Here is a 144179-nt window from a genome sequence, read left to right on the forward strand (position 1 = left end):
TCACTCGGCACCTGAACACACCCATATTTGGCTCACTGGTTACGAAAAGTGGGTCCTCTACGACACTCCCAAGCGTACCAGACATTGGTTGTCGCCACGTGACCTTGTTCCTCACACCTCAAGACCACCTCTGCACCCACGAAAGGTTATGCTCTCTGTATGATGGAATTGTCGGCAAGTGGTGAATTACGAGCTCCTTCCATCTGGTCAGACCATCACTGCTGACCTCTACTCTCAGCAGTTGCAAAGGGTGCACCGTGCATTGCGGCAGAAGGAGCCGGCATTGGTGAATCGCAAGGGTGTGCTGTTCCTGCACGACAATGCCAAGCCACATGTGGCAAAGAGGACCCGGGAGACCCTTCAGCAACTTGGCTGGGAGACACTGTGCCATCCACCATATTCACCGGACCTTGCACCAACAGATTACCACCTGTTTCATTCCCTCGTCAACCACCTCCGTGGGAGATCCTTCGCAAATGATGGAGACCTGCGGAACGCACTCACGGACTTCTTTGCATCCAAGCCCGCCGAGTTTTATCACCAGGGTATTGTGCAGCTGCAGGAACGTTGGAAAAAGGTGTTGGATGCTGATGGAGATTACTTCGAAACCTAAAGGTACGTACCATCCACTGTATTGCTCTTTGTTTATCTCTGCTCTAGAACGGCAAGAACATTTTTGGTTACCTTGTATTTGTCAACCAATTTCAGCAGAACCTCTCGTCACAGCGCAGTATATTTGATACGAGAGGCCGCGGTTGAGAAACAGTGTACTAGAATACTTTACCACGTTGACTGATCTATTTTGGGCTAAAGTGCCTTCATATGCAGGATTTTTTAAAAAAGCAGTCACGCCCTAAATGGCCAAAGCACGGCCTCTTTACATGATGTTGAAGGCAAATTACAGCCGATAACTGCATCAAAAAAACTTGATAAAGCGAAAAGAATGTTGTGTTTAAATCTTAAAACAATGTTCATATCGATACTTTATTATATCAATAAATTAGAGATTCAAACATGTTGTAAGGCTTCCGATTGGGCTCTCTGAAAATAGCTCACTGGGGTGACGCGTTCACTGCGCATACGCCAACAACAAACTTAGGCGACACGATGCACGGTATTGAGGAAACGTCACAGTCCGAGCGACACGCAAGCGACATGAGGCAGATACAGCTTGTCGTGTCTCTTCGGTTCGAAAGGTTCAATTGATTACTGAGTGTTCGCTTGCAAGCGACACTTCTCTCTTGCAGCGTGTTGCATGTCGCGTGTCTCTTCGGTGTGAATTCTTCATTAGGCATCAAGATTACCAGTAGTGTTGCCCACGAGACGAGACTTTGGCCTGTAGCCACAAAATATTTCCTGAAAGTTATAAACCTCCCCGATAGTGGAGTTGTTGCGCTGACACATTGTAATCAATAGGCTAGTGGTCAGATTCCAAGAATATTTGTTGACGACACTTGCTACAGTTCCGGCTCGGGCTTGCTATTTTATGCTTACTAAACTTTATATTCTTAATCAAGGGTCAAGGAATCTAAAGGAATACCGTATTTAATAAACAACTCGAAATGCGCACTGTCACGTGGCTAATTTCAACACATTGCTGTTTGTTTGATAAGAAATATTTAATAATTTCAAGTTCATTACCCTTTATCCCATATGGATTCAAGGATCCAACTAAGGGAACGCAATTCGTGTATTATGTGATGCTGGGATGTACCTACGTTTGATTTATTGTTTTAAGTCCACTTTATGCACAGTAAGGCTAATCGAGACTGGACCTACAGTTTAAAGTGGATTCCGAACCACTTGTGCCTCCACCGGGTATCGAACCCGGGACCCCTTGATTACAAGGCGATGACGCTACCACTGCGCCATCGAGGAGGCCCGGATGTACCTATGTGTAACTAAACATCAATTGTATTGTGAAGGTGTGAAGGTAGTGGTACTACACAGGTAAGAAATATATGATGATTGCTTTTGGTTTTTCATTTACACAATACTTATCGATGTGATTCGAGACAAGCAACGTAAAATAACTAAAATTCGAATTCAACATGACTTCACACGTAAATATTACCGTATGTTAAAATATGAGTGAGTACTTACCAATGTCTCTATTCGTGCCAGGCAACGAGCTGTCCACATCTGGTTCTTCAAACACTTCGTCGCCATCTTCAGACACTTTACCGTGCTTCTTCAGATCAATCAAGATGTCGATGAAGTCGTTCCGTTTCACTTTACTCTGCTCCCTGTGTCTTATGGTGCTCCCAACCGCCGACCTGATGAACTCCTGAACGTCTTCCGGGTTGAACTTGAACTTGAAGAAGTCACTCACGTGAGGAGCAATGAAGAACAGCCCGATGGCGAAGCAACGTTCGATTCCCGATCCGAAGATTTTCTGCCCTATTTTTCTGAACTCGGACTCGGGACTCGTGAGGCAAGAGCAGTCGATTCCGAAGGCGCACGAGCACACGCTGTCCGTCGTGAACTTGGCCATCACCTCTTGCATGTCGACCGCTTCGCCGGTCCTGGCGGGCAAGTCCAGATGCCTGACCAACGTTTCGCCGCACCGGCAAATAAGGTACGCCATCTTCTTGAGTTTTCCAGAGGTAAAAGTGGGAGAAAGTTTCGTCCTCATGGTCTTCCAACTCTGCCCGCTCATCACGAACAATGTCCTCTTGTTAAACGGATCGCTTGAATCTTCGGAAGCGGCTATGTGGTCGACAAAATGGTTGAAGTCCTTCACGAAGATGTTCTTGATCAGTTCTGGGTCTCTCACCAACCACACTGGCTTGTTGAACATGAACAAACCGCCGAAAGGGTGACCCGACAGTTGAAAGTACAACTTGCGGAACACTTGATCGGCGGATTTTCTGAAGAACACAAAGTCTGTCAAGTTACCCGTGAACGGAGCAGGCTTTAAGTACGGCACCTTCCTCTCCTTCCAGAAGCTGTAATCCTTCGTGATATACCAGTACAATAAGGCGAAGACCAACGACACGGCTGCTAACAGGTCCGCAAGGACAGATTCAAATACAATGCCCATTGTCAAATGATTCCGCTATCACGATAACCAGGATCTCCAGACTCCTACAACAAAAGGAAAGATTTATATAATAATAAAATAAAAATAATAACGAATTATATTCGCTTTTCTGTCACTTTTGGTTAATCGCGAAGATGAGGATGAGTGATGATTGGTTGAAATTGATGAAATAACACTCGCAAAGAACACCCATGCCCAGAATTCACAGAAAGGAACTCTTGTAGTAAGATCGAAAGTCGACCACTTTAGAATACCCACTCTCTCGCTTCTCCATATCTTCCTCTCTCCCTTTCGTTTTCATCTCTCTCTCTATCCCCCTCTCCTTTCCTCTGCCGGCGCGCACGTGTTAGTATGTGTTGTCTCGCTTCTTCATTTCTCTCTCTCTGTGGCTACCGCGCATCTTTCATCTCTTTTTTTTCTAACTTTTTCTTTCTTATCAAACATGTCAATTTATCTAACTTATGTGTCCATAAATGATCGATCATGCATAAGCGCTAGGTTTACCAGATCGCTATAAGGGAAAAGTAGGACATAATGTTCCAAAATGTAGGACTTTAAGTCAAAATGTAGGACACAAAATATTCACAATAAATTATACACATTTCTAGAACACGTTAGAAATTATTGTAAAATTTACACTTTTCACCTTTAATATGATTTCTTAATGAATTCTTAAATGCAAATTTTCCAAATTTGTAATCAATTCTAAAGAAAACACTTCTCGCTACACATGTTTTAACTTGTGCTTCTCAGAGGAGCCAATTTTTATCAGAATGTCAGGTTTAGTAAAAATATATTTATGAGAGACTGAACAATCAAACTCTTTGAAATTATACTGAACCCCAGTACAAAACTTTTTACAGACTTTTGGAAAAAAATATTTTCCCATGACTCCCTTGTGCTGATCGTAATGAAAATACTCTCTCATTATGACCTGGAATGGCAAACAAATATTCAGCAATTACCGTAATTTGAAATAGTTCCTGAAGTTTCATCTTGAGTATATTTGAGTTCAACATCTTTGTTCTCTATACCCCCTGCAGGGACCCTGCGTTACAATCAAAATTTTGAATAAGAATGGGAAACACCTTGTTCCATCAGTATAAACCCCAAGGCAACAACTTCCGCTCAGGCATTGAACAGTGACATCATCAGAATATGGCCCAAAAAGCTTGTTCATTAATTGCTTCCGTTTTTGTTCTAGCAGAAACTTTTATTTTCTTTTTGGTCAATAACTGAATCAAAATAAATTTCACCATTGAATTGTAACTTGCATGATTTCTCTTTGTTCAACTGAAACACGTATTTTCACAATTAATATTATGTTAGACTCAAAATATAGGACATTTATGATAATTTTCAAATTCCTCCCGGACGCCGGACATAAGGCTAAAATGTAGGACATGTCAGGGAAAAACCGGGCGTCTGGTAACCCTAACAAGCGCACACATACACACACTTCTTTCGTTTTTATTCTCACCTGAAAAAAAGGAGCCGGTACGGCGTACAGCCAGAAAAAAAAGCACTGATTAAAATTATTATTACTATTATTTCATGGCAGCTACTTGATTTGTAGGCCTCCCGAACTATAGTTCTACATAAGTACCTATTCCTGAAATTTGATGATGAATTCCTTGCAGTAGTCGAGACATTTGTAAAACCTACAACATGCACATCTCTTCAAAAAGGTGTTGTTTTTTCGATAGAAAAGGTGGGAAGTTCCCTTCGCACACCAATTTCACAGACAACGTCGGAACTGAATATTTGAGTTGAACATGGATTATGAGGAAAAGTCTACAAACATCTAATTCTTGGAAGGCCATAGACGCTGGTCTCGTGACTAATCGGGTGATTTAAAGGACAGCTTTCCTTGTATACCGGTACACAGACGTCAGAAGGCTCAGTAATTGATATTCCGGTAGAATAAGGAAAGGGGAAATTTGGCGTAAAATACAGGAATCAAGTCAGAACTTCCGTGCGCTTCCAAATTTAGAAGATGAGATATTTATAAGGCAGTCATGGAACGTAAAATTTGTGATTAAAAGTCCTAATTGTATGAAATGAAAAAAATGGAAAATAGTTGTGCCGCATTCTCACCCATCTGGTGGATAGATTTCATATGACTTGATATTTTAAGTAAACTTTATGCACAGAAAGGCTAATCGGGAATGGACCTACAGTTTATACTGGGATCCGAATCACTCTACCATGTGCCTCCACCGGGAATGGAACCCGGGACCCTTTATCTGGTGGATCGATTAGCAAAGTCTTCTCAAAGATGTTACAACAATAATGATTATTATTATTATTAATAATAATAAATTAGAATACAAGTGGTTTATTTTTTGCTACCTTCTAATAGTCATTATTGAATAATAATGAACATAACAATGCCAATGATTATTATTATTTCTATTATTGATTTTGATTGATTTGGTGTTTTAAGTCCACTTTATGCACAGTAAGGCTAATCGGGACTGGACCTGCAGTTTAAAGTGGAATCCAAACCACTATGTGCCTCCACCGGGTATCGAACCAGGGACCCCCTTGATTACAAGGCGACAACGCTACCAATGCGCCATCGGGGAGGCCCTATTATTTCTATTATTCAAGTTTTATAAATGACCTGACTTTTTGTGAGTGTCACTTATCAATTTCATCATATCATCACTCATCCTCATCGTCTCGATTAGCTAAAAGTAGCAGAAAAACATAGCTAAATAACAAAAATTATATAAAAAAATCAATGGTCTGATCCCCCGCTTCAAAAATTTCTGGCTACCCCCTCGAGTGATCGTCATTGTCAAGGTGTATATGCGAGTGAGACAGAATGATGGAAATATTGACCTTTACCTGTAGAGGAGATGCAATCAACATGGAAACGCGACCTTGCAAAAGTCATCTTCAACATCGCTGCGTGCGCCTCACCTGCAATGTGTAGCCAATCATTCGCGAACCACTGAAAATATTATCCACTAGCTCCCGGACTGGCGATACTGAACCCAAATTGTACCGAGCGTACCGGACAGACAGGCATTAAAATTCATGATATTGATTGATTGATTTGCTTTATTTTACTTCGCTTTTTGTGCCACTTTGGCTAATTTGCGAAGATGGGGATGAGTGATGATATGATGAATGGACACACACAAACATCCATGCCCAGGCCGGGATGGGAAGCCGGAACCCCTCGCGTCATAGCGCGATGTGCAAACTGTATAAACTGTGGAATACTTACCCGCAACAAGTCTTGGTCGATATTAAGGTTTTTGTGCGAGAACGAGGTTCGATATCCGAGATAAGAGAGACCCTGGACTTCAATTTTTCGATAAGTTCTTCTCGGTCAGTTTAGTCTGGAAATGGATTGAGCAATTACGTAATCAACATCCTTTGAGTCAGACGAAAGCGACCAATGAAAATGCTTGGCGTTTCACAGAATGAACGATATGCTCCACTCTGCAAAGATTGGCACGTGTGCGACTGATTTCAGTGACACGCCAGACAGGCTATTAAACTAAATGGACTTGATGTGCGACAGAGACGAACATACTATTGACTCATTGAGGATTGAGGTATTCAAAACATAAAAGTTCAACGAACGGATGTCGACTTTAACAATTGGAAGTTCAGTGTTAACTGACCGAGGCATTTTCAAAACAAACTCCGTTAGTATTGATATACCAAAATCATATCAGTATAATTGCAATGTTTGATAAATCCGATTGAGTGAGGGAGGGGGATGAAATATTCTAGCAACTTCTTCAGAGGTATTCGTCCAGGTTAACTTTTTCAACAATATTTGGGCATTTTTCAACCCTTACTAACATCACTCGGAGTACAGTGACGTGTCCAGGATTTTCAAAAGTGGGGGAGGGGGTTACTTGTATATATACAGGGTCATCCGTTTGGGATGTCAGAAAAGTATAACGCTGTAGCTTTTATGTTAATGTATATGTATCGATGCAATTTGCGGTAATGTACATGGCAAAGATGGGAGTTTACAACAATGACTTCCGCGAGACAACGCAGCAGTAGTTCATAGTGCAATCAGCAGATGGAATGTATAGAGGCGGTACGTGCGCGCTCAGTGTTCAGTGTTGATACAGAGTGGAGTGAAGATGGTACAACAACGCGCTCAGTGGACATGTTGAGTGCTAATGTGCTGTGACATAAACTCCCGACTCTCCTACACATGTCTGTACCGTTTACAACCAATAAATGTTCATAGTTTCTAGTTAATAGCGTTTTACTTTTCTGACATCCCAAACGGATGACCCTGTATATATATTTTTTAGTAGTTCCTCATTTTGTCAAATTTTCCTGTCTGGCTTTTTTAGTAATATTTGGTCAAAAGGAGGAAACACCAGATGGGTGGCGAATATCTGACACTTTTTCATAGTTTTTTGTAATTCATACCTACTTCAATCACATCATTTTTTAAATTTGGGGATATTTTGATGAATTACAATGATTTAAAATGAAAATTTTGGGTTCTTCAGCACTTAGGCTATTTGCACCCATCACAATATACAGGGTCCAGCCCTTTACCATAACTAAAATTAATGTCTCTCTCCGAGGACTAAAATCTCATTAAGTACGGCTGTAAAGGGGAACTCAGCACATATGACAATACACAGCCTACAGAGGATTATAGTGACTGTATGCCAGAGCCTTGGCCTTCAACATTGCAGTTACTAGTGTGTACTACATGGAAGTGAGGTTGACTTTTGGGTGCCTTCTGGAAAGGTCACACTTTACACACCATGGCATTTTGGTCTCGCTGTTTCGCACAAAAAAGTTTTATTTTCGAAATTTTGATAATTCTTTCATAAAACCATTTAATCTTTGGATTAAGTGGTAGAATATAAAAACGTCAAGTTCTGATCTAGTTTCTGCATTACACACACTACTTTACAAGGTCATTTTTCCCCTTCAGTTATTTTGATGAAATATCAATATTTCTTTTGCCGACTATCAAAAAGATGAGCATTTAGGTTTTCCCTCTGCAACCAAATGAATAATGGCCTGCGTGTCTCCAAAATGTCTTCCGTTATCCCTTCTACTCATCACAAAAGGATTGCTTGTCATAGTAATTGCAGCAACCTACTGGTTTTCTTTAGCTGATGAACTCAGCAATGTTATTTTCGTGTCAATGTCATTGGTTTATTGTGTTTCCTGTTTATCTTAACCAGTGGCGTACGCAAGGGGGGGTTAGAGGGTTTAACACCCCCCTTGAGCTTGTGAAATATTATGAAAAATGCTGTGGAAAAAAAATTGAATGGCCAATTTATCACAGTCAAAGATCTTGGACAACATTATTACTATTACTACTTCTACTACTAATAATAATTTGAATTATTATTTCCATGCAGCACAGAGAAAAGCACAGCATTTCAAACACAGGTGTCTTTCAAGTAATGCCTTGAAAATAAACACGAGTTCTTGAAAAAAAAATATGAGGGTAACTATAATTTAAAAGAGAAAAAAATGTTTTGTATCTCAGTTGCAATAATGTTCAATACATTGACGTACACAGGATTTTTTTTTCGGGAGGGGCTGGAATAGTAAATGTGGAGAGCACACGACTTCGTTTTGGAGGGCAGGATGCATAATAAAATATTTCGTATTTTTGGAGCTTTACAGTCTATTAAAATTGTATTCAAAGATAAAAATGGTAATCGAGACTCACTTTAAAAGTGGTTTCGCATTTACACATTTTGATTTGTTAAAGTTCTTAATGGATTTTTATTTGAAAATTCTGATTTTCTCAAAATTTCGGTAGAGGCTGAAACACCATCAGCCACCCCTCTACGTACGCCAGTGTTCAACGAACATGTATTTTTTTGTGAGAACAATGAGAATTAACTAAATAAAGTTCTTGGTTCGTTGTAAGAGGCTAATGTATAGACAAAGGCTAGGCAGACAAGAATACAGTCACCAGTCCGCCTTCCCATTGTTTACCGCTGCACGTTTGAATGTGTCTTCACTTTGTTGACTAGACAATTATTCAACGACAATAAGCTTAACTATTGTAAAATGTTTTGTTGGTAAGAACAGCGAGACAATCCAGATAAGAATTATCGGGAAGCCTCTCCGATGGCGTAGTGGTAGCGTCATCATCTTGTAATCAAGGGTTCCCGAGTTCGATTCCCGGTGGAGGCACATAGTGGTTCGGATCCCACTTTAAACTGTAGGTCCAGTCCTGATTACCCTTACTGTGCATAAAGTGGACTAAAACCACCAAATCAATCATAAATCAATTATCGGGGAGATTTATGCAGGGGCGGGAATGGAATCCGGATCTCCCACGTGATTGTCAGACGCTCTACCGACCAGAGCACCACAGCTCCTTGGATGAGTTCCATACTTTGATTATTTCATTTATTTTAATATATTTTCTTGTTCTTATGGATTTTCTTCACCCTTAAAATGTCTCACCTCGTTGACCAGACAATTATTTCGTAATAAAGAAACAAAAAAATGCTCCCAGGATTTGAACGAATGACTGGAAAGTAATTTCGTTCTATTGTTTTCATAAATACTATATTTATGTAGATTTCTACTACTTAATATTATTAATGGTATTAGTAGTAATTTAGCAAATTAATTAATTATAAACATTATTAATTAATTGTGATTATTATTATTTAATTAAAGTATAATGAAACAATGGTAATGTGAATTTGGAGAAAGTTTTAGGAATAACCCCTCCTTGATGAAATCCTGCGTACTCTACTGCTCTTAACACAATCACACATCTATGCAGCTTCCAGGAGTAGAACCTAGAAACCTCAGCTTTGTGTGTCTTACATTTATCACTCGCACAGACTTTGAAAACTCAGTTATCAATCTGTCTACATTCCATGTTCCTTTATGATTATTCTCACACATTGTGCTCCAGGTGTATTGTGTAAAGATTTTTCAGTATTTTTTGTTTTGCAAGAGCTGGTTGCTGGCAATATGCCCAATCCCATGCATTTTTCTTAAGAATGCTGACCATAGTGTGTAGTGTGTGCGTAAGGTGATTATATGCATTGTTTCCATCCCTTTATACAAATTAGAAATTAAAATTGCATCATTTAAGGGCAGGAGGAATAGTTTCCAGATGAAAGGAACCAGTGACGTGCGGTGATGTCGACACTTGGGGTAGTTATCAGTGGCTTGCCCAAGGGAGGTTGGTGTGGGTCATAATCCCCCTCCCCCCTTTAGGGCCCAGTATTCCTAAGAATAGAACGTCAAAGAAAGGAAAGGATTGCAAAATAAGGAAGGACTACTGAAAAGAAGCACCTGTTAATCCCACCCTCTTTCGAAAATCCAAAACATGTTGATTTGACTATTAAGCCAGAGATCCCGGGTTCGAACCTCGACCTGGGCATGGGTGTTATTTGTGTTTGTCCCTTCATCAATTTTATCGTATCATCTTGACGATTAGCCAAAAGTGTAGGAAAAGCGAAGTAAAACAAACCAAATTAAACAATCAATCAATGATTTGATTTATGCTACTTAGCGTCGCTGTCACATTTGGTTAATCGCGAAGATGGTACAATACAATTAATGAAGAGACAAACACAAAAAACACCCATGCCGAGGTCGGGGTTCGAACCCGGAACTCCTGGTGTCATAGCGTGCAATGATAACCACTACCCCACGGTTGGTTGATTTGGTGTTTATGTACATAAAAGCTAATCGTGACTGGACCCACAGTTTAAAGTGGGATCCAAACCACTATATGTGTGTCCACCTGGTACCGATCCGGGGCCACTTGCACTCCCCCACGGAGGTCGGCCGACAACAAGGATGAGTGGAAAGCTCTAACTATTCGGATACTTGGGTATCGGTAAAGCAAACTGCATATTTACTCAGTGGTACGTAAATTTCAATTGAATTTTTGAAACACCATATTTGCATTCCTTGATTTCCCTAATTTCTTCATCTCACGATCTCGTTACTGAAGGATCCGGGTTTGAGCCCTGGCCTGTGCATGAGTGTTCCTTTGCAACCACTTTTCATCCGTTTAATTTAATCAACTTTCATCGTCATGGCAGAAGTTAGGTAAAGTGATGGAAAAACAACGATAAAGAAAGGGAAAAAAAAATACAAATAATTTCCTCCCAGTGCATCTGCAGGGCACTGTGAAATCAGGAGTCCAGAGTTCTCTGTTTATGATTGTCCCTCGTGACTTACATAAGCTCATTAGCTACTTATTGCAATTAAATCTATACAGCTAGAAAAAGTGATGGAACGTGGCAAAAAATTAAATATATTAGGGGGGATGAACAGGTAACAAAACACCCTTTTTTGTAGTTTCTTCAACCATATTCATTTGACTTTTTTAGTTCTGGGATACACTTTACATTCCAAATTATTTCATTATTCACTGCAGAGTACAACACATAGGAACAAGAATGCGCGCTCGTCACGGGTTCGAATCCCAGCCTGAATTGTTCTTTGTGAGGTCCCTTCATCAATTTCATTATATCATCACTCATCCTCATTTTCGCGATAACCAAATGTGGCAGAAAGGTGAAGTGAAATAAACCAAACCAACAACAACAATTAGAATGCACGTTCTCTTGCCCAAATTAATACATCCGTATTCATGACTGTTTAACTTACCCATTTTTTTTATTGGAGGCCAAATTATTAGAATATTTAAATAAAACACTACTAAACCGAGAGCGAGAGAGAGCGTGAGCAAATATTTGTTATTTAATCATTATATATTCCATATTTGAAAAAAATAAAAGAAACCATAACATTTTTGTCTGCACATAATACAAGTACGTTCCCATTCATATACAAATAAAACTACATCCTATATTATACATAATATTGTACAACGTTTAAAAGGTTGTGTAAATACAGAGAACATAAGTACTGCAGAAAATTTTCCCCTGAGTTCCTTAGAGGATTTACAAAGGAATCGAAGGGAAACCAATCCCCTATCTGTTCTATAGGAGATACACTGGAGGACCTGAAACCACGGGCTTTCAACCATGGGAGCGGGGGGAGAGACGGCAAGGGAGTTACAGGCAGAAATCTTCCCTTTGCCTTCGGGAGGTTGTCTATACCTGGATCTGGTAAGACGGAAGAAGAGCCAGCTAGGGTATCCAGCCTTGCCAGCTGATCACATCGAGGGACGAGAAGCGCGTGGAAAGAAGTGTTGCATATGAACTGAGGCTTCAAGAAAATAAATATTGTAATTTGAAAATAATTAGAGTTGTGAGATTGATTGATCTATCTCTGCTAGACTAGCTACTCCTCAGTGCACGTCACTGCAAGGAACCTAAACTGCTTCTTCCCCACTGACCTTTCCCTGTGGTAAGCTGGGGAAAAACAAGAGGTCTGTGTGTTGGATGGTCGTAGGATGTGAAAACTTAGCATTATTCTTATGGGAGTATTATTTACTTGTTCTCTTGGGAATATAAAACTTCCGATGGAGTAGAAAAAGGTATGAATGGAAATAGAACAGGCTCAAGATTTCATTTCCAGTTGTAAAAATCGATATGTCAATTTGATTAGACGTAATTTGAAGTTGTTGCCTCTCCATAAGGAATATATAGGATCATGTATATATTTACTAATCACATTTTTCACATTTTGTATCTGGCTTAAAACTCAACTTTAAAAAAAAAAAAAAAAAACGCTTCCACTTGCAACATGGGGAGAAATACATGCTCTCTTTTGCCTCTGCTGTTCTTTTTCAGTAGCAGTTCACGTTTCGACATTATTGAAATAAATGTCCACCTAGATCGAAACTGTCCCTCGTAAACTTAACATTGAGCAGGGTACGTCTGTAGGTGGGTCATTCTTCCCATCCATCTCTATTGGCGCTATTTTTGAGAAAACAGATCCAATACAATTTGCAAGGAAAACTCACAGGTCACATGAGAATGAACTTCAAGATTAACATCCACTGCATAAATCAAAGGCCACTTTATCTTGAGTCCATAGCAAAGAGCAAGCCAGTTCTTAATCTCTCTCAGACTCAGGGAAACCGATGTTTACAAACATGATATTCAAGTTCCTGTTAAGTTAAGGATACTGGACAGGACACTTATTTAAAAAAAAAACTTGATATATTAAATGACCCAGACAAAAGAAAATGGTTGCTAAACCCAAGGGCATGCTGAAAGCAGTCAGAATATTTTCATTTCTCTGAAGAATGAAAAATTGATTTCCTTCATTTTCCCATTCATAATTACACCCAAAATGTTATTTTCAAGTACAAGGAGTCATGCCTCCCCTTTGTAAAAATGAAACTGGTTGGACTTATATCTCAAACTTTATTATTTTTAAAGTTTAATGCTTTGTGTATTTGCATTTTTGGTAGAGTTCAAAACAAAGCTTGGTTGTTCTATTTATTGTTTTTTCATCATGCTTGTTCTTGGGAGTTTTCTAGAAAGTAATTATCTGAGATCCTGTTGGCCATGGCACAATTTGAGCACTACATAACTCATCCAAATTTCATTCTTAATGCTGAAACTTCAACAAAATTCAAATTGTATTTCAGAAAAAAAATCCCAATTTTTTTTTTAACATACACCCAGTTCTGTAAACTAGTATACTTACAAGGTACAGACTGAATGATGTATCCGAGAAATATTTCATCCCATATAAGATCCCACATTTACACGTTTCTATTAATTTTGATTTATTCCTGTACTTGATATCTCTATGGAGGCCACATAAAAATTCTGAAATTGTAGTCTCAACAGACATGAGATATGGTAGGTTGAAAGATGGGGAAAATTAATTAGAGGAAGGGAAACTAAACAATTTTCATATAGTGCAAGATACTCAGAGTGAGGGAATTATAAAAATACACAACATGAAACTTAACTTACAAACTTGACTATTGCATTCGCAAGTCAATGAATATTAAATTTAAAATTGTACAATTTCATATCACTATCTTACAAGCAATTGTTCTATTTTTTGAGTAATTAAACTGTTTCTTTGCTTATATTGCATCAACTTTATTACTTCCTTTAAACAAACAGTATACAAAACAGCAAAGATACAGCTACAAAATAACATCTAATAAAAGTTTGTAACATGAGTGCACAAATCGTAACAAATAGCTACAAGTAGCTGCCACTGAATAGATCAGTCTTTATTACTATTATTTGGTTTTGATTACAACCTCAAACATACAATGGTCTGAATACAAGGATAACGTTGACCAGTATTATGTACTTGACTTCTGAAGGCAAAAATTGATTGCAAACTTTTCAATAATCAACTCTCAACCTTTCCATCTTTCGATCAATGGACACATCCCGTTTTTCTTTCTAACATAACTCCCTTGTATGTCTTTCAAAATTTGGCACCAGATTCCAGGCAGTAAGATTAACTTGCATAGACACATAGTAAATGTTAGGTAGCAGATACTGAAAGAAATCACAATTTCACACCAAAGTATATGACCACAGCCCAACTTGGTCATTCCATATTTCACACTATATTTTCTAAATTCCTTCAATTACGAAGCAAAAGTCAAAACAACATTTAATTCAGACAGGATTGAACCTTGTTCTTTGCCATTCCAAACCAAGGCTCTATATCACAGAGCTATTAAGCCAACTTTTAGCTTTTAGATACTTCAATATGGGTGTCACTAGAGGGAGGGGTAGACAGGTCCATAGACCCTATTCCCCTTGGAAACTGGCATCCTATCCTTAGAAAAAAAATATTGTTGTTACTATTATGGTTATTATTTTGATAGATGACCTGGGGAGGAACATAGTGGTTCGGTTCCCACTTTAAACTGTAGGTACAGTCCCAATTAACCTATCTGTGCATAAAGTGGACTTAAGACACCAACTCAATCAATTTGATAGATGATAACAGAAATAAAGTTCAGCTAATTAATATACCAGCATAATAACTCAAGAAAAAAAGACCTGGCTTGAAAAGCTAATCCCAGAGATAAATGGTTTAATTTAGTTTTCAAAATTCCAAGAATAAAATCATTTGGTAAGGTGTTACAGAGGTAAACTTACCCTGACTTTCAAAGATTTCCTTTAGCAAGTTGCGAAAAAGTAAATAAAATAAAATTGCTATTAATTCAGTATATAAAGGTATGAAACATGAAAAAGTAAATAAAAATAGTTGTTCACAAGTAGAAGTCTTTCTCTATGGGTATAATAATAAAAATATGTTAATAAAATGTTTATTATTGGTTTATAATAATAATAATTGCTACTTTATTATTATATTTATACTATTCAATTTCATATCAGTGGCCTGACTGAACCTTCAAAAATTTCTACATCATATATCTCATATATCTCTGTGAAAATTTTTTCACTTGTGTCCATGTGTCTGTAGGAAGCTAGTAACAAAAAAAGTTGTGATGTACTTAAAATGTATATAAAAAGCAACAAAGTTAAGCCTTTCGGCTCCTGTATAGATGACTGATGCAAGAAGCTTCTGGCCTCATGTTGTTCAATAACACCAGAACACAAGGATCCTGATTTTTAAAATACTGAAACACACACAGTCTCTGATGTGATGAATGCAATACATTTTTAGGTGGACCCAGTTTAATACACCACCTTTATAGAATTAATAAAAATAAAGATGGCTTCAGGAAGTGTTGTCAGTATGCAGCTTACAGTAGTGTCAATATATGTATGGCAGTGGCACTGGTAAATTTGGTGTTATGTGGCTAGTGGTTTGGCAGTCTCGGATATATTGTGGTCCCTTGATTTGAAACCATACTCTTCTAAAAACCTGAAGGCAAGGGCCCATTTTCCTCATAATGACAAGCATTTTGTTCATCACCTTGGACTTCTAACATTCCTGATATTTTTGGGAGATTTCACACCAAAGCAACAAGTGACTTGCATAGGTGTGAACCCTTAGTAATCAATGCAACCTTTCGAACCGAAGAGACACGGCAAGCTGCATGTGTCGCTTGTTCTTTATATGTTGCTCGGACTGGGCCGTTTTCTCGCTACCGTGTATCATGTCACTTCCTGCTGTTGTTCGTGCATGCATGGTGAATGTTTTGCTCCCGACTGAATGGGCTCCTCTCACTTGTCGCTTCAGTGCAAATTCTCCATGTTGCTTTTTGCCTGTCTCTTCAGTGTGAAATCTCCCTTCCACTATGCAGTGGAATGCGATGCATGCATTACCAACAATTGTGCCAGTGCTGACATCTGCAATGATGCTACATTCTTGCATGTCTGCGACTTCAAAATATTCTTGTGAGGCCAGAAGTTGACTTGGTAGCTCAGTGGCACAGACACAGAATACCACACGCCAAGTTTGATACATGATGAAGCTAATTTTTCCAGAGGTTTTCAATACTATCTACAATACAGGTGATAATAATGATCTTGTCTAACACACAAGCACAACTACATAAAAATACTGAACTATGTAAATTTGCATATGTAATTCTACTGTGATTCTTATTAATTTTACTCTTATTGCCTATCCCTCCACTTTTATTGAAATACTCTTTCAATCTCTACTACCTAACATTGCAAACCACAAAAACACAATTGGTAATAATAAAATAAATAATCCTATGCGTCACAGCCCATGAAGGGCCTTGGCTTACCTACCAACTGCCAGTCTCCCTCCCACACTTTCCTTAGTCACCTCTAAGCATGGAGATCTTCCACCAGTATTGGAATAGCCGGGTGGTCAGCCCGACGTATCCGCAGACATTATAGTAGGTCTCCGCGACCGGCCAAAAACACAATTGTTAATATTTATTAATATCTTTTCTTGTCCAGATAATCAAACTGATGCTGTACATGCAAGTGTTTATATAAAATTACATTTTGAGGAAAATATTAGGACTACCTAGAGATGGCAGAAAGGCATGAATTGAAAAAAAAATGGACATCATTGTCAACAAAATGTGTAGATGTATGTATATAGCTGTTTCCATCTCCTATTGCATTAGAAGAAGCATGCAGTAGTTAACTAACTAACTAACTCTCTAGCCTTCTTAAACCCGAAGGTTCATGGCTGCAGCAACACAGGCCATGTTTCCCTATCTTGAGCAAGATCTATATACTCTTTTCCATAGTAACAAAAAAAGTTGTGATGTACTTAAAATGTATATAAAAAGCAACAAAGTTAAGCCTTTCGGCTCCTGTATAGATGACTTGCATAGGTGTGAACCCTTAGTAATCAATGCAACCTTTCGAACCGAAGAGTAGTTGCAAATAGCATATAATCTATGGGTTTCAACATCTACCCAAGAAGATTAGGGTTAAACTGGAAACAGGGGGAAGGCAACAAAGTGAATATTCCAGTGATAGATTTGATAAGGTATGTTGGTGGTTTGGATGAAAAGGGAAGTGCAACAATGATGTACAGGTTTTGTTCTGCAGACTACTGCAGATTTTCTTCACTCTTGAAACAGCACCCACAGCAGGTATTAGTGTTTCATATAATGATACATAGTGTCATATTTTACTCTTCCTCTGCTGAAAGTGACTTCAGTTGATTTTTTTCAACATGGGTAACTAACTTATGGAAAGCAACTGCAGTCGATTTCAAATATTCTCGTCACTGCTGATGTCGAGCAAATTCACACTGTGAGAAAAAGCATTACCAGAACATGCTGCCATGTTTTCCAAATAAATAACACTAATAATTTCCTTCTGAACATATGAAAAACTTGTATGGTCGTGTGTATGTAAACAATTGCAACAAGGATAATTTACCGCTCAGTGGCATGCCAGAGAATTTTTAAACAGGGTGGGGGGTACATACCTTGTTTTTAGTAGTAAGCCCTCATTTCACCATCTTTTCCTGATTTTGGCTTTTTTTTTTTAGGAATGGTTATGCCCCCTACCACCATGCCACTGTATTCACTTCAATAACAATGAAATACTTTTTTTTTTTTTACAAATTGATGCAATTCTGAAAATTTCTCCAAAAATCTGTGAAAGCTATATCAGACTGCCAAAACTCCACATCAAAAAAGTTAAAGAAAAAGCACAAGTTATATTTTTATTAATAGTTTTTCTTGTACGTACGCATTGCTTGCATTATAGAATTATTTTCCTGTAGTTTACGGTTATTACAAGCATAAGAAAACAGTTTTTCTTTGTGACGTTTCAGGAGAACACACGCTCCTTTCATCAGACATTTATTTTCACTTTGACTTAAGATACAGTTATAACAATGGTTAGTAATTTTTTAAACAAAACTTTTGGAGTTTTCTTTTTCACAAATGGAGTAAGCCACCATCTTTAAAATTTAATGTAACAGAAAACATCAAGAGACTTTGTGAAAACAATGATGAATTTGAATTACCTGATGATATTTGGGATTCATAATTTAAAAAAAATCTGAAATAAAAATAAAACAGACTGCTTTTTTCACAGTTAAGTTGCTATATTACAACAATGTAACATTCACAACATCCATTATATAACGGATTCTTTTTGTTTAAAAAATTACTAACCATTGTTATAACTGTATCTTTAGTCAAAATGAAAATAAATGTTTGATGAAAGGAGCGGGTGTTCTCCTGAAACGTCACAAAGAAAAACTGTTTTCTTATGCTTGTAATAACCGTAAACTACAGGAAAATAATATTTTTATTAGTTGCACACTTCAAACATTTAGTATATTGAATTAATTTTTGCAAAACTTATGTACTTTAATGTAGGAATGCATAAGAAATATCTTAACATGTGTTATTTGTTTATGAATGTTCAGGTACTTTTGAACATTTCTTATGTCCATAAAAATTTCCACATATATATAAAAACAGACATGAAATATCCAAGTACACACTTTTACACATGTAGTCACTGGCAAAAAAATAGGACACCTATATCCTAAAATACTGGCTTCCGTGCAATGCATTATGTGTGCTCCTAACTTTAAGGCAATAAGCCAACTTCAATAGCAACCTTTTCAATAGGAAGTTCTGCTGTCGCCAAAAAAGTTAGGCAACACACATAACTCATTGCAGGAAAGCCAGTTTTCAGGATTTAGGTGTCCCATTTTTATTGCCAGTGACTGTACGTAAGAATTCAGATAGCACCATTAGCAACGTGATACAGGAAAAGTAACAGTTTCTTGTTAAAATTAATTTCCATAATATAGTTTTGAACAAATAGTGTTCAAACTACAAATAGTCTCCAACAGTGCAAGAATATGCAACAAGTAGGGTTCTGTAAATTATAAAGTGTTTCACCACACTTTAATGTGTGTCAATTCTCAAAATGCAAGTTAATTTCTATTCAATAATGTCTTGCTCATTCTTGTTTCATGATATGTAGTTGAAGTGTAAAGCAGTAACAAAAAATGCCTTACATGATGCTTTATTTTAATTTTGGTTAACAAAAGAAGGGCCTTGCAGACTTTCCTAACAAATTTTCCACTGGAATGATACAAAATCTGTTGAATGTGTGAGAATTAGTAATATGTATACAAGCTATCCTGAATAAACATCACACTGCTGATCTGCACCATGACTTTGTATAGCACCAGGAATACTAAATAAAATTTGAGCAAGAAACGTAATACTGTGGGTACAAAACAATTGTAAGGAACTGTTTCTAAAACAAAGCCAAGTGTTTACACTTTTACTTCTCCACATTGTAGAATATTGCTTCCATCCTTCAGTGGTTCAATCCAATAATGTTTATACATTCCTGAATAAGCTCGTGAGGACTGATTACTTCCTTCATTTAATAACAATATTTATAAGACTGATATGCATTGCAAATGCACAACTTGTGCTATTGCTACAATAAACAACCATATTGATACTACACAAAAGCAATAATTATCACTACTAATATCCCAAAGAAAATGTAACATTCTGTGAAAAAATAAACACACTATAATAAAGGCAATTACTGATAATACAGTGCAATCAATAATCTCTCTTTGTATATGCTATCTATAACAAATATCAACAAACTACATTTTTAAGTGCACTATACTAAATATTCCAAATGTGATGTGTGCACATACAAATAACTAATACAATAAAATAACATCAAAAAATATATGCGTGAAAATACATGTGACTCTACATCTACCAGACTATGACTAGTTTACATGAATGCACTTACACTCGGTGGATAAAGTATATATATATGTATATATATATTTTTTTTATTTCTGGCTGAAACTCAATATATTGAGGATCTCCAATGCTAATGGCAAGATTAAAACATCTTCTGGGTACAGCAAACACAAACTTTTGGCATTAGTGGTTTGCCTAAAATTAAAAAGAAAATCATCTATTAAAAAGGAAACTATTTAATGTAATACGAACATGAATGATTACATCATGTTCTTATCAGTCTAAGATAATAATGATGATAAATTGATACTTATGTACAAAATCTGTAATTTGGTGCATAATTGTTCCATCTATCTTTTGTTCCTTTGAAAAATATGATACTCACATAATCTGTTTATAATAAAATTAAGGCTTTTTCCATATTAAAAACACTAAGTTACTGACCAAGGCAGTTTATTAAGATATAAAAACACACTTAACACGTAACGTTTCAACCCTGTATCAGGGGCTAACTCAGACGAAGAACTAAACTAAAATGATGAAATACACACACAGAAAGATTACATACACATAGCAGGGTGAGTAGCCACACAAAAACAAATCATGTTGAAAGTCCTTATCTTAGAAGATTTCTCCAAAGGAATTAAATACATATCGCCTCTTGACAGTTGGCTTTGTGTGTGCGTATTTCATCATTTTAGAATGGTTCTTCGTCTGAGGAAGACTCTGATACAGGGTTGAAACGTTACATGTTAAGTGTGTTTTTATATCTTAATAAACTGCCTTCGGCAACTTAGTGTTTATAATCTGTTTATGGAAAAATAATCTAAATGTGTAATTTTTCTATACTCTTATCCTGTGAATCTCTGGAGCAAGATCGCATGTAATGGTAGATAAGGGGAGAAAACAAGTGGGCGGAGTGAAGCACTACAGGGTGCTGCAAAGGCTGGTAACTGCAGTTGGTGGTGTATTAAACTAGGATTAGATACCCTATTATTATCATCCATGCAATCCTGTTCCCTTCCATGTGTTCATTGGTCGAGCTATCTCGAGTCACTATTTGCGAAGAGACTTGCTTTCGATCATTCACTCCGAACAGAGTATAAGTGAAGATACATCAGAGACATGGTCATATACAGTGGTGGTGAGGGGGGGGGGGGCAGTTGCCCCCCAGTTTTCGCCACTTTTGCCCCGGCACTATTCTAAATCTTATCTACAAAGGGAAATATACTGTATTTGCCCCAATAGTTTTGGCACCTTGTAAAGGGTTATGTGCCGGAAGTGACGAAATAAGGAACAACACAATTCCATTCCTTTTGTAAAGGAGTTTTAATAAGACTAGGTGGAGAGCAAGTGAGTGGTTAATTTGGCTTGCAAAATATGTAAGATTGTAGAGAAATATCAATAAGCATCTATTGTCCTGTATTTTCGTAAGAAATTCGGTAACAACTCGGAAGCTGAAAAATTATGGTTTAATTGTATCTAAATATATCTTTTTTTTTTTTTTGTATGTACGCATTGCTTGCATTATAGAATTATTTTCCTGTAGTTTACGGTTATTACAAGCATAAGAAAACAGTTTTTCTTTGTGACGTGTGTTCTCCTGAAACGTCACAACTTATGCTTGTAATAACCGTAAACTACAGGAAAATAATTCTAAATATATCTGTTTGGCGGTTAAGCAAGATAGGTAATTTACTCTGATAACTTTACTTTTCATTTTACCATGCAAATTTTTCTTCACAATCAATTTTGCAACCTGTCTGGTTGTTTCGTCAGGTGTGTACTGTCTTGCTGCGGGCGATGTGGCTCCTTCTTCCGCTTGTGCTAACGGCGGCACTAGTTGACGTGGTCCTTTCACTTTCTGCCGTTCTAGGGTGGGCGTAGTGCTTCCTTCTTTTGCCGTGCATCGGGGTTTTGGCACTGGCACTGTAGACAAAGCCACCAGACGGGTGGTGCAATCGATCGCGAAGAAATATTTGCATGGAAAATGAAAAGTAAGCTTATGAGAGTAAATTATGGTTTAATGTGAAATGCTGAAATGATATTTTCCTCGTAAGAGACAGAATTACGAAAAACTAAAACCCTTTAAATGTTTTAAGAGAAAGTAGAATATGTCGAAAAAGTGAGCATAAATATTGGGAGGAAGATCAACTCAAGGCAATAATTCTTCATGTTTGGATCATTTTCTTGCATTTTTTCCCTGTTTAACTCAGTAATAAAGATGTAAAAACTAGTTTTATCACATGCGCTGGTTGCCATTTTGTACATATTGATATGATTGAAAATGTGATACACTGCATTCTTTAATACACACATTGAATACAAATTCAAGTGAGTTTCTAGGAATCAGCTGTCCCTGGTATGTTGTGTGGGGAGTAACATCACTGCACTCAGTACAGAAAATATGCTAGTCTTTGGTACTGCTGTTGCAAGTGAATGAACACTCCAAAGGAGGTGCAGGAAATCCCAGGATGTTGACAAATCCCTAGAGAAAAGAGTAACAGCCTTGGAAATCAAGGGTCAGGCAGCGGCTATTGAGATGGGCAATGGCTGAATGTTCGGCAGTGATGAAACAATTCAGACCACAGTACAGACATTCCAATTTCCACCTCCATCTCCTGTGGAAATCATTTAAAGTGGATAGCTGGGTGACCAAGAGATGATGGTGGTACAAAGCCATTGAGATCTGATGTTTATCTGCCCTTGCTGTCTTGTCAGCGAAAGGATATGCCCCTAACATCTGATAAGAAGCGAGTCTTGTAAGACAATCCTAAACATTGGTTAGCACTTCATAAACCTGTCCCAAACAACCAAAACCACCATTGCACCCAAATAAGGTTATGCTCTGTGGTTGGTGAGCTGTACAGTGTATTCTTCATCATGAATTCCTGTAAGAAATGCAAGGATGGTTTTTCATGATAATGCCAAACAACATGCAACTAAGGTGACTTGGGTGACAATTATCTGTTTGGGAAACTGTTTCACCCATCAGATTCTACACTTATTGCACCATTGGACTATCACTTGATCCATTTGTTGGGTAGCACAGCACTGTTCGAAAACATAAATGGAATGTGCAGTTGTATAATACTTTGGAAGATGAACAGCTATTTGTAGAGATTGAGACTGATTTCAAGTTGATCTCAACACCTCAAGTATTAGTAGCTGTGTGTGTTTTGGATACACAACATATACACGTATCTTTAAGAATGATAGTTTCGAACCCTTGATGAAGTGAAAACTGCATTGGGTTGGTTCTTTGTCTCCTGGCGTAAGGACTTTTCACGATGGATTTAACTGTCTTCCAGCTCATTGCCAGATGGCAACAGTGACTATTTTTGATACTGCAGGTATCATTTTTCATCCATGTGTTGTATTCTGAAGTGCTGAGTCATTTTGATTACCCGATACTTGCACAGTATATGAGCTTTGTAACAATAACACCAGAAACTTGAAAGACATTGCCATACCTTTGAAACACCAACAAGAGCAGCACCTAAAGCAGCATCGCTGGCTGGAGCAATGACCACTGGAAGCTGATACTGGTGTTCCACTTCTCGCTGTAGGACCTTGTTCCTAGTTAGAGCAGATCCAATCCCTATGATGCGGTGGATATCAGAATTGATAAGCATCTTTCGAGGCATCATGCTACAGAAAAGTAAAAAACATTGTACAAGTACTTGGTGCATAATCTGCATACCTTCCACTCTTCGTTGCTTAAAATTTTAGTACAGGTTTCCATGAGATTTGATAAAGCCACTTTTGTCAAATATAAAATGTTAAATGCAATTATGTTCTTTATAGCAATTAGCTTCCGTAATCTTTCTTTTGTAGCTAAACGAGAGCTTTCTATCTTACATCCTGATTTTAAAACTCTAAAGTACTCTTCTATTTTCCATCTTAGCTTATACCAGTCTATGGCATCTAGTATTAACCTTTGTAATCAATATATTCTTTTATTCATATGATTCCTGGCTTTGCAGCAAAGGTAGAAATGGACGATTAGAACCAGAAAGACAATTTAGTACCACATGAGCATATAAAATATGACATTACATGTGAGATCACATATCTTCATGTTCAACACCTGCCATCTTGGAAATGGTTCAGCGCAACCGCTAATTGGATTTACCTGTTATTACAACTTATTTAAACATTAGTGAAAATTTGGCATCCTGTTCCAATACTCTACAATAATAAATTCTTTATTTCCGTAGACCCATATCCATGGGTGTGGAAAACATCATACAATACTAAATATTACAAATGGAGTAAGATTACAATAAAAAGAACAAAACGCAAACACAAAAATACAAATAAATCATATGGGTTAAACATAAACAGTTATATAAGTGTTACATACTAAACTTGTAAAACAGATAATCCAAATATATTATACAGAGGTATATATATACAGAGGTACCTCTATGCATCGAAAAGGTCTTTGAAGTAGCAGGTATGGAAATTGATATGGGAAATTTATCTGTGAAGATAATAACCCTATACCATTCTCCAAATAGTGACTCTTTTATCAAAAGCTAGAAATCATGTTAACAAAAATAACAAGATCAAATTGCAAAATCATTATCCTGGGAGATATTAACATTGACGTATAGAGGTATATCTGTTAAATACGGTTTAATTGATTTCAGTTTCTTGTGAGTTTCTGTAATTTCTTTGATGTATGTGGGAAGTTTGTTATGGTATTTTATTCCTGCAACATGAGGTGATTTGTCTGAGAGAACAAGCCTGTGTGCTTGCATGTGGAAGTTCTCTTTTTGATGTGTGTTGTGAACAGTCAAATTCTTATCTAATTTACGGTGTTTTAGTACATATTCAATTACTTTGTAAATATATAGGGAATATATGGTCATAATTTTATTCTCTAAATAATTCTCTACATGAGTTTTTAATTGGTATTTTGAACATATCCTTATTGCTCTTTTCTGTAGAGTAAGCAATCTTTGAGTGTATTCCTGCGCAGCTCCTCCCCATGCTATTATGCAATATTCTAGGTATGGATATACAAGTCAATAGTATAGATTTGTGTTTATTTCAGACACATTATATTGTGTTAGGAGTTTTAGGAGATATAAGTTTTTCCCTACTTTTTTGCATACATGGTCAATATGATATGTCCATCTTAATTTGTCATCAATAACTAAACCTAAAAATGTAACTGGATTTTCATAATTAATTTGATTACAATCTATTTGTAAGTTTATATTATCAAAATTGGGTTTATTTCCAGGATTGAAAGCCATATACATTGTTTTTTGATAGTTTACATTCAAGTTATATGAATTTAAGTGCTGAGTTATTATATTTACTGATATGTAGGTTTGTCTTTCTAATTGTTCTTGTGTATTTGCACTGCATGTTATGGTTGTGTCATCTGCGTATGTTAAAATATTTGTATTGTCTGGAGCGGGTAAGTCGTTGGTATATAGTATGAACAGTAGCGGGCCTAGTATAGAGCCTTGAGGGACTCCTGTTTTTGCATATTCAGTGTCAGATATAATTTTGTGAACCACGGAGTTTTCAGTATGTAGTATCTGGGTGTACTGTGGTCTATCCGTGAGAAAAGATTTTATCAGTTTGTATGTATTTCCTCTAATGCCAAGATTGTATATTTTTTGCTTGAGCATAGAGTGGTCTAAGCAGTCAAAGGCTTTGGACAGATCCAGGAAAATAGCACAGGGTATCTCATTATCTTCTAATGCATCTATAATTATCTCAATAAATTGAGAAGTAGCTGTACAGTTTTGAGAAAGATGATGTGATCTTTATTGGTCTATAGTTTTTTACTTCTGTCTCCATTCCTTTTTTTGGTATTGGTTTAATTATACTTTTCTTCAGTACTTTTTGGAAAATTCCACTATTGATAGAGACATTTATAGCATACTGTAGTGGTAATGTTATGTATTGAGAACATTTTTTAATTAGATGATTTGACCAACCATCTGGACCTGCTGATTTCTTATTATTTAAATTTTTTATCGTAGTTTCTAGTTCATTTAAGGTTATTTCATCTAAATAAATGGAGTTCAGTACAGTATTTGATTCAATTTTTGTTGTTTGGGCACTTGTGGGGTCAATGGGACAGTTTACATAGGAGTTTGAGAAATACTTATTGAATGTATCCGCAATGTGTTTAGAGTTAGTTATTTCTACTTCATTTTCAAATAATGTGGTATTTTCATTACGCTTATTGGGTTTTTTGCCTCGTTGCTCATTTATGATATTCCAAATTGCCTTTGATGTATTACTATTATTTCTGATATTATCTTTGAGGTGTTTGGATTTTTCATATCTTATTAGTTTTTTTATATTCATTTTTCTTTATTCTATATGACTCACAAAGTTTGTTTTCCTTAGTTAAGCACATTTTGTCATAAATATCTTTGAGGTCATTCTTTTTGTGTATTATTTCATTTGTGACCCAGGTTTTTTTTTTGTTTGGTTGAGACCCAGGTTTTTGTTTTTTTGTTTGGTTGAACATGCTTTATTTTTAAGGGGCATGCAAGATTTATGAAGTAAGTTAGTATGGTCATGAACTTCTCCCATATGTTTTCGGTTTCACTTTCTTGAAATACTAGAGCCCAATTCTATTTACCTAACAGGTGTAACAAATAGTTTACATTGTCTTCCTCCATGTTTCGGCTTTCTATTCGTATAGGTATTTTTGCGTTGTAATGTGGTTTGATTATACTAACTTCAACAATTTGTGCTGTGTGATCAGATATTAAGTTGTGTATCACTTCTGCTTGTATTGTGTCAGAGGGGAGATTGGTGATAACATGATCCATTAGACTTTCGGAGTTACATGTTATTCTAGTTGGATCTGTGATTATCTGTGAGAGTCCATAGGACCTAAGGAGATCAATGTATTCTGTGTTTTTATTATTGCTCTTGAGGACGTCAATGTTAATATCTCCCAGGATAATGATTTTGCAATTTGATCTTGTTATTTTTGTTAACATGATTTCTAGCTTTTGATAAAAGAGTCACTATTTGGAGAATGGTATAGGGTTATTATCTTCACAGATAAATTTCCCATATCAATTTCCATACCTGCTACTTCAAAGACCTTTTCGATGCATAGTGATTCTAACCAGTGTATTTGTTTCCATCCAATTAGTTTTTCTTTAATGAATATGCCTATACCACCACTTTTGAACTCTTTTCTTGTAAAGAATGAGATCTATTTGTACCCTTTTAACCTTCAGAATTCTGTTTGTTCTTCATTGAGTCCATATTCAGTTACAGTAAATACATCTGGTTGTAATTCTTCTAGAGATATGATTATCTGATCTGATTTGTTGGTAATGGATTGCACATTGTTATGCATAATTTTTAAGGAAGTGTTATTTTTGCTCATTTTTTTACTCTCACTTACCATAAAAAAGAGTCCCTTAGTTTGATTGGTTTTTTTTATATTCCTTTTCAAAGGCCTGTCCGTGACACTGACACTAATTTTTTCTTCACCTTTTACCGTATCATCATTTTTGTTTGGAGTTACGAGGTTAGTATCACACTGCACTTCACACACTTCACTTTCTGGTTTTTCCTTAAGAGGGTACACTGATTTCTGCAAGGGTGGTGTATTAGTAAATAGTGCATAGAGATTATCACACAGAAGTGTTTTCCCTTTTCCGTTCAGATGTTGGCCATGGTTTGTGTGGCCATCTCTTCCAATTTCACTAACGTTTAGCATTTTTGCTGTGGGAGAGGATTTACACACTTTGTAAATTTTAGAGTTCACACTGTTAATTTCTAAATTTACACAGGAAGTTGGTATTAGGTCGTATCTGTGTGGAATGGCAGTAATGACGACATTGGTATGTTTAGTTGTTTCAAGGCAGTTTTTAAGTACTGAGATTACCAATTTTTCTTCATTTGTTGATATATCATTGGAACCACCCATTATGATCACATGGTCGTTTTTTCCATAGTCCTTGCACATGTCAGGTAATGATTTAACAACTTCTGTCAATGGGGCGCCAGGTTTAGTAAATCCAGATACATTGTATTCACTACACTTCTTGCCCAACTTATAAGCAATACCACGACTATGGCTATCACCCAAAATTAAGACATTACCTTTGTATCTTTTATTGACTAGAGTGTTTTGGTCGTATTTATTTGTGTCACGACGTTTACTTTTTTGTGTCGATTTCTCATTTTGCTGATGTGTTTCAATGGGAAAGCATTTGCACTTGATGTGTGAGCCCATGCAGTTGTTATGGAGCTAACTTCTGCATTGTTTAGCACTTCAAACGGGTTTAGATGCACAACTGTATTTGATACACTGTGATTGGCTGCATAGTTGTTGTTGGACAAGTTTATCACGGACTACTAATCTGTGTCGTTACTACTGTCACAAGTAATATGACAGTAGTTATGAAACGAGTGGAAGAAATATCGTTGTACAAATTGGTGATTGTGTGGAGCAACACTGATTTAAATGATTTAGTGACATTGATTTAAAAAAATCCATATTGCCTTCCTTTGAAATTCATAAATTACGAGGTCTGCCCATAAAGAAACCGAACTGTCAAGGAAAAAAAAAAAGAACCAAACCAAATAAAAAGGTACCGTATTCTGGCAACACTGCAAACAGCTATATCTAAACTTCCCGTCAGTGCATGTTTCAACCTGTTACAGGCAGTCGTTATCGGGGCAAGCATGCATCAGATGCAGGTTGTGTGCAGGCGGCATACAAAATATGCACACTAAGATGGAACAATGTTACAACATAAAGTTTTGTTACAAATTGGGTAAATCGTTTACTGAAACATTACAGATGATACGGGCAGTGTGTGTTGAGATGAAACCTGGTGTTTACAATATGACCCCAAAACAAAAAGACAGTGTGTGCAGTGGAAAGGACAGTTATTGCCCGTAAAGAAAAAAAGCACGGATGTCGAAATCGAAGACAAAGGTGCTGCTGATCGCATTTTTGATTCCCAAGGACTGATCCACCATGAATTTGTCCCTGAAAACCAAACAATCAATCAGTGGTATTACAAGGAAGTGCTTGGTCAACTCAGAAACAGGATGAAGCGGGTTAGGAAGAACCTCTGTGATTCTGGCCAATGGTTTCTGTTATACAATAATTCTCGGCCTCATACCACATTGTCTGTACAATACCTTGCTAAGCATTCAGTGACAGTGATCAATCATCCTCCATATTCTCCGGACTTATTGCCTGCTGAGTTTTTCCTTTTTCCCAAGCTTAAGATGCCTATGAAAAGGCAACGTCGCGGACATTAAATTAAATGTTACGTGTATTTGTCGAACACTTACTGTCGATGACTATCAACAGTGTTTCCAATACCTGCACAAACACTGGTCAAATGCCTCTTCTGGTGATTATTTTGAAGGTGATAAAGTCGTTTGAAGGTAATTACTTTTCTTCCCTAAAAAAAAAAGTTCGGTTTTTTTATGGGCGAACCTTGTATTATGGCACATGGTACTTGAGTAAATATGGTACGTGTTTTCTAATAAGAGCTACCAGAGGCTATGATTGACATAGTTGATATAGTTGATCACTAGTCAGTTTTCATCATGAAAACGTATGATGATAATTCATGGTCTATGAAAATCAATGCATGATTATTTCGGTCTGTATATGCACTCGACCAAAAAAACAAAAAATTGCAAAAGATTTGATGTTGCTGGGTTATTTTCTCCGAGCTAGAGTTGGATTTAACGTATTTACTCATGAAAAATGCGCACTTTTTGACAAAATTTTTACCCCCAAAAACTGTGGTGTTTATTATGCATGGAATCATTCGGGCTGTCACCATGAAACCACACATATTTTTACTGCCAGAAACCACACATGTTTTTACTACATCACTGCATTTAACACGTAGTTTTCAACAGTCGCAAATACAAATTACCAGGTTGGATTTCTTTAGTAATAATATTTTTTTAAAAAAAAACACTATAAAAGTGAAATGGCCATTTACCATGAATTTTCACTTTGTAAAACTGCACCATTCTGGCAGCACATGCGATGTGTATCAGCGGTATGTATCGGGTGAGAAATAATAGAAAATAACTTCCTGAGTGCTGCAAATCCATAACATAATTTTGATCTAGCTTCTGCTACATAATGAACAAGGTGGCTACAGAAGTGAAAGGTTTGGGATGCTGAACTCAGTGGAAGGAGAGGTGGCATGGGTTGGGGACTCATTGTATACACAAGATGATATTCTCCTCTTGATCCGCATATCAACAGCTTTACGGCTTACAACTAAGAAAGACATTTCTTGAACCGAATTGTACTGCACATTATATACGAGATATAATGGTTTGTCATTTTTCCCCATCAAAAACCAGGGTAAGCATTATACATGCATGCATGCACATTATACATGCGTGTAAATACAGTATACAAAAGGTGATACCATGCTAGAGGAGCCATGATGACCATCTCTCTTTCTTATGTAATTGTAATTGATATACTATGTGTTAAAATAAAGAGATGATTTTCCTATTGTGTGTCTTTTACCAACAAAATATCCAGTAGCTCCTATTGAAAAACCCTATATTAACCCCTGACACCCCTGGCTGTTTTCCGTGGTATCAGGCTACTGGTCTATTTTTCAGAAATTATATACTGATCTAAATAAAACAGAATATTTTAGAAAGTAAGAATGATAGTTCAGAATCATACCACATTTTGTTCTGTATAAATAAGGCTATAAACATTCTCTTCTCTTCACAAAAAGCAGCATATACAGTATTTCAGTAATTTGAAAAAGAAGATAATAGTTAATTTTTTTAACAAAATTTAAATTTATAATAAAAAACACAACATTGAAATTACAGTCTTGGGAGTCTTAACTTCCATGCATAGATGTTGGCTTGGTAGATCAGAGGTATGGTACAAAACACCAAAAACTCTTGTTCTATCCCTGATTGAGTCACAATTTTCACTTAACTTTTCATTATAGTTAGGTAAGGTAAAGTTCGTCCTCCTCTGTGGCCGTGCGGTCTAAGACACCTTACTTTGGATGGCGGTTGCGGGATGGCATGGGTTGATCCCGGGTTCAGTCTCCGGGAATTTTCGGCCTGTGTATAGGGCCGATGGCAGCCCACCATCGTGAGGAAAATTGGGGAGCTCAGAGTGAGTGAGCGTAATTCGGTCACGACATCCTACAACTGCTGGGGGTTGGTCGGGCTGACCACCCGTCTCCCTAATCTGGATGCAGATCTCCATGCCCCCTGGTGGCCCACGTGGGAGGGAGGCCAGCAGTCTGTAGGTAAGCCAGGGCCCGATATTGGGCTGTAGCACTATAGGATAGGAAGGTAAAGTTCACTGTGCATAATGTACTGTGCCATGAAGGCACATTTTAGGGGATATGGGGGTAGGACCCCACACATTCTTGCTCTCGGCCATTTTGGAGGAAATGCAATCAGCAACAGGCTCTCGCCACCTCCAGATATCCATTTATTTAAGGCTGGGTGAACCCCACAGCCACTTTATGAAGGGACAAGGCTGGAAAACTCCAGCCTTATATCACCCCATCCAGGAATCAAACCTGGGTACCCTGCACGGTAGTCAGATGCTCTACTAACTTCTCAGTAATCCAAAGCTCATATGTAATCTCTCTTATTGGAACCTTATCTTAACATATACAAATCAAAAAGAGATGCACCTGCCTAACTATAAATAAAGTTTTCACACCTACCTGTGAACATTTTCTACCACTCCATGACAAAGTGCACGTGTAACTTGGCCTAGACTTGTATTGCCTGGATCAATATTTGTCACAGTGGCATTCTGCTCAGGAACATGACGCTCACCAAACAAGGTAGGAATTACATGGAGAGATGAAATAGCACCATCGTCTGCAGCAAGAGTCAAAATCTTCTCCCAGATTTTGGCTACAAAAATATGCAAAATTCAGAAGATTCTCAACTTACATTTACAATGTGCATTACAACTGACAAATTAATATCCTAATTTAACCCTTTCGGCATGGAGAACGTAAATTTACGTTCCTTGATTTTTAGTATTTGTGGAAATGTATACATGTTTCTACGTCGTTCATCGAATGTTTTGATGAAAACTTCTGATATTTCAGGTCATAACTTGCCTGCCTGAGGGCAGCACAAGTACTGTTTCCTTGTTCTTTCTCCGCTAGTCTATGTGACATGTGTGCTGTGCATATTCTCATTTGGCAAAATGGTTGACAAAGTTGCTCCAGGTTGTTCCCAGCCAATACTTTCCCAAGATGATATTCAGTGTATATTGATATTGAACCTTGATCAATAGAGAGTGCATATGCAAAAGAGTTAGGGTTTGTTGGTGTGTTAGGGGTAACTCCTTCAGAAGACACCCAAATGTCAACCTCCCTTCCACGTAGTACACCCATGAAATGCATTTTGCAGACTAGCAAGGATCCAGTGTCACAGCCAGCATAATCCTCCATGGAGCTTGCATTTTGAGGTCCATATCTGTTTGGGATTGTCCTTTCAACCATCTCATTTTATCAACATTCATCCTCATTTTCGCGATTAGCCAAAAATTGCAGAAAAGCGAAGTAAAATAAATCAAATTGTTCATTCATTCATAGTTAGTGTTTGTTGTGGTGGAAAGTGCTAAGATTATACCTGACTTGGTAAAATACAGTCCCTAAACTGTGAAGAGAAAGGTGTTGGATATAAAGTGTCTCTTTTACAGAAGGTATAAAGAGAATAAATAATAAAATTAATCAATAGAGAATTAGGCTATCATTTCGGAAGGTATGCTGGTCACGGGAAATTTGCTTAATAATTAATCTATTTTCAATAATATTGGTCTGTCTCATCCCTACGAAGGAAAATAAATTATTAGCAACTAAAACTATATTTAATTCTTATGATTATGTTCTTGTTGACAAAATTGGGCATTATTTTTTACTTAATTAAACCTTTTCCATTAAAAAAACAACATCCTCAGGAGCAGATAGCAATTTAACTCACATTGCGGAACATTAAATCCGAGCTCAAGTGTCCATTGTTGCAAAAGGCGGACGAAAGTAGCCAAAGCATTCCCACCATTTAATGATGCAGCTACTGCAAGATACTTCCCACCAAAATATGGAAAATAGTCTACGGGCATAATCTCTGAAATGAATAAAAAGCATATGTTATTTTAATACTTTAAAGACATATCAATCACATCCATAAATGATTCACTAAAGTTCATATTTTGCATTGTGCGAATTACTCACTTTTAGCAAATATTAAAATATTTTTATAATTAATAAAAATATAAAAATGTATAAAACCCTAAATTACTTACGACAAATGAGTACCATCCATCGATAAATGTGACATTTCGGGGGTCTTACCACCCCCTTCTTCAGGCTTTCCTTAGGCACGTGGCAATGTGGTGGTGGCACAGCCAGAATTCTTTTTTAAAGGAGGGTGGAGGCTTCACACAGCCAACTATTTTGTTCGTGGTCCTTTGTATATTTTGTTCGAAACTTTCTTTTTAATTGGGTTACATATAATACACATATATTTAAAAATATTATTTGGGGTATTTGTTAAAAGGATAGTAAACACCCCTTTTTTGGACTTAGAGGTGGATGCGCCTTTAGCCGAAAAAAACATCCTCTGGCTATGCCATGCCAAGATTCAACGTTAAGAGCTGCTCACATTACACTTTTAATACTAATAGTGAGTTGTATACTCAAGCAAACTTATCATTTCAGTTATGGGTGTTGAACTGGACCTCTAGATTGTCGATGGTGACCTAACATCAAAAGGCCAATTGCAATCTGCTATGAAGAAATAGAAGCAGACTCAAGTCTTGCAAGGTAGAAAATTAAGAAGTGACGACTTTATTCAATGAAAATTTGTCACTCAATGAAATGCCAATTGGAGGGATTGGAGCACTTCGAGCACTGTATACGATGTATACACTACACTACACAACGTTTACAAAAACTACGTAGCATGGTGGAATTGGGGCTACTGGACCTAAGGACAAAGAGGTAATTGCCCCTGGGCTCCACCTCCTGAGTTTTGGGCCCCTTTGAAGTAAAACATAACAGGTGTGAACAATATGGGAAATTTATCTCAGATCTTATTTCAACCTCATATTGAGGCTTGGGGGCCCTCTTGAAAATATTTGGTGGGAAGTTACATTTTAAAAATCACGTAATATTACTGGTAAAAAAAAGTTATGAATTAGCAAGTTTGTTCGTTTAGGTATTGTGTAACAATAAAGCATTCTACTGGATGCACAACTGTATTACACTACACTACACCACGTTTACAAAAACTACATAGCTATAAAGGTATGAGATGAGAGAAGCTTCCTATCGATTGCCATCTGTGAGCAAGTAACTTAATTCTGCATTTCGGAGAAGACACATATGTCAAGTTTCCCGGGACCCTCTATCTGACTGAGACAATATGCCACTGCTTATTATCGCAGGCGTTATCGTAAGATATGTTACTGGGAACCAAATTTCTCTTTCGTAAACCCAGTTTTTTTTTTTAAATAAGCAAAACTATCTGCTGAATTTCTGGGATTATATAAAATTTCAGGAGTACAGAGAGAGAGAACATAACGGAGCCCCCTGCATTGTGGGGGTGGCCGGTATGCCACTGGGTAGAATAACGGACCAAAGACATACCCAGCTAGGAGCATTCGCTATACACTCTACATAATTGATTTGTTTTATATAAATCCTGAGGTCAAAACCAACAAGTTTAACATATCAAATTAAACAATTTCTGTTTGGACCACTTTGTTCTTCAATGTCTAGATTATTAGTAAATTAATGATAAACATAATTTTAGTAAAAAATATGATTTTTTTAAATCTGTGATTTATTAATTAACGCTTGCTCCTATCGAAAAACTTAAGATAACATTAAACATAGACCACGTCTAAGTTTTCATCTGAAAAAAAATAATTGAAATTGGACCAGTAGTTTCAGAGATATAGCTATTTATTCAAAAGTCAACATCCGCTATCTTGAATTAGCCTCCATTTCTATTAGCTACCACTATGAGATGGCAATCATATTTTTTTGTTATCCTTACCCACCCATATAACTGTCAGATATAGGAAAATTAGTACCCCCAAATTATACCGAATTCTTGGCTGCCCATAGACTAACATGACAGCTCCATCAAGTGGCTCTTCGTCCTGCTGTACATATAATCAATATACACAATAAAATTACTGAAATGATTGTTTCATGATCACAAACATTTGAGGAAGATATCCCACCACTGAATAAATATTCTTAATGTACTGAAATGAAGTACTCACTTATCCAGGAAACTTCTTTTTTTGCCTCCAAAATTAATACAACTTCATAAATAAGCAGTTTTGCAAATAAGTGAGTACTTCATTTCATTATACAGTGCATTCGGAAAGTCACCGCACTCATACTTTCACCTGGATGAGTTGGCAAGCTTGCCAGTAGGGATTGGTATGAGTTTCAAGAACGAGTTTATGTTATGTTTAAAGTACTGCTGCTGTTACAGTTCTCGCTGTGAGACGTATAATCCCAGTTTCTCAACAATGTCTTTTAAGCACATCACCCACTGAGACGCAGCAACAAAAAGCAGCAGATCTTCTGTTGTCTGCTTCTATTGAAATCAAATGGTGTAACGCCCACTACAGGGAAACGTGCAGAACGGAAGCGGGAATTTCTGTGCCAGAAGTGAAAGATGTGTGGAGAAATGGAGAAGTCTATTTCCCAATGATCCAGCATCAGGTAAAATAGCAATGGATGACTTTTAAATTTAGTTTTAATATTCTTGTTGTGTATTTCAATGTGCAGAAAGTGGTTTGCTGTCTTGTCTGTGTTACCGACCTCAGAGATTGCAGTATTACTCACATTCGGTTTACAAATTATTCTTTGTTTATTTCAAGACATATGTAACAAATGTTCATTATGTTACAAGTTCTCATTATGTTACAAGTTCAATAAATTATAAGCAAAAAATTCTCAAACTTTGAGTGCGGGGACTTTTCGAATGCTCTGTATAATTTTCTACCACATAAAAAATATTCTTGATCAGATCACATAGCAATAGCCTACAGAACTTACTTGGCTGTCTTTCTGGCTTAAAGTCACTAGCCATAACAAATGCAATCTGAGCAGATGTTGAAATGTTAAGAACAGCACAGTCGTGACTATCCATACTTGCAAACACAGAACACTGAAGATCACCCAATCCAGCACCTGAAATATATATTTTGATCTCTTTACAATAATTACTTTAGTCTAAACAGAACACAAAACAAATATACATTAACAACAAATATACATTAATAAAGATTCTATCTTATCATCATTATTAAATTTTACTCATTTTGCAACAGTTTTGTTTCAACACAAGTCTATTTTCTATACAGAGATCTAAAGCAATGCAATCAATACAAAGATTAACCTAAATATTATAGGAAGATTCTAAACAAATGTAACTTATTACAATAAGTATGTAAATACTTGATGCTCTATTCTTTCTTCAGTGTTTCAATCTTTCTCAGACATGACAGCTCTATGAAGTGCCTCTTCTTGTACATTTAATCAATATTCATAACAAAATTTCTGAAATGATTTTGTCTTGAGAATAATTAGGAATCTTGCAAACTTTATTAATCTAGTTCTGTGTCACGCTACTTTATGCTGGAATAAAATATGAGGTCTGAACTCAGACTTCTGTGGTAAATTTTTTTCATCTGCTTACTCTAATGTGACTCATATACTGTAAATGTAAAGTGTCAGTGTTACATGTTCCAACCAGCATTTAGTTTCTGGATATAGCACCATACATAAGTACTCCAACCATTTTACAGCTTACTGTATTAAGTACTGCACTAAGAGACAGGACAAAGGGACTAATAGTTCCCATATTCAATTAGGGAGACAGAAAGGAATGTAAAAACTACAGAGAATAACACTTATATGCCACTCAGCAAAGGTGTATGAGAAAATCTTAGAGAAAAGAATAAGGGAAGTAACAGAGCTGAACATGAGAGAGGAACAGTATGTAGAAGAGGAGGCAGATCAACAGTAGATCTGATATTCACCACAAGGCAAATGCAGGAAAGACACTACGAGTATGGAAATGATTTGATTATGGCATTCCTAGATATAGAAAAGGCATATGATAGCAAAGACAGAAAAAGATTTGGAAGGCTCTAGGAGAGAAAGAAGTCAAGGAAGAGATAGTGTGTAGAGTGCAGAGCACATACAAGGCCAACCAGAGCTGTGTGAAGACACCAGTGGGAAGAACAGAGTATAGGTATAAGTAATGGACTAAAACAGGGAAGTGCTCTTTCCCCACTGCTTTTCATAATTACAATGGATGCAATTAACGAAGAGGCGGGGAAGAAGATGGGAGAGGAAGAAATGAAGGCCCTGTTGTTTGCTGATGACTTGGTAATATGGGGGAACAGGGAAGAAGTAGTTCAGAGACAGCTTGATAGTTGGAATGAGGAAATCAGAAGAGCAGGAATGAAATTCAGTGCAGAAAAGAGTGAGGTGCTAATAACAAGAAACAGAGCCAGAAATGAACCAAGAATAAAGATGGACACAGAAGAGTTGACGGTAGTGGAGAGTTTCAAATGTCTAGGAAGCATAATTGAGAGAAGTGGAAGAATAGATGAGGAGCTGGAAGTGGACAAATGGGTGATGGACTATATCAAAGCATTCAAATAAGGTAATATACAACACATACTATGTGCCAATAATTATGTATGGAGCAGAGACTTGGACAATGACAGAGAGACACAGAAGAAAAATACAGGCAGTGGAGATGAAATTTTTAAGGAGTATATTGGGGAAGACTAGAAGGGATAGAATAAGGAATGAGGAGATCCAACAAACAGTGGGGGTGGTGAAGCTTCAGGACAGGATAGATCAGGCACAGATGAGATGGTTCGGATACCAGTAAGACTTACCATGCACAAGAAGTGGGAATAAGGCCAAGGGGGAGACCAAGATGTCGGTGGAAAGAGCAGATAGTGGAGAATGTTAGGAGAAGAGGACAAGATTGGATCACCATGGAAAGAGAGGAGTGGTGGAAGACCAGGAAAAAATAGAGGCTTGACTTGATCCAGCCAGAGGCAGGAAACAGCAAAGGATTATGTATTAAGTACAGACCTTTAAGAAGAAGCTTGATGCAGATTTAATGTTTCAGAATTTGGAATTTGGTTCCACAAAATGACAGATATTAGAAAAGAAGTTTAATGAAAGATGTTATTTTTCAAATTCAATGTCACACAAGTTTGTTAATAATATAGAAGTAGATGAATGGGTCCACGTTCAGATTCTGTAATAAGCTGTGTAAGAGAAGGAGAAAGTCATTTAGAATAGAGCAACTAAGTATTGTAGTTAAGTTTGAAGTTTGGAGAAACTAATTTGCATCCATTAATGTAGCAAAAGTATTAATTTGTGAGAAATTGTTGCCATCGTTAAAAGTTGTGTGCGAAACAATATATGGCACTTACCAACAGGAGTTCCAGATGGTATTCCATGCCACTGCTGTGCCAATGTTCCAGCACTTTCTCCAGACTGCACCACTGTAGGAAGGAAGTCTATCGGAAAATCAGCTTCTCCCAAAATATCAGTGTTCCAGGCACCTTCATCAGTATCAAAATATCCCCAACTGGCAGCATTCTGTACAGACATAATTGGTTTAATCAATCCACAAAGCATAGATACTACAAAGTCCTGTATAGTTCCTGCTTGGTCAAAACGATCCAGTTTGTCTGGCCTGAAACGTTTGATCCAGAAAAGTGTAGCACAACCTTGGCCTGAGCTTACGTGCAAGTGTGACTTTGGTGCAGGAAGGGAACTCAAGAATTCAGATGTGCAGCGTGTGTCCTGCCATGTATACAAATGTGAAACCTTATCTCGAATTATCTCGTATCGATCAGATGACTCTGGCCTTTCCCATGCAGATGTCTTCCATAGAAGAATTCCATGCATTTGTCCACAGATGCCAATGTACACTATGGACCTGAGTTGGTCTTTTGGAAGACGGGATACGCAGTTATGGAGGGCAGAGATAATTTTTGGTACATCTTGTTTGTTGCCTTCTGATCCTAATTCACTTGGAACATTAGCCTGAGTATCTTTGCTCTGGCGGGATATTGCTTGTTTCGTAACTGGATCAACTATGCATACTTTTATTGAAGTTGTCCCAATATCAATACCTAGGAGAAGACCCTTCTCAGACATTGTTTTCTTTTTATTGTGCAGATGAAACAACAGGCACTAGAATCTCTCAAGAGAATAGAGGTTTGAGTTGTATTATAGAAATATTATTGCTTGAAAACCTGCAAAGAAAAGATAGATACACATTTAATTTTTATGATCTAAACACTAAAAAATTTAAAATAAAATTTGAAAATGTTTTAAATTTTTTGTAATATTTTAATATGTTTTCCAAATATGGAAAACAATATGTTGAACTGTTATATGTTTTCTGAACATGAAGAGAATCATGGATCACAAATTAGGCAATAGCATGGTACATCAGACACCAGAAAGTTAGTCAAACAAAGTAAATATTAAAAAAAGGCCTATAATCATGAGGCTCATAATTATAACAACAACAATTAATACACTGAAATTAAATACTCACTTATACACAAAATTGTCTTTTATCAAGTTCTATTACTCTCATTGGCACTCCTCTTCACAGATAAGTTGTGTACTTCATTTCAGTACATTAATTTTCTACAGTGTAATTCTTTCCTCAACATCATAATTACAGTTGGCTACAAAATGTGTTGCATAGAATTCATTTTTACCCTGGACAGAAATCATGAAAAAAAATTATAAATACATGCACAAGAAGGGCATCTTTCACTGAAGGCTCATAAATGTCAATTTTACTTCCTCATTGCACACACTAGGTTGCATACTTGCAGGCTAACAAGATTCTGGCACCACAGCTATTATAATCCTCTGTGGGGTTTGTGTAGTGTTGACAATATGTGCGTGCAATGTCCTTCCACCTCATATCATCTAATCATAGCTCTGATTAGCCAAAAGTGGCAGAAAAGCACAGCAAAATAGCCAATCAAACAACCATCCAGAAGAAGAAGAAAAATGAAAGATGAGGAAATGTTACTCCAATCAAATCCAATAATAAACTAACAGCCTTGGGCTATAATGCAAGGCACTATACAACTTTTTTTAGTTTTAAAAATAGTTTTGTGTTTAAACACCCCAAACAGTTATCAGAAATATATACCACCAGACTCCTTGGTATTCAGCATGATATTTCCTGCACATCTTCCTGGTTTCATATGTTAGAGGCAGTGTGCGAAGTAACGGGGGAAATGCTGGGGATTTCCCCCCCACAAAAATCATTATTCCTGCAAAAGGAATGCTTTTATCCCTCTCAAATAAAATGGAACTAAACACACACAGTATATGCTTAACTATGTAACAAACAATTGAAAAATCATTCGTTGATTGATTGATTGATTTGGTGTTTTAAGTCCGCTTTATGCACAATAAGGCTAATTGGGACTGGGCCTACAGTTTAATGGGATCCAAAACACTATGTTCCTCCACCTGGGACCCCTTGATTACAAGGCAATGACGCTACCACTGCACCATCGGGGAGGCCCCGAAAAATCATTTGTGTCCATAACAGCCCAATCATCAAATATTTCTATCGCAAAGTATGTAGCCTTGTGGATTAAAAAATGACATCATTCTGCAACAGAACAACTTGCCGAGCCCAGACAACAGCAGGATGTTTTCCCCTTAAGTTTTCATGACATAGTGCTGATATTTTACATGTATTAAAGTGTTCACAAGAAATTTGTAGGAAGGATAAATGACCATCAAGTTTGAACTTGCCACATAGAAATTTAGTCAGGAAATAGTTTAGTTTACTGACTGGTAACATATACAAATTTTCATAACCCCCATAAAAGAAAACTCCCACCACCCGAAGATGAAATCACAAATACGCCACTGAGTGGGCATCCCCCCCCCCCAAAGCAAAAAGCTTAATTCGCACAGTGATTAGAGGGTTGCTAAATTTTCAAATTCATGACGAATGTTTTGTAATGTTGCATTCCAAATGTTATTAACACTAAGTAGAAAGCACAGAGAATAAATCAGGAGCTACTGAAATGTGTTCCAAAGGAAATTTTAATGTTTATTATGCTGACTGTAACAGAGAGCAATTTGTTAACTCTATCTTGCACTCATTGAACAACTTCCTGGAATGACAATTCATCACGACATTGCCGTACATGGAAGAACATAATTTTGCTTATTGTGTAGGAAGACAGCAGCTATGGCTAAGCATAACAGGCAGTACAGAACTATCATGAGTTGCCGTGATCCTGTGGGAAGGGTGTCAGACTGCCATGCGAGTGACCCTGGTTCGATTCAAATGATGAGTGATCTCGTGTAGGGATTATCTCTCCCATCCATATCCTTGATTAAGCAATCCTGACAATGGCTCAGTCTTGCAAAATGGGTATCTGGCAGCAATTCCTGAAGGGGGAAGGGAGCTTTTTTTGTATGATGGACGACTTTCACTAGGTGCTTAAGAGTAGGAGGGAAGACTTACAAATTTCTGAAATAAATGTGAATTTGTATTTGAATTTGAAGAATGTGTGTTTTTAAGTTGTAGTATTTATGCAATAATATTCATTCTCTCCTGAAAAGCATGTTGTGGAAGTAGTCATCCTTATAAATCTTAGCTGATGATGTTGTGTTTTCAGGTTTTAAATTGTTACACGTACGTAAGATGAATAAAGTGTACCCTTAACCTTAAATAAATTTATTTCTGTGACTTGCAAGAAGATGGTTTAGTGACCAGGAGCAAGAAATATGTCAAATGCAGCAGACAATATTGCAGGAATGTAGGGATGAAGTTAAAAATACAACAGAGAGTAAGTTGGTCAAATTCCTTTTTAGGTGTTCCAAATGTAAGTTCGATTTCTCCACAGTCAACAATTTTTTAAAATATGAAAAAACTGTTTCTGACATGCATTTTTTTAAAATTATATTTCTGTGGTCTTGATTTCCCTTCGTCCTCGGTTAAGTACTTTAAAAAATTATATATTTTTGTCGAGTGTTTTTTTTTTTTGCTGCTGTTTGTGAATTTTTAAGGAAAAAAAGAATTGAAAGGAGAAAAAAGTTGTCCAGGATAGGAGTTTCTTTTACTTAGGCAGGTGAAACTGGGATCAAATATCTCCGTTATTTGTTATCCTAATGCTGGAATGACTTTTATACGAGGGGCATCCGGAAAGTAGTACCCATTTTTGATTAAAAAAAGAACTAACAAATATTTTTTGACAAAACTTTGTAATTGTTAACAACAAACTTTAAACTACTTCTCTACATAATCACCATGTACATTTAAGCATTTGTCACCCTTTCTTTCAGTTCCTCATCCAGTGCTGGACCATTTGGTATGGACTGACTCCATATGCATTCTGGACAAAATCTCTGGTCTTAGTACCATTTCTGTGAGCTAAAAGTGCATAAACATCATAGTAATGCCTCTCCCGCATATTCAACATTTCTAACAATATTATGTGTACTCATATTAGTGGTAATTTGTGAGTATTTTATGGCCATTTGTCAAAAATATAACTGTGTGCCAGTGGAAGAATGATTCATACATTGAATACTGAAAGCTGTGATATTTTTATTATGAACAATATTACCTTTCTGATTTCTTAATATTATGTTGAACATGTATTGATTATGCTGTGTAACAATTTCCATCATGGTAAAACATGGGACTCACTATCAAACAATGACCCGAAGTGGAGTGTTTCTTCGTCTCAAAATATAATACTTTCTTTAAAGAATTTTCTACTTTCTGAGCAAGTAATAGTGGTAACACAGTCATTTTCTGATGGACTGCCCTCCTCCTTCCTCTCTAGCAATACCTAAACCATCACAATATTCCATATAGTTTTGTGCATGTGGTGAGTTTTTCATCCACTCAATTTTTTAAAAGCATCAAATTTTCAAAAAATTGTAACTTTCAACATATTTGTTGGACAAGTCTAATATTATGTATTTGTCATTTTGGACCAAGTATCTATCAGTAAAAAAAATGGAAGCAAATCCATGACTATGAAGCAACTTTTTGTCTTTCAATTGGGTGATTTCACATGGAATGAGCTACTAGTAAATGCTTGAGAATAATGGAAACGATTGAAGAAGGAAGATCGAAGATTGGATAAACTAATTAGCACAGTGAAAATCTTCACTAACTGTTGATTACTGGGGAAATTATGATTTGAAAAGTAGCATAAGCAAGCATTTGTCCTTTGCAGCGACCAGTCATTCTTGGTTTACTGTTATCTCGGGCACAGAGTTCATGCTTCAAAGGCGGTTTCAGGCATGAGACCAGATATTGTTATCAGGTGTTGGAAGCATTTCTGGACATTGTTTTAATGCTATCAATGAAAGCATTTAGGGCTGTTTTATTAATGCTAAGAGCCCTAAATCTGACTTGCCTAACCAGCAATGAAAGCATTTACGAACATAATATTCCTTTGCACCTCATGCAAGTGAAGTAGATGGCAGCAACAGTCAGTATGCAGGATGACAGTAAACAATAGCTGCTCACTAAGTATCATGTAGCATACAGAAGGGGAAAAGCATTCTCCAAACAGCATGCAGTATGTAATCACTAAGACTCTGAAGTATGTGTTAACATGAATAAATAGAAAACAAACCATGCAAAAAATGCATTTCTAAAATTAATAATTTGGCATTAAACAATTAGAACTTGGGCCGGTAAAAATGTCATAGCCGGAAAACAGATTTCCTCAAATTTACAGGAGAAAGTACTTATGGGATTGAGTTTCTGTGGAATTTCGGAAGGTCATAGAAGTGTTTTCTCGCATATTTCAATGTATTTGGCTGCTAATTCATGTATTTTTCTATAATAATGTCCATCCGATGCACGAAAGCTGTTGCTTGCATTTCCATCCATGTACTTGAACCGGATGTTGTGAGCATCTGATGACATAATCCCCGGTAAGTGTTCCCAAACACACAGTTTTTTCACTATATTGCCCAAACCTAAAGCAACCTAACCTTACTGTGATGGTGTGTGGGGGCTATAGTGAATGGTTTTTAGGGCTATTCGTGGATGGTTACACGATCCAGAATGGTTTTTGGGGCTATGGGGGAATGGTTTTTGCGTTTATTTCTTTCACTATATTGCCCAACCTAAAGCAACCTAACCTTACCGTGATGGTGCGTGGGGCTATCGTGAATGGTTTTGGGGGCTATTCGTGGATGGTTATATGATCCAGAATGGTTTTTGGGGCTATGTGTGAATGGTTTTTGGGGCTATTCATGGATGGTCATACGATCCCGAATGGTTTTTGGGGCTATGCAGGAATTTTTCTGTTAAGAAGGTTGAAACACTGCTTTGCCGTTTGAAAGACAGCATATCGACAATGCTAGTCAAGATTTGCCTGCCATTTTGCATGTTCAGGAAGCGATAAAAGAACGAACAATAATTACTCGATATGTCGACAATAGATACAATTTCATTAAAAAAGTGAAATCCCTTGTTAAACAATCTTTCGCAATGCAGAATAGGTAAGTACGAATGTCAACAATTACAGAATAAACGACTTACAGACATTTCCCGTCTTTGATAGTTTTACCCTTCGGCCAAAGAAAGTGCAACAACAAAATGTTTCACAATAGCAGCACTAGTCCATTACCTATGTAACAAAGAATGACCACTGCGCAGTGCTGGATCTACAAGCCACAAAACCCCGCAGTGCAGGGGGAGCCCTGAGACAAGTAAGCCTTTAGGGGACTCTCACCCATTGGCATAGTAGAGGGTTCTTATATGCGTATGTAAAAAATAAACGTAGTTACTCATGGGTACAGAAACAAATAGAATATATACAGGTAAATGTAAAGTTAAAGTTCCCTGTGCATAAATAGCACCATGCCAAAAGGCACATTTATGGTATGTGGTCCCCTCATTTTTTCAATATTGGCCATCTTGGAGGTGATGTGATCAGCACCATGCTGCAGCTGCCCTTACCCTCCCCCCGGTACCATTTGATTTGAGGCTGGGTGGGCCCTAGAGCCGCTATATGCGGGGGACAAAGCCAGAAAAACTCAGACCTCAGATCACCCACTTTGATTTCCCACGTGGCAGTCAGACTAGAATCAAATCAAGCTAGAATTTCACAAGAAATGCAGTGGTGAAGGTTTTCCTTAACCTATCTTTAATCAGGAAAAATTTAAGACTGGATGATTGTAAAAAATGTATCATTTTTCAGGTGTGAGAAAACAGTGTCATATGTATATCACATCACCCCCTCCCTTCCAAATTTTGAGTTGAATTCAATATGGCGGCCACCAATATGGCGGACGTCCGCTTGGAACACACCCCCTAAGCCTAACCTGTTTATATCCTGACAAATTGTACCCAGAATAACTCCTTTACTTTTTATAGGGGGTGTTAGGGGACTTTTGAATCACCCTCTATGCCCTTATACAGTGCTCGAAAAATTTTCTTCATAGCTAGGTGCCAGCTCTGAAAATCGGGCGCCAGGAAACTACCTACTAGCAATTGTGCATACTACAATGTGTTTCAAAAGTCACACAACCCAAACTTGCTATCACTGGGTTAATAAATTTGTTAGCACGTATCCAAATAAAAGCAATTACATTATTTTAAAAAATATTGTTAATTTGCTGATAACATCTGAGAATTGATTTTCAACAATATATACCAACGTAGAAATTTTCAGCGAAAAATGCAGGTTCGACCAGGACTCGAACACGGGTCTCTGATATACCGTGCCATTGCTCTAACCACTGAGCTACTGAGCCTGCCTGATTTTTCGCTGTCTCTGTTTTACATGCGTGGAATCTTCTCTACCAGTCCTACAGCAAAAGGATCTGTTGCCTTTGAAATACAGTAGACTTCGACGTTGCCTGGTTCCTCCCAGCGTAGAGATGTTAATTATTGAAGATCAGGCACACAGAAAATGTACTATGTAGAAATTTTAAGCGAAAAATGCATTAACATCTCTACGCTGGGAAGAACCAGGCAATGTCGAAGTCTACTGTGTTTGAAAGGTAACAGATCCCGTTGTGGTAGGACTGGCAGAGACGATTCCACACAGGTAAAACAGCGACAGCGAGAAATCAGGCGAGGCCAGGCCGGCTCAGTGGTTAGAGAAATCGTACGGTGTGCCAGAGACCCATGTTCGAGTCCTGGTCGAGCCTCCATTTTTCACTGAAAATTTCTACGTAGTACATCTCCTGTGTGCGCCTAATCTTCAATAATAATACCAACTCTCAACAATTTGTGTGATCATTTGTTGGTGTTTGACTAGACGTAAAACAGTTGCTTTGTGAGGTACAGCAAAAGCAGGGGATTTTTTTTTGAAAACCTCTTGCACATGAGTGTAAGAATGAGTAGTAAAATACTCTTCAGCAATGCACACGCGCTGCTCCAAAGAATATGCCATGCTGAATCAATTAAAAGAACAGGCATAGTAGCGTCGAAGGTGAGCGAAGAGAATTCATTGTAACCAGAGGTAGACTAGGATTTCCAATTTCGGCACAAAATCTTGGTTTATGATTTTTCATGTAAATGTATAGTCAATACTTAGGGATATGTGGCGTGAGTCTGTTGACAATATTTCGACCTGCTAGCATTGCCATATAGTATGTCCCAAAAATGGCACTTTTTCACTCAACCCATAAAATCGCCAATAAAAAATCCATCAAATGTTGCACATGACCAATATTGGTCGCAAATGACAGATTGACATGGCATCAGTCATCAGACATCTAATTATGACCCTTCGATAATTTCTTATGTATTTTTTTCATTCAAAAGTGCATTTCTGGAAAAAAATTTAATGCTGCTTTCCGCCAGTTATTAATTTATCTAAATTTTCTGTATGGAGAAAACTGATAATTTTAAGCATTGAACAATATCTCAATGGATGAGACTTTATAATGCAGATTCCTGGTGTAAATATCTCTTACGGTTTTCATGATATTCATTTTCAAAGTTTTGGTTGTGCAAAGAAGCTGAGCATCACTGTATTCAAAACATCGCTAAATCATTCGAGAAAACAGGAAATGGGGTGTTGGGGGACAAAGAGTAAGAAATTATTACTGCCTCTCTGGGATGTTCACAACATTGATTTAAAAAAATAATAATTTGCTAACTTGCGCTGTACTGCAATTTGAACTTCGAATCATCAATATTACAGAATAAGATCAGGCTGAAATTTTAGTCGCCATGGCGACCTGGTGACCGGGATTTTTCGAGCCCTGCCCTTATATGTGACTTTGTCAACATGAGATCAAGAATTACACACATACATTACATATGTATATACCTATGTATGTGTGTGTGTTAAGGTAGGTAGGTAGTTAATATTTTGCAGGGAGGCCCAAGATTTGTAGATCCGGCAGTGGTCCTGCGTAATACATGTCTACAAGAATGTGACAAAAAAATTGTCCTGTGAGATTGAAGGATGCAGTAAGTAATCACTATGCCTCTAAAATATTAAAGTGTGTGTCTGTGTAGCGAATTCACATAATGTAGAACAGGCACATGGACAATGACAAGAATAGCATCCAGCAATCGGAAGTTGGGCTGGGGAAGGTGGAGGAGGAGGAGGGGTATAAATACATGATGTTGATCTATCCTTCCTTCTTCTTCGTGTCCCTATCGTGCTATTGCGATTTTGGACATATGTACTGTAGGAATGTATCTGTCACAGATAACATCCTGAGCGACATCAACCTCTTCCTCCTATTTATAGAAATAAATAGGTTCTTTGCATTTGTTAGCACTCAAAACCACACTAACACCACATATGGCTGCCCCACACCAAAGCACAAGGTGAACCTTTTATACTTGTGACAAAGCACTGAACACTGGTATCCCACCTATGGTAGGTTTTTTTATTATTATTGTGGTTGTTGTGATATATGTGTATCAGGAGGAGTATGCATGTGGGTTTGTAAAAAGGTGAGCAAGACATTGTTAGGTGTGAGCAAAGAGCAATGTTTAAAAGAGTATTCTACATCTCCTGGCATATCCATAGAGGATTTAAAAGAGTATTCTACATCTCCTGGCATATCCATAGAGGATCCACATTATATGTATTGATGGATCGGAAATTAGTGAAATGATAGAAGTAGGGAATGGGACCTGACAATTGCGTAATCCTCGGTATAGAATTGATTGTTGGTATTGAAATTCAGAACACTGAAAGAAGAAGTTATTAGTGTCTTGGTGTTTTGCCCCACAAATACATTGTGTTTTGGGTATTATGTTCAGACGAGCTAGATGAGAATTAGTACGGACATTACCTGTCCTTAAGACTATATCATGGAAAGGCCTTTTCCGAATTCGTCTTCCTTCTGCCGATAGAGCGCACACAGCGTTTACACCACCAGATGTTTTGTCCAGGCCCGCTTTGCGAGGCCCCTCAAGAACACGCCTCCTCTGGCAGTTAGTGATTAACAGGCCATAAAACCCTTGTCATTTCTTTTCTCAGACATGTCCTAGGTTTCGCTGTTCGGGTCGATTGGCATCTTCATTGCCAAAGCTGATCTTACCATTTCGTGTCAAAATTCCAGACGATAATATAGAGTCCTCCAGCAACAATATGTGGCTTGTAACATACATAATTGTGGAAGCTTCTCTTCAACAAATAAGGAGTCCCAGTAGTCTATTATTTGACCTCCGGGGCGAGGTAGTTACCACAGCGCGCTACGACAGCAGGGGTCCCGGGTTCGAATCCCCGAGTAAGACATGGATGTTTATGTTCTGAATGTGAATGTTAAAAAATATGGAACTGAGTAAATACTGATATATGAGAAAATCTGAGAAAATATGACATTGGACTGCCACGTAGTAAACCCAGGTTCGATTCTCAGTGTGAATGATTTCAAGCGGAAAATTTTCCAACATTATCCTTGCATAAAACCGACTCTGTGAATGTATTTGATCTATTTTTATAAAACTTTTCCTGATACGCAATATATGCACTAATTTAATCAAACTTGCATATTTTAATTAATATTAGGTCTATAGCAAAATATGGTCATTTAATACCATGTGGTCCAAAAAGATAATAATTGAGAAAATGGTCAACTTTTTCTATTTACATATATTTTTGTTGTTGTAACCCCTATGCGAGGGTAGTATTTTCCTACACATGACTTAGTTTAAAAATTGCGGCCATGTTTGACTTATGATTTGCGGCATTTTTAGCCTTTGTAGACAGTTGCGGTAATTAAGATAACTCATCTAAGAAAAATGATAGCTTGGGTAAAAAACATTGTTTTCAGTACATTTCAAGATATATTGTATGTTTCGTGTATTTTTTTCAACATATTGATTTTTGACCAAAATTCAAAGTTTAGGATATTTTTGTTAGGGAAGTTATGTAATATCAGAGTATTTCGGTTGAATTACTGTTATAGCTCTTTGATCGTTTCTTGATTCTCTTTTTCAAAATTTTGAGCCCAGATGTCTCCGATTGGGGAGTTAAAAAAATTTATATTTACAGCGTAAAGATTGCTCTATGACAGGTACCTGTGAAACAAAATTTCCAGATTGATATTTCATGGATAACAAACCTACAACAGGGGAGGGATTGGTCAAAAACAGGCATTTTACATTATTATTTACAAAGAAATGTTTGCTTTTTAATAATCATGTAATTAGAATTATTGTATTTATTAATTACATCATGCTAATGGCGTAATAAGTCCGTTAGTAGTGTTACAAATTAAATTTTCCTTTTTCTTTATCCCATGAGTTATGAAGAACTTCATCCCGGCTCGACAAATGTCACAAGGTCTTTCAAACTAAAAAATAGACTGCTTTATGCCAATTTTAAGTCAGATTACGTATCAGTAAGCAGTTTTTTACCTGTTTAGACCACTACTTCAACTGCGACATTTGTCCGAATGGGAATTTTACCAATTCTGGCCTATGTTAACTTATTTTTTATAGAATTACAACAAAATGGGTTGCTTTGATATTTTATTGTAATTTTGAAAAATCCAATTATGTATAAAAAGATGTTTTGTTACTATAATTAACTACTTGTATTTTAAAGAAATTGTTAAAGCTACCCACCTGCATTATGCAATGTGTTTTGAAGGCATATTGGTGGGTGAGTGGTGGTGGCTCTTTACATATTCACAGTCTCGGTGATTTATAGAGGCGATGCAAATCATCTCTATGCTCCCACGTAGTTATATAGTAGAGTCCCTTGTACGTAGATGCACCTCATGCAGTGGGAGAGCCCACTTTCCTCACCCTCTTCTCTGGGAATCGAACAGCAGTCAAGTTCTCATATCGACTGTCTTTATCCTCCCAAAAATAATTTCCGAAATAAATTATGACCGATTTTGAATCAGGTGCAACACAAACAACATTTGGAGATATTGAATTGGTTGAATCGGTAGAGAAAACTCGATTTGCATGTTGTAAACTTATATTGGCTCCTGAGCGTTCATTTATATAAATACAACCCCCCCCCCCAATTTTTTATAATTCTCTAGGCATTGAATGAATAATGGAGGTTAGTATATTGAATCTTTCACCCGAAATTCATTATAAAATTTTAAAATTAATTCTTAATGATTTATTGATTTGGTGTTTTAAGTCCACTTTATGCACAGTAAGGCTAATTGGGTTTGGGCCAGGCATGGAACCTGGGATCCCTTGATTACAAGGCGACGACGCTACCACTGCGCCATCGAGGATGCTCAATTTTTAATGGTGATGTAATTAAAATTATTAATATTACAAAAGCCTCCCCGCTATTTATTCCATCCTGTTTAATGATTACGACATATTGTTGTTTCAATTTAGCATGAAGAAGGGTTCGAACAGATGTACCAGCCAGTTTAAATCGGCGTTATCTTCCAACATTTCGAGCACATACATAGTAACAACATCTCATCCCTGAAGGTGAGAGCAATGTATACGATGGAAGCTAACGGCGATTTGACCTGGCTGGTAACCCAAGAAGCCCTGTTCGATTGACGTCGCCAGGAAAGCTACAACTCCTATGTAGAAGGGTGGAAATGCAAACGAGTTGGATGAGATAATTGAGGAAATTAATGAATGATAAGTCTGATGAGATGGAGGCCAAAAAAAATATGTACATAAGAAGATAAAGTGCCTACTGGCAAGAGCTAAATAGAATAAGATATTAGATGGAAAATACAAAAATTGATTTAGTAATAATTAGAGGTTACTGTAAGCGTAAAAAATTGATGTATGAAAAAATATGTTTAATAAGTTATGATTTAAGGTGCAGATTTATAGGCAATTTTTTCTATCTATCTATGATATGTTTTGTCACTGCTGTGTACCTACTAACTATTCACACTGTGCTTCAAAAGCTGCTTACTTTTAGGGATACTTCATATTGAAGCAACATGCGACAAGTGTGTCTTAGTAACTGGCTCTAAACGCAATCAACCATTCAGCTTGTGTTGTCTGTTGCTTGTGTGTCCCTCGGACTGAGTTCTTTTTCATACCGTGCATCGTGTCACCCTGGCCAGTTGATCGGGCATCCACAGTGAATATTTTGCTTTAGAAGGCATGAAATATCTGTGTCACTTGATTGAACGCAGGCTTGTGTGACATGTTATCCTACAGCTGTGTGAAACGTTGCTGTTGATTGGATTGTTCTCTAGAGGTATGTGTCGCTTGTCACTTCGGTCTGCAGCTACATTTAGAAACGTTGCTGTTGACTGGCTCGTTCCCAAGTGGCACGGAACATTCATATCAAGCAACAAGAGCCTATTCAGTTTAAAGCAAAACATGCACGAACAACAAACAGAGTCGACATGATACACGATATTGATAGAAAGTCCCAATCTGAGCGACATGCGACACGAGTAGCTTCTTTCAGTCATGAAAAAGCTATGAAGATGTAATTGAATTCATTGTCACTCACCCTCTCAGGGAGAACTCGCACCGAAGCGACATGCAACACATGTCGCTTGGGAATGAGCCAATCAGCAGCAACGTTTCACACCGTATCGACATGACAGGCCGCACATGCCTACGCTCGATTGGTGAAATTCTCAAGCAACATGTGTCGCCGATCACTTGTCGTTCCGGTCTGTTTTCTCCCTCCCATCACGATTAATGTATTCACATAATATCCAAAGTAAGATATTAATGAAACTAGAATTAAAAAATTTGCAAGATGTTGGTTCCATTATTATAACATAACATTACATAGAGTATAACTGAATGTGCAGTTAATTATTTTTAAAATTTAAATATCTACCTTCAGCATAGTTGTCTTACCTCTTTATGAAATAGATCGGTGTTCTCTAAATGTGAATGTATTGCCCAAGCGAGTTCTTTGTATAGAGACAAATTGTATTTTTAAAATGCATTGAAGTTAATGTGACTATAATTGAAATTATATTCAGAGATCGAGACGAAAACGAGAGCGCGTTTACATAACTTGGGACAAGAACAAGATTTACACTTCCTTTCGCTGTAATTTCTGTAGGGCCTCCCAAGGCACGTATCTAGAAATACACCAAACCAAGTGTGTCAGGAATAATAATAATATGTTGTTTAAGTTAAAATTATATTATCATCACATAAATAGGTAAAAAGATCGAATAACAGCACGTATTCATTATCTAGCTTGCCTGTAAATAAGATCGGCATAATTTGCATAAAAACAAGTGCCCTGGCAAATAAATTCATTTCAAATTGATGAATTGAATATTTATTGAATAAAAGAGAATGTTAGATCCGGTTAGCGAAAAGTAAAGTTCCTGATTAATATTTTATGCATATTGTTATAAATAGTAGCGTGCAAGCATAAATCTTTGGTACTGTCCTTCTAAGACCCCTAATTCCAATCTTTCTTCCAATAAGTTGAAAGAGTGGGCCTCCCCGATTGCGCAGTGGTATCGTTGTTGCCTTGTAATCAAGGGGTCCCGGGTTGGATACCTAGTGGAGGCAAGTAGTGGTTCGGATCTCACTTTAAACTGTAAGTCCAGTCCCGATTAGCCTTTCTGTGCAAAAAGTGGACTTAAAAACAACAAATCAATCAATAAGTTCAAAGGAATTTATAACTATCGATTATGTAATAAATGCTACACAAGTGTATTTTCATTATTTAATTTTTGCACTTGGTAAGTCTTTCTTGAGGAGGGGTTCGGACCCCTCCCCAAATAAGCCCTTGAGTTTCCTCGATGCAATTAGTAGTAATTATCTCACCTTGTATTCAAGGGGTCTCACGTTCGATCCCCGGTAGAACTACACAGTGGTCTGGATCCCACTTTATCCTGTACGCCCAGTCCCGATTACCCTATTTAAGCATGTAATTGACTTAAAACAAACTTTAATTTTGCTATAATTTATGTAAGATTCAATTGGGACAGTCTCTGTATTAATGTATTTATCCTTTTGGAAAATAGAAATAAGACAAATGAAACACAATGAAAAAACAGCCGGGTGAAGGAAATCAACTTTGGATTTTCCGAAATGGTCGGAGCACGGTCAAAAGCCACCCCCAAGGGAAAAGACAATTCCAAGGGTAGAAGAAGAAGTAATCGAAGCCACGCCCACTGTAGTAAAACCTGGTCAGAGTCATCTATCGGCAGACGGCTGAACTTGTAGGACTTGAAGATAACCCCGCCAGCCCCGCTATGGCTCGAATAAAGCCATTCTCAAAGGTGTTTGAAAATGCATATCAATGTTTGCAATGGCGTATTGTCACAATGGGCCTCTCAATTTGTAACGATTTCTTGCAAGTAAAATTAGCAAAAATCTTACAACTTCCAACTTCGTTGAAAAAAATAAATGCTCCGCTCAAAATTACGTGATGTATAATCGCTCATGATTTAATTCTCATGAGTTACGACAGATGGCTCCTATAATCACTCTCCAGTTATCGAATCGTAAAACCACGCCCCCTAAATCAACCGAAGGCGAGAGCGGCAGACATGTGCAGGTAGAGGCAACAGTTGTGTATTGCGTTTGGTTCCATCGACTACTTTTTGATTCGCTGCAGAATGCATCATCGGCAACAAAACTTTTTTATTTCGCAGGGATTGCGCAACGCATTTTTGAAAACTTTATTGGGAATACGTTCTCCTCCCTTTGGATACTTTGTATAAATAATTGTTTGTGAATATCCTTGTAAAGACTGTTACACTCCCTTCTCATAATCACTACCCCCATTTAGATTTTGTGACGTATGCCGAGGTGCACATAATTTAGATCCAGGACTCTCGGAAATTGTTTGTAACAAAAGGGGCCCAGTTTACCCAAAAGATAAAAGCACCCGGCAACTTGAACGTTACAAATTTGAAAAAAACAAAAATCAGTTTACTCAGGAATGTCACGTGCCACTTCCGATGACACAATGAAAATCACAAGGAAGAAATGTTCCCGAAAGCGACGATAGATGGCAGCACGCCATATAGAAGAGCAGAGCTCATTGTACAAACTAGGAGCGGAGAAGAGCGATTATATATATTATAGTAAATGAAAAATATATAAAGGAAGAGTATAAAAATTATAGGAGTAAATAAAATGTTGTATTTAGCAAATTAAGATAATTAAGAACGTGCTCATATATGAAACAATTAGGAAAGTTATTAAGTGAGCAAATGAATTCAGAAATGTATCTCTTTTTGATTCTCTGGCGAGGAGAACGTCGCCATGTTTTGGTTGCTTTTCCCCGGTGGCGCTGTTGTCAAATTAGACGCCCCGAAGCACTTTACGGTTGCGCTCTTTATTAGTCACACTGGGCCATCGGCAGCGCTTGTTATTAGCGATCCTGGTTATTTCCTTTGGTTGTTGTTTTAGGAGGAGGCGCTATTGTCAGATTAGACGCTCCTAAAAATGCTCTATAGCTTTGGTTCAATTCTCTACAAGGAATGCAGCACAATGATTTGTCTATATTATTGAGAAGAGATATGGTAAAGAGAAATATTTGCGATAAATGAGAGAAATGAGACTTTTTCCAGTGGCAAAGAAGAATAGAAGAAATAAGAATTTGCTGTGGAAAGATACAAATAGAAGAATTTATCAAGAATATAAGAATATCTCATCGGAATATAGAAGATAATAAGAATTGCTGCTGAAAGAAGAAATAAGAATTGATATGAATAGAGGAAATAAGAAACAGCGATGAATAAAAGTGGATGACTATCTTTTGTAAATAGAAGAAAGAGATTGTCATAAAAGGTAGAAGAAAGAAAAAGAAGATTATCCTTTTACCAAAGAAAAGAAGTGGAAATTGAAGAAAGAAGAAGCCATTCATATATTTTGTCATAGAAGAAATTGACGAAAGAAGAAGAAGCCTTTATTTCCTATAGAAGAAATTGATGAAAGAAGAACGAGCCTTTCCATATTTTATCATAGAAGAAATTGATGAAAGAAGAAGCTTTCCTATTACCATAGAGTAGATTGATAAAAGAAGAAGAAGCCTTTTCCCAAATTAGAAGGAAGAATAGAAGAAGAAGCCTTTTCCCCAAAATTGTGAGAAGAAAAGAAGAAGAAGATTTCCTTCCGATTATACGTATATATGTATATACAAGCTTCGCTATATATTTTCTCTGTATTTTGTAAAGTTCTCAGAATATAGATCCGCATTTAACTACATCCTCTTGGCTATAAAACGCTTTCTTATTTGGAATTCTCAAATAAAGAACCTATCCCCCTGAGATTAAGATATCTGTAGCCGTGGTATAAATTTATTTTAAGAAGTGCACTAGAGGGACGTTGCAGGAAGGATGCAAGAAAGCCTTGCAAGGTTTAAATTTTACAGTAACTTAGAATCGGGCTCTATACACCGATCCAAAAACTTAGATATTTGACAGCTAATATCTTTTGAAATATGGAAGTGATAAAAAAATTTCAATATTCACTGTTAAGATTCATCCTTTCTAATCAATTCACCACAAAGCCCATTCAAATGTCTCAAATAATTTTCGAGTAAAAGTGTACTGAATGAAGGTCTGTTTTTCCGCTGCCCATGATATGGCCTCTTAAGCGAATGATGAATGTGAGGACCACTCGTGGGAGGTTATATGCATAAAACCAGGGTCTTGTGCATGTGACATCAGCCACCCATTTGTATGTGTGGTTGACAGTTCTTCACACCAGCTGTGCAGAGTGTGTAATTTCTTTTTGACTCTCGGTAGCAAATCCGTGTATGAAAGATGTATGACAGTAATGTTCTCTAATCGGGTGGCTTGTTTAGCATAATCATCTGCTCGCTGATTACCCGTATTGACATGGTGAGCCCTAACATAAGTAAATTGTATCTCTATATTGTGATGTATAGCCTGTTGAACATGTTTGATTATAAGCTGTACATACATAGATTGTTTGCATAGCAGAGGATATGGGGTAGTTATGGCTTCTAGTACACTCTGTGCATCTGTAAGAATTCGTATGTGAGAAAAATTGTGTTCTATTCCGAATCCTATAGCCCGGAATATGGCATAACATTCTGCTGTGAATATTGATGTTTCAATTGTGTCACGTGCCAGTTTTGATGACACAATGAAAGTTGCAAGGAGGAATGGTTTCTCAGAATCGACGAGAGATGGCAGCACGCTATATGAAGAGGAGCAGAGCCAATTGTAGAAACTAGGAGCGGAAAAGAGCGATTATATATATTATAGTAAATTGAGAAATATATAAAAGAAGAGTTCAAATACTATAAAAGAAATAAATAGAATATTGTATATAGTAAATTAACATAATTAAGAATATGGCCACATATGAAATGTTTAGGAAAGTTATTAAGTAAGCGCAGAAATCTATCTCTTTTTATTTTTCTGACGAGAAGAACATCGTCAGTGTTTTGGTTGTTTGTCCCCGGTGGCGCTGTTGTCAAATTAGATGCCCCGAAGCACTTTTCGGTTGCGCTCTTTATTAGTCGCACTGGGCCATTGGTAGCACTTGTTATTAGCGATCCTGGTTATTCCCCTTTGGTCGTTATATAGGAGGTGGCGCTAGTGTCAGTTTAGTCGACCCTACTCCTTTCTACAAGTATAGCTTGTATTGTTTTGCCAAAGAAGCAGGGAAAGCGAGCGCATAAATAAGATTACGTTTTTAAAAAAGAAAGATAATAAATTAAAAGAAGAAAAGAAGAAGAAGCCTTTTCCATATCAAAGAAGAAGAAGCCTTTTTGATAATAAAAGAAGAAGCCTTTTTGATAATAAAAGAAAAAGCCTTTTCCATATTAAAAGAAGAAGAAGCCTTACGATAATCAAAGAAGAAGAAGCCTTGTTGATAATCAAAGAAGAAGAAGCCTTTTCCATATTAAAAGAAGAAGAAGCCTTACGATAATCAAAGGAGAAGAAGCCTTTTCGATTATATATATATATATATTTTCTCTGTATTTTGTATAGTTCTCAGAATATAGATCCGCATTTAACTATATCCTCTTGGCTATAAAACGCTTTCTTATTTGGAATTCTCAAATAAAGAACCTATCCCCCTGAGATTAAGATATCTGTAGCCGTGGTAAATAACATTTAAGTACGTACCCACAAGGGGCGTAGCATTAGTGGCGACCAAGGTTCCGGCTAGCAGAATTGTGAAAAAGAAAGCAAAGAAAGAAAAAGCCAAAATGGAGGAAGAAAATAAATTTGAGGAAAAAAACGGAGAAACTATAATGAAGGAAATGGAAGACAGAAAGGAAATATTAAACTGCTGTGGAAAAGAGGGAAATAAGGAAGAAACTATCCTATGCAGCTCATGCAAAGAAATGAAACATTGGCTATGTGAGAACATAAGAAGAGAAAACTACATAGGAATAAGTGAAAGAGGAGATTACGTATGCAAAAATTGCAAAGAAGAAAGGATAAATGAAAAAGAAGAGAAGCAAAGGGAAAAAGAAGAAGAGAAAATGAAGGAAAAACCAAAGAAGACAGAAGAGGTGAACATGATAGAAATGTTCCAGAAGTTATCGATGCAGATAGAAGAAAGTAGCAGAGAAGCAAAAGAGAATAATAGAGAATTAAAAACACAGATGGAAGAGAATAGCAGAGAAGCAAAAGAGAATAATAGAGAATTAAAAACACAGATGGAAGAAAATAGCAGAAGATTGGAAAGAAAACTCGAAGAAAAGATAGTAGAGAATTAAAAGAAAAGTTAGAGGAAAGTAATGAAAAGATGGAAGAAAGGCTCGAGTAAAACAGTAGGAAATTTTGAAGCCTCGAGATCCGAAACCCATGAGATGTTCTTGAGATTGAATGAAACGTGTGAAGGAAATAGAAAGTCTTTGGAAAGCAAAATAGAGGAAACAATGCTGTTGATCAAGAGCACGAGTTTAGAAATGAATAGAAGAAGCGAGGATGAGGTTTCAGAGATTAGAGAAGAAAATGAACGAATAAATGAGAGCCCGGAAAGGAAAACAGGGGAAAGCGATTCTCAGATAGAAGTGGCTGTTTCAAGAACAGAAGAAAATGATAGCAAGACAGAAGTAGATGTTTCCAGAATAGCAGAAAACAAAAAAGAGATAGAAGAAGCGAAGGTCCTGATAGAAGATAGAAGTTGGAATATGAAAGAAGAAAGGCCAATGTCGAGCATGACAGCAAGATAGAAGAAGTAGCTATAAAGTTAAGAGAAGAAAACACTCAGGAACTTAAAGAGATCCATGTCGAAATGAAGATGAAAGAAGAAAGTTCCGGTGACGAGTCTCTGACGGAGGAAGAAAAGAAGCATACACATAACCGAAGATATAAACAAAGAAGGAAGAAAAGTAAAATGAGATTTAGATATATTCACGTAAAGACATGGAAGAAGAAGAGAAAGAAAAATAGAAAAGAACCTGAAGAAAGTTAATAATATGCTAAAAAGCGTCGACATAGATAAAATGGATTTTGAAGCTACTTCGCCAAAGAGAAGGAAGAAGAGACGGAAAAGACAAGGAGAGCATGCATCTTATGAAGATGTAGAACATAAGAAGAAATCTTGGCAGAAACCAGATTGGAAGAATATAGAAATGAAAGTAATTTCTTTACTGGAAGAAAGTTGGAAGAGGAGGAAGAAGGATCTTGAGAAGAATAGAAAAGAAAATAGAAGAAAGAAAAGAAAAGGAGGAAGAAGAGAAAAAGAGAAACAAGATAATGACAAGCAACGAGTATTTGAAAGAATCGGAAGAAACAAAAAAAACTGACTAGTGCAAAGTAAGGAGATGTTATGATTTATATAGAATGGCAAGCGTTTCTAGAATTATTAAAGTTGTATGAAAAGTTCTAGTTCACCAGAAGAAAAATTCGTGGAATTATTAATGATATATTTGAAAGGAAGAAAATTTTAGTTCTTTAATGTTAGTTCCTGTAAAAAGATATATAATACCCATCGTTGGAGGAAAATCAAATTCAGCAAATGATATCTTAGGAAATAATAATATGTGCTAATTTATATCACCACTCAATCTAACAATGAGACCGATAGTGGAAGATCAAACCTGTAAAAGGAAAGATGCCAAAGAAAGTAATATGGAAAATGGAAGTAAACTTTTCAATTGTACAAACAGAAGAGAAAGAAGATAGAACAGTTAGGCACAGAAGGAAGTTAATTATGAAGAAAACTCTCAGGAAAAAGGAGAAGACAATATGAAATAAGATCGAATAGTATCAGTAAAATAAATTCTTTGTAAGCTTAGATGATTAAAAGTCATCGTGTATTTAGAAAAGTGCAAATGAAATGGGTTGTAATCACAGAAGATGAAGAAAATTCGGTGGTATTCCGAGAATTGGGTTGTAATCCCAGAAGTTAAAAAAGAATCTGTTGTATTCCGAGAATTGGGTTGTAATCCCAGAAAATAAATATATTCAGATACATGCTGATATGAAATTCAGGCTGATGTGAAGAATTATTGTAGCTGATGGAAACACTTAGATGGTCAACTTAGAAAAGAGAGAGAGAGTTCTTTGAAACGGATAAATCTGAGCTAACTGATAATCTGTAGAGAGATTGCTGAAAGAAGAAAAGTGAAACGAAAATTACTTTTTTTGGCAGGACATCGTCAGGTAAAAATTATCTTGGAGATATTAGACGAGTCGATTTGCAGGAGGTGAACTATTGAAAAATTATATTTTGTATTTAAAAATAACTTGAGAGGTCACGAATATTTCTGGAACATGGTGATAAGATATCTAGAAACGAAAATAGAAAAAAGAGAGAAATAGAGAGATGAGGAAAAATGCTGCATGCCAGGAGATATAATTGCACAGAGAAAGTGAAAAGGAATGTAAGCAGTAAAAATGAGAGCCAATGAGAAGAGTCAAACGAGATGTAGAGAAAGTGGAAAAATCTATTTCCAAAAGATTCTTCCAATAGAGAAATTTTTCATCCTCAAGGAGGGGGATATTGTGTCACGTGCCAGTTTCAATGACACAATGAAAGTTGCAAGGAGGAATGGTTTCTTGGAATCGACGAGAGATGGCAGCACGCTATATGAAGAGGAGCAGAGCCAATTGTAGAAACTAGGAGCGGAAAAGAGCGATTATATATATTATAGTAAATTGAGAAATATATAAAAGAAGAGTTCAAATACTATAAAAGAAATAAATAGAATATTGTATATAGTAAATTAACATAATTAAGAATATGGCCACATATGAAATGTTTAGGAAAGTTATTAAGTAAGTGCAGAAATCTATCTCTTTTTATTTTTCTGACGAGAAGAACATCGTCAGTGTTTTGGTTGTTTGTCCCCGATGGCGCTGTTGTCAAATTAGATGCCCCGAAGCACTTTTCGGTTGCGCTCTTTATTAGTCGCACTGGGCCATTGGTCAAAGAAGCGGGGAAAGCGAGCGCATAAATAAGATTACGCTTTAAAAAAGAAAGATAATAAATTAAAAGAAGAAAAGAAGAAGAAGCCTTTTCCATATCAAAGAAGAAGAAGCCTTTTTGATAATAAAAGAAGAAGAAGCCTTTTCCATATTAAAAGAAGAAGAAGCCTTACGATAATCAAAGAAGAAGAAGCCTTTTCCATATTAAAAGAAGAAGAAGCCTCACAATAATCAAAGGAGAAGAAGCCTTTTCGATTATATATATATATATATATATATATATATATATATATATATATATATATATATATATATACAGGGTGTTTCTAAAGGTCGTTTACAACGCTTGGGGGGTGATTCCTCACACGAAAACAAGCAAGAAGTGTGAGTAACATTTTTACGACTGAGGCTTCGTTTCCGATATAGGAGCCTCGCAAAAGGTGACATAGTGAACGTCACACTTAACTGGGACGAATACTATCACAGATAGAGAGGCGGTTCCAAGGGAATCATAAAGGAATCGTATGTGCTCAGTCCGGAAGTCACTGTGAAGAGTTCACTGCACGCATGCGCAATGGAGTCCTCAAAGGAATTGGGGATTTCCAGCAAGAACAATGCATGGAAAGGGTATGTAACGCAGCAAGAAGGACCGTGACAATGAGAAATGCCTTAAAGACAACACATTCCGACCTCAAACATCAAAACATGAGCACGGAACACAAAATCCGAAAAGTTGAGCACGGTTGCATACCCCAGTTACACGCGAGGAATGAACGAATCATGTCATGTGACATACGAGAGACACATTACTCCACCAGGAGGAGGAAAAGAAAAACACAATATCAGATGATTGCGACAACGTGTATTTTTACACGCGACAACTACGTAATACCCCCTCCCCACACGCACAACAAACAACAAATGGTACAATGTCTTACGCACAGACACTGTACACCAACTGAAGATGTCACTTTCAGTCGTCCCAGACGTGTTGCAGGTGCTGGGATATGATCAGCAGTTCGCTCTAGGTTGTCATACGCATTGAAAAGTACTAGTATGTTGTATTGAAAGAAGTTGACGTGGTGGGGTGGGCAAGTCAAATATCCCAACAATTGGTCTATGATGTTCGTACGGTGATACGGCCAATTTGTGCAGTGTGTCAGTGTTAAACAAAAACGATACTTTGTAGTTCCAGCTCCATATTACGCAGATTGCTGCGTATACGACCCAGCAGCTAGCAGACATGCATCTTATGTATGGGGAGGCACGTGGTAATAGCCGTGAGGCGAGGCATCTTTATGGAGAACGCTTTCCACATAGACGTTTACCGTCTCACGCCTTCTTTCAGGTAGTGGGCAGTCGACTGCGTGAAACAGGGTCAGTGTTACCACCGCGGCAAGAAGTTGGAAGACCCCGAAGTGTACGCACACGTCAGTTTGCATAAGATGTGTTAACAGCGGTAGCAGAACATTCTGGCACTCGCTCGGGCACGAGACACGTCTCATGTGAATGTTTGGCGAGTGTTGTCAGAGGAAGGAATGCACCCTTTTAAACTGCAGAAAGTACAAGAACTGTTACCTCGTGCATAAGCTGGACACAAACCCTCACTTCGGGGCAAAGGTATTGTGGACAGATGAAGCCATTTTCATCGGGATGGATGTCTTCATTAGTAGAAACAGTCATGTCTGGGACTTTGACAACCCACATGCACTTTTTGTGGCCCATCACCAGCACAAGTTTTCAGTGAATGTGTGATGCGGGATAGTACATGATCATTTAATTGGACCATACATTCTCCCTGTTCGCCTGAATGGTGGCACGTATCAGGCATTTCTTAGTGAGGTTCTGCCGAAACTGTTGGAGACCGTACCTTTGCCACTGCGGCAAGAAATGTGGTACCAACACGATGGGGCACCAGCTCATTTCGATCGTAATGTAGTACATTTCCTGCATGATGTGTTTCGCAATAGGTTCATTGGTAGGAATGAGCCTGTGCCTTACCCACCGAGGTCACCAGATCTCAACCCTCTCGATTTTTCTTCTGGGGAGAAATGAAAACCCTCGTATACGACACACCTGTCACATCAGCTGAGGATCTCGTTGCTCTCATCAACGTCGCCGCCGCGACGGTAGCAGATGCACCTGGCTTGTTTGCTCGTACTCGACAATCCTTGATTCGTCGCTGTCATCTCTGCGTAGAAGTGAACGACAGACATTTTGAAAACCGGCTGTGATTATCGCCCTCGGCAAATCCCAGTGAGAACACTCTTGGTATTGCTCCCCACCCCCTTTGTGTGGTGAAAGTGACATCTTCAGTTGGTGTACAGTGTCTGTGCGTAAGACATTGTACCATTTGTTGTTTGTTGTGCGTGTGGGGAGGGGGTATTACGTAGTTGTCGCGTGTAAAAATACACGTTGTCGCAATCATCTGATATTGTGTTTTTCTTTTCCTCCTCCTGGTGGAGTAATGTGTCTCTCGTATGTCACATGACATGATTCGTTCATTCCTCGCGTGTAACTGGGGTATGCAACCGTGCTCAACTTTTCGGATTTTGTGTTCCGTGCTCATGTTTTGATGTTTGAGGTCGGAATGTGTTGTCTTTAAGGCATTTCTCATTGTCACGGTCCTTCTTGCTGCGTTACATACCCTTTCCATGCATTGTTCTTGCTGGAAATCCCCAATTCCTTTGAGGACTCCATTGCGCATGCGTGCAGTGAACTCTTCACAGTGACTTCCGGACTGAGCACATACGATTCCTTTATGATTCCCTTGGAACCGCCTCTCTATCTGTGATAGTATTCGTCCCAGTTAAGTGTGACGTTCACTATGTCACCTTTTGCGAGGCTCCTATATCGGAAACGAAGCCTCAGTCGTAAAAATGTTACTCACACTTCTTGCTTGTTTTCGTGTGAGGAATCACCCCCCAAGCGTTGTAAACGACCTTTAGAAACACCCTGTATATATATATATATATATCCCAGCACCTGCAACACGTCTGGGACGACTGAAAGTGACATCTTCAGTTGGTGTACAGTGTCTGTGCGTAAGACATTGTACCATTTGTTGTTTGTTGTGCGTGTGGGGAGGGGGTATTACGTAGTTGTCGCGTGTAAAAATACACGTTGTCGCAATCATCTGATATTGTGTTTTTCTTTTCCTCCTCCTGGTGGAGTAATGTGTCTCTCGTATGTCACATGACATGATTCGTTCATTCCTCGCGTGTAACTGGGGTATGCAACCGTGCTCAACTTTTCGGATTTTGTGTTCCGTGCTCATGTTTTGATGTTTGAGGTCGGAATGTGTTGTCTTTAAGGCATTTCTCATTGTCACGGTCCTTCTTGCTGCATTACATACCCTCTCCATGCATTGTTCTTGCTGGAAATCCCCAATTCCTTTGAGGACTCCATTGCGCATGCGTGCAGTGAACTCTTCACAGTGACTTACGGACTGAGCACATACGATTCCTTTATGATTCCCTTGGAACCGCCTCTCTATCTGTGATAGTATTCGTCCCAGTTAAGTGTGACGTTCACTATGTCACTATTTTTTTCTCCTTGGCATGCAGATATTCTATTTGCGTTTTTCAGTTAGTTTTTCTGTCAAAGTGAATACCTAAGTATTTACAGGTTTGTTCAACAGGAATGTTCTGAATGGAGGTGATGTTGTTAGGATATCTGGTTGGGCGGGTAGCATTGAAACACATTATTTTGGAATTTTCATTATTAAAATGTAACCCAGCTGTATTAAACTATGCACAGATTGAAGCCAGTAACCTATTCAAAGCCAGGATCCCTTGAGTGGCATCTGTGTTAATATGGTAGAAGCAAAAGTCATCCATATATTGAAGTATCTGGAAATCATGAAGATCAATGGTATGGAGTCCATTGGAATAAATATTGAATAACAGTGGGCTAAGCGTGCACCCTGTGGTATACCTTGAGAAGTAGTTCTGGGTCCTATGAGATGATCAGAGAACCAGGTGTGTATATATATATTACAATGAGCATATAGGTTTCATATTATGTGTGCAAGGTGAGGCTGTAAATTTAAATTGATGTTATCTGCTGTAAATTTAAATTGATGTTATCTATCACAAGCACTCTGGTCAAGATGAAGTATGTGTAGCCTAATCACAACATTCCGTGTGCTTTTGAATTAAGGTAACAGTTCGTTATATCGGAGACACATTTCTTCATTTTTACAGAAGAAACTACTTACGGAAATGAGTTACTCCAAGCTTTACAACGTTCATGGAGATATTTACTTTCATCGTGGAATATATTTCACCGGCAAATCATATATTTTTCAAGAGAAATATCCCACCGTCACACAATTGCCATGCTTCCCGTACGTGAACTGCATGCTCCGCACGTTCGATGATGTAACCCACTGTCAGTGTTTCAAACTCCTTTTTTTTACTATGCTTGCCTAACCCAACCAAACCTAACCTAACGGAAATGGTACGTGGGGCTATCCGTCAGCTACCGTGCATAATGGTTCGTGGGGCTATCCGTCAGCTACCTGTGCATAATGTATAATTTCCACTGGTGACGAACACGATAGTAGGTATTTTTCGGTGAAAAAGGTTGAAACACTGCATACCCACAACATGCGTCCAGATGTGCCTGCCATATTGTGTGTTCGGAAGCGAAGAAGGGAATAAAAAAAATCACACTGTATGTGAAAAATTGTGTTTGTTTTCGTGTAAAAAGCATAATGGCACCTTGAACTATGTTCTGCAATACACAATTGGTAAGTACGAACCATGCGAAACACAAAATATCCGATTTAAATGTGTCTCCGATATGACGAACTGTTACCTGAATTAGTGTTGTTCACCGTATTTTTCTGCCACTCTTGGCTGATGCAACGATAAGAATGAGAGATGATTAGATGAAATCGATGAAGGGACACTCACAGAGAATACCCATGCCTAAGCCAGGATTCTGTGACAAGTCTGAGAGGCGATGGACTATTTAACACAGACAACTACTTAATGGCCTCGGTCATCGGCATAGTGACCCATAGCCGGCACCCAGGCAGGTAACACTTTACTACACCGGAGACGGATTTCTTCAAATTTACAGGAGAAAGTACTTACTGAAATGAGTTTCTTTATAATTCTGGACGTTCTTGGAGGTATTTTCTTTCACGGAAAGTAAAACCTTTGTAGTTTAATGCTGCCGAACAAGAAGTAATCACTTTTTACGTAAGAAATTGGCATTGCCTGCCACATTATGCCGTTGTTTACATTGTGTGCGTGCAGATGGCGCCACGCTTTCTTTTTTCGATGAATTTAGGGGTGAAATGAGTGCTAACGGAACCTAACCTAACAGGCCTAACCTAACCTTGTGTGAATGGTTTGTGGGGCTAGCCGTGGATGGTTTTTGGGGCTAATGTCAATGGTTTGTGGGGCTACCCGTGGATGGTTTTTGGGGCTAACGTGCATGGTTTGTGGAGGTAAGGCATAAATTCACCTTAAAGAATGTTCCGCAAGGCAAAATAGGTAAGTACCAGTGGTAAAATTAAGGAAATAAATGAGTGAAAGGTGTCCGGGCATTATCGCATATTTACCCAAATTTTAAGTGCAGATTCGTGATTAGGAGATCCAAATTTCAAACAAATTGGAGAAATTCCCTGTATTGTTAAATTATACCAATAATTACTCTTTCTGTCGAAAATTGTACTTCTTTCGTGAAGTGTTTTTAATTTTTTGGTAAATATGTGATATCGCCCAGACACCTTTCACTCATTCATTTCCTTAATTTTACCACTGGTACTTACCTATTTTGCCTTGCGGAACATTCTTTAAGGTGAAGTTATGCCTTTTCCATAAAATAGTGTCAACTTTTCATATTACGATTGATTATTTGTCTTACTTGTTCTGCTTCTGTAATAGACGGTAAAAATTTACTATCCTTCGGACACCTCTAATTTTTTCGTTTCGTCAATTTTTGACATTCGTACTTATGTATCTGCTTCGCGGAACATTCCTGAAGGTGTATCAACGTTGTTTTGATATAATTTCAACTATGTTTCCTAACCTAAAAGAACTAACCTAACCACGTGCCAATGGTTCGTGGGGCTAGCGCCAATGGTTTGTGGGGCTAGCATCAATGGTTTGTGGGGCTAGCGTCAATGGTTCGCAATTATTTCCAATTTCCAGATCCTGATACTAACACGACACCAAATTTTAACTATGTTTCCTAACCTAACAGAACTAACCTAATTAATTAATATTCAACAAACAACATGAATTTCAGCTATGAAACATTCCCACATCACACAAAACACCTTCCCGATGTTCGACAATGCTACAGGAACTTATTACAGTAAGTAGTTTCTTCTGTAAAAATAAATAAATGTGTCCGAAGGATAGTAAACTAGTACCCAATAGACAATATGGCGTGAACTGGTAATGGAACATCACGCGTCATGACGTGCCAGCTTATGTTTTGTCGATTTTCAGTGCGCAAGCAGTGTTTCAAACCTTCATGATGGAAAATTACGTACTATTTCGATTTTTTTTTTCATGTTTACCTCCACAAACCATGCACGATAAGGTTGGGTTAGGTCTGACCGTGCTAGCAGACAGCTGGCGCTCTGGCATCCGTAGGGTAAGTAAGTTTTTCTTTTTACACTTTCTCTCACTAACCATTCACGGGAACGAGGTATGCCTACGAGGTTAGATTAGGCCTGTTAGGTTAGGTTCCATTAGAACTCATTTCACCCCTAAATATGTGCTTCATCATCGAAAAATGTCCTCAGTACGTTCAATTACGCATATCCGGACAACATCGGTTCTTCTCGATTTTCTCCTCCAGGAAATTTTTCCTCGCCTTGGGATTTAGTTTGTTGAATTCCTTATACAATATCCTTTCCAATGATATATGACACGTATTCCTTATGAAAAGGACGTAAACTAGACTCTTACCAAATATCCTGTGAAGTGATATTTTCTTCTTCCAAACCCTCTCGATGTTTTCTGAATGGGTTGGAATTTCTTCACCCATGAGTCGTTGCATGTTCTGCTGATGATCATCTTCTTGAAACACAACAACGTGTTTACGACAAAGAAAGCACGGCGAACATAGTTAAAAATATAAATTTCCGTAAAAAGAAGGCACGTTTAGAAACACTGCAGAGATCTCGTGACTTTCAACGCTCTTGCCATCTGCACGCACACAATGGAAACAATGGTATAATAATGTGGCAGGCAATGCCAATTTCTTACGTAAAAAGTGATTAATTCTTGTTCGGCAGCATTAAACTACGAAGTTTTTACTGTCCGTGAAAGAAAATACCTCCAAGAACGTCCAGAATGCTAAAGAAACTCATTTCAGTAAGTACTTTCTCCTGTAAATTTTAAGAAATCCGTCCGGGCGATATCGTATATTTACCATTTTTTTTAAATTTAGGTATTTTTAGGTGAACAAGGTTAACACTGCATGCACACTCCAAATCGACAAAACACTGGCACAACGCGCGATGAACGGGTAAGCTATCGCCATATTGTGTGGAAATAAGGAAGAACAGTAAGTACTCGTAAATGTAAGAAATAGGCATTGTTTTCGTCAGAAATTCATTATTTCACCTAAATAAATGTTCCGGAATGCAAAATAATACGTTAGCGATATAAAAAAGTGCGAAATAAAATCATTGACGGGTGTCTCCGGTATAGTAAAGTAGTAACCCCAGGCGCCTTCATACCAGTTTGCAATCCACTGGAGAGGACGACTTTTATCTTTTCTCGATAATACCCATTCTCTCTTCTTGGTAGTCTATAAAATATGAGTCTACTACATGCTCTTTTTGGTATCTCGGGTCTCTTTTGTCCATGTATAAGAAATATTGGATTCTGCCCCGTCCGCCAAGTGGGCAAAAGCAATGTTATTAAGTAGTAATGTTGAAGGCTGAAGGCGTACTAGAACATGCACGTTTACACTTCTCGGTAATTTTACATTAAATCCTTTACATACCATACTTTCCAAAAGCTGTACGGTTCTATTCATTCATTCATTCCTTTATTTGGAACCTAACAGTTGTAAGGTTCTAAGGTGAGTTTGTTGATCGAAAAGGTTACAGTTCGTTACCCGCCCACAACGGAGTCTATCTGATCGCACACCTTATCCAACACAAACCCCGTCCTCCATGTTTCTGACGTCACGATAAATTTATCAGCTCTTAGCTTAAGGGCTCTGCATTCACTTTATTCTTCTCACCCAAATTTTGTTGGGGGCTGTGTTAATGGCGGGGGCGGGGGGGGGTCTCACACCTTTGTTTTCGGGGATTTTCGGGAGGTGATTTTAGGATCGGCGTCACTATCCAAAAAGTAGTTATCGGGTTCGAAAAAATTATTCCCGTCCCGATCCAAACTTCGGGAGACGATTTTCCTACTTTTCGTGTGTAGAGTTCGAGATTTCCGCAGTGTTGGGAAAATTTCGAACATTTCGTCCCACAAATTTCCCGACATAGTCAAGAAATAACGAATTTCAATACAGACCAAAAAAAATATGGACTTGCACACACTTACTGTTTCACTAAAGTTTGTGAAGTTTATTAAAGTCGCCCACTTTGCTAATCGAGAACTACAGTCTAAAGTGGGATCCGAATTGTACATCCATCGAGAATCGCACCTAGGAACCCTTGATTACAAGGAAAGGAACGGACGGAGGAGTTATCTTGACAGCGTCTTCTTTTCTTATTCTGATTTGTATTCTGTCTCCATGAATAACGACACAACACAAATCAGGGGTGCCCACAGCGGGGATTATGGCACATGCTGCGCCATTGAAATTTTTTGGGGAGATTTTTTCCCTTCAAATATTATAAAATTCAACATTTATATATTTTTCCAAAATATATTTAAAAATTTTACACCTTAAATGCACCATATTTAATCCATTCGATGAAGAAAAGAAAGTGTTTAAGGGTGTTGTCGAAGGGAGGGGGTGGGAGAAATATCCACCTCCAAAATATTAGGCCTAATTTTACACGTGGGTTCTGGGGGAGGATTCTGAATAAAACGTTGGGGGGGGGGGACAGTATCCAACTCTACTTCTTAGATTATGGTGGGTATTTTAGTTAGAGCGGGATTGAGCACTAAATTGAGGGGGGGATATCACATTCTGGTTATTTCTATTGCAGGGACGGCGAAAGGGGTGGGCACGGGTGGGCAAGCGCCCACCCAAAAATTCCTGTACCCACCCGATTGCCCACCCAATCAAATTCAATAAGTACATATACTGGGGGATATATGAATGATTCGATAAATAAGTGTATTCTGGTGTTCATAACATGTATATTTTACTTGTGAATATTATCTATGCTAGAAATATTCACATATTATCAACCCATAAAAAACCAATTTTGTAATTAGCCTGGTGCAAATTCTCAGAAATGTGGCTGTAAAAAGTGTAGGAAGCATTTTTGAGGAAAAGCGGACAAACAACATTTTCTGAATGTAATTGATGTGTTGATTACGAATATTTTGTTTGCCACTCTCAATTTTGATGTTATGTGGTTCAAATCGCTAAAAAACAAAATGGCGGCAATACGAAATTAGCTCCAAATAACTCTTGAAGGAGCAGAAACAAAATAGTGATCTTGGTGTCAAACATTATGTTTTTGGGAATGCTGAATCCAAATATTATATTTTGTAATCTGAAATTTTAAGCTATGTGCTCCAAATCGCTAAAAAACAAAATGGCGGAATACGAAATGAGTTCCTAATAAATTTTCCTAATATCCCATTTAGAAATCCTCGTCCCACACATAAATTTTGCCACATGAATCAACCGAAAATGTCAACAGTATCTGTAGATGCAGCTGAAGTAAAGAAAAAAAGTTATGTCACGAAGTATCCAATAGACGATTTTGTTAGTTTTTAAACCCACTTTTATGCTCAGATAGGTTAATCGGGAATAAACCTACAGTTTAACGTGTAGTCCGAACCAGTGTGCATTGTGCATCTACCAGAGGAAGGGGGAGTCGAACGCAGGACCTCTTCATTATAACGCGACAGTGTTATGCCATTGGGGAAAAAATATACAGAAAGAACTCGCACCAAACGTGTCATTTTATCACCACAGAAGATGCGTCCATTTTAAAAGGGTGATTGCCTGAGAAAAATATTTGAGATTTTCGGAAAACAACGTCCAAGTTCACGGAATTAGCTGCCTTAATCCACTAATGACACGCTGTGCGATTGACCTCAACTTTCTAAGAAGTATGAACTAATGAAACTCCATTTTTGCAAGAGTAAGTTGTGGTTGATTTGTTATATTTTAAGTCATTTTTCTGCTAATTTTGATAATGACGACGGTAAGGTTCAATGGTCATTAGATGAAAATAACGAAGAGGCGAAAACAAACACATGACACTCAAAATACAAACCTTCATAAATTATTACTTTGACAGTGGTTCCAGGCACCAGGACTCGTTGGCCTGAAAGAATAAAGTTTGCAGGGTATGCTGCACAGGATAGAGGTTGACATTCTAATGTGTTCGAAATGATCATGCAATACAACCCAAGTCATCCATGAAAAATAGATGAATTATTACTGGTACGGTGATCAACTTCGATGAATTCCCTGTGTCCTAAATCATTTTGTTACCTCAAAAAATATGTTCAAGTAACCATACGTGTATTGCTTGCTTCTCCCGCATTAGTAACATGACAGTTCAGAAAACGAATAGCAACTTAACTAATAATCTCTTTAATTCTGAACAGATTTTTCATTCTTACACAGTCCGTCCAGTGGGAAAGGTGACTAACGAGAAATGAAAGACAAGACGTTGTGGACTGGTTGTTTATAATAACGTTTATTCAAAATAGACACCTTTTGAGTCAATACATGCACTGAAGCGGTTGTAGAACTTTGTGTCTTGGTACTCCTCTTTTGGAATTGCCTACAAAATCGCGGTCGAAGCCTTTTGGATGTCTGGAATGGTGTCGAAACGACTTCGTTTCAACGCCAATTTCAGTTTTAGAAATAGCCAGAAGTCGCATGGAGCTAAATCTGGAGAATATGGGGGGTGCTTGAGCTCCACTATCCCTAATTTGACCAAAAACTCTTGTACCAACGTGCTCTTGTGCACGGGTGCATTGTAGTGCAACAGAGACCATGAGCCCTGTTCCAGATATTCAGACCGAACTCTAAGAATCCTGGCCAATAGACAATGCAAAATACCCACGTAATACTCAGCGTTCACAGTGCGACCGTCTGGAGTGAATTTCTTGTGGATGATGCCTTTGTAATCGAAGAAGACAGAGCAGGATTTTGATTCGGTTCTTTTGCATGCGCTCTTTCTTCGGTCTTGGAGAGCCTGGACCCTGGACCATCACGAAATCTTGCATACCACTTAAACACGTTCTTGCATACCACGTAAACACGTTCTTACGGCTCAATGCCTCAATACCGTAAACAGTTTGAATCATTTGAAACGTCTCTGTTGCACTTTTACCCAATGTGAAACAGAATTTAATGTTGGTACATTGCTCAGTTTCCGACCAATGTTCAGCAGGTACTGTCAGTCACGAGATCCGTATGCGTCGACCGTCGACGCTAGTGCTTTGCAACTTTTCCGGAAGAAAGTCGAAATGTGTCGCTACGTAGTACATATACTTCTCTGTAGATGGCACTGGTGGTTCCGTGGCAAAAAAAAAAAATCAGTCACCTTTCCTACTGGACGGACTGTGTACTTGTTTATTACTTATGAGTGATATTTTGTCAAAATAGCCTTTCATAAGCCTATGAATACTTCATGGACAGTGAACAAAGAATTGGTTTTCCGTGTGTGTTTTATATCATTCCTAATAAGACGTTCATTTTAATCCAAGCATTCAGTGGCGGCGATTAGGGGGAGCGGGAAGTGGGGGATGCAGTTCCCCCCGCCACTTTTTGCCCCCGCACTATGGCCTCTTTATGCTAAGCCTTTTCTGCCAAGAAAAAGTATATTGTCCTTGTCCCTCAAATGTTAGCACCCAATCGCCGCTATTACAAACATTCAGATAGATTTGTCAGTTGTATGTACAAACCTTGTAAGCTAAGAAAAGTTACCCCCAAGAAGTAAGATAACTCTTTCAGTCAAAAACTCATACGATGAAAATACTATGCTCAGAAACATGCATTTAAATTACGAGAAACTTCACGATTGTCTACCATCACACTTTCTATCATTGTCTCCGAATACAAAATCAAGTATGTGCCTTGTATTTGCAACACAAGCTTAAAAAATAATTCACATTTATTTCACTTAACATGCATGAAAGAATGTGATCAGATGTGTGGCTGCGCATGGGTAAACACTTCCTTGAAATAATTGTCCATCAGAGACAAAGCGAGAGGAAATGGAACAAGATGCGAGAATAGATTAGAAAAGAATAAAGAGGAAGACAAGAAAAGGAAAGGGAAAAGAAGTAAGAGGAAAATCGGAAGTGTAACAGAGAGGGGGACACATACGTCTTACATACACATATTTATACTGCCCACCCTACTCTATCAATATGGAGCTTGCCCACCCGGTCGAAAATTTCTGGCGCCGCCCCTGTTCTATTGCCTTAGACTGTTGCGGAATTCTTGTGTGGAGAATAAGAATTATTTTTGTGGAGGAGGCAAATATCCGCTCTTCAATATCAACAGTAAGTCTAAAATTGGCATGGAAAGTTTGGTGGTAGGATTGAGTATTAAATTTAAAGGGGGAGATAGGAAGCTTTTGATAAAGTGTTAAATCTTAGGTTGTCAAGGAATTTCTGTAGTGGAGAGAGAGTTCGAACATTAAATTTTGAAGACAGTATTTAGCGACGTTTAGACCCCGAACGTACCAAAAGAGAAGCTGGAAAAGACTAATTAATTATCTCGGGAAGAAAGTATTGACACCCCATTAAATTAATATTCTTGAAGATGAGATGGATATAAAAATTTTCTTGTTCGCTTCGCTAGCATTGTTCTATTACCAGAATGCTTTTTCCTTTGGCGCTTTGCTGAGGTGAATATGAAGTTTTATACTATAGGTGCATTACAAGACATAAGCGATATTCTTGATATTATTAACAACATCACTTAATGCTAATTTCGCGCTGCGATGCCAAGGATCCTGGGTTTGAATCCCGCTCGGGCTTGGTCGTTTGTGAATGTCCATTCATCAATTTCATCACTCATCCCCATCTTCGCAAATAGCCAAGAGGCACAAAACGCGAAGTAAAATCAACTAAATCAATCAAATCAAATTAAATTAATGCTTAATTTAAAGCAGGTGTATCATTTGGAACAAAAATATATCGAATCCGCATTTCTAACTTCACGTCACATTTTTTTTTTTACTTTAACAAGTTAAATTTGCACTGAAGATAAAATCCACGTAATTATTGTTATGGGTTACTAAAATAATTATATTTATCCCAAGAAAACGGAAGGGGGGTGTGAGTTCTTTGAAAGAGGAACCGTATTATATTATCGTCCTGAGCTTTACTTTGTGGGGATTATATGGTTTGAGTGCGCGAATAATATAATTTGGGAGGGGACGCATGACATGATTTTTGGAGGGATTGCACCATTGGCCTTCGGGGGGGGGGGATGGGCACCCCTGACACAAATCGCCTTGTAACCAAAGGGTCCCGGGTTCGATACCCGGTGGAGACACATAGTGGTTCGGATCCCACTTTAAATTGTAGTTCCAGTCCTAATAAGCCATTCTGTTCATAAATTGGGCTTAAAAACAAACTCAAAATCGATTAAAATAACGAGAATCAGGATAATTATAGTAATGTTAAAGACTAAATGTTAAAAACAAGCGATATACACTGTAAATATTAAGTACGATTGCAGCAATATAAACATTAATAGTAATTGAGTATTTTATTTCATACATACATAGGGGAGATTAGGGTAAGTGAGACCCCTTAAGAAGGGAAAGGTCATAGCGTGCACATTATTTATTTTAGATGAAACAAACTTTTACCAGTGTACACGTAGAACAGTTATGAACATTATTATCTAGTTCAAATACCAAAAAAATACTTAAGTACTCTGTCAGATAACCCTTGCGGGAAGCTGATTTTATCGACAACTATGACACACAAAATTCGTTTATCCAGTTTTCTCCTTTTCCATTTCAGCTGTGAATGTGGGGTTAAAACTTCCCATATGTTGTATTCTTCAAACAGTGCTTCAAATTAACCTAACGGTAGTAAAGCAACGAAAAATAACACACTAGTGAATCAATCCACTTGGGACAAGTGCGAACGTCTAAGATTCTAGGTGGACGCTCCTCTTACCCCACCCCACATGTTTCATTTACTCGACCCCTGTATGCGAGTCTAATAATGCTACATTCACCGTATGTCAGTATGAGGTTCGTAAAGAGATATATTATGCAATAAATATATTAGAGTCACTCGGGGGAATATGCACATCGGGGTTAAATGCCCATCCCTTGTATCTCGCGCAACGTTAATGTTATGACAATTCTGCGACTCTTGTTTGAAAGCGCCCTCCGTGGTGAGACGAGGCAGCAGGTTTGGAGCTTGTGAGAAGAATCTGAAGCCATTCAGGGTTACTTTCATGAGGTAAGAAGACAATTTTTGAGGTAATATTTTTTTGGACGTTGCTGTATTAACAGTGTGCAATAATAAAGAAACTGAATCATATTTGGTGTAAAGATCAAGAGTCAGGGAAACATATCTGCAGAGTGAAACTGCCGCACGGTGCTCAGAGTTGCCAACACAGTAATTCAATTTTCTGCTTGTAGCTGTGGGGTGATATGCCCACAGAAATTAAGTACAATATGCCCATGGGTATTATTATGAGAAGAAAGGGCCACAATGTGACTGGATCCAGTGTATTCGTTGTAGTATGTGGATGCATGAAATATGTATCAAATTCACGTCCATGCAGGGTTGGCATGTTTAAAACAAAAGTGTTTAAAACACCTTGTTTTAAACGTTTAAAACACACGGCTTTGTTTTTTTACAAATGTTTTAAACGTTTAAAACAATGTGTTTTAAACATGTTTTTTTACAAGTGTTTAAAACACATATTGGTGGTAGATATTTTATAGTCTGTGATAATTTTTTTTTGGCAACCCTGTTTTTCATTGAATCTGTGTCAATTAATCCGTGCTTTACAGGTCTCACTTATCGCACAACACTTGAGCAACCTTATGTTCTGACGTCACGGGACAAAGCTTTTTAATTTTAGGCTAATCGAAACCTCTCAGTTCCTTGTTTCGTATCGTCTTGTAAGTTTGAGACTGGTGGAAGCTTGAAATGGAAACTAATATCTAAATGCACAATACGTGATTTTGATCATGACGTGATTTTTTTTTCTTTTGCGATACGATTCATTGGTCTGTATAACTGAATGAAGCGCAGATGCTTACTTTTGGTAACATAATTTTGTACTTTGAAAAAATTCATCTGGAGAATCTATTATGACACTGCAGGTTGTTTTCTGCTATATAAACTGTTCAGGCAGCAGGAAATATTTCACCGTGATTTTTTCAGGACGAGGATAGGATTTCTATAATATTTAGCTTCTTGAAATTTAGATGAATATAAATCCTAACCTACTTCAGTAGTGGCGGAAAAAGGGGGCTATTACCCACAACTTTTGTCCCTGCAGTCACGGGCACCGACTTGTCAAAATTATTGGGGGGGCTCTGATCACTGAAATAAATTAATGAATGACTCACTCTCTCCCTTTTTTAAGTTTTGGCCTCAGTATTCGGAATCTCATAAAAGCTAGGGGTGTGCGGGACGCCGAAAAGTCAGGATCGGGATCGGGAAAAAAATTTACCGTTCCGATCCGGACTTCGGGAAATGATTTCCCGAATTTTCGGGATCCCGTGCAGTCGGGAAATACCGAATGCTCATTTGAAAATGTCGTATTTCTCGACGTTTTCTACATTGTCAATTTCTGGAACTTGCCATAAATTGTTAGTTTTTAATCCAGAAATCACTTAAAGTGAAAATGACGTGTATAATTCGAGATTTTCAGAACTTGGGGAAATTTTGAACATTTCCCGACTCAGTAGGGAAATTGAAAATTTTTCCCGTCCGCACACCCCTAATAAAAGCCCATGAATTCCTCAAAAATATCATTTTTTTATTCACAGTTCGAATGCAGAATATTAATTGTCCACGGATGGATATGTCACAAGTTTCGTCAACCATAATAGCAAAATATTCCCGACTTTTATTATCTGCTACCACGGAGCGCAAAACAGATCTCCCTAATATATCAATGATCTCGTTCTGAATGTCATGCGAGAGCCTTTTGTAGCCCGAACGTCCCATCCACTACCCTAGTTCATGCAACCCCCCCCCCCCCAACCCCATGGAGTCGGCGTCTATGCCTGCAGTAGAGTTGTGCGAGATCCCGAAAAGTCGGGATCGGGAAAGAAAATTTCCGTCCCGTTCCCGACTTCCGGAAATGACTTCCCGACTTTTTGGGATCCCAAGCAGTCTGGAAATTCCGAATGGTCATTTTAAAACGACGTCAATTCTAGACGTTCTCTGCATTGTGGTTTTGTACCAGAAGTGCAAATCGAGATTTCAAGAGCTTTGGGAAATTTCGAACACATCCCGTCCCGAAAATTTTCCGACTCTTTCGGGAAATTGAGAATTTTCCCTGTCCCGAATGTCTGGATTTAAAGAATTTCTCGTCCCGACCCAAAAAATTCTGTACCGCACACCCCTACCCTGCAGTATGGTAAACCTTATCTTCAAAGGTAAATAAACTGTCCTTGTCGCCAATGTACTCATAAAAATGAGTATTTTTTCCCTTTAACGACTTTAACTATAATTTACTGGAAAAAGGTTGTATTTGTTTTGTTTAAAACATGTTTAAAACATGTTTTTTTAACTCATGTTTAAAACAATGTTTAAAACAAAAAAACATGTTTTAAACAAAAAAAACAGTTTGTTTTGTTCTTTTTAAAAAAAACACAAATTTTGCCAACCCTGCGTCCATGTGTCAATGGGTGTGCGGGATCCCGAAAAGTCGGGACCTGGATCGGGAAAAAAATTTCCCGTCCCGATCCCGACTTCGGGAAATGACTTCCCGACTTTTCGGGATCTCGAGCAGTCGGGTAATACCGAATGGTCATTTTAAAATGTCGTTAATTCTCGACGTTTTGTGCATTGTAAATGTCTGGAACTTATCGGAAATTGTTAGTTTTTGTACCAGAAATGCAAAAACATTCACTAAAGGTGAAAATGACATGTAAAATTCGAGATTTCAAGAGATTTGGGAAATTTCGAACATTTCCCGTCCCGAAAATTTCCCGACCTATTGCGAATTTTTCCCGTCCCGAATGTCGGGATTTGAAAAAATTCCCGTCCCGACCCAAAAAATTCTGTCCCGCACACCCCTAGCCCAAAGTGCTATGTAATTTCTCACAAATGTAAGCAGTAAAAGAGGCTATGGTGAATTCAAAATAAATGTTGTTGGAAACGCTATGCTTGTCTGTTCAAATGATGTTCTGTTTACGAAAGAAACGTTAATAATCTTCCAGTTAATGCTGTGTATTATTTTCCTTTAAATATGTCATGTCAATTATTACAACAATTGTTTCTTGTATTGGACATTTTACCCCTAATGGGTGGGCATTTTACCCTGAACACGGGGTGATTTGCCTAAATTGACGTTCATCTGTTTATTTTTCTATGGTTCTTTTGCTATAAGACTTACAGTAAAAAACTTATAGGTAACAATAACAAAACATGTAGCTTTCATTTGACATCCTTTTCATTGCGACACTTCTTCATTTAGCGAAGCTATAAACCGCCCAAAAAATAGTTGGGCGTATTCCCCCGAGTGACTCTACATGTGTTAAAATGTATTGACGATATGTAATGCAGGCTTCTATATACACCATAATCCTTATAAAGATAACACCGAAAATAATTATATACCTATGAAATCGTCAATTTTGAACTGTATTATACTCTGCATTTCCTCGTGTGGACAAAGCACGAGAGTTGAATCCAACAATATTTTATCATTAACAGCATTTTTGTTTCATTTGGGTCTAGTTGCTAATATGGATTTAGGCTCCTTACTATGAGTTAGAACAAAGCGAACAGTTTTTCACAATTTTCTCCGTAATTAATACAATAACGCTAATTACCAAACCGAACATGAGGAGAGTGAAAGGTCCTACAAAATGAATCATAGTCAATGCAACTGCAGAGTGACTCTCATGTAACGCTTCGAACGAGCCATTCATGATGTCTTTCGTCCATTTCGTAATTAATCCTGAGGCATGGATCCTCAGGATAACCTCATCTATTCTATGAAGTAGCACAGAAGATTTCTGCATCAGTATTACAGAATGAGTAGAGAAGAACGCCTCACGTGTAGCATGAATCAGCGGTGTACCATCATCACTCCTGTAATCATTGATCACATATCTGAAACACATTTCCTCGAAGGTTAAAGCAAACTTTCTTTCAGAAGCAATTTCAAGCAGTGTCCCTCTATCTATCGGTGCCACTTTCCACTTGCTGCAAATGCCTCTCGAAAGAGGATCACTGGAATCCTCAAAGAAACTTCTTGCCACTGGAGACCCACCGAAGGGTATCCCAGACTCAAGTAGCTGCTCGGTGGTGTCAATGTCAGGTTCGTGGACATGAATAGTAAGGAGTCGGAAGAAGAAAGATTGGTAAGCCGTACCAAGGATCAAAGAATAAATCACAAGCGAAACGAAAATTAACCTTCCAAGAAAACTTGTTGGTACTTTATCAACTGATAGCCCAAGATGGAGTGATAATACATACAGGAAGTTGATTTCTTTAACTTGGCCTCTTCTAGAATGCAAATTGTTGAACACAAGTGCGCAGAAGTGAAGAAGAAGAAGAAGTATACAACACACGAAAGTCCACAACAGCCAATTAAATGGTAAAAAAATGCTCATCCAAGATGGCAGGGGAGTGGCTTTCGGGACTACCCAAATTCCACGTTGCGCAGCCAACGACGTCGTGAATTCCAGCACAGAATATCTCTCGACCGTCGGCGTAAAAGTGCCTACACCAATATCCGCTCTGCCGTAAACTACATCACCAGACACACCTACATGCGTTCCATTCGCGTCCTGATACCCCCACTTCAATCCGTCTTCTGGAATATGAACCACCATTGAAAAGTTCATGGTTTCTGAAATTGCTAGCAGTGCCTCGCCTTCAATGCCACCTAGTTCTATGACTCCAGTTGATGATATTCTGACAGTTATTAAAGGTGCAGATTGGAAAGAACTTACTCTTATGGGGCATCTCTCTAAATTGATAGTCTTCTCGGTAAACTTTATGTATGCAGACATCAACTGGTGCAACTGATCTCTGCTACATCGTCCAACAAGGACTATTTCACCCAAATCGCAGAGTTTATATGGGAATGGGAGGTACGCATAGAGTGAAAGACTTCCTCTGCATATGGTCATCAAGCCAATATTTCTCGCACGATGGCGGTGAAAAGTTCGAAACATTTGTAGTGCTTCTCTCTCTTGAAAGGAACACGACATCAGCATAATAAATACATGTGACTGAATGTCAAAAAGTGGCATATTCTTTGCGATTGTTTTGAAGTCTCTGATGCTCTTCACATTCAGAACAATATTATCGTACATGCGCACAGGCAATTGATTTTTGCCTTTGTTGGTGATTATGTTCACAGTAGCGACATCTGAATAAAAATGAAATGCCGCTTCTGCTTCTTCGAGTATTTCATCAGAAACTAATAATGACACGTGCCTACGTGTTGAATGTCTGGACATTGTTTCTATAATGCATTTCATATCTTGATACAACAAAAATGTAGATGGTTTTAAAGCTGGCAGAATACAGCTAATCTCAATCGTTTGCACCAGCAACGTCAGAGTCAAAAAATTACAAATGCACTCACACTGGTGCATTGGGAAAGCCATAACCTGCAAAACGAAAAACTAATTATTACTTGAAAAAGAAAAAACGGTTTATGTACATCCACACAACTTTCAATGTGGCCATCCAGTACCTCTCCACCCACCATCAACGTCGGACTGGCAATCTGGCAGATCTTGCAAATGCCAGAAGGGCCGATCGTGTACGTACAAGCGAAATTGGGCCGGTCACAAAGAAAGTCCCAATGTCTCTGTGACCTTGTAGTAGTGAGAGGCTTTTTTCTGGGGCGCCGGTAAAACTATCTGCCCATACCAGAATTGGATTGGCTACATTATAAATCAAATGTACGTACATCTCAAAACTCTATACTCTGTCCCGGAAATCTCTGGAGCGAGTGAACGAAAACAAGTCTCTGCGCAAGTGATTCTGTGCAATCCACTCGAGCGAGAGGGCTCGACCAATTAATGCGTGAGAGGGAACGGGATTGCATGGAATGGGAAAAGGGACTGCAGCTAACAGCGGTTTACAGGAGCGTGTTCTGCTTTGCTCCGCCAACTAGCTTTCTCCCCATATCTGCCGTTATGTGCGACCTTGCTCCAGTGATTCCCGAGATATGGTATAATATTTCATCCCAATGTAGCAGTCGTAATGGACCCAATGTAGCAGTCGTAACGTCGCCGCCTTCTAATCAAGGGGTTCTGGGTTCGATACGGGCACGTGGAAGCACGTAATGGTTCGGATCCCACTTTAGCCTTCTGCGCATAAAGTGGGTTTAAAACAAGAAATCCAATCAAAATCTAATAGATAGTGTGGTTTTGTGTGTGATCGTTGAGCCATTCATATCTTCACAGACCTACTATCTCCCAACGAATATCCACCAATACAAACCTTTAATTCTGCTAACTCTGATTGGTCGAAAATATGAAACAACCTTTCTCGTGCTGATACCTCACTTACATGGCGAATTTCCCGCCGGACCATGCAGTTACATAAACAGACTCATTTATATGACACGATATTTCTTTTCAGAAAAGCAGGTGCCTGAAAGATCAATACTCTCTATTTCCACAATTTCCCAGACTGTCATTCCATACAAGAAATATAGCTACCATTGGCTTTATAGACATATGAATAGCGTCATTTCAACCAAAACTGTACTTTGACGCAAAGTATGGCGTTTAGAGAGCCCTCTTAACATTTTTACTAAAAGTTCCATTTGTAAATCTGAATCAATATTTTGATATGTTCCTACAAAGTGCAAGCAAAGTTTTTAAGTGACTGTTATTTTAGCAGGGATAATTTGGATTTCTAACTTATATGGAATGTAACATACAGTCATTACTTGTGATAATGCCGACCGTAAAGTGCATAGTATGACCAGTATGTTTCTGTAGATGCAAAAATATATTGAATATGTATAAATTGTTTGCATAGCTTCATTGTGAACAAGATAATATAGAGGAGAGCATTGGGAGATTTAGCGGGGCACGTGTCCCCCCTCCCCAAACCGATGACTAAATGTTATGAAAAGTGATTACATCGTAATATCGCAACAAAGAAAAATAAAGTTCGAGCAACATAGAATCCAGTAGATATATTATTTTCCAGACTGCCAAATAATACACATGAAAGTTTAGCGTAAATAGGCCATCGGTAGGTACTGGATATAGACTTGAGAAATATAAGTAGTCACTTATTTTATTCGTCTTCTCCTTCAATTAATGCATTTATCACTAGACCCGCGAATTGCTTGCCGTATTTGATGTATTTCCACAAAAGAAATAATTCGTAACATTTGTAAGAGATATTTACACTCCACAGGATGCAGTGGCGTGCCCAGGATTTTCGAAAGGAAGGGGTTACGTACACTTTTTCTGTTAGTTAGGTCTTATTTTGCCATTTTCCTACTTTTGTGATGTTCTTTTTTTAAGAATACTGAGCCAAAAGGGGGGTTATGACCCCCCACCAACCCCCCCCCTTGGGCACGCCACTGACAGGATGCCTAGTGAGTCTAACCCGTATCGCACCACAAATGTTGTTGCTTTACAACATAGATAATAAATGTCAGCACCGTGAATCCTTGTCACGTGGTTGCATACGTACATATACGGCTTTGGATAGACAAATGCCGCTTGAAGCATCCAAATGACAAAACAAAGAGTCATTTTATTCTCAGATAGGCTAATCGGGACTGAACATACACTGTGCAATGTGCCTTCACTGAAGATCGAAGTGGTTGATTGACTGATTGGTTTTACTTCGCATTTCTGCCATTTTTGACTAATCGCGAAGATGAGGATTCAAATTCAAATTCAAATTCAAATTCTTTATTTACGTGGGCGAGGTTCAGCCTGAGGCTGTTCTGCCACCTAACCCGTGTCATCGATTACATTTAAATTTACATTTCTTATACATACGTTACAGTATTAATACAGTGTGCAATAAACTGTATGATTTAGTTACAAAATCTATTGATAAAATAATTGTAATAAATGTATGAATAAAATGATACAAAAATTGTGAAAAGACAACTACATAAAAATAAAATAAAATGAATGAAAAATAAGTAAAAATAAAAACATGTAGACAAAATACATAACATAAACATACAAGTTACATCATAGTATTTGAACACAATCTCTGCTCTGCCAAAAGAAAATTCTTTACTTCATTTCGGAAAGATTCTATGTTAGATATGCTCGACATGGTCTTAGGTAGGGCACACCATATTTTTGCAGCAAAATATGAAAACGACGACTGATATGCCTGTGTGTTGCAGAGTGGAAGGTTAAATTTGAAATTATTTCTTGTATGGTGGCTGTGAATACTGGTGCGAGGGATCAACATGTCTGCCAGATACGACGGCTTGCCAGATGTAATAATTTTATGTATAAGGCAATATGTATGCAGTAGCCGCCTACGGTACATATTGAGGATATTCTTATTATTTATGGAAGGTAAAATATGTTCACGTCTCGGGATGCAAAATATGAACCGCATGACATGGATGGCATTTTTGAATCTTTGCTTGTAAAGTTTTATTTATTCTACCAGAGTACACTACGTCACAATAGTCGAGAAATGGATATATAAGTGTTTCAACTAATCGCTGCTTGATTTCTGAAGATAATAGTTTGTTAAATTTAAACAAGAATCTAAGTGTTCCAAATGATTTATTGATTTGACGGCTAATATGCTCATTCCATGATAGACGAGTGTCAAATATTAGTCCAAGACTTTTAACTACTTGAGCTCTCGGTATGACATCATCATTTATTGTAATTGTTGTATTAGTGTGCTCGACCGAACCAATAGCATTTCGAGTTCCAATAAATGTATAACATGACTTATTAGCATTAATTTTAAGGCCATTTGCATCACACCATGTTTTTATCGCACCCAAATCATTACTTATGTATTCAATACTTATGGCAATTTCTGTTGGATTGAATGATTTGGTTAGTTGAGTGTCATCAGCATATGAATGTACGTTACAGTATTTGACAACTGAGAGTAGGTCTGCAATATAAATCGTAAACAACAAGGGACCTAGTATAGATCCTTGTGGAACACCAGATGAAATATATAAATTATTAGATAATAAAGTAGGCGACAGTTTTACACGTTGATTTCGGTTACTTAGGTATGAAAAATACCAGTTAAGGGTAGATTGTGAAAAACTGTAATATTTCAGTTTACTGAGCAGTAATTTATGTTGTACCGTATCAAATGCTTTGGACAAGTCCAATAATATTAATGCAGTGAGGAATTTCTTATCCATAGCCTGGAGGATGTCATTTGTGACTTTCAGCAAAGCCGTAGCAGTGCTGTGTGCCGGCCGAAATCCTGACTGTGAGGGTGGAAGAATATTGTTTTGGGCAATGAAGCTAAATGTCTGTTTATAGATTATTTTTTCTAGTAGTTTTGAACACACAGACAGAACACTAATAGGTCGAAGGTCGTTTACATTAGTTGGTCGGGTCGTCTTAGGGAGTGGTGTTATCAAAGCTTCTTTCCATTTCCTGGGAAATACGGATTTCTCGAGCGAGAAGTTAATAATATGTGTGATAATAGGCAAAATAAAAGGTAGCGATAACTTCAGCATTGTAGTTGATATTCCATTTGCACCAATAGGAGTAGACTTGATTTCGTACAAACATTTTCTTACAGTATAGCCATCCACTTTTTTAAAAGCAAATTCGGGAAGCATATTATTAAACTTTTGGTTACTAAATTTTAAACATTCTTGAGATATCAGACGTTGGTCGATATTTAGACTATTAATTGAATTAATAAAGTGTTCATTTATCTCGTTCGCATTGTCAAACGTGGAGGGGAGATCATTTTTATTTGAGCCAATGCCTACAGATTTCAGCTGCTTCCATACATGCTTTGGTTGTCTTGGTGTTTTATTGATGTTATGCTCAAAATAACACTTTTTTTCTTGCCGAATAACGGATGTCGTGAAATTTCTCAATTCCTTGTATTCTTTCCATGCAGATTCAGTTCCGATTCGCTTGAATTTACGAAACGCATTGTCCCTTAGTTTCATCAACAGCTTCACATTCGATGTAATCCACGGCATACGTTTGTTACGAACTCGTGATGATGTGATGAAATTGATGAAGGGACACACATAAACATCCATGCCCAGGCCGGGATTCGAACCCGGGATCCCTGGCGTCCTAGCGTGCTGTTGTCATCACTTCGCCTGGGAGGGTGGCCTAAGAAGCAGATCGAACCGGAAACTTCTTGATTACAAGAGAGCAGCGTTTTTACTTCGCCATCCAGGAGGCTCAAAATGAACAAAAACATCGTTGGGGAAAGTTGTTCGTCATGTTCTCTACGCCTTCTGAAAGTTTATCGGTGAAGTATCGCTGTATCACCCCTCCCTATACGCACACACATACTACTCTGAGTTAGTGCTAAATCGCGAATATTCTAATGTAATGATATTATCCCATCGCTAAAGCCTTAGTAGTGGGGTTTGTGGTAGGGACAGCGCCGGAAAGGAAGAGCTTTCCTCAAGCAGCTTTGGCCATACTTAAAACAAGCTCAACATGGCCATATGAGCTTTTTGCTCAAGTGTGGAACCCTGCCTAATCAAAGATTTTTGTAAAAATGCCCTTCAGAAAGGAAGAGCTCCCTCAGATTGATTTGTGCATACTTACAAAAATTGCATCAGCCAGATTTTTGTCCATAAACTTGTCAAAAATTGATATATTTTTGGCCACACCAGAAATTAATCAAAAACCCATACATACACACACATATTTACTTCCAGTTTAAGTTTAATTGGACCCCAGCCTCAACTTGCATATCCAATATTAAAACAATGTAATATGCAGAGACCCTCCGTTTCAAGTAATTCCCCTCTGTGGCAATGTGTGCAATTCCCGAGACGGTAGTATTGATTTTTGCTTTGCATGTTCTCCTCAGCGCCAGTACTTACAGAAATTCCCGAGTATTGCATCAGCCAGTATTGTAAGAGTGACTGAGGAGAATAGATGTGTTGATACAGTGCTTCTCATACTTACTGGTTTAAATATTCATATTGAGCAATATAAAATCTGATATTTGTTGTAATCCACTCATATTTAGAGTCAAGCTTATATTTGTCCCAGCCTGTTATACAAAAATTAATACATAACAAGGTCATTGCCATTCTAGATACGCATGTCTGTACAGGTATTTGCGCTGGGTCAGTGTGAATGAATATTTATTCTTTTTTTCCACTTGTAAGCTATTGGCTTTACAACCTGTCATAAGATAAGCATAGAGATTAGATTTAAAACCCAGGAAATTTTATATAAATACCAAAGCCAAAAATATTAAGTGTATACACACCTACACATATACACACACACACAAATCACACAGCTGAACCCAACTGATATTTTTTATTCAGTATAAAGTTTTGAATTGAAACCCAGGAAATTGTATATAATAAACAACAACAAAAATGCCGAATCAAAAATATTGTAATCAATGCAATAAAAATATATTTAGCTCTAATTGGGCCAGACACCAAAAGATTTGTAACCCGGACAAATACAGAACTCCCACAAAAATTTGCCCCAAATGCAATAGAAAATACAGCATGCAATACTTCACATATAAACATAAAGGTACTTGTTCTGCACAGTCATCAACACAACCATCTACATCTGGTCTGAAAAGGAAGCATGAAACACCTGTTAATGCTTCACCTGCAAAGCAGCCACGCTATGAACCTATCCGTAGCAGTTTTAACGGCCAATTAAGGGATCACCGTTTTGTATCAGAGCCAAGATGTGGTATTAATAATTTTTTGAACAGTATAAATTCTGATCTCCAGGCAATTCTTAATGCACAAAATGGCTCTTATAAGCTGTCCCTCAAATTGTATACACAATATAAGAAACCAAATGGCACAAAATTTATACAGCCCCACATAACAGAAGCTGTACCGGTATATTCAAATGCAAATTCGGACAGAATAATAAGCAGATTGATGGATCAACTGAACATTAAACACTCTGAATTTGCGGCAAAAGAGTCCGGATGGAGCCTATGCGGCTCTCCGCACAAGTTATATGTTAATATTTCTGAATTCAGCCCATTACAAGGTTCCACTTATGTGCCATTACCTGCCAATATCAAAAACAAAAGAGCCGTGGTTAATATAAAAAATAATGACCAGAAATGCTTTTTGTGGTGTATTTTAGCTGCTCTGTATCCAGTTTCAAGGGATCCTCAGAGAATAACTTATTACAAGCAACATGAACATGATTTTGACGAGGCAATGGAGGGTTTAGAATATCCAATGTCTGTTCAAAATATTGATAAATTTGAAAAAAGGGCCAGACATATCAATGGCAAACAATTATCTATTAATGTTTTTATTTGTTCCACTGGCAATTGCCCGATAGCACCTCTCAGAATCAGTACACTTGATGATGAATCTGCTATTCCAATTGATTTGCTCTTAATTGAAGGGGATGGCACATATCATTACACTCTGATACATAATCTTGAAGCTTTAGTCAGAACACAATTAGACAAATCTAATAGAATATTTAAGTTGTGCAGAAGATGCTTAACTGTATTTGATGGTAGAAAAATGGTGAATGGTGTTTGTGAAGAGAGTGCAGAAATTGCAAAAAACAAGTTAATTGAGCATCTGAAATACTGTGGCAACCATAAACCTGTTCATATGGTGATGCCCAATCCAAGTGAAAATTGCAAATTCAAAAAGTTTGAAGCCTTGTCGGAACACCCAGCATATATTGTCTGTGATTTTGAATCGAACCTCAAACCTCTTGCATTCTGCAATCCAGATCCCGAAGAATCTTCAAGTACACCATACCAGCTACATGAACCTTCCAGCTTTTGTTATACAGTTATACGGGATGGTGTAGCTAGTAAAGAATATTCATACATGGGACCAGATGCCATCAAAATATTTGCACATAGAATAGAAAATGAGTGCCGTGACATAGCATCTAACATCTTATTAAAATCAAAGCCTATGTTGCCTTTAACAGAGGAACAGATTGAAGATTTCAACAAAGCAGAAAAATGCCCGGTATGTGATTCTGAATTTTCAGATACAAATATCAAGGTACATCACCATTCTCATACAGATGGTAAATTCTTAATGGCCCTGTGTAATAGCTGTAATATTAAGATCAAGAGACCAAGATTTGTCCCCATATTTTGCCATGGAGCATCCAATTATGATTTCCATCATCTGATCAGATATGAGGGGTTTGACAAGCAGAATTTAAATATTTTAGCTGAAAATGATGAAAAATATATATCTATTAGCAAAATAATTAAAGTTGATGGTGTTCCTATTCACATAAGATTTCTTGATTCTTACAGATTTTTATCTGCTAGCCTGGATACACTGGCCACTCAATTACCTGATGATCAATTCAAAATCACACGTGCTATGTTTCCAAATCAGGACCTGAAATTAATTAGGCGGAAGGGTGTATATCCATATGACTATGTTACAGATTTTTCTAAATTTGATGAGTGTTCCCTGCCACCGCAAGAAGAGTTTTACAGCAGAATCAGAGGATCTGGAATCACTGATGAAGATTATCACCATGCCCAATTGATGTGGAACAATTTAAATTGCCAAACATTTGGTGATTATCACATGGCATATTTGAAACTTGACGTCACCCTCTTAGCTGATATATTGCAGGCATTCAGAAAATCTTCCATGCAAAATTATAAACTGGATCCAATATATTTTTACAGTGCCCCAGGTCTAGCATGGTCTGCAACGTTTTTGAACACTAAAATGCAATTGGATCTGATCCACGATCAAGATATGTATCTGTTTATGGAGAAATGTATAAGAGGAGGGATGGTGCAATGTTCCCAGAGATATGCCAGAGCAAATAACAAATATATGCCTGATTATGATCCAGCACGGCCATCAAAGTTTATACTGTATGTAGATGCAAACAGCCTCTATGGTCATGCCATGATGCAAAAACTGCCATATGCAGGGCTTGAGTGGGTTGAAGATTTCAATATTGAGGATCTTAAGAATTTTGATGACAGTGAGTATGGCCTCATCTTAGAGGTTGATCTGATAATTCCTGATGATTTGCACAATAAATTTTCTGATCTGCCCCCAATTTCCGAGGTTCAGTGCTCACCTGGCTCTAAACAGAAGAAGCTCATGATGACTCTGGAGCCGAAACAGGGTTATGTCATATATTACAAAAACCTCCAGTTCCTGATGAAACATGGTGTTCAAGTGACCAAAATTGGAAAAGTCTTAAGGTTCAGGCACTCAGAATGGTTGAAACCATACATTGATACAAATACGGAGCTTCGAACATCTGCAATGAGCCAATTTGATAAGGGCTTGTTTAAATTGATGGTGAATTCAGTGTATGGCAAAACAATTGAAAATGTCAGAAAACATACCGATGTTAAAATAATTACTGACCCCAGCCTGAGCAAAAAATTGGTTGCAAAGCCTAATTTCAATTATAGAAGAATTTATGATGAGCACATGGCACTTTTCAACATGAAGAAAACAAAGATTAAGTTTGATAAACCTATTTATGTAGGGGCTGCGATATTGGAATCGTCCAAATTACATATGTTAACATTGTATTATGATGTGTTGAAACCTTTTTATGGTGATCGTGTAAAATTGATGTACATGGATACGGATAGTTTTATTCTTGATATTCAAACAGAAGATGTTTATCAAGATATGTCACAGCCTGAATTGTTTCAATACTTTGATACCAGTGAACATACAAGAATTCAACCCCACAACAAAAAGGTGCCTGGCAAGTTAAAAGATGAGACATGTGGTGATGCTATTGTGGAATTTGCTGGGTTAAGTGCCAAGGTGTATAGTTTTAAAACATGTAGTGGTGTTGCTGCCAAAAAGGCCAAGGGCATTGGCAGAGTGACTGTTGAAAAAGACCTCCAATTTGAAGATTATGAAAATTGCCTCAAATCACAGAGTTCAATCAAAACATCAGAAAATAGAATTCAGAGTGAGGATCACTTATTGACTTCAAATATTGTAAGAAAAGTGGCCCTGGACCCACATGATGATAAGAGATGCATTTTATCATGTGGCATACATACTTTACCTTGGGGGCATTGTGATTTGAAAAATGGAAATCAATGCCCAATTACAGAGCATGATTTGAAATAAATAAACATGCCTATGAACTTATTTGGGTTCAAAAAACAGGCTATTATGGAGCTGCCAACACCACAACCCTCTTCTGATATGATATCTAAACTGAGTGGCTTGTTAATTATTCATCTGAACAGCATACTTACAGATGTTGATGATGAAACAGGTAAAACATTGTACATATTTAACAATAATTTAAATCATTACCAATTACCTGTAGGTGGTCAATTGCAATTTATTACAACCCCTGAGGGTGATGTCAAGATTTCAATAGGGAGAAATATTTATAGAATTAAGCACTCAAACATGGTTTCTGGCACTGTATATACTGTTTCTGCTGGTGACTGCTTATATATTGAGGTCCCTGGATCATATGACAAGCTTATACCCTTTTTTATAGAATTAAGAATCAGATACTCTATAATAAATAACCACTAAAACAAAAATGCCTAATGATATATTTGGCCATACAAGACATGAAGATCACAGTGATGAGATTCTGATGCTTGATGTCAGAGTCAAGAAATTAAGAAGTGATTTACAAGCTTTACAAACCACACTCAATGCCAGTCTTCAATTAGAAATTACAAATTTACAATCACAATGCATGGACCCACTTCTTAAAATTGATTCTGAACTCAAATTGTTGCTTCAGAAATATACTGATCTGGCAACATTAGATAATTTTCAAAGTTTGGAAGAAGCTGTAGCAGCTCTTCAAGCCAAATTTAAGACCCAGGCCACCAACTCTGAGCAATTGAAACAACAATTGGAAGAGCAGATAAATAATGTCCAGGCACAGCTCCAAACAATTGTCAAAAGCATAAAATCACAAGAAGATTTTGATCTAGTGATTTCCACTCTAAAAGAACAGATTCAGTCACTCCAGATACCTAATCTGGACCCTCTGAACAATGCCATAGCCGAGGTTAAAGAAAAAATTGAGACACTTGAAAATTTTATGAACAATTTGCCATCTTCTGATGCTTTGAATGCAATAACTCGGAGTGTAGCAAATATTAAGCTGCAACTTGAAACATATGAAGATTTTGGAAAAATTCAAAGTTCCATAACCCATCTTGAAGGTACAATAGCAGCAGTGCAAAATGATTTGGCAAATGTACTAGAATCCCGATTGCCTGGGATTGTAGATACCCTTGTCAGTGTCCAGCAACAAATCACAAAGCTTGAAAACCTCAACACCGAATCTGAACTGTCTCATTTTCATCACTTGATCGATGATATCCAAACAAAACTTGAAATTTTACAACAATCAACACCCACTCAGGCAGATATAGCCCTGCTCCAAAATGCTATGCAAAATGTGGCTGATGCTTCTGAATTAAATAATGTAAAATTGGCACTTGAATCTTTGCAAAATACAGTATCAAATCTACCCACATCACAGGAACTTAAAAATATTAAGAGGGCAGTGAATAGGATATTGAAATCAGAAGATATCAAGAATATCCAGACAGAGATCAAACATCTTACTCAGACAGTGGCCACTCTACCAACCAATCAACATATTAATGAACTGCATGCCCTGTTTGAGGATATCAGAAGACAGGTCCATGATCTTACTGCTCAAAATTCAAAATTGGCAGTTGTTGAAAATTTGCAACAAATTGTAGCTAATATCAAGCAACAGCTAGGGACCATGGAATCCAATCAAGCAAATGCTCTGTCTGTTTTTGCCACCCAGCTTCAAGAGATTGTGCAACAATACAAGAAACTTGTTGTGGACATAAAAATCAAGCCAGGCCATGATGATGTTGTTAGGACTATCAATGAGCACCTTGAATCTGTAACAAGTAGATTGCTCACAGCAGAAAAAGAAATAACCGGCATAATCGAGAATCCTAAACATACAGTAATTCTTGAATTGTACAGCATTCCCAACAAAGAATATGATTCACCATTTACACCAGGAGGCAAAATATATATGCTGTCCCCTGCACAATTTTATTACCAGTTTTTTGTTGGGGGCACATTGAGACCAATCAAGATCAAATATTGGCTTCAACCACAGGCACACCACTACCCCACCTTATCAATAACAAATGTTGATAACAAACCAAAAATCACCAGTGTAGAGTTAGAGGATTTTACAGACCCCAATACATTAGAAACAGCCTATACTGAAGATGATGGCACTTTGGAATTTAAAATACAAATAGGGGACAAATTATATTTAGAAAATCCTGCAGTTTCAGCTGCTGAACACCCTATAGTTGCAATATTCTTGTTTACATATTATGTCTAGACAAATTATTGTTGATGAATTACACAGACAGGCCCGACATAATTTTAAGAGACTCCCAGTAGTCACAAAGGGCATAGATGATTTATGGCAGAGCGACTTGATTGAAATGGCAAGTGGGCAGTTGAAAAACTTAGACAAAATCAACAAGGGCTACAAGTATCTACTCACTGTAATAGACACATTTTCAAAATTTGCCTGGGCTGTGCCACTCAAATCCAAGACTGGAAAATGTGTTACAGAAGCCTTCAGGACAATCATCAATCAGAGTGGAAGATCCCCGCGCTATTTGCAAACAGATAATGGCAAAGAATTTTATAATTCAGTGTTTCAACAATTTATTAAAAGCCAGGCAATAAAACATTACTCGAGTTACAGTGATCTCAAGGCCTCAATTGTAGAGAGATTCAACAGAACCTTAAAAAATCTTATGTATAAACAATTTACACTTCAAGGTAATTATAAATGGCTTAATATTCTTCCAGAACTTCTACATAAATATAACAACTCGGTCCATTCCACAATCAACATGAAACCCTCTGAAGTAACTCCATCTGATGAGCAAAAATTGATCAGGACTGTTTATTATCCTAGATACCAGCCAACAACAAGAAAGGCCAAATACAGGGTGGGTGATCAAGTAAGAATCAGCAAATATAAGCACTTATTCAAAAGAGGCTTTACAAGAAACTGGAGCACTGAATTATTTACAGTGGTTCAAGTTAAACCTGGGACTCTTAACACATATATAATAAAAGATCACCGAGGAGAAATTCTCAAAGGCCGATTCTATGAACATGAGCTCAGCAAAACTAAACAGCCTGACACATATCTCATAGAAAAAATCATCCGCAGAAAAGGCAACAAGTTATTTGTCAAATGGCTAGGTCATCCGGAAAACAGCTGGATCGATGCAAACAAAATAATAATATGAACACCTGGGATGTTATAAAAAGGCTGCCAGAACCTGAACAGCAGAATAAGAGAAATGGCAACTTGCTGCCTGATAATATTAGATGTCTTATTGTTGGGCCATCTGCTTGTGGTAAAACTACACTAATGGTTGATAATTTTTTATTGGCACCCAACTGGTTAGACTGGAAAAACAGGCACTTGTATATCTTCTCTAAGAGCTTGGAACAATTAAAATATCAGCAGCTGATGAAGCTATATGATGGATTGGATATAGCCACTTTTGAACCAGATGTTAAGCCACTTCATGAATGTCTCGATAATTCTGTTGTTGTGTTTGATGACATTATACTGGATAATCAAAACAAGGTTAGAAATTTCTTTACACAGGGCCGACACAAAAACATTGATTGCTTCTACCTGGCACAGACTTTTTCAAAAATACCGAAACAACTGATCCGAGACAACAGCAATTTTATATGTGTGTTTCATCAAGATCATACCAACCTCAAACACATACATGATGAATATGTAGGTGGGGACTTGAGCTACAATGATTTTTCCAAGTTTTGCAGCAGGTGCTGGAACCAGGACAGTTATGGGTTTGTCACAATTGATATGACAAGAACACCCAATAGTGGCAAATACAGAAATAAAATCAACGATTTTCTAGACGTTGAGACATATATAAATAAACATGAAAAGGCCAATCATTGATGATCTTAAGTTAAGAGATTATCTTGTAAAAAGATTTAAGGGATGGAAATCAGAGAACCGTGGAATTTATGAAAAACACAAACAAACAGAACAGCCTGTAATTGATGCTATTAATAATTTAGGTAAAAATATCAAAACTGTTACAGAGCAAAATCAAAATTTGATCACAGAGCTTGTACCTGTAGCTGCAAGGAACATATTAGATTATCCATTCACCCCACTTTCCAGTATTCATACACCTAGTCCTGTTGCTCCTAGAAGAATTGAAGCTACTCAGGATCCTATTGAATTGGGTCTTCTTGCTCAAAAATATTTAACCACACCTAAAGACAACAAAGATGAGGTGTTTGGCTTATATGCTGACACAGAGCTTGATGGCAGTATCATACATAGAATTGGTAATTTCAGAGTAACTTTTATGGGGGATGATCTGATTGTTTATTCAGAATCTCGTCTCGGAGAAAAAGGTGCTTTTGTTAAGTACCCCGGAACACCTGGATTGTGGGAACTGATGACTAGGAAAAGGCCTGGCAGCTATACAGATCAAGATTATGATTATTACAAAGAAATATTAATAAAATCAGATGCTCTATACCAGAACAATGATCCCACACAAAAAAGGGTCAAGTCTAGCAGTGGAGCAAAATACAATAATTTAATCAAGCCCATATGGTCACAAATGAAGACAGGCAGTGGAATCAAACAATACAACACCCTGCCCAAAGAATTTGTGTGGGTTGATGATGTCAGGAAACTTGTAGATAGGTTATTGGTGATAGCTGGGGAGGAAAATGCTGGCAACCACAATTTTTACAATGAAAAGGTTGGAATTATGGACATGATAAGCACAAAATTGTCTAATTTTATAGTGAATGACACTAAGGGGATTGGATATCTCATAAAAATTATTAATACTCTACCACCTAAATTTTGGAATATTTCTGAGGGTCAGGGGTTGGTTAATGACATTATAAACAAGCTGCCATTTGAACTACACATTCCAGGCTATCAGTATTGTGGTCCAGGCACAAAATTGGACCATAGATTAAACAGAGGGGACCCTGGTGTAAATCCCCTAGATGCTGCTTGTAGAGACCATGAGATAGCATACAACACAGATTCTGATCTTGACAAGAGACATGTTGCAGACAAGAAATTAGAAGAGGCTGCATTTGGTAGATTTGTAAGCAAAGATGCTTCTTTAAGTGAGAGAATATCAGCATTGGGAACCACCATAGCTATGAACACCAAACAAAAACTGGGGTGGGGGCTGTGAATATGTATATAATAAACCTAGAATGAAGGCCAAGGGTGTTATGTATCAAATACCTTATGCAGGTCTCAAATCTCTTAAAACTATTGATAGTCTCTTGACCAAAAAGCAGCGCAAGAAAAAAAATTCTTGTATTGCAAAGGGCCATGGTATGAAATTGTTGCTTAGTACCCCCCAATTAAAAAAATTACAACAATCTAGAAAAAAATCACATGTGGGGGGTTTCATATTTACCATCCCTGCCATCTTAGCAGCACTCGGGGCTGTTGGGAGCTTGGCCGGGGGATCAGCTGCCATAGCAAAAACAGTAATAGATGCCAAGAAAAATAGGGCAGAATTAGATGAGCAGAGGCGCCATAACCTGGCCATGGAGAAAAAAGGCAAAGGTGTTAAGAGAGCCATGAATAAGTTTAAAAAAAACAAGAGCCGCTTACAAACCAAGATATTGAAGCTTTAATCAAGCCACTGGGCATCAAAAATTTTAGAGGTGTGTACATGTCTGATTCTTTACCAGAACAACCACTCAACAAAGAGTGTGGCATTGTTAATTTGGATAAGTACAAAAATCAGGGCACTCACTGGATCTGCTATCTTAAATATTTAAACAATAATGCATTTGTGTTTGATTCATTTGGAGGTGTTCCACCTGAAAATTTAATAAAATATCTAAAATCAGCTAATCTTTATTACAATAATGCCCGTGTTCAAAACTTCAAAGATGTTAATTGCGGACATTTGTGTTTATCTGTTCTCAGATATATGTCTCAAATAAATAAACCATCAATTGAAGATTTTCAAAAGGCCTTGTGGTATTTGAAACATCATGGGGGTATTCCATCTGACCAGCCAAAATTCAATATTGAAACTCAAATTACATGATGACATAGTGTATCCCAAAACAATAGCTCTCAGAGCATTTTATGGCATGTACTTGATACCTAATATTACACACCACAACAACACAATTGCAGTAGGGGATCAAAAAATTGTCATCACTCCAGGGCAGTATAATCTATCCACTCTAAATGCTCAATTACCCAGAGGTATAGTGTTAAGTCAAAATTCTGTCACTCACAGAGTAGAGATTGTATCTGCTACGGAGACAGTGCATCTGGGTACTATAGGAGAACTGCTAGGATTTGAGAACAACACAAAACTTGAACCAGCCATCAAACACACTGCTATGAATATACCTAAATTCTTAGCCATAGAGACTCTGAATATTCACTGTAATGTGGCCGAAGGTATGATCACCAAATCAAATGGCATAGGCACTCACAAACAAACTGGCATCATTGCAACATTCAAACCTAATTCCGAATTCATGGAGCCCATCATCTACAATCCATCCCCAACATTATATTTTCCTGTGTGCCATAATAGAATAGATTACATTGAATTGATGGTCACTAATGAAAAAGAAGAATTAGTTGATTTTGCTGGAGCCACAACAACTGCAATCATAGAGATTAATATTTAAATAAAAATACATACAATGGAAAATATTGAGAGTTATGAGCTACAATCATTCCCCCCAAACAGGAGGACATTTGCAAATTTAAATCAACCCAACACAGAAATCGAGGTTGATCTTGATGTAGGGGACGGCTTTATACACCCCCACAGAGCAGATCTATACATCAAATTTGATGTTGTAAAGCTCGATGGAACAGATTATCCGGCAAATTCAAATATAAGATTAGTAGATAATTTTGTGCCGCATCTGTTCTCTGAAATTGAGATCAGAAAGCATGGTGTTGTTATAAACAGAGTGGATTATCCCGGCATTACCTCCACAGCTTTGGCTACATTAAAATTATCCAAAACAGAGGCTTCATACTACAGAATCGGTGGATTTGAAGCTGGTGAGAAAATATTATCTAAAAACCACACAGTGCTGTTCCCGATGCGCCTGTTGCCAGGATTCTTCTCGGATTACAAAGATATCATGTGGAAGGGTGGGTTAAGAATCACATTTAGAAGAGCTGCAAATGATAATAATGCTTTGATGAGGTACAGTGCAATAAACTCTACAGGAGAAGCTCTGCCTAATACCCTACCTGATGAAGGCAAGTGCATTATTCAGACTATGGAGTTAAGAATCCCGGTTGTTGAATATGAAGCCAGTTATGCTCTTAAATACAAAGCAGATATATTAAAAAATCCACAGGTTCCTCTGCAATTTTATACATATCAATCTGTACAGAAGCCCGCATCTGGTTCTTATTATGAGTTTGATGCCACAAATTCATTCTCCAGCATACAATATGACATGCCGGATTTTGTGGTGGTACTGTTTCAGACTGGAAGACACAATAATCAGGAAAAAAATTCAAGTAAATTCGATAGCTGCAACATCAAGAACATATATCTTAAAAATGGCAGAAATGAGGTATTTCCTAGAGAAAATTACAATTTAGACATTTCCAAGGATGATTTCCTCAAATTATATGAGGCATTTTCGGCTTTCAAAAGGGTCACTACTGGCAATACTGACATGTATTACACACCAGATGAATTCAAAACACAGAGACCCATGTTTGTAATCAACACTTCAAAAAGAAAACAAGTTGTGGTGAATGACAGGACAAACATTAAAATTATCTGTGAATTCCATGAGGCTTTACCTGATGACACCATATGTAGTGTTATTCTCATAGGTGAAAAATCATATGTTTATGATGTAAGAAATGAGAGGGTCACAGAGCAATTCTAGAAGCCGATTCAAACACAGAGGCCTCTTGATTATAAAACAATTTTGCCGTCAAGAAATATATTACTTACCCAAATTTTATAGTACCCCTGCTCGTGGCAGAAAAGCTTTTATACCTACCCAAAACACAACACATCTGCCAAAAGCTGAAATACAGAAATATACAATATTTTGTAAGTTAAAAACTTGAGCCTATATTATTGCAACAAGACCAAAGCTACAATTCAGTTTGCATGACGAATATCCATGAAGCCAATATCCAGGAATTTCCTCAATATGATGGATGGTTCCCTGAAAGGGTGCACAGTATAGATAATAATTTCTCTTTGAGTCCCATGATAAATAACATGTAATTTCCCTTTGAAAAACATAGTGCAGGTTAAGCCAACAGATAAAATCTCCCAGGCATACAGAAAGAAGGCAATTACTTTTTGATGATGAATAATCTCTGAAAAAACGCAGTGTAGATTATATCTGCTGGCATACAGAAAGAAGGCAATTACTCTTTGATGATGAATAATATGTTATTTTCCCGGGCAAGCATAATTTATTGTCGGCCAAAACATAGGATTGATTAAAAGATTAGAAGAACATGCAAGCTTGACCTCTATTCCGTTGTATTGATCAGGGAGTTTTGCCTCATAGAAATATAACAGCAGTTAATATGATTTTATACCCAGACAACAGCTATTAACTAGGCTCTATTATATAACACTTTTACCAGGTTTTCAGATCTGGGAGTTATATATCAACTAGCAGTAATTATTCAAAATCTCACGTATGGAATGCCACACATATTTCAATCTATCAGGACTCGAACCCAGAACCCCCTTGTTTATCAATTAAACTTAAACTAGAAGTGAATATGTGTGTATATGGGCGGGTATGTATGTGTGTATGTATGGGTTTTTGATTAATTTCTGGTGTGGCCAAAAATATATCAATTTTTGACAAGTTTATGGACAAAAATCTGGCTGATGCAATTTTTGTAAGTATGCACAAATCAATCTGAGGGAGCTCTTCCTTTCTGAAGGGCATTTTTACAAAAATCTTTGATTAGGCAGGGTTCCACACTTGAGCAAAAAGCTCATATGGCCATGTTGAGCTTGTTTTAAGTATGGCCAAAGCTGCTTGAGGAGAGCTCTTCCTTTCCGGCGCTGTCCCTACCACAAACCCCACTACTAGCCTTTCATTAAAAAGAGTCTGATAATGTGATTTAACACTTGTTTGCAATGATGTGCAGAATTTTTGTACAAAAAATACATACATAAGTGATATTTGTACGTGATAAGCACTGAAATCTTGGTGCGCATGCAGATAAGATAAGGCTTCTAAAATTTATGTACGGCTTGGCAGTTGTTATTATATTGAATTGACCACAGCAGTGCTAAGTTCATATCAACGCCAAATTACTAATATTTAACTTTCAACAATGAGGAACTTCCTGCTTCTGGTCCTCTACGTGAACATAATAGCAGTTCAGGTACGAAGCCGCAACATTTCTATTCTCAGCTCTTTTGTTTATATGTATTTCTAACTTTTTAGTGAGAAAGGTAACGTGTGTACGCGAGTGTGTATGTGTAATTAGACTATAGTATTGCTTTTTATGTTATTTTTAAATATATACAAGGTGCCATTTTAATGGTGTCGAAGGATCACAGAAACGTATAGAGGACGTCAAAACAAACAACTTTCCTCAGTAACATGTGCATCGCTTAGGCGCGACAAAAAAAAACGTTTTGCCGCCTGTATGCTGGCAACCCAACACAACATTTGATCGCATCTGTGACATATCATCCTGTCTTGAAACGCCGCAGATGCCATCAAATATTTACAAATTGTGCAGCAGGATGAGCGTTGCGTCTGCTGGAAATGAATGGAGAAATGAGTTTGAAGCACGGGTGCTCTCAGATGGGGGATAATGGCACGGGCCGTACTATTAAAATGTGGTGGTGGTAAGGGGGAGGGGATTTTTCCATTATCCGATATAACATTCAACATGAATATATTTTTTTCTAAAACATGCGTAAAAATAAAAAGAGTTAACGCAGCATGCTGTGATTGTGCGAGATTTGGAATTCAGAATATATTTCCTTAGTAATTCCTTACCTTAGATCGTTCGAAGTCGCTTTTGCTATTAGGCGCACCATATTTAATCCACAAAAAGAAGAAAAGGAAGACTTTAGTTAGAAAAATCAACTTTCAGTAATAGGATAGTAGTAGACACTCTGTAGTCATTAAATTCTTTATGGCGGGCGATTATGACATGACCTGGCGGGAGATGAAAACCCCTGGTTTGAAGTTGGAAAGAATTTATGTTATGAGTAGTAGCGCAATGGGAAGCGTTTCTTTTCTTTCTTTCCGCATGAAAATAATAATTATAACAATGATAGTAATAATAACAATGATAATAATAATAATATTAATAATAAAATACATTTTGTGCGCGTGCTGGAGAGAAAGGGGATTGTGAAGATAATCAGACCTAACAATTCTATTTACTCAAAACTTAGCTTGTAAGATGTAGGAGCGGTATAATAAACCTAAGGACACCAAACCCGATTCACCGAAATCCTGCTCGCACAAGCACGCCGGGTCGGGATGTAGAAGTCTTTCTGCACAAAACAATGCAGTGGATAATCAGTAACTATGCTCAGTATGTACTTGAACAAATGTATATAATTCGATTCATTAAGAAACTACATGTGACGATATCGGAATTTCACAATAGGAAATTCCACCATGCGGACGTTCATATTCGATTGGAATAAGCTTGTTTCAACATAGTTTAGTAGGATGTCCATAGAAATTGCGTATCCCCAAGACTCCAATATTTCACAAGACTTTCTTACTTAGACACCTTGAAAAATGACACAATTTCAGAAGGAATGCCATGCCCACTCTGATGAAAGTTCTCGTAACGCCACAGCTTAGAGATTAAGCCCGTAAAATTCAGACTTCCATTTTATTTCTATTTACCTTATGCTTTGCGAACCAAAGCCAAATATGTAAAAATAAACTTCAAATTTTATATAGTACTTGCAGGCTCTTCCATCCAGTCACCAACCTCAAGTGCAGCAAACAAAACCATTAGGTAAGTATGCATGTAGATCTTCAGTTCATATTAAATCCAGGAATTTTGATACATGTGCTTATGTGTACGTGCCAGGCAAATAAATACAGTACAGTCCGACAAAATGCAAGTGGGAACAACTGTGTGTACTCCAGGCACGGAAATACAATACAGTCTCAATAATCCGGCGTTTATTATTATCCGAAGTAAAAAAAAAAGTGACTGAGCCAGGGTGGATAAAATCATGATATTTTTTTTAAAAAAAGAACATTTTGATGTGTCTTTTTATTTAAATCGATTTTTTTAAAAATCACCCTTAAATTTGCTTGTATGTTTTGGCACTGCGTATATGTATAGGTATATAAAGACTTTTTCTGGTAAACGGGCTGTAAAATATTTGAACAGTTTGATTAAAGCAAATAAAATAAATACAGCTAAGTAAAGACACATTTTTCTGTTTCTGATACTGTACATATGAACGTACTATGAAAATCTTTGTTGAGTGTGTAAATGAAACTATAATAATTTCAGAAAATTTTCTTCCACTGAAAATACAACATTCTGGATGTATGTACGATAGGTCACACTAAAAGTTTTTAGACACGCGCAAGTAAAACACTGGAGACCAAAAGTATGAATGCTATAATTTTTCAAAGTATTCTCCATGACAGAGTAGTGTAATTGATGCTACAACCAGGACCACTTACAGGTGTACAAATGATGAGCTCATATAATTAAACAGCCCGATTTGCCCACACTTAAAATTATGCCAAGATGCCCTTATTCCCCAATTCTTCAAGTGTGATATGCTCTTAATTCTAAGAATTTTGAATCCTAGTGTACAAATGATGAGCCCCCTCAGATTGATTTGCCTACACTTATAAAAGGCACTTCTGTGAGATTGTTGTCCATAAATTTGTTAAAAATATGCCCCTCTTGATATTTTTTTTGCCCACACCTAAAACTAGGCCAAACGTATTAACACACACCCACACCCACCCACACACACATATTTACTTCCGGTCCACTTCCGGTCCACTTCCGGTTCACTTCCGGTCCACTTCCGGTTTGCCTACTTCCGGTTTGCCTACTTCCGGTCCACTTCCGGTCCACTTGTGGCCTATTTATGGTTTATTTATATTGCATCATGTTTTGCAACAAATTATTACCCAATATTATGCAAAAAATTATTAGACATGTGTTGTTTTCTGATTGGTTGCTTATGACATAAAGTGATGATGTGTTATATTCTGATTGGCTTATTGTTTCAGATGTTTTCAATGCGGTCTGTGCTTAGGCTATATAAAGAGATTTTGTATTGCATATCAGCCAGTATTGAGAGAGTTGTTGAAGAGTAAGGGTGTATTGTTACAGTGCTTTTCATACTACAGGCCTGTTTGGTTTAATATATTATTCATATTAAATATATTTCTGGTATATTGAACAAAAAGGGCTTATATTTTGTATAAAAAATCTGATATTTGTTGCATCCAGCTTGTTTGTTGTAATCCACTCATATTTAGAGTCAGGCTTATATCTGTCCCAGCCTGTTGTACAAAAATCAATACATAACACTCAGCGCTAGGTCATTGCCTTTCTAGGACATGCATGTCTGTGCAGGCATTTGCGGAAGGTCAGTGTAGATCAATATTTATTCTCTTTTTCCACTTGTAGGCTATTAGCTTTACAACCTGTCATAATAAGCATAGAGTTTTGGTTTAAAACCCAAAAAATTTTATATAATAAACTGAGAATAAAAATTAATAATATTAACATATTAAATATACACAAGAAATAAACAAAGCACACAGCTGAACAAAATATATATATATATATTAAGTACAAAATTTTGAATTGAACCCCAGGAAATCTTATATAATAAACCAACAACAAAAATGCCAAATCAAAAATATTGCAATCAGTGTAATAAAAATATATCCAGCCCCAATTGGGCCAGACACCAAAAGAATTGTGACCCAGGCAAATATAGAACTCCCACTAAAATATGTCCTAAATGCCACAAAATATTTAGCAAGGCATATTTCAATAGACATGTGGGTTCTTGCTCTGCACAGTCATCAACATTGCCCCCACAACCATCTACATCTGGTCTGAAAAGGAAGCACGAAACACCTGTTAATGCTGGACCAGCTAAGCAGCCACGCTATGCACCTATCCATAGCAGTTTTAACGGCCAATTAAGGGATCACCGGTTTGTATCAGAGCAAAAATGTGACATTAAGAATTTTTTGAACAGTATAAATCCTGATGTGCAGGCAATTCTAAATGCACAAAATGGCTCTTATAAGCTGTCTCTCAAATTGTTTACACAATATAAGAAGCCAAATGGCACAAAATTTACACAGCCCCACATAACAGAAACTGTACCGGTATATTCAAATGCAAATTCAAACAAAATAATACGCAGTTTGATAGATCAATTGAATATTAAACACTCTGAATTTGCAGCAAAAGAGTCTGGATGGAGCCTATGCGGATCTTCACACAAGTTATATGTTAATATTTCTGAATTCAACCCATTACAAGGTTCCACTTATGTGCCATTACCTGCCAATATCAAAAACAAAACAGCCGTAGTTAATATAAAAATAATGACGAGAAATGCTTTTTGTGGTTTATTTTAGCTGCTTTGTATCCAGTTTCAAGGCATCCTGATAGAATAACTTATTATAAACAGCATGAACAAAATTTTGATGAAGCAATGGAGGGTTTAGAATATCCAATGCCTGTTCAGAATATTGATAAATTTGAAAAAAAGGCCAGGCACATCAATGGCAAACAATTATCTATTAATGTATTTACTTGTTCTACTGGCCGTGACAATTGCTCGATAGATCCTCTCAGAATCAGTACACTTGATGATGAATCTGCTATTCCGATTGATCTGCTCTTAATTAAAAGGGATGGCACAAATCATTACACTCTGATACATAATCTTGAAGCTTTAGTCAGAACACAACTAGACAAATCCAATACAATATTCAAGTTGTGTAGAAGATATTTAAGTGTATTTGATGGTCAAAAAATGGTAAATGGGGTTCGTGAAAAAAATGCAGAAATTGCTAAAAACAAGTTACTTGAGCATCTGAAATACTGTGGCAACCATAAACCTGTTCATATGGTGATGCCAATGCCAAGTGAAAATGTAAAATTCAAAAAGTTTGAAGCCCTGTTGGAACACCCAGCATATATAGTCTGTGATTTTGAATCAAATCTCAAACCCCTTGCATTTCGCAGCCCAGATCCTCATGAACCTTCAATTACATCATATCAATTACATGAACCTTCCAGCTTTTATTATGTGGTTGTACAGGGTGGTGTGGTTAGTAAAGAATATTTATACATGGGAGCAGATGCCATCAAAGAATTTGCACATAGAATAGAAAATGAGTGCCATGACATAGCATCTAATGTCCTATTAAAATCAAAACCCATGTTGCCTTTAACAGAGAAACAGATTGAAGATTTCAACAATGCAGAAAAATGCCCGGTATGTGATTCTGAATTTTCAGATACAAATATTAAGGTGAAACACCATTCTCATACAGATGGTAAATTCTTAATGGCCCTGTGTAATAGCTGTAATATTAAGATCCAGAGACCAAAATTTGTCCCTATATTTTGCCATGGAGCATCCAATTATGATTTTCATCATTTGATCAGGTACGAGGGGTTTGACAAGCAGAATTTAAATATTTTAGCTGAAAATAATGAAAAATATATTGCCATTAGCAAAATAATTAAAGTTAATGGTGTTTCTATTCACTTAAGATTTCTTGATTCATACAGAATTTTATCGGCTAGCCTGGCTACACTGGCCACTCAATTATCTGATGATCAATTCAAAATCACATGTGCTTTGTTTCCAAATCAGGACCTGAAATTAATTAGGCGGAAGGGTGTATATCCATATGATTATGTTACAGATTTTTCTAAATTTGATGAGTGTTCTCTGCCACCACAACAAGAGTTTTACAGCAAAATCAGAGCATCTGGAATCACTGATGAAGATTATCACCATGCCCAATTGATGTGGAACAATTTAAAATGCCAGACATTTGGTGATTATCACAAGGCTTATTTAAAACTTGATGTGACTCTCTTAGCTGATATACTGCAGGCATTCAGAAAATCTTCCATGGAAAATTATAAGCTGGATCCAATGTATTTTTACAGTGCTCCGGGCCTAGCATGGTCTTCAATGTTTTTGAACACTAAAATGCAATTGGATCTGATCCAAGATCAAGATATGTACTTGTTTGTGGAACAATGTATAAGAGGAGGCATGGTGCAATGTTCTCAGAGATATGCCAGAGCAAATAACAAATATATTCCTGATTATGATCCAGCACTGCCATCATATTATATACTGTATGTAGATGCAAACAGCCTCTATGGTTATGCCATGATGGATAAACTGCCATATGCAGGGCTTGAGTGGGTTGAAAATTTCAATATTGAAGATCTTAAAGATTTTGATGACAGTAACTATGGCCTCTTCTTAGAGGTTGATCTGACAATTCCTGATGATTTTACACAACACATTTTCTGATCTGCCCCCAATTCCCGAGGTTAAATGTTCACCTGGCTCTAAACAGAAGAAATTGATGATGACTCTAGAGCCGAAACAGGATTATGTTATATATTACAAAAACCTCCAGTTCCTGATGAAACATGGTGTTCAAGTGACCAAAATTGGCAAAGTCTTAAGGTTCAGGCACTCAAGATGGTTGAAGCCATATATTGATACAAACACAGAGCTTCGAACATCTGCAATGAGCCAATTTGATAAGACCTTGTTTAAATTGATGGTCAATTCAGTGTATGGCAAAACAATTGAAAATGTCAGAAAACATATTGATGTTAAAATAATTACTGACCCCAGCCGGAGCAAAAAATTGATAGCAAAGCCCAACTTCAATTACAGAAGAATTTATGATGAGAATATGGCACTTTTCAACATGAAAAAAACAAAGATTAAGTTTGATAAGCCTATTTATGTAGGGGCTGTGATATTGGAATTGGCCAAATTACACATGTTAAAATTGTTTTATAATGTGTTGAAGCCTTTTTATAAGGATCGTGTAAAACTGATGTACATGGACACAGATAGTTTTGTTCTTGATATTCAAACAGAAGATGTTTATCAAGATATAGCACAGCCTGAATTGTTTAAATATTTTGATACCACTGAACATTCAAAAATTAAACACCACAACAAAAAGGTGCCTGGCAAGTTAAAAGATGAGACACTTGGTGATGTTATTGTGGCATTTGCTGGGTTAAGGGCCAAGATGTACAGTTTTGAAACATGTAGTGGTGTTGTTGCCAAAAAGGCCAAGGGCATTGGCAGAGTAACTGTGGACAAAGAGCTTGAATTTGAGGATTACAAAAATTGCCTCAAATCATGTAGCACAATCAGAACATCAGAATCCAGAATTCAGAGTGTGGATCACTTGTTGACTAGCAATATTGTAAGAAAAGTGGCTCTGGACCCACATGGTGATAAGAGATGCATTTTATCATGTGGCATACATACTTTACCATGGGGGCATTGTGATTTGAAAAGTGGCAATCAATGCCCAATTACAGAGCATGATTTGAAATAAATAAACATGCCTATGAACTTATTTGGGTTCAAAAAACAGGCTATTATGGAGCTGCCAACACCACAACCCTCTTCTGATATAATATCTAAACTGAGTGTTTTGTTAATTATTCATCTGAACAGCATACTTACAGATGTTGATGATGGAACAGGTAAAACATTGTACATATTTAACAATAATTTAAATCATTACCAATTACCTGTAGGTGGTCAATTGCAATTTATTACAACCCCTGAGGGTAATGTCAAGATTTCAGTAGGGAGAAATATTTATAGAATTAAGCACTCAAACATGATTTCTGGCACTGTATATACTGTTTCTGCTGGTGACTGCTTATATATTGAGGTCCCGGGGTCATATGACAAGCTTATACCTTATTTTATAGAATTAAGAATCAGATATTCAATAATAAATAACCACTAAAACAAAAATGCCTAATGATATATTTGGCCATACAAGACATGAAGATCACAGTGATGAGATTCTGATGCTTGATGTCAGAGTCAAGAAATTAAGAAGTGATTTACAAGCTTTACAAACCACACTCAATGCCAGTCTTCAACTAGAAATTACAAATTTACAATCACAATGCATGCACCCTCTTCTTAAAATTGATTCTGAACTCAAATTATTGCTTCAGAAATATACTGATCTGGCCACATTGGATAATTTTCAAAGTTTAGAAGAAGCTGTAGCAGCTCTTCAAGCCAAATTTAAGACCCAGGCCACCAACTCTGAGCAATTGAAACAGCAATTGGAAGAGCAGATAAATAATGTCCAGACACAGCTCCAAACAATTGTCAAAAGCATAAAATCACAAGAAGATTTTGATCTAGTGATTTCCACTCTAAAGGAACAGATTCAATCACTCCAGATACCTAATCTGGACCCCTTGAACAATGCCATAGCCGAGGTTAAAGAAAAAATTGAGACACTTGAAAATTTTATGAACAACTTGCCATCTTCTGATGCTTTGAGTGCAATAACTCGGAGTGTTGCAAATATTAAGCTGCAACTTGAAACATATGAAGATTTTGGAAAAATTCAAAGTGCCATAACCCATCTTGAGGGTACAATAGCAGCAGTGCAAAGTGATTTGACAAATGTACAAGAATCCCGCCTGCCCGGTATTGTAGACACACTTGTCAGTGTCCAGCAACAGATCACAAAGCTTGAAAACCTCAACACTGAATCTGAGCTATCTCATTTTCATCACTTGATTGATGATATCCAAACAAAGCTTGAAATTTTACAACAATCAACACCCACTCAGGCAGATATAGGCCTGCTCCAAATTGCTATGCAAAATGTGGCTGATGCATCTGAATTAAATAATGTGAAATTGGCACTTGAATCTTTGCAAAATACTGTATCAAATCTGCCTACATCACAGGAACTTAAAATATTAAGAGGGCAGTGAATCGCATATTGAAATCAGAAGATATCAAGAATATCCAGACAGAGATCAAACAACTTACTCAGACAGTGGCCACTCTACCAACCAATCAACATATTAATGAACTGCATGCCCTGTTTGAGGATATCAGAGGACAAGTCCATGATCTTACTGCTCAACATTCAAAATTGGCAGTTATTGAAAATTTGCAACAAATTGTAGCTAATATCAAGCAACAGCTAGGGACCATGGAATCCAATCAAGCAAATGCTCTGTCTGTTTTTGCCACCCAGCTACAAGAAATTGTGCAACAATACAAGAAACTTGTTGTGGACATAAAAATCAAGCCAGGCCATGATGATGTTGTTAGGACCATCAATGAGCATCTTGAATCTGTAACAAGCAGATTGCTTACAGCAGAAAAAGAAATAACCGGCATAATTGAGAATCCAAAACATACAGTAATTCTTGAATTGTACAGCATCCCCAATAAAGAATATGATTCACCATTTACACCAGGTGGCAAAATATATATGCTGTCCCCTGCACAATTTTATTACCAGTTTTTTGTTGGGGGCACACTGAGACCAATCAAGATCAAATATTGGCTTCAACCACAGGCACACCACTACCCCACCTTATCAATAACAAATGCTGACAACAAACCAAAAATCACCAGTGTAGAGTTAGAGGATTTTACAGATCCCAATACATTAGAAACAGCCTATGCTAAAGATGATGGCTCTCTGGAATTTAAAATACAAATAGGGGACAAATTATATTTAGAAAATCCTGTAGTATCAGCTGCTGAACACCCTATAGTTGCAATATTCTTGTTTTCATATTATGTCTGGACAAATTATTGTTGATGAATTACACAGACAAGCCAGACATAATTATAAGAGACTGCCAGTAGTCACAAAAGGCATAGATGATTTATGGCAGAGCGACTTGATTGAGATGGCAAGTGGACAGCTGAAAAACTTAGACAAAATCAACAAGGGCTACAAGTATCTACTCACTGTAATAGACACATTTTCAAAATTTGCCTGGGCTGTGCCACTCAAATCCAAGACTGGAAAATGTGTTACAGAAGCCTTCAGGACAATCATCAATCAGAGTGGAAGATCACCGCGCTATTTGCAAACAGATAATGGCAAATAATTTTATAATTCTCTGTTCCAACAATTTATTAAAAGCCAGTCAATACAACATTATTCGAGTTACAGTGATCTCAAGGCCTCAATTGTAGAGAGATTCAACAAAACCCTAAAAAATCTTATGTATAAACAATTTACACTTCAAGGTAATTATAAATGGATTAACATTCTTCCAGAACTTCTACATAAATATAACAACTCGGTCCATTCCACAATCAACATGAAACCCTCTGAAGTAACTTCATCTGATGAGCAAAAATTGATCAGGACTGTTTATTATCCTAGATACCAGCCAACAACAAGAAAGGCCAAATACAAGGTGGGTGATCAAGTAAGAATCAGCAAATATAAGCACTTATTCAAAAGAGGCTTTACAAGAAACTGGAGCACTGAATTATTTACAGTGGTTCAAGTTAAACCTGGGACCCTTAACACATATATAATAAAAGACCACCGAGGAGAAATTCTCAAAGGCCGGTTCTATGAAGAAGAACTCAACAAAACTAAACAGCCTGATACATATCTCATAGAAAAAATCATCCGCAGAAAAGGCAACAAGTTATTTGTCAAATCGCTAGGACTTCCAGAACACAGCTGGATCGATGCAGACAAAGTGATAATATGAGCACCTGGGATGTTATAAAGAGGCTGCCAGAACCTGAACAGCAGATTAAGAGAAATGGCAAGTTGCTGCCTGAAAATATTAGATGTCTTATTGTTGAGCCATCGGCTTGTGGTAAAACTACACTAATGATTGATAATTTTTTATTGGCACCCAACTGGTTAGAATGGAAAAATAGGCACTTGTATGTCTTCTCTAAGAGCTTGGAACAATTAAAATATCAGCAGCTGATGAAGCTATATGATGGATTGGATATTGCCACTTTTGAATCAGATGTTAAGCCACTTCATGAATGTCTCGATAATTCTGTTGTTGTGTTTGATGACATTATACTGGATAATCAAAACAAGGTTAGAAATTTCTTTATACAGGGCCGACACAAAAACATTGATTGCTTCTACCTGGCACAGACTTTTTCTAAAATACCGAAGCAGCTGATCCGAGACAACAGCAATTTTATATGTGTGTTTCATCAAGATCATACCAACCTCAAACACATACATGATGAATATGTAGGTGGGGACTTGAGCTACAATGATTTTTCTAAGTTTTGCAGTGGGTGCTGGAACCAGGACAGTTATGGGTTTGTCACAATTGATATGACAAGAAAACCCAATAGTGGCAAATACAGAAATAAAATCAACAATTTTCTAGACATTGAAACATATATAAATAACCATGAAAAGGCCAATTATTGATGATCTTAAATTAAGAGATTATCTTGTAAAAAGATTTAAGGGATGGAAATCACAGAACCGAGGAATTTATGAACAACACAAACAAACAGAACAGCCTATTATTGATGCTATTAGTGAATTAGGTAAAAATATCAAAACTGTTACAGAGCAAAATCAAAATTTGATCACAGAGCTTGTACCTGTAGCTGCAAGGAACATATTAGATTATCCAATCACCCCACTTTCCAGTATTCATACACCTAGTCCTGTTGCTCCTCGAAGAATTGAAGCTAGTCAGGATCCTATTGAATTGGGTCTTCTTGCTCAAAAATATTTAAGCACACCTAAAGACAACAAAGATGAGGTCTTTGGCTTATATGCTGACACAGAGCGTGATGGTAGCATCATACATAGAATTGGCAATTTCAGAGTAACATTTATGGGAGATGATCTCATTGTATATTCAGAATCTCATCTTGGAGAAAAAGGTGGTTTTGTTAAATATCCTGGAACACCTGGATTGTGGGAACTGATGACTAGGAAGAGGCCTGGCAGCTATACAGATCAAGATTATGAGCACTATAAAGAAATATTAATAAAATCAGATGCTCTATACCAGAACAATGATCCCACACAAAAAAGAGTCAAGTCTAGCAGTGGAGCAAAATATAACAACTTGATCAAGCCCATATGGTCACAGATTAAGACAGGCAGTGGAATCAAACAATACAACACCCTGCCTAAAGAATTTGTGTGGGTTGATGATGTCAGGAAACTTGTAGACAGGTTATTGGTGATAGCTGGGGAGGAAAATGCTGGCAACCACAATTTTTACAATGAAAAGGTTGGAATTATGGACATGATAAGCACAAAATTGTCTAATTTTATAGTGAATGACACTAAGGGGATTGGATATCTTATAAAAATTATTAATACTCTACCACCTAAATTTTGGAATATTTCTGAGGGCCGGGGACTGGTTAATGACATTATAAACAAGCTGCAATTTGAACTACACATTCCAGGCTATCAGTGTTGTGGTCCAGGCACAAAATTGGACCATAGATTAAACAGAGGTGATCCTGGTGTTAATCCCCTAGATGCTGCTTGTAGAGACCATGACATAGCATACAACACACATTCTGATCTTGACAAGAGACATGTTGCAGACAAGAAATTAGAAGAGGCTGCATTTGGTAGATTTGTAAGCAAAGATGCTTCTTTGAGTGAGAGAATAGCAGCATTGGGGACCACCATAGCTATGAACACTAAACAAAAACTGGGGTGGGGGCTGTGAATATGTATATAATAAACCTACAATGAAGGCCAAGGGTGTTATGTATCAAATACCTTATGCAGGTCTTAAATCTCTTAAAACTATTGATAGTCTTTTAACCAAAAAGCAGCGCAAGAGAAAAAAGCTCTTGTCTTGCAAAGGGCCATGGTATGAAATTGTTGCTTAGTACACCCCAATTAAAAAAATTACAGCAATCTAGAAAAAAATCACATGTGGGGGGGTTTCATATTTACTATCCCGGCCATCTTAGCAGCACTTGGGGCTGTTGGGAGCTTGGCTGGGGGATCAGCTGCCATAGCAAAAACAGTAATAGATGCCAAGAAAAATAGGGCAGAATTAGATGAATTGAAGCGCCATAACCTGGCCATGGAGAAACAAGGCAAAGGTGTTAAGAAAGCCATGAATAAGTTTAAAAAAAACAAGAGCCGCTTACAAACCAAGATATTGAAGCTTTAATCAAGCCACTGGGCATCAAAAATTTTAGAGGTGTGTACATGTCTGATTCTTTGCCAGAGCAACCACTCAACAAAGAGTGTGGCATTGTTAATTTGGATAAGTACAAAAATCAGGGCACTCACTGGATCTGTTATCTTAAATATTTAAACAATGCGGCATTTGTGTTTGATTCATTTGGAGGTGTTCCACCTGAAAATTTAGTAAAATATCTAAAATCAGCTAATCTTTATTACAATAATGCCCGTGTTCAAAACTTCAAAGATGTTAATTGTGGACATTTGTGTTTATCTGTTCTTAGATATATGTCTCAAATAAATAAACCATCAATTGAAAATTTTCAAAAAGCCTTGTGGTATCTGAAACATCATGGGGGTATTCCATCTCACCATCCAAAATTCAATATTGAAACTCAAATTACATGATGATATAGTGTATCCCAAAACAATAGCTCTCAGAGCATTTTATGGCATGTACTTGATCCCTAATATTACACACCACAACAACAAAATTGCAGTAGGGGATCAAAAAATTGTCATCACTCCAGGGCAATATAATCTGTCCACTCTAAATGCTCAATTACCCAGAGGTATAGTATTAACTCAAAATTCTGTCACTCACAGAGTAGAGATTGTATCTGCTACAGAAACAGTGGATCTGGGTACTATAGGAGAGCTGTTAGGCTTTGAGAACAACACAAAAGTTGAACCAGCCATCAAACACACTGCTATTAATATACCTAAATTCTTAGCCATAGAGACTCTGAATATTCACTGTAATGTGGCTGAGGGTATGATCACCAAATCAAATGGCATAGGCACTCACAAACAAACTGGCATCATTGCAACATTCAAACCTAATTCTGAATTTATGGAGCCAATCATCTACACTCCATCCCCAACATTATATTTTCCTGTGTGCCATAATAGAATAGATAACATTGAGTTGATGGTCACTAATGAAAAAGAAGAATTAGTTGATTTTGCTGGAGCCACAACAACTGCAATCATAGAGATTAATATTTAAATAAAAATACATACAAAAAAATGGAAAATATTGACAGTTATGAGCTACAATCATTCCCCCCAAACAGGAGGACATTTGCAAATTTAAATCAACCCAACACAGAGATTGAGGTTGATCTTGATGTAGGGGATGGCTTTATACACCCCCACAGAGCAGATCTATACATCAAATTTGATGTTGTAAAGCTCGATGGAACAGATTATCCGGCAAATTCAAACATAAGATTGGTGGACAATTTTGTGCCGCATCTGTTCTCTGAAATTGAGATCAGAAAGCATGGTGTTGTTATAAACAGAATAGATTATCCCGGCATTACCTCCACAGCTTTGGCCACACTAAAATTATCCAAAACCGAGGCTTCTTACTACAAAATAGGTGGATTTGAGGCTGGTGATAAAATATTAAGCAAGGGCCACACAGTGCTGTTTCCTATGCGCCTGTTGCCAGGATTCTTCTCAGATTACAAAGATATTATGTGGAAGGGTGGTTTAAGAATCACATTTAGAAGAGCTGCCAATGATAATAATGCTTTGATGAGGTACAGTACATTAAATTCTACAGGGGAAGCTCTGCCCAATACCTTACCTGATGAGGGCAAGTGCATTATTCAGACTATGGAGCTAAGAATCCCGGTTGTTGAATATGAAGCCAGTTATGCTCTTAAATACAAAGCAGATATAATAAAAAATCCACAGATTCCTTTACAATTTTATACATATCAATGTGTACAGAAGCCTGCCGCTGGTACTTATTATGAGTTTGATGCTACAAATTCATTCTCCAGTATACAATATGATATGCCGGATTTTGTGGTGGTACTGTTTCAGACTGGAAGACACAATAATCAGGAAAAAAATTCAAGTAAATTTGATAGCTGCAACATCAAGAACATATATCTTAAAAATGGCAGAAATGAGGTATTTCCTAGAGAAAATTATAATTTAGACATTTCCAAGGATGATTTCCTCAAATTATATGAAGCATTTACAGCATACAAAAGGGTCACTACTGGCAATACTGACATGTATTACACACCAGATGAATTCAAAGCACAGAGACCCATGTTTGTAATCAACACTTCAAAAAGAAAACAAGTTGTGGTTAATGACAGGACAAACATTAAAATTATCTGTGAATTCCACGATACACTCCCTGATGACACTATATGTAGTGTTATTCTCATAGGTGAAAAATCATATGTTCATGATGTAAGAAATGAGAGAGTCACAGAGCAATTCTAGAAGAATTACATTGTTTTAGTACTAGATATGCAAGTTGAGCCTGGTGCCCAATTGAACTTAAACCGGAAGTAAATATGTATATGTATGTGTGTGTGTGTGTGTGTGTGTGTGTGTGGGTGTGTGGGTGGGTGGGTGTGGGTGGGTGTGGGTGTGTGTTAATACGTTTGGCCTAGTTTTAGGTGTGGGCAAAAAAAATATCAAAAGGGGCATATTTTTAACAAATTTATGGACAACAATCTCACAGAAGTGCCTTTTATAAGTGTAGGCAAATCAATCTGAGGGGGCTCATCATTTGTACACTAGGATTCAAAATTCTTAGAATTAAGAGCATATCACACTTGAAGAATTAGGGAATAAGAGCATCTTGGCATAATTTTAAGTGTGGGCAAATCGGGCTGTTTAATTATATGAGCTCATCATTTGTACACCTGTAAGTGGTCCTGGTTGTAGCATCAATTACACTACTTGACAGTTTATACACTTGTTCATCCGCTCAAACCAAGTGTGAAAGCACTGGGACCACACATCTGCAGGCACCTCTTGAATGCACTAAACGAAGGCGGTGACTGCCTCCTCGGGAGTAGGAAATGAAGAACCTCGTAATGTATCCTTGATTTTATGGAACAGGAAGAAATCACAAGGGGCGAGTCGGGACTGTAAGGAGGATGAGTCATTTCTTCGATGTTGGAGGCTTTGAAGAATTCAATTGTTCGTACTGCTGTATGGCTGCGCGCATTGTCTTGATGCACAATAATGCGACTTCGTGGGCATTTTTCACGAACTTTCCGTACGATCTCCGGTAAATAAACCGTAGTGTACCATTCAGCATTAACGGTCCGACGTCCCTGTAGCGGCACTGTTGCAATATGGTCCGTCCGACTGAAGAAAGTGGCAACCATTTGTTTGCCAACACTTCGTCCCTTCCTGACTTTTGTTGGTGGGTCTTCATCCGGGAAGATCCACTGCGTCGACTGTCGTTTGCTCTCGGGTTCATAACAGTACACCCAAGTTTCGTCACCTGTTACGATGTCATACACTGCATTTGATTGTCCTTGGTTAAATTTGTCCAGCATTTTCATGCACCATGTGACCCGTGCCTGCTTTTGCTCCTGAGTAAGATGGTGTGGGATCCATCTGGCACAGAGCTTCCTGACACCAAGGCGGTCATACAGGATCGTTTGAACCTGACTCATACCAATACCCAGTTTTGCACTAATAACTGCATATGTCACCCGGTTATCCTCCTCTATCATGCGACGCTCTCTGTCGACGTTTCCTTGAGAAGTTGCTGTCACAGGACGACCATCACGTAATTCATCACTGAGTTTCTGACGTCCACGTCGAAATTCTGAAAACCAATTAAACACAGTCGCACGGCATGGGGCTTCCTCCTGAAATGCATTTCGGAGCCTTTCATAACATTGCTGCTGCGTTAAACCTGCTCGAAAATCGTAAAAAAATCATTGCTCTGAAGTGCTCCCGTGTACACACACGACAATAATTGACCTGGCACTCAACAATTAACAACTATAAATTCTGCAGCATTATCACACTTCACAGACTACTAACTTCAACATATCCTAGAGATAATGTATTGCTGCAATCAGTGTTGCCGCATCTAAAAACTTTTAGTGTCACCCAATTGTAACTTAAAATATTGTTTATACTCTTTGTTGTTGCATTTAGGTGATTTTTTAATGACTTCTATCATTAAAACTATAATTTGCAAAATATCAGCTGCCATGTTTATTTATAGTTTAATGACGGTTTAACATGATTAGTATTTTGTGTATTTAGTTGCCCAAGCCTGGGTTAGGCTAAGAATTTCATGATTTTCTTCTTTCCTTTATTTCAGTGAAGCATCACAAATTGTTATCTGCTCACAGTCACCGAATAGCAGGGGGGCAACTGGCTTCACTAGGCCAGTTTCCATTCGCAAGCTTCTTGGAATGGAATTTCAACGGTGAATATTGGTCCTATTGTACATCAAGCCTTCTTAATGAAGAATGGGTGCTCACCGCAGGACATTGCATATTTGAGTAAGTTCACCCAGGCTAGGATTTATAAATCTGGAGGATGAGGGTCAACGGAACCGAAACTATATACAGTAGGCTTTCGTTAATTCGGTAATCCGGACATTTCTTACACAGAAGGGTGCCACACATTAGAAAGAGTGGCTGATTACTAAGAATGCATAAAATGCATTGGTTAATTCTTTAAATATAATGTTATAAGTTTACTCCATTAACTTCTCTAAATTTCCAATTTCCGCGCCTGTTCTAACGTAACATGTTTCTTTAAAAGTCATAGACAGCTTCATCCCATCCAGTACTTTCACCATACTAAAATATGACGTCATCATTTTACACCAGCCTGCAAGTCTTGTGCGGGCGATATATAAAAAAATGTAGGGCGAATTTTAAGGAAAAAATATTGCTAATAATTACCTCTTAACATGCGGAACTACTTGTTCTTGTTAACTTTTTGACCTATAAGAAAATCCAGTTATTATATTCGGAACTTCTAGCATGATTATTTTTAAAATTTTCACGTTGTTCCGCATTATTTGGGCAAGCGCATGCCACTTTATCTAACTCATTTATCTATGTACAACACATTGATTTTCTTTTAGCTCAACGAACGAATTCTACGTACACTTGGGAACCGTGGATCCCTGGAACAAGACAATCTCTAGTGAAGTGGTGGCTTATTCCAATGAAGGAATTCTGCATCCCAACTACTCGTGGCCAGATAACGACATTGCGCTGATCAAACTATCGGAACCAATCCAATTTTCGGGTAAATAAATAGGATCCTAAATATATGTCTGGAATAACATGTGTTTATCAAGTTGTAAATAAGTTTCGAATTGCTTCTGTAATTAGTGTGCCAAGAATTTCACTATTCGACAGGGTTCCTGTGTAATCGGTTAGCTGTTTGTGACAAAAATTGACAATCGAGGGCCACTGCAATCTCTGAAGGAGATACGTTAACACTCATTGTCCCATTTGCAGGAGCTCTTGGAAGTAAAAGTTGACATAAATTTTAAAAATCATCGAGCTCCGCAGAACATTATTATAATAATATTTCCGTTTGCAAATCGGTGACATGATAGGTATAGCATGAAATTATGATATCCTTACGATATTCACTCTCCATGTTCCGTATGGTAGACGTCCACGGATATCCTAAAATATTAAAATATTCAACGGACATCTTTCGATACACCAGCGAAACAATTCAGTGAGTCCCTGTGGTATATTTACCTTTCCAGGGCTAGAAAAAGTGTGATGGGACAATTACCAGTAAAGTCACCAGATAATGTTGCTTGAGTTGGTTCAAGGGTGAAAGTATATTTATCACGTGGTCTCTCATTCAGTGATCAAGGTATTTTAAAAAAAAATACTACAAAGACCTTAATAAGGTTGTCATTATACTTGATTGTGTCTCCTGAATAAATAACACGTGAGCTGCTGTGGAAGTTGGTAGTTGTCTCTCTTCCTGCAGGCACTACGTAAACACCTGAATTTCTAGAGAGATTATCGAAAAACGTATATCTTGATTGTAATATCTAAATATTGTCTAAACAAAAGTATATAAAAATCTTCCTAATTGACAGATGTGATCCAGCCAGTAACTCTTCCATCCCGATCCGAAGTTGACGAAACTTTTGTTGGGAGAACAGCCACATCACTTGGGTGGGGACAAGATGGAGATGGTAAGTGCGTGTTGTGTGTGAACTTTGAATAGAGAGTAATTGTCCACCCTGACCAACCGTTGGAAACAGTCAGTCCACAGTAACAGATATGTGGACAAACTGATCACCAACATACTTTTGGCTTAATTTTTGTCGTGCCTAAGGGACAAAATAAAATCCCATTGAATTTACTAGAAGGCAGTATAGATTGGCCACATGGTAATAATGGTCAACCAAATACAAATGTAAACCAATCCAGAATCAAAACAAAGCAGATTTGCCTCCAACAAACGAATGAAAACTCTTGAACTGAAACATATTTCTTAGTGAGTATTTGGAGTAGCTTGCACTTTCTTTACTGAAAAAATTAATTGAATCAGCTGTATGAGACAAGTACATCTATAACTGACACATTATAAACTTTGGACAGAGATCTAAGTTGTCGAAATTGTAGGGAAGCCAGGCCAGAGGTTGGTTTGGTACCTTAGTGGTAAGCGAGCATACTACGAGTTCTCGGGTTCGAATTCTGGGTAAGGCTTGAATGTGCTTATTGTTGTTGCAAAACTCTACGAATATACTGAAATATTGGAGAATGAGGCGAAAAAAATGGAATGAGGATAATGTATACAGAAAATAATGTTCAAATCTGGTAATTAATGGTAGGCCAATGGCAACGAATGCCACAAACCGAGATTGGTCCAAAGTTTTCACAGAACTTTTTCGTAAGTACTCGGGTCAACTCCTGAATACTCGTATTGAGTTTGCCTTTTTGTTTTAAGTCAATATTATGCACAGATAGGCTAATCGGAACTTTGCCTCTAATTTAAATCGGGACCAGAACAACTATGTTCCTCCGCTGGATATCGGATAGGGAACCCTTGATTACCAGGCAACTTCGTTACCCGTTACCACTACGCATCGGGGAGGTTCCTTAACACTCGTATATATTGTGTTTAAACTATAAAGTACTAGTTGCTTGATTTCCCATCCCTTTATGATACCTATATTAAAAGAAATAAAAGCAGATGTATTGAAATTGACATATGAACTAATATGTATGTGTGCGTGTGTGTGTTATATGCATGCATATATTCACACTCACATATACTGTACATACATACTCATATATCTTTCACTGAAACATTATCTTCTCCCGAAACAGATGATTCTTCAAACGACAACTTTCTCAAGTGGGTGGAGATGAGTGTGATTTCCAATGCAGAGTGCTTGGAGCAAACTGGATGGGACATTTTAGATGAAGAACTCTGCACCTTCTCAGGACCAGGACTAAGCGTTTGCGGTGTAGGCATTATATGCGTCATTTTATCTTTAATAGGATCTAGTTCATAGCCTGCTTTAGAAATTAAACGAGATAATTACTAAAAAGGATTAATTATCTAATGTAAAAGTCATTAAAAAAAGAAAAACAGGAAATTAGACAATCAACGAGTTTGGAATGTGTTTCTCTCTGCAGGTAGATTGCTAATTATTTATTTATGTAACTGATCAGTTTCTCATAATCTAATTTCTAATCCACAGGGAGACAGTGGAGGACCTCTAGTTGTTTTAGAAGGAAGCCTGTGGGTGCAGATTGGTATCCCTGCCTTCTGGGATGGCCAGTGTCCTTCCAACTATCCAAGTGGATTCACTCGAGTTTCCTCCTTTTTGGATTGGATATCGGAAACAACTGGAATAGTCATTCCCTAGTTTCCAATCAAATGGAAGACTTAGTCTTTAAAGAAATTAAAGCCAAAATACTGAAGACTCTGTCATTTCTATATATCCCCTCATTCTTTTGTATGTCCGTGGACAGGAGGACAACTTAAACTTGAATTTGGTGTTAGTTCAAACCGGGCATTTATAATTTTACAAAAACATGTTGAATTCTTTCAGTTTGTAAATAAGGTGGTGTACCTTGCATGCCCACAATATTTAATGAGCATGTTGAGTTTGTATGTTATCATGAACCCCAACACTCTACACATGACAGGAAATTTAGAACATATTTCATTATTTTTATTCAAGTCTCAACCAACAACATAAACCAGTTTGAAATATTAGATTGCCATAAGCTTCAGAAATCTTCTACATACCGCATTATAAAACACTCTTTAATGTGTATTTATATAGTAGAAGGCGATGGGAGGAGGGCGATTTCAGATAATTTCGAATGACGAAACAAGCAAAATTGTAGACAAGTACTTTAAACTCCCCTCTAATAATTCATAAAGGGTTAGTAACATCGAGAGACAACTATTGAAATGTTTAATGATTTATAATCTAATGCTTTATCATAATAAACACTTCATTGAAATTATGCTAATGAAAAACCGAAGCATGGTAGGATTAAGAACAGGCAACTTTTTTAGTAATCTTACTTACTTACTTACTTACTTCCTCTAGTCCCCTTCTGCCATCATAGCGTAGGGTTGGTTGCCTCGATCCATCTCCTTCATTCCTGTCTGTTTCTCATCATTCTCTTCATCATATTTATTGTCTTATTCCTTTCTCTTCCAATATTTTCCATTCTGTCTTCAAACATTATCCTTGGTCTTCCTTTACCTCTCCTACCTTGCACCTTTACTTCTAGAATTTGCTTTACCTTTTTGTCTTCATTCATTCTGAATACATGTCCCCACCACTTTAGCTATCTCTTTTCAATTGTTTTCTCTAGCGACTCCTGTTCCACTTCTCTTCTTATTCTTTCATTCCTCACTTTATCTCTCCTAGTCTTATTAACAGCTCTTCTCAGGTATTTCATTTCATTAGCCTGAATTTTACTCAGATGTTTATCTTGAAGTGGTAAACTTTCCATTCCATATATGTTAATGTAGGGACCAATACTGATTTGTATAGCTGCATTTTTGTCTTTACTGCCACTTCTTTCTTTCCCATTATTGTTTTACTGAACTGATAATATACTGTATTTGCTTTTCTTTTCCTATTTAGGATTTCTTCATCACACCTACCATCACTTGTTATGATGGTTCCTAAATATTCATATTCATCTACTTCTTCCAAGTTCTCGTTTCCATATCTAATTGCTATTTCATGATCATTATCTCCTTTTGCCACCTGCATAACTTTACTTTTCTTAATATTAATCTTCATCCCTTTTCTCGCAAGTTCTTCTCCCCATTCTATTACGCTCCTCTGTAAATTATCTTCACTGCTAGCAATTAAGACTATATCATCAGCATATAGCAGTACTTGCAGTTGTACTACTCTCATATTCCAATATCCTATTTGTACTCTTGGGGTTCTTCTTTTGCAAATTTTAGTTATTTCATCCATTACATTAATGAAAAGTAAAGGACTGAGACTATCTCCCTGTTTAATTCCTTTTTCTATTTGAAATTCCATAGACTCGTTTCCTTCTATTCTTACTATTCCTTTTACATCCTTATATACACTTCTTATTGCTTTAATAAGTTCCTTAGGTACTTCCTTACTTTCTAATGCCTCCCATAGATATTTTCCAGGTACCGAGTCAAATGCCGCTTTCAAGTCTTTTTAGTAATCTAAGAGATACTTATTTTTATTTTACGTCCTTTTTCTGCCTCTTTGAGATAATCGCGACTTCAGGGATGATATTGTGGAATTCATGATGGGTCCCTTACAAAGGAGGGTCCATGTCCCGACTGTGACTCGAATCCGGAATAGTGTTGCTCACGGGACGGGACAAGCCTTTTGAAATTCGAGACGGGACGAGACGGAATGCCTTTCTCGTCTCGTTTTCGAGACGAGACACGAGACGGGACGGGACGGCTTTTGAAAAGTCTCGTCTCGTCTCGAATGTCTCGAAAAAATAAAAGCAAAATATTTAATCAGTTGCAAATACTTGTTTGCTTGGAATAAAGTATTTCAATTAGAAACGTTGATAAACGTGAGAGGAATGAATGAATACTTAAACTTATTTTCAATACTCTTTCGAAACATAGCATTACTCCCCATTTTTGTTTTTCAATTTATTCCAGGTTAATAACTTTATGTAACGATAGTACTCCAGATACTAATACAATTCTGAATAACATCAAGTAAAAGGGCAGGTAGAGAAGGTGGAAGGAGGGGCCAAAAGATCGTGGAGTGTCTGCGTCCGAGGTTTATCTTGTAAAAATAGTCTCAGCTCTATAGGTTGGAAAGATAAAAGGACCGACGGATAGGGTTTATTATTATTATTTAATTTTTACATCAAAGGGCGTACAGAAGTGAATGTTATTAGGAAGTAGGAAAAACATTGTGGGAAACATGGCAGTACAAATTGATAAGGAATTGTTGGGAAAGTTATTAAGAAGTCCAAGATATTAGCAAGACTAAGAGAAGGAGATAATTAGGGACAAATAATCTTGCATTATTCCACTCCGAACAGCTGAGAGCTCCAATTGAAGTTAATTAAATATCGAATAATAAGAGAGTTCATTTATAAGAGTATGACGATTTTCACTTTTTCAAAGTGGTGTATTCTGCATGATATCACTTTTCTGCTTATAATACCAACTTGATTAACAAATATTAATTTGTTTAGTGTATATATATAGAGCTATGTGTATGTGACTTTCGTTCAAGATTCGAGCGCCGACCCGGGCATAGGTGATTTCTCATTCATTTATGTCCTGTAATAGCCGAGATTAACCTAAGTTTTAACCAGTCTTAAGAACTGGGGAAAAGTGTTGAATGTGGATGATTTTAAAACATCACGAATATTTTCAGGACCACAAGACATCATCTGTAGTACGGGCAAATTATTCTAATCGTGGTCGTTAGTGACAACGCTAATTATTAAAAGACATTCAAAGTTGATTCAAGATTTGGTTGGTTGGTTGATTTGGTGTTTTAAGTACACTTTATGCACAGAAAAGCCAATCGGGATTGGACTAATAGTTTAAAGTGCCTGCACTGGGTATCAAACCCAGGACCAAAGGTGATCGAAGAAAAACAGACACTACATGTCTGTTGTTGTGGATTCATCGCGGTTTCTTACTATTCAGGGACTTGAATTTCGAGATGATGAGTCTGAGGAAACCTTAACAAAGGGAATTTCTTCGATACTCTTGAAGTTAATGAGGGAATGATACTATTTGGAAATGTATTGAACGTGAACTTTAAAATGCAAATTACACTTAAATTCGATTCAAAACATATCGCGGCCAGGTAAAAGAATGCTTATTAGGATTTGCCACTCTTCAATCATTAGATGCAGGTTTGCTCTTTCTCGTACATATCAAAATCGAAGAACTTCTTCCCACGAACTCCATAGGTGCCTGTAATTGGGTAGCACAGACATACGTTGGAGTGGTAGAGTAAGAGTAAGTATTGCAGGATCAGAATATTTCTTGAATTATGAGATAACTGTAACCTTTGTCTGATTTTTTATCCTGTGATAACATTTCCCTGAAAGGTGAAACACAAATTTTGCCCAAAACTCTTCAGCGTTACGAAGATGGTTGTCCTTAAAATCTTTGAAAAGGCTTGCTCGAAACAGGATGCTGGATGCAGACTGCCTCATTTGGCTGTTCTTGCCATTGAGAAGAAATGTCAAGTCCTGGACGTACCAAAGGTGCGCAATGTGTTCTCCAAAGCACATAGAGCAGAATTCTCCTACAGGAGAATTGCACTTCACTAAGTGCCTCACGTTGTTTCTAATACTTAAGAAGATTTATTTCTTCCAACGTCACGTTTATTTTGCAAGAAAATTAAACTCTTAGAAGCATTATTTTCATAATTCATATTATTATCTTATAACTTAAATATTTATATCAGTAGTTTCATCTCAAGAAAGACTATGAATTATAAAATTATGAATGTCTTTCAATACTGAAATAGGCCACTAGAGACAACGCAACTTACCAATAAAAAAGAATTAATGTCTTTATTAAAATGAATCATGTGGAGATAAACTCGTAATCAAGAAGTAAATTTAGGCAGTAAACGTCCACTCTAAATAAAAGACACACACAAAACACCATACATGAATATAATAATAATTATAATAATAATAATTATTATTATTATTATAATTATTATATATGTGTAGTGTTTTCGGGCGTTTTAATGTGACTGCCCCCTTACAATATTTTGTTGCCAGGCTTCCCCCCCCCCCCAGTCAAATTTCCCTGGCGCCGTCACTGGTTGGAAGTAAATTTATTAGGACGAGGAAAGTAACATTAGCTGTTGACAGTGTTGCACCAAAGGACGTTATATGTGCTACTGTTTGTATAAATTATAGGAAATTTAAGCAAAAATTTATAATTGTTGAGACTTGAGAGTTGTTTCCTTCATTTGATCTTAGGAAGAGGTTTTCTGAGACAGAGTGGGATTATTTTACACATACATGGGAAAGGGTGGTTGTTTAAAGATAGAGACGTATTTTGCACATTTTTTAAAAGTTCAGATAAAACGAGAATTTAGCCTTACTGTTATGAAAAGAAATAACGCAGTACAGGGAAATAATAACTTCACATTTTTCGCACCTGGTGGGATGCAACGCAAGAGTATTGCAGGAAGTCTATGAACGAAGATGAAGAAGGATATGTGAAATTTGACTTACCTGCGGGTGAATTAGTTTATTCTAATATTCTTAAGGTTGATATTGTTGTTTTTTTTTGTTTTTTTTAAGTCCACTTGATTCGCAAATAGGCTAAATCGCGAACCGACCTACAGTTTAAAGTGCGATCCGATCCACTTTGTGCCTCCATTGAGTATCGACGCGAGGACCCTTCATTACAAGACCTCGACGTTATTACTACGCCATCGGGGAGGCACCCAATTTACACAAATATGTTGATTCCAATAACACGTTATATCATAATCTGATAATGATGCACTTTGGGTGCATCTAAACATATTTTTTTCAACTATAGCATGTCTAAAAGAATCATTGAAGTTGGAATTTTAATAACTTCAGGAGGCACGGCTCTGTAAACGTGCGATATAAACTTAATGCAGGTTTGCCTTCCATACGTGGTGGTTTTGTCACGTTTCTTCGCTTCGTAAAACATACACTTTTGCAGGAAAGGCTTCTTGCATCCTCCTGGGGCCTTGCTCTAGCTAAACAAAAAATATATTTGTTTAGCATAATCTAGGGTTACATATTCCTGCCGAACTTACTAGAAAACAAGGATTCTATTGGGGTCATACTGCTTTGAATGACAGTATCAATGAAGTTTTATGTACGCTACTACTTATAATAATGAGCATAAAATATTAATCAGGAACTTTATTTTTCGTCAACTGGATGTAACATCTTTTTTTTGTTATTCAGCAAATATTCAATTCATCACCTTTCTTGACATTAATTTTCTTGCCAGGACAGCTGTTTTTATGCAGATTTTGACGATCTTAACTACACGTAAGCTAGATATTAGCTAATATTCGTGCTGTTATATTACTATTCTTCTACCATCTTTGTAACATGTCATGCAATAACAATAATAGAATTGATTAATTTACATATTCAAGTGAAAAGATCTATGAATTATATTAATGCATTAATTTAAACATTTGCTTAATTGTTGTCGTTTATGTTATTATTATCATTTTTTCTGAAACACTTGGCTCAGACACCCTCCCCCGACATATATTTCTAGATGCGTGCCTGCCGAAGGATAAATTAGATCAAGCGGTGGTGGTACCGGACTTAGAGGCTAAAGGGAAAACAAAGAAGTATGTGCGTCATAAGCTGGGCATAAGAAACAGCACAATATCACAAAGAAACACTTTTTGAAACTTATGTCATAGAAGATGTTTAACAATATTAAGAACAATAAATGCTTTCTATTTGTAATATACTAAATATTGAAATTTTAAATAGTCTTTTGTGTTCGTACTACACATTTAAAAACTTTTTTGTTGCTCCCCAGCGCCAAGCTTAGAATTTAAAGAAAAAATGTACATTTTCATAGTGCACGGAAGTTCGACATTCAGAAAGAAAGAAGGTATATTGGAAAACATTTCAAGACTTCCAAAAAGTATAGCAGTAATGAAAAAGAGCACTCACTTATACCGTGTTTGTTACAACCTGTCCGGCTTCCCGCGGTAGCTGATCGCTGGCTTTTCTAGCATAAACCAAGCGGTGTTGTTGCTGAAGACCGCCTGAACTCCGTGCTGGGGAAAGCCAAAGCCAGGCAGCAAATTAAAATACGCAACGTGGCAACAACGTCTACGTAAGCTCCTCTCTTCTGGCTTCCATTCGCTCCTCGCTGCCCAGCAGACGACTTTTTTCTCCTTTCTCATTGGCACCAAAACTGTCGAGCGATCGCTAGCGCGGGGAACGGGACAGATTCTAACAAACTTGGTATAAATGTACGATGGATAGACAGTTGTATGAAGCGAGAAAAACCACAAAGTAGATTTCATAAGATACCTAGCAATCAGTAACCAACAAACTGCATTTTTAATATTAATGTCCTCATGATTAACGAACCCTATTTATTCTCACCACGCAATGGGTAAAATATTTGGAGCTTTATCCCACTTTCCGGAAAAATATTTCGTGTTTCTGCTACTCTTGACTTTTGTTGGCATGATATCCCGGATTACTTTTACGAGACGAGACGGGACGAGACGAGACGAGACAGAACCCTTCGAGACGGGACACGAGACGGGACAAACGAATATTTGCTAGACGACACACGAGACGAGACAGCATTTTCACGAGACGGGACGGGACAGACCAAAGTCTCGTCTCGTCTCGTCTCGTGGGCAACACTAATCCGGAACCTTTGGTGGCGTGGTCTTGCGTAACTTACCTTAAAGAATACTACTATATTTGTCTCGAAAACATTATTTACGGTTGTAGTACAAGCAGAAATTATGAACTACTTTCTATGACACAATACTCATGTTGAACCTATTTCTACACCGATTACTATTATACTTACTAAGTGACCAAACAATAGAAGTACAAATGGCCCTACTAAATGTCTCAAAGATAGTTTTCTTGCATACGGCTTAATTTTAGCGTGAATGGAAATGTCTTGCATGACTTCATTCAGCCATTTTGCAGTGAAACCAGAAGCATGAATCCTTAGGACTAGCTCATTAAATCTGCTAATAAGCAAAGAAAATTTGTGCAGTATCATCACAGACTGAGTGGAATAAATAGCTTCACTCGTCCCATGCAACAGTGGATATCCATCTTTGTTCTTGTAATTATCCATAAGATAATTTAAAACGATCTCATCGAAAACCACGGCGAAGTTGCTTTCAGAACGTATTTTGTCCAAGGTTGATTGAACTTGAGATGCATATATCCATTCATTGTATATTGTATTCGAAAGGGAATCGTTGGAATTTCTGAAGAACTTGTGACTGGTACGAGAGCCGCCAAAAGGTATTCCTGACTTTACCATCTCCTCAGTCGTGTCGATGTCAGGACGATATACTGGAATGGTCAGCAAGTGGAAGAAAGACGAGAGATAGCTAGTGCACATAACCAAGGAGTAAAGTGCACATGAAAGAAACAGGAACCGGAAAGCTGTTTTCCTTGGCTTCTTATGTACGGACACTCCCAAGTGCAAAGACAGTACATGCAATACAATTAATTTCTCCAAGCTTCCGTTGACTCCTACAATACCACATTTTAATAAGACAGCCACTAAATATATAGCCAAAAATACGGAGGAAACACAAATCCATAATCTTCTATCAAAGGGAAGAATGATATAAGTCCAAGAAGGTAAAAGTTTGGCTTTAGGAACTGCCCATATCATTCTCTGCGGAGTCATATAGGAGGTCAGTTGCAATACTTTATGCCTCTCTACTGTTGGAGTTAAGCCTGCAATGCCAACATCTGCTCTACCGTGGACAACGTCACCGTAGATGCCAACGTATGTTCCATTTTCACCTCTGTGACCCCACTGCATGTTGTCGTCTGGTGGTCGAACAGTATATGTAAAGTTCATTTTCTCTGCCACAATGCAAAATATTTGCCCCTCCACACCAGACAAAAGGTTATTTCCAGTAGAAGTTGGTTTAATGTTTGCAACTGGTGGATGGCACAAGGAACTAACTGTGACATGGCAGCCCTCTAAGGAAGTTTTTCTTCTAGGGTTCGCTTCATTGTTAAATATTAACTTCGAACTTACGTGATCTAAATATGATGTATTTCTTGAATACTGTATACCTCCATACCATGTAAATTTATGATTGCAATAAATTATTATCCGTTGTAGCAAAACGTTGATCAGTTTAACATCTAACAGAATTTGAAATATTTGTGTCGATTCATCACTGTCAAACGTACAAGACTTGTAAACAAACAAAGCTAATGAGTGACTTTCTAAGAGCGAAAGTTTTATGATAGCTGTTTTGAAGTCGTGAATAGAACTCACTATAACAAGAATATTACTCGATTCGTATAATTGTAAATTGCTGTTTGTCATTATTTTCAATATTGTAAAGGAGGCAAACTCCAGATACACAGGACTGATGGTTACATCTTCAAGTTCTTCCTCCGAACATAAAATGGACAAATGATTACTCGTTAAGGTATCAGATATGAAGTGTTTGATGAAACGAATATCCTCTTCATAGAAAATTTGGTGCGTTGGAATCCATATGTTGCCAGAAATAGTTAGTGTGTGAATAATTAAGGCTTCAGTCATCAACACTGTAGTCACTCTAACAGGCACCACCATGATGGATTGTCTGTAAATGGTAGAAAATTAGATGTTTGCTTTCTGTAATATAGTTACTAACTATGTTGTACTAATATACTGATTATACTAATTAGGTATCTTTAATCAAACTAAAAATAAATATCTAATAAAGGGAGAGTGTTCTCCTGAAACGTCGCAACAAAAACTACATTTTTATGCTTGTAACAGCCGTAAACTAAGCCTCGCGTCGGGTTAAGTTTGTAGCAAGTTTTATGTATTAATCCGCGCGAGAACGGGGTTCAGAATCATCCGTGCCAGTCTTGCTTGAATCGCCGAGCTCTTCGTATTGCAGACAATGAGAGAATCAGCAGTATTGCCAACCCCTTAACACATAAACTTCCGTACATGCATGTCCAGCAGAATGCATTTTTGCTTCTTTTTGTCTCTTGAATCATACATTTTTTAAAGTTCTTTCTGCGCACAGGTTATGTAATAAATGTGTCCTAACTTAATATAAATCGTGAAATATCTTCGAAACATGAGGGCACGCGCGCAAAAAAAAAAAAAAAAAAAAAAAAGGTAAAAGTAAACGACATGCCCCTCTTGAATTTAATGACAGTTATTGTTTCTCGTTTAGAAAGAAATGAATTTATGAAAATATTGGTTGCTTCGTTCGCAATACATACGTTACTATAAGATACACGCCCTGCTTCTATTACTCTGTTTGCTTTCCATTTGTGAATCACTTCACTAAACCAGGAGCCAAATGTTGGTCTGTTCATTTATTCCCTTCCTTTTGCACGTAACAGTAAGCATGTGTCTTCAACAAAGCCTTCATTGCCGCCCGTGGGGGAAACAATAAACCTCACCCCTACCCCGTCGATTGCTTCAGCCCTGGCGGTGGATTTGCACGCTTCCACGCTCGAATCAATGTACGGCCCGCGTTGACGCATGCCTCGTCCAATACCAATACCAATCTTTTAATACCGGGGAGATTATTTTGTCTTCAAACAACAAGCAATCGTTTCCTACTCCTAAACTCAACCGCAAATCATTCAACATCCGAGACACAGTTCGTGCGCACATTGACGGCAAATCACGTCACGCCCTGTTTTATTTTGGTCTTGTTGCCTTAAATAACTGTTTTCTTGCAAGTTGTCCAGTTGTGTCGGAATGGAACCCGTCTCAGCGGAACTATATTCTGCGCGCACGTTTGGATCTACATATGCAAAAACCTGCTGCAAACTTGACCTGACGCAAGGCTTTCAAGAGAAATAAGGGAATAACTATTCATTTTATTTTATTTTATAGAAGATTCCAAATACAGCGTTAGTCATTTTACATTGGAACGATTTTATAGAACATAAGGACAAAAATAATAATAGAAAAATTACATGTGGTTAAGAGACTTACATACTTTTAGTTAACTTTCTTCTAAAACTGTCCAGATTTTCAAAAATATATATTTGGCTTCCTAGATTATTATATTCACTGGGCAGTCTATGGAACAGAGAGCGCTGGATGAGGCACAATCTCGGCTTCTGAGAAGCAAAAAGTTGAGTGCTTCTTGTTGAGCGGGCAGGCACACGAAAGTGAATTTCCTGAAGAAGGCGGTCACTTCTGATGTTCCCATTCACTATTTTATGTAGAAATATATGGTCAGAAAGTCTATGTCTCTCTTGAGGAGTTTGGATATTTAACATTTGCAGGAGGATGGACTTTTGCAAGTGTTTTGTGGACGGAATTCGGTGTCGAACAATGGCCAGGAAGAAATTTAGGACGGAATTTAGTCTATCTGAATTTGAGGGGCATGCCATAGACCAGATCGAAGAACAGTATTCAATTTTAGGTGACACAAAAGATTTGTAAAAGGTGCCGAGGGCAGTCAAGTTGTTTATTTCCGTGAAACGATAGAGAAGACCCAGCATACGCATTGAACCCCTTGTGACTGAAGAGATGTGCTCAGAAAAGGAAAGTTTCTCGTCAAATATGATGCCCAGGTCCTTTTGTACGGCAACTCTTTGAACACAATTATTTTTTATGAAATATTTAGTTTTAAATGTGTTTTTCTTTAAGGAGAAGGTCATCATGGTACATTTTTGAGGGTTGAGTTTTAAGTTCCATAATTCACACCACTTTATTAGAGAATCTAAATTCTTTTCCAGAAGTGTCATGTCACTGAAATTGGAGATTTTACTATATATTTTGCAATCGTCAGCGAACAAGAGAAGGTTTTTGGAAAAATATTCTGGAAGATCATCAAGGTGCAGGATGAAGAGAAGAGGTCCAAGAACACTGCCTTGAGGTACGCCAGAAGATACATCTTGATAAGAAAAAGAAATTCCGGAAAGAAGAACTTTTTTTGTCTGTTTTGGAGGTAGTGCTTGAGCAGAGAGAGAAAGTTTCCATGAATATCGAAACGGTGGGATAATTTATGAAGCAGGAAATGGTGGTTTATAGAGTCAAAATCTTTCGTAAAATCCAGATATATATTACATCCAGTTGAGAGTTTTCAGATATAGAGTTGATAGCGTCAGATAATAAAATGCTTAAGTTGGTTAAGCAGGAGCTGCCTGGTAAGAAGCCGTGCTGCGCTGTATTTATATATGGAGAGGTAAATTTGTAGAGTCGGTCCTTTATTATCTTTTCACAGGCGATAGAAAGTGGTGAAAGAAGGGAAATAGGCCTATAAGAAGAAACAGCACACTTGTCTCCAGATTTATATAATGGTACCACGTTAACATTTTTCCATGAATCTGGAAATGTAACCTCATTGAAGCATCTGTTTAATAAAATAGAGAAGGGAATAGCGAGAGAAGAAGCAGCGTTTTTTTAGGAAAATAGAAGGGATTTCATCAGGACCATTGGCGCGATTTGGAGGCATTGAAGATAAGTAGTGTGACTTGTGATATAACCATTTCGATAAAGTATGAACCCCCCTCAGGCAGATTTGCCTACACTTAAAACAAGCTCAACATGCCCATATGAGCTTTTTGCTCAAGTGTGGAACCCTGTCTAATCCAAGATTTTTGTAAAAATGCCCTCGGGAATTTCCCGGGAAAGTATGACCCCCCTCAGATTGATTTGTCCACACTTACAAAAGGCACTTCTGTCAGATTGTTGTCCATAAGCTTGTCAAAAATATGCCTTTTTGATATTGTTTTGACTACACCTAAAACTAGGCCAAAAATGCTCATATAAGCCATCCACACCCACCCACACCCACCTACACCCACCCACACCCACACATATTTACTTCCTGTTTACTTCCGGTTACTTCCGGTTATTTCTGTAGTAGATGGAAAATGCCGGAGCTGGATCGCCCGGGCGAGTTGTAGCCTTTTATGCTGTATATTTTAAGGTACCTTCACGATAAAGAGATTTTGCATTTTGTATCAGCTAGTATTGTGAGAGTGGCTGAAGAGTGTGGGTATGTTGTTGCAGTGCTCCTCATATTTTTTTAAAAAACACAAAAATATAGCAGATTTGTATAAATTGAATTATAGGTTTGTTTGATTTAATATACAGAATTTTTTATTATTCATATCAAACATATTTCTAATATATTGAACAAAGGGTTTATATCTGCCCCAGTTTGTTAAACATGACACATGGTATTAGGTTTTTGCTTTTCTAGGACATGCCTGTGTTGATATGTATTTGTGGTGGCTTAGTGCTTCTGTAGATTAATACTTATTCTATTTTTGTGTATGTAGGCTATCAGCTTTATATAATCTGTCATAGTTTTATTAAGTATAGAGTTTTGATTTGAACCCCAAGAAATTTTATATAATAAACATAACAAAGCCAAACATATTTACACACAAAGTATACTCACTAAATATACAAAGCACACTGCTGAACCCAACTGATATTTTTTATTAAGTATAAAGTTTTGATTTGGACCCAAGGAACTCTTATATAATAAACAACAACAAAAATGCCAAATCAAAAATATTGTAATCAATGCAATAAGAATATATCCAGCCCCAATTGGGCTAAGCATCAAAAGAATTGTATGCCCTAAATGCCATAGAAAATATAGCATGGAATATTTCACATATAAACATAAAGGTACTTGTTCTGCACAGTCATCAACATTGCCCCCACAACCATCTACATCTGGTCTGAAAAGGAAGCATGAAACACCTGTTAATGCTGGACCGGCAAAGCAGCCACGCTATGAACCCATCCATAGCAGTTTTGTTGGCCAATTAAGGGATTACCGGTTTGTATCAGAGCCAAGATGTGGTATTAAGAATTTTTTAAACAGTTTAAATCCTGATGTGCAGGCAATTCTAAATGCACAAAATGGCTCTTATAAGCTGTCCCTCAAATTGTTTACACAATATAAGAAATCAAATGGCACAAAATTTACACAGCCCCACATAACAGAAACTGTACCTGTATATTCAAATACAAATTCAGACAAAATAATAAGCAGTTTGATAGATCAATTGAATATTAAACACTCTGAATTTGCTGGAAAAGAGTCTGGATGGAGCCTATGCGGATCTCCACACAAGCTCTATGTTAATATTTCTGAATTCAGCCCATTACAAGGATCTACATATCTGCCATTACCTGCCAATATCAAAAACAAAACAGCCGTGGTTAACATAAAAAATAATGATGAGAAATGCTTTTTGTGGTGTATTTTAGCTGCTTTGTATCCAGTTTCAAGGAATCCTGAGAGAATAACTTATTATAAACAACATGAAAATGATTTTGATGAAGCAATGGAGGGTTTAGAATATCCAATGTCTGTTCAGAATATTGATAAATTTGAAAAAAAGGCCAGGGATATTAATGGTAAACAATTATCTATTAATGTATTTATTTGTTCTACTGGCCATGGCAATTGCTTGATAGCACCTCTCAGAATCAGTACATTTGATGATGATTCTGCTGTTCCGAGATGATACACACCATTATACTCTGATACATAATCTTGAAGCTTTAGTGAGAACACAACTAGACAAATCCAATACAATATTCAAGTTGTGTAGAAGATGTTTAATTGTATTTGATGGTAGAAAAATGGTGAATGGTGTTTGTGAACAGAATGCAGAAATTGCTAAAAACAAGTTAATTGAGCATCTGAAATACTGTGGCAACCATAAACCTGTTCATATGGTGATGCCTAATCCAAGTGAAAATGCCAAATTCAAAAAATTTGAAGCCTTGTTGGAACACCCAGCATATATAGTCTGTGATTTTGAATCAAATCTCAAACCTCTTGCATTCTGTAGCCCAGATCCTGAGGAATCTTCAAGTACATCATACCAGTTACATGAACCTTCTAGTTTTTATTATGTGATTGTACAGGATGGTGTTGTTAGTAAAGAAGATTTATACATGGGAGCAGATGCCATCAAAGAATTTGCACATAGAATAGAAAATGAGTGCCATGACATAGCATTTAATGTCTTATTAAAATCAAAACCCATGTTGCCTTTAACAGAGAAACAGATTGAAGATTTCAATAATGCAGAAAAATGCCCGGTATGTGATTGTGAATTTTCAGATACAAATATCAAGGTGAAACACCATTCTCATACAGATGGTAAATTCTTAATGGCCCTGTGTAATAGCTGTAATATTAAGATCCAGAGACCAAAATTTGTCCCTATATTTTGCCATGGTGCATCCAATTATGATTTTCATCATTTGATCAGGTACGAGGGGTTTGACAAGCAGAATTTAAATATTTTAGCTGAAAATAATGAGAAATATATTGCCATTAGCAAAATAATTAAAATTAATGGTGTTCCTATTCACTTAAGATTTCTTGATTCATACAGAATTCTGTCTGCTAGCCTGGCTTCACTGGCCACTCAATTATCTGATGATCAATTCAAAATCACATGTGCTTTGTTTCCAAATCAGGACCTGAAATTAATTAGGCGGAAGGGTGTATATCCATATGATTATGTTACAGATTTTTCTAAATTTGATGAGTGTTCTCTGCCACCACAACAAGAGTTTTACAGCAAAATCAGAGGATCTGGAATCACTGATGAAGATTATCACCATGCCCAATTGATGTGGAACAATTTAAATTGCCAGACATTTGGTGATTATCACAAGGCATATTTAAAACTTGATGTCACTCTCTTAGCTGATATACTGCAGGCATTTAGAAAATCTTCCATGGAAAATTATAAGCTGGATCCAATGTATTTTTACAGTGCTCCGGGCCTAGCATGGTCTGCAATGTTTTTAAACACTAAAATGCAATTGGATCTGATCCAGGATCAAGATATGTATCTGTTTATGGAACAATGTATAAGAGGAGGCATGGTGCAATGTTCTCAGAGATATGCCAGAGCAAATAACAAATATATTCCTGATTATGATCCAGCACTGCCATCAAATTATATACTGTATGTAGATGCCAACAGCCTCTATGGTTATGCTATGATGGATAAATTGCCATAAGCAGGGCTTGAGTGGGTTGAAGATTTCAATATTGAAGATCTTAAGGATTTTGATGACAGTAACTATGGCCTGTTCTTAGAGGTTGATCTGACAATTCCTGATGATTTACACAACACATTTTCTGATCTGCCCCCAATTCCCGAGGTTGAGTGCTCACCTGGCTCTAAACAAAAGAAATTGATGATGACTCTAGAGCCGAAACAGGATTATGTCATATATTACAAAAACCTCCAGTTCCTGATGAAACATGGTGTTCAAGTGACCAAAATTGGCAAAGTCTTAAGGTTCAGGCACTCAAGATGGTTGAAGCCATATATTGATACAAACACAGAGCTTCGAACATCTGCAATGAGCCAATTTGATAAGACCTTGTTTAAATTGATGGTCAATTCAGTGTATGGCAAAACAATTGAAAATGTCAGAAAACATATTGATGTTAAAATAATTACTGACCCCAGCCGGAGCAAAAAATTGATAGCAAAGCCCAACTTCAATTACAGAAGAATTTATGATGAGAATATGGCACTTTTCAACATGAAAAAAACAAAGATTAAGTTTGATAAGCCTATTTATGTAGGGGCTGTGATATTGGAATTGGCCAAATTACACATGTTAAAATTGTTTTATAATGTGTTGAAGCCTTTTTATAAGGATCGTGTAAAACTGATGTACATGGACACAGATAGTTTTGTTCTTGATATTCAAACAGAAGATGTTTATCAAGATATAGCACAGCCTGAATTGTTTAAATATTTTGATACCACTGAACATTCAAAAATTAAACACCACAACAAAAAGGTGCCTGGCAAGTTAAAAGATGAAACACTTGGTGATGTTATTGTGGCATTTGCTGGGTTAAGGGCCAAGATGTACAGTTTTGAAACATGTAGTGGCGCTGTTGCAAAAAAAGCCAAGGGCATTGGCAGAGTGACTGTAGACAAAGAGCTTGAATTTGAAGATTACAAAAATTGCCTCAAATTATGTAGCACAATCAGAACATCAGAATCCAGAATTCAGAGTGTGGATCACTTGTTGACTACAAATATTGTAAGAAAAGTGGCTCTGGATCCACATGATGATAAGAGATGCATTTTATCATGTGGCATACATACTCTACCATGGGGTCATTGTGATTTGAAAAGTGGTAATCAATGCCCAATTACAGAGCATGATTTGAAATAAATAAACATGCCTATGAACTTATTTGGGTTCAAAAAACAGGCTATTATGGACCTGCCAACACCACAACCCTCTTCTTATATAATATCTAAACTAAGTGCTTTGTTAATTATTCATCTGAACAGCATACTTACAGATGTTGATGATGAAACAGGTAAAACATTGTACATATTTAACAATAATTTAAATCATTACCAATTACCTGTAGGTGGTCAATTGCAATTTATTACAACCCCTGAGGGAATGTCAAGATTTCAGTAGGGAGAAATATTTATAGAATTAAGCACTCAAACATGATTTCTGGCACTGTATATACTGTTTCTGCTGGTGACTGCTTATATATTGAGGTCCCGGGATCATATGACAAGCTTATACCTTTTTTTATAGAATTAAGAATCAGATATTCAATAATAAATAACCACTAAAACAAAATGCCTAATGATATATTTGGCCATACAAGGCATGAAGATCACAGTGATGAGATTCTGATGCTTGATGTCAGAGTCAAGAAATTAAGAAGTGATTTACAAGCTTTACAAACCACACTCAATGCCAGTCTTCAACTAGAAATTACAAATTTACAATCACAATGCATGGACCCTCTTCTTAAAATTGATTCTGAACTCAAATTGCTGCTTCAAAAATATACTGACTTGGCCACATTAGATAATTTTCAAAGTTTAGAAGAGGCTGTAGCAGCTCTTCAAGCCAAATTTAAAACTCAGGCCACCAACTCTGAGCAATTGAAACAACAATTGGAAGAGCAGATAAATAATGTCCAGACACAGCTCCAAACAATTGTCAAAAGCATAAAATCACAAGAAGATTTTGATCTAGTGATTTCCACTCTAAAGGAACAGATTCAATCACTCCAGATACTTAATCTGGACCTCTTGAACAATGCCATAGCCGAGGTTAAAGAAAAAATTGAGACACTTGAAAATTTTATGAACAACTTGCCATCTTCTGATGCTTTGAGTGCATTAACTCGGACTGTTGCCAATATTAAGCTGCAACTTGAAACATATGAAGATTTTGGAAAAATTCAAAGTACCATAACCCATCTTGAGGGTACAATAGCAGCAGTGCAAAGTGATTTGACAAATGTACAAGAATCTCTAGAATCTCGCCTGCCTGGTATTGTAGACACACTTGTCAGTGTCCAGCAACAGATCACAAAGCTTGAAAACCTCAACACTGAATCTGAGCTATCTCATTTTCATCACTTGATCGATGATATCCAAACAAAACTTGAAATTTTACAACAATCAACACCCACTCAGGCAGATATAGGCCTGCTCCAAAATGCTATGCAAAATGTGGCTGATGCTTCTGAATTAAATAATGTGAAATTGGCACTTGAATCTTTGCAAAATACTGTATCAAATCTGCCTACATCACAGGAACTTAAAAATATTAAGAGAGCTGTGAATCGCATATTGAAATCAGAAGATATCAAGAATATCCAGACAGAGATCAAACAACTTACTCAGACAGTGGCCACTCTACCAACCAATCAACATATTAATGAACTGCATGCCCTGTTTGAGGATATCAGAAGACAGGTCCATGATCTTACTCCTCAAAATTCAAAATTGGCAGTTGTTGAAAATTTGCAACAAATTGTAGCTAATATCAAGCAACAGCTAGGGACCATGGAATCCAATCAAGCAAATGCTCTGTCTGTTTTTGCCACCCAGCTTCAAGAGATTGTGCAACAATACAAGAAACTTGTTGTGGACATAAAAATCAATCCAGGCCATGATGATGTTGTTAGGACCATCAATGAGCACCTTGAATCTGTAACAAGCAGATTGCTTACAGCAGAAAAAGAAATAACCGGCATAATTGAGAATCCAAAACATACAGTAATTCTTGAATTGTACAGCATCCCCAACAAAGAATATGATTCACCATTTACACCAGGTGGCAAAATATATATGCTGTCCCCTGCACAATTTTATTACCAGTTTTTTGTTGGGGGCACACTGAGACCAATCCAGATCAAATATTGGCTTCAACCACAGGCACACCACAACCCCACCTTATCAATAACAAATGCTGACAACAAACCAAAAATCACCAGTGTAGAGTTAGAGGATTTTACAGATCCCAATACATTAGAAACAGCCTATGCTAAAGATGATGGCTCTCTGGAATTTAAAATACAAATAGGGGACAAATTATATTTAGAAAATCCTGTAGTATCAGCTGCTGAACACCCTATAGTTGCAATATTCTTGTTTTCATATTATGTCTGGACAAATTATTGTTGATGAATTACACAGACAAGCCAGACATAATTATAAGAGACTGCCAGTAGTCACAAAAGGCATAGATGATTTATGGCAGAGCGACTTGATTGAGATGGCAAGTGGACAGCTGAAAAACTTAGACAAAATCAACAAGAGCTACAAGTATCTACTCACTGTAATAGACACATTTTCAAAATTTGCCTGGGCTGTGCCACTCAAATCCAAGACTGGAAAATATGTTACAGAAGCCTTCAGGACAATCATCAATCAGAGTGGAAGATCACCGCGCTATTTGCAAACAGATAATGGCAAATAATTTTATAATTCTGTGTTCCAACAATTTATTAAAAGCCAGTCAATACAACATTATTCGAGTTACAGTGATCTCAAAGCCTCAATTGTAGAGAGATTCAACAAAACCCTAAAAAATCTTATGTATAAACAATTTACACTTCAAGGTAATTATAAATGGCTTAATATTCTTCCAGAACTTCTACATAAATATAACAACTCGGTCCATTCCACAATCAACATGAAACCCTCTGAAGTAACTTCATCTGATGAGCAAAAATTGATCAGGACTGTTTATTATCCTAGATACCAGCCAACAACAAGAAAAGCCAAATACAGGGTGGGTGATCAAGTAAGAATCAGCAAATATAAGCACTTATTCAAAAGAGGCTTTACAAGAAACTGGAGCACTGAATTATTTACAGTGGTTCAAGTTAAACCTGGGACCCTTAACACATATATAATAAAAGACCACCGAGGAGAAATTCTCAAAGGCCGGTTCTATGAAGAAGAACTCAACAAAACTAAACAGCCTGACACATATCTCATAGAAAAAATCATCCGCAGAAAAGGCAACAAGTTATTTGTCAAATGGCTAGGACTCCCAGAACACAGCTGGATCGATGCAGACAAAGTGATAATATGAGCACCTGGGATGTTATAAAAAGGCTGCCAGAACCTGAACAGCAGATTAAGAGAAATGGCAAGTTGCTGCCTGAAAATATTAGATGTCTTATTGTTGGGCCATCGGCTTGTGGTAAAACTACACTAATGATTGATAATTTTTTATTGGCACCCAACTGGTTAGAATGGAAAAATAGGCACTTGTATGTCTTCTCTAAGAGCTTGGAACAATTAAAATATCAGCAGCTGATGAAGCTATATGATGGATTGGATATTGCCACTTTTGAATCAGATGTTAAGCCACTCCATGAATGTCTCGATAATTCTGTTGTTGTGTTTGATGACATTATACTGGATAATCAAAACAAGGTTAGAAATTTCATTACACAGGGCCGACACAAAAACATTGATTGCTTCTACCTGGCACAGACTTTTTCTAAAATATCGAAGCAACTGATCCGAGACAACAGCAATTTTATATGTGTGTTTCATCAAGATCATACCAACCTCAAACACATACATGATGAATATGTAGGTGGGGACTTGAGCTACAATAATTTTTCTAAGTTTTGCAGTGGGTGCTGGAACCAGGACAGTTATGGGTTTGTCACAATTGATATGACAAGAAAACCCAATAGTGGCAAATACAGAAATAAAATCAACAATTTTCTAGACATTGAAACATATATAAATAACCATGAAAAGGCCAATCATTGATGATCTTAAATTAAGAGATTATCTTGTAAAAAGATTTAAGGGATGGAAATCACAGAACCGAGGAATTTATGAACAACACAAACAAACAGAACAGCCTATTATTGATGCTATTAGTGAAATAGGTAAAAATATCAAAACTGTTACAGAGCAAAATCAAAATTTGATCACAGAGCTTGTACCTGTAGCTGCAAGGAACATATTAGATTATCCAATCACCCCACTTTCCAGTATTCATACACCTAGTCCTGTTGCTCCTCGAAGAATTTAAGCTACTCTGGATCCTATTGAATTGGGTCATCTTGCTCAAAAATATTTAAGCACACCTAAAGACAACAAAGATGAGGTCTTTGGCTTATATGCTGACACAGAGCGTGATGGTAGCATCATACATAGAATTGGCAATTTCAGAGTAACATTTATGGGAGATGATCTCATTGTATATTCAGAATCTCATCTTGGAGAAAAAGGTGGTTTTGTTAAATATCCCGGCACACCTGGGTTGTGGGAACTGATGACTAGGAAGAGACCTAGCAGCTATACAGATCAAGACTATGAGCATTACAAAGAAATATTAATAAAATCAGATGCTCTATACCAGAACAATGATCCCACACAAAAAAGAGTCAAGTCTAGCAGTGGAGCAAAATATAACAATTTAATCAAGCCCATATGGTCACAGATCAAGACTGGCAGTGGAATCAAACAATACAACACCCTGCCTAAAGAATTTGTGTGGGTTGATGATGTCAGGAAACTTGTAGATAGGTTATTGGTGATAGCTGGGGAGGAAAATGCTGGCAACCACAATTTTTACAATGAAAAGGTTGGAATTATGGACATGATAAGCACAAAATTGTCTAATTTTATAGTGAATGACACTAAGGGGATTGGATATCTTATAAAAATTATTAATACTCTACCACCTAAATTTTGGAATATTTCTGAGGGTCGGGGGTTGGTTAATGACATTATAAACCAGCGGCCATTTGAACTACATATTCCAGGCTATCAGTATTGTGGTCCCGGTACAAAATTGGACCATAGATTAAACAGAGGTGATCCTGGTGTTAATCCCCTAGATGCTGCTTGTAGAGACCATGACATAGCATACAACACACATACTGATCTTGACAAGAGACATGTTGCAGACAAAAAATTAGAAGAGGCTGCATTTGGTAGATTTGTAAGCAAAGATGCTTCTTTGAGTGAGAGAATAGCAGCATTGGGAACCACCATAGCTATGAACACCAAACAAAAACTGGGGTGGGGGTTGTGAATATATATATATATAATAAACCTAGGATGAAGGCCAAGGGTGTTATGTATCAAATACCTTATGCAGATCTTAAATCTCTTAAAACTATTGATAGCCTTTTAACCAAAAAGCAGCGGAAGAAAAAAAATTCTTGTCTTGCAAAGGGCCATGGTATGAAATTGTTGCTTAGTACCCCCCAATTAAAAAAATTACAACAATCTAGAAAAAAATCACATGTGGGGGGTTTCATATTTACTATCCCTGCCATCTTAGCAGCACTTGGGGCTGTTGGGAGCTTGGCTGGGGGATCAGCTGCCATAGCAAAAACAGTAATAGATTCCAAGAAGAATAGGGCAGAATTAGATGAATTGAAGCGCCATAACCTGGCCATGGAGAAACAAGGCAAAGGTGTTAAGAGAGCCATGAATAAGTTTAAAAAAAACAAGAGCCGCTTACAAACCAAGATATTGAAGCTTTAATCAAGCCACTGGGCATCAAAAATTTTAGAGGTGTGTACATGTCTGATTCTTTACCAGAACAACCACTCAACAAAGAGTGTGGCATTGTTAATTTGGATAAGTACAAAAATCAGGGCACTCACTGGATTTGTTATCTTAAATATTTAAACAATGAGGCATTTGTGTTTGATTCATTTGGAGGTGTTCCACCTGAAAATTTAGTAAAATATCTAAAATCAGCTAATCTTTATTACAATAATGCCCGTGTTCAAAATTTCAAAGATGTTAATTGTGGACATTTGTGTTTATCTGTTCTTAGATATATGTCTCAAATAAATAAACCATCAATTGAAAATTTTCAAAAGGCCCTGTGGTATTTAAAACATCATGGGGGTATTCCATCTCACCAGCCAAAATTCAATATTGAAACTCAAATTACATGATGATATAGTGTATCCCAAAACAATAGCTCTCAGAGCATTTTATGGCATGTACTTGATCCCTAATATTACATACCACAACAACAAAATTGCAGTAGGGGATCAAAAAATTGTCATCACTCCAGGGCAATATAATCTGTCCACTCTAAATGCTCAATTACCCAGAGGTATAGTCTTAACTCAAAATTCTGTCACTCACAGAGTAGAGATTGTATCTGCTACAGAAACAGTGGATCTGGGTACTATAGAAGAGCTGTTAGGCTTTGAGAACAACACAAAACTTGAACCAGCCATCAAACACACTGCTATTAATATACCTAAATTCTTAGCCATAGAGACTCTGAATATTCACTGTAATGTGGCCGAGGTGATCACCAAATCAAATGACATAGGCACTCACAAACAAACTGGCATCATTGCAACATTCAAACCTAATTCTGAATTTATGGAGCCCATCATCTACACTCCATCCCCAACATTATATTTTCCTGTGTGCCATAATAGAATAGATAACATTGAGTTGATGGTCACTAATGAAAAAGAAGAATTAGTTGATTTTGCTGGAGCCACAACAACTGCAATCATAGAGATTAATATTTAAATAAAAATACATACAAAAAAATGGAAAATATTGAGAGTTATGAGCTACAATCATTCCCCCCAAACAGGAGGACATTTGCAAATTTAAATCAACCCAACACAGAGATTGAGGTTGATCTTGATGTAGGGGATGGCTTTATACACCCCCACAGAGCAGATCTATACATCAAATTTGATGTTGTAAAGCTCGATGGTACAGATTATCCGGCAAATTCAAATATAAGATTGGTGGACAATTTTGTGCCACATCTGTTCTCTGAAATTGAGATCAGAAAACATGGTGTTGTTATAAACAGAGTGGATTATCCCGGCATTACCTCCACAGCTTTGGCCACACTAAAATTATCCAAAACCGAGGCTTCTTACTACAAAATAGGTGGATTTGAGGCTGGTGATAAAATTATATCTAAAAGCCACACAGTGCTGTTTCCAATGCGCCTGTTGCCAGGATTCTTCTCAGATTACAAAGATATTATGTGGAAGGGTGGTTTAAGAATCACATTTAGAAGAGCTGCCAATGATAATAATGCTTTGATGAGGTACAGCACATTAAACTCTACAGGGGAAGCTTTGCCCAATACCCTACCTGATGAGGGCAAATGCATTATTCAGACTATGGAGCTAAGAATCCCGGTTGTTGAATATGAAGCCAGTTATGCTCTTAAATACAAAGCAGATATAATAAAAAATCCACAGATTCCTTTACAATTTTATACATATCAATGTGTACAGAAGCCT

General features: G+C 37.3%; 3 protein-coding genes across 4 annotated transcripts in view; 1 reads left to right on the forward strand and 2 right to left on the reverse strand.

The window, feature by feature from the left end:
* LOC145998827 (cytochrome P450 6j1-like) overlaps positions 1-6385 on the reverse strand; it is an 18061-nt gene extending 11676 nt beyond the window's left edge. The window contains exons 1-2 of one of the 2 annotated variants that reach the window (XM_083135483.1): positions 6282-6385; positions 2104-3087 (exon numbers count right to left, since the gene is read on the reverse strand). In XM_083135483.1, the coding sequence (XP_082991609.1) occupies positions 2104-3043 (940 nt within the window). In that variant the 5' untranslated portion in view covers positions 3044-3087; positions 6282-6385. Of the gene's footprint in view, positions 1-2103; positions 3088-5896; positions 5989-6281 lie in introns of those variants that run through there. The other variant, XM_083135484.1, reaches the window with a different exon arrangement.
* A 10742-nt stretch (positions 6386-17127) lies between these two features.
* On the reverse strand, positions 17128-68982 carry LOC145998828 (sedoheptulokinase-like). Its single transcript, XM_083135485.1, has 7 exons — positions 68864-68982; positions 38554-39384; positions 36146-36280; positions 33048-33191; positions 31772-31967; positions 23537-23714; positions 17128-20258 (listed from the first exon to the last, which is right to left on the reverse strand). The coding sequence occupies exons 2-7, from the start codon at positions 39284-39286 to the stop codon at positions 20247-20249; spliced, it is 1398 nt and encodes a 465-aa protein (XP_082991611.1). The 5' UTR covers positions 39287-39384; positions 68864-68982; the 3' UTR covers positions 17128-20246.
* Positions 68983-99655: 30673 nt separating this feature from the next.
* Positions 99656-120340, forward strand: LOC145998507 (epithelial serine protease-like). Its single transcript, XM_083134929.1, has 7 exons — positions 99656-99794; positions 101348-101405; positions 116742-116925; positions 117519-117685; positions 118506-118604; positions 119746-119885; positions 120123-120340. The coding sequence occupies exons 1-7, from the start codon at positions 99744-99746 to the stop codon at positions 120288-120290; spliced, it is 867 nt and encodes a 288-aa protein (XP_082991055.1). The 5' UTR covers positions 99656-99743; the 3' UTR covers positions 120291-120340.
* Positions 120341-144179: the final 23839 nt, after the last annotated feature.

Source organism: Lepisma saccharinum, chromosome 14 (assembly GCF_977018435.1).
Source record: "Lepisma saccharinum chromosome 14, izLepSacc3.1, whole genome shotgun sequence".
In the NCBI taxonomy this organism is placed as follows: Eukaryota; Metazoa; Arthropoda; class Insecta; order Zygentoma; family Lepismatidae; genus Lepisma; species Lepisma saccharinum.

Coding starts and splice junctions, on each gene's coding strand:
- LOC145998507 (XM_083134929.1), top strand. CDS start 99,744: ATGAGGAACTTCCTGCTTCTGGTCCTCTACGTGAACATAATAGCAGTT. Junction 99,795..101,347: donor TGAACATAATAGCAGTTCAG/GTACGAAGCCGC, acceptor AATTTTATATAG/TACTTGCAGGCTCTTCCATC. Junction 101,406..116,741: donor GCAGCAAACAAAACCATTAG/GTAAGTATGCAT, acceptor CCTTTATTTCAG/TGAAGCATCACAAATTGTTA.
- LOC145998828 (XM_083135485.1), bottom strand. CDS start 39,286: ATGTCTGAGAAGGGTCTTCTCCTAGGTATTGATATTGGGACAACTTCA. Junction 31,968..33,047: donor CGGATTTAATGTTCCGCAAT/GTGAGTTAAATT, acceptor ATATTTTTGTAG/CCAAAATCTGGGAGAAGATT. Junction 23,715..31,771: donor GTGGTAGAAAATGTTCACAG/GTAGGTGTGAAA, acceptor ACTTTTCTGTAG/CATGATGCCTCGAAAGATGC.